Source organism: Prionailurus viverrinus, chromosome B3, assembly GCF_022837055.1.
Source record: "Prionailurus viverrinus isolate Anna chromosome B3, UM_Priviv_1.0, whole genome shotgun sequence".
Taxonomy (NCBI): domain Eukaryota; kingdom Metazoa; phylum Chordata; class Mammalia; order Carnivora; family Felidae; genus Prionailurus; species Prionailurus viverrinus.
Genome location: NC_062566.1, coordinates 132,389,598 through 132,531,208, shown reverse-complemented (window position 1 = coordinate 132,531,208; position 141,611 = coordinate 132,389,598). Strand labels below are relative to the sequence as shown.

Here is a 141,611-nt window from a genome sequence, read left to right as displayed (position 1 = left end):
CAACCGGGTCCAACCCGTGGGCATGTGTCCTGCTGAGGCGGCCATGGGACAGTGGAAAAGACAGATTCTTTGCGCTTCAGGGGTTTAGGGAATGGCTCTTGGAGGAGAGGGCATTTGAGCTGGGTCTTCGAAGAGGTGAAAGGGCCCTCCGGGAAGTGAGGGTGTGTGAGAAAAGGGACAGAGGCCTGCAAAAGGCTGGGGAGACTACAGATATTTGGGTAGGGCCAGAGAGAGAGAGAGAGCAGTGGGCGGTGGGTGACGGGGCGGGAGTTCTGCAGGGGCTGTTCTGGAAGGCTTGTGCCTTGGTGACAAGAGCTGTCGGATGGCCCCTTGGGCAGGTGGGCCTGGAGCTGTGGCCCAGGGAAAGGGCTGGCAGGAGGCACCGGGGAAATAGTAAGTGTCAGCTCTCAGGGCCGTTCCCTCTGCAGAGGCGGGCAGGACGGATGGAAGAGGAGCGGGTGAGGAGGCGGCCACAGGTCCGGGGGTGCCGGGACCTGCTCTGGTGTGAGCGAAACCAGGGGCCGCTTCGCTGAAACTCCCAGGGGCCACAGAGGGATGAGCAGAGCAAGCAGCACAGCATAATTGGGACCAGCTCCCTGTCTGACTTTGGACAAGTCCCTTCTTCTCTCTCAGCCTTAGTTTCTTTATTTATGTAGTGAAAAAAGGTGGATGAGGTGGTCTCAAAAGGCCCTTCCAGTGTGGACTCTCCAGAGTTGTCTAACTAGGGCATATCTTTGTTCCTTAAGGAAGGCCACATCCTTAAGAATGATGGGGACCTCTATACCGCATATGGGTCACTTCTGGACATGCCCTTCACACTGTCTGGAGAGTCTATTCATGTGCTTCTGGCAAGGACTGCTGCATACAGTTGCACAGGCTACGCACTACACAACTCCAGGCACTGCTATCTCTTTAGACTAGAGTATGATGGAGCCGTGCCGTCTGCTGAGAGCATCCTGGCCGTTCCACGGACGTGCCATATGCAGAGCACCTGGAAGGCCTCGTTCCGGGAGCCTGGTTACTGTCCCCCAACGTGACTGAAGACAATATAGGAGTCCCGAATCAGGAAACCGAGGGCCTGAGTTCTAGGCTGACCTGCTGTGTTACGTGGCAAAACTGTCCCCTCTCTGGGCCTCTGTCCCTTTCTCTGTGAAGTAACAGGGACAAGCAGCCTCTGAGGCCTTGTCCAGTGACTGTGTTCCCACTGCCAGAACCACTCACCTCTGAGGAACGTGCAACAGCTCCCCCATAGCGGATACAAAGATCATGACCACTGCCAAGGTCCTCGACAGACTCCAACATTGAAAGGGCCACACGGCCTCTCCTGGCCCATCTCTGCCAGTCCTGGGAGCCGAGACTTTTCCGTGGGCTTACGTGCCGCAGAACAGAGCCTCCTCTGGGCTCGGTCCAACCCACAGGCTCCCGGGAGTCCCGGGGGATCATTCCATGCGTCAGCGGCTTCCCCCTGGTCATGGCCATGACCTAGGGCTTCATGACTGCCTCGGCTGCCAGGCCAGCATTAAATGTCCAGGCTGAGCGCTTGGTCACCACGGCACCTGACAGCTGGGTGGTTCTTCCTCAAACCGTCGTTGTGTCCTTTAAATCCTATGAGTGAGACAGCTGGATGTGCTGCTGAGGAAAGCAAACAGGGCATTCATCCTGGGGAGTCTAGCCCACGGACAGGGTTGATGAGATTCATTGCTTTGCAGGAGCTCGGCCCCGTGACAGAGTGTAACGAACATAACGAACAGCATTCCCTCCACACCTCACAGTCTATGAAGCTCTTTCCACGCTCATTAAGTCACTCAACAAACACGGAGGGCCTGCTCTGAGCCAGCTCACGGGGGCTGTCGACACGAACCAGCCCCGGTATTGCTCAGAACTGCTCACAGCCTGCCTGGCTCATAGCTCGTTTGATTCTTATGATCACCATGTGAGACAGGAATTATGCTCACCCCTCCTTTTGCAGAGTGGAAAACAGGACAGGAAGATTAGGGGACTTACCCAAGATCCCATAGCGAAAAGCCAAGCTAAGCCCTGAATGCAGGCAACAGACTCCAAGCCTCAGGCTCTTTGTCCCCTCCCAGGTGCTGTGGCCTGGAGTCAACACTTCCCCTTTCCTTCAGTTTCCTTGTCTGTACAGAGGGAGCCCTGGACGGGTGACCCAGCTCTGACGCGCACAGATCCTTTGATCCCCTGTCGAGAGCAGATTTGGCAAATAAGAGAGTCAGCTCCAAAAATCAAGTTGGCAGATCTAGATCTCTAAATCAGAGGAGACTCTGCCTGACAAGCCAATGGGGCAAGCAGGTGTTCGGGCCAAGTTTGAAATACGCACAACTCACCCTTATAAGCTATAAACACACGGCGATGCGAGTTCATGCTGTCCGTCATCCGGCCTGTGAGTTGACGTCCGCAGTTTCTGAGCCAAGTTTCAGCCCAGAAGCAGACGTTCATTTCTCCCACAGAGTCCCACATTGTAAATCGGGTGCTGGGCAGGGAGAGGGGAGCGAGGGGGCTGGACCTGGCCACACTGAGGACGGGGTGGGGGGGCGGCCACAGATCGTGGAGGACCAGTGAGCCTCCACAACAGCCAGGGAGCTCAAGATGTCCCATCCACAGGGTCAGCTGCTCCTGCCCACGGGGCCTCAGTGTAGAGCGCTGCCTTAGAGCGGTGGGGGTTAGGGGGTAGGAGAGGCCCACTGGAATACCGACCCTGCTGTTAGGGTAACGGTGCTTGCCAGCAGCTCCCCCTCCCAGAGCCACCCCCACTCTCCATGCTGTTCTGTGTCTCCGGGAGGGTGATCACGCTTCTCAGCGGTTTCTCACAATGGCAGGCACATGCACAGAATGGGGGTACCAGAGAGTGAGGTTGCGTGTTTATTCCTCTGGCTCTTTCCCTTTCAAAGATGGCAGGGTCAGGCAGGCTGCTGTCCCCTGCAGCCTCTACCGAGTTTTGGTAACCTCTCACACTCCTTGCCCTTCAGGCTGAGAGGTGACAACGGCTCCCAGGTGTCATCAGCCTTGTTGATTTCCCTTAGCCCTGCCTATGACTTTGTAAATGTCCCCATTCTCAAACTTGTGATTTCTCCCAGGAGGCTGACAATGCAGCCATTACTATGTGTCATAGAATCTAGAAATATCAACCTTGAGATGCACTCTTATGTCTATTTCCCACTAAGAATAAATCTCTGCCTTGGAGCGCCTAGATGACTCAGTCTGTTGAACGTCTGACTCTTTGTTTTGGCTCAGGTCATGATCTCGAGATCCGTGAGTTCGAGCCCCACGTCGGGTTCTGCACTGACAGTGCAGAGCCTGCTTGGGACTCTCTTCCTCTCTCTCTGCCCCTCCCCCCCACTCACACTCACACACTCTCTCTCAAAATAAATAAACCTTTAAAGAAAAAATTTCCACCGTAACAGTGACATAAATGAGACCCTTCAATGGTGACACTTCCCTGTCACTTTAAACTTTTTCATTCCATATTTATCAAAAACGCTATTTTAGATCTGTTTAGACCTAGAGGTTTTTGGTGTTTTTTTTTTTTAATAATGCATCCCCCTTGTGTGTACATTGAAACAAAAACATAAGCAAAATAAGTCAATCAAGGTATTCCCAAAACTTCTTCACACACTCAGAGCCCCCTCTTGCCATGGAGCCATCACATCCACGTTTGTTCACACTGTACCAGCTCTGGGCCATCGAGGGCACTCGCGGTGCAGCATTCCTTAAAGAAGTGTCCCACTGTTGTCTCCGGGAGTTTTCCCCAAGCCACTGCCCACATTCTGCAAATGCTTGTGGGCCAGTATGGGCAACGCCAAGTCTACCGTGACTATCAGCCGTCAGCATCAACTGTGAAGTGCGCCTCCGCTCCAGAGAAGGTAAAATGTTTGTGTCCGAATCAATGAAATATGAGTTTTAATTACATTGACCTTGGGTAAGTCAGTTTGCGTCTCTGGGCCTTCGTGGTTTCATTTGTAACAAGGTAACTTTGTCCAACTTGGATGCAATGGCAATCAAGATTGCAGCAAGTTATCTTGTGGATATCAACAAACTGGTTCTAAAGTTTATTTGGAAAGACTAAAGACCAAGAATAGCCCATGAAACACTGGAGAAGGACAAAGTCAGAGGACTGACACGACCCAACATCAAGACTTACTGTAAACCTGCAGCAGTCAAGACGACGTGGATTGGTGAAAAAACAGACAAATAGATTGAAGGAACAGAATAAAGAGACCAGAAATAGATCCACACACATAGTCAACTGCTCTTCAAAGGAGAAAAAGCGATGCAGTGGAGAAAGATAAGCCTCTTTAACAGGCACACGAAAAAAAAGAAAAAAAAAACCCGAGGTCTACACACTGACCTTATAGCTTTCATAAAAACTAACTCAAAATGGGGTGCTTGGGTGGCTCAGTTGCTTAAGTGTCTGACTTTTGGTTTTCTGCTCAGGTCATGATCTCACAGTTTCTCACAGCCCCTGCATTGGGCTCTGCACTAAGAACATGGAGCCTGCTTGGGATTCTCTCTGCCCTCTCTCTGCCCCTCCCCTGCTCTCTCTCTCACTCTCTCTCAAAGATAAATAAATAAACTAAAAAAAAAAAAAAAAAACCTAACTCAAAATGGATCATGAACTTCATAGAAAACACAAAACTATAAAACTTCTAGAAGGTAACACAAGTGACCTTGGGTTGGGCCATGGCTTTTTAAATCCAACACCAAAAGCACAATCCATGAAAGAAAAACTGATACATTGGGCTTCATCAAAATTAAAAACTGTTTTGTAAAAAAAAAACAGTTAAGAGAATGAAAACACAAGCTACAGACGGGCAGGAAATATTTGCAAAACATACATCTGATAAAGAACTTGCATACATAATATATAAAGAATGGTTAAAAGTCAACAGTAAAAAACGAACCACCCAAGTTAAAAATGGGCAAAAGTCTGAACAGGCATCTCTCCAAAGAAGATACAAAGATGGCAAATAAGCACATGAAAAATGCTCCACTTCATATGTCATCAGGGAAATGCCAATTAAAACAACAACGAGACACCACTACACACCTGCTAGAATAGCCCAAACCTGGAACATCAAAATCTGACAACATCAAAGGCTGGCAAAGACGTGGGGCAAGAAGAAATCCCATTCGCTGCTGGTAGGGATGCCACATGGTGCCGTCACTTTGGAAGACAGTTTGGTGGTTTCTTACAAAACGAAACAAAGGGGGGAGTTGGAGGGCAGTAAAACTTGTCCGTATGATACTCTAATGGTGGATACGTGGCATTATACACTGGTCAAACCCGTAGAATGTACCACAGTGAACCCCAACTACAGACTCTAGTTAATAGTGACGTATCAACACTGGCCCATCAATCTCAGCAAACATACCACACCAATGCAAGATGTTAGCAATGGGGGACACGGTGTGTGTGAGTGGGGCACGTAGGAGATCTCTGTAGTATCTCCTCAATTTTCTGTAAACCCAAAACTACTCTTAAAAATGAAGTCCATTTAAAAAACCAAGAAAGTGCATCTGTAGCTACCTCCTTGGGCTGCTGCGAAGTTTGAAAGAGATGACTAGGGACCAGCATGTGGTACAGGAGCTGACATGAGAAAGATAGTCAACGCCTGTCAACTGCTGGGAGTGTTGCAGTGGTTTTTGGCTGGGCTGGGCTGGATGGATTCTGTCCCACACGAAGGCCATGGCTAAGCACTCTGCGGCTTACAGAGTCTACATAGACAGGATCTGAATTTCAAACCACTCGGTGTTGTAAGATGGTAAGAGCCAGACACAACTTACATTAGGTGAAAGAGGCAGGTGTCCTAAGGGAATGGGCCAAGCACGAAGAAGCAGGAAATGGGGAACTGAACCAGGTCAGGGAGCGCTAGCTCCAACACTACAGACCTGGTCCTTGCTTCCATGGACATGGCATTGTAGAATGCGTTCTAGAATGGCATTCTCCATGGATAGAATCTGATAGAAAGTGTGTGAGTTTTTTAATGGGAAAGATTAAAAAAATTTTTTTTTTATGTTTTATTTTTTATATCTGAGACAGAGAGAGAGAGCATGAGCAGGGGAGGGGCAGAGAGAGGGAGACAGAATGTGAAGCAGGCTCCAGGCTCCGACCTGTCAGCACAGAGCCCGACGTGGGGCTCGAACCCACGAGCAGTGAGATCATGACCTGAGCCGAAGTCGGATGCTCAACCGACTGAGCCCCCCAGGGGCCCCAGGAAAGATTTTTGTTTTTTAATAAAATGGAGGAATGGGCTATGCCAGGCACCTGGAATGAAGTGCCCTCCGTTGTACGGAAACTTTAGACTCACCAGAGAAAGGCCCTGGAGTTCCTGCACTGGGTCCCCCTCCTCCATTTTTCCCCTCAGCAGCCGGTGGTGGAGGGTGACGTTCACCCTCTGTGGTTCTTCTCTGTTCCAGAATGCACTGCAGGCACTGGGTCCCTTCTGGGAGTTTTCTGCTCTGGGAGTTGCAGACCATAGCCTCCTGGATGTAAGCTCCTACCTTTCGTTCCTTCCTTCCAAGAAGGATTGAGGCCTCGCAGTAATTGGAAGGAAGCCGAGTAAGGAAGTGAGGAACCAGAATAAGCAGGACAATTGGCAGGAGGGAGGAAGATGAACATTAAGGTTCGTTGCCGGTGGCCGGTCAGTGGAGCAGGGACCTGAAAGTGCCAGTCCAGAAACAACAGTGCCCGGGGACTTCCGAGGCGGCCTCTGGTTCCGCAGGGGAGGGGGCACTGGCATCTTTCCCTCTGAAGCAGCATTTTGGTGCCGCTGCCCTGTCTCTACCAACCCCACCTCGGCCACGTCCCAGGAGTGTGACTCTGTACTGTCCGTGTGACCTGCTTCCGAACACGCTGTGGTGAAAGTGACAGTGTCAGCTGTGACCCTAGACCTTGAGGCCTTGGGCACTTGGGCCCAGCGTCAGCACCCCCAGGCCTGCATGCCACACGTGGACAGGTGACCACATGAGGCAGAGGTGAGCCAGGTCCAGCCACCCGTCCAGAAATCAGCCAAGACTGGCTCACATCTACAGAGGGACCAACCAACATATACGTAGATGGAGGAGAAATAAAAACGGTTGTTTTAAGCTCCTAAAATTGGGTATTTTTTTTACACCGCTATAGCTAACTAATTCAGGTATATTTTCTTTCTCTAATATTTGCCTATAGTACAACTCGGGGTTGGTAAACCAGGGCCCGAGGGGCAAATCCAGCCTACCACCAGTTTTTATTAATAAAGTTTTATTGGAACACAGCCTTGCTCGTTAATTTCCACATTGTCTCCGGCTGCTTTCAAGTACGTATGGCTTGTTTTGATTTGGATGTCTTGGATTACTAGGAAGCCCGAGCATTTTTCCCATGCTTTATTTGCTTCCTGGATCCTTTCTTTTGTGAATTCCTCGTTGCTCATTTATCTACCGGAGGATTGGTTTTTATGTGTTTGTTTACCAATGCATGTAAGCTCTTTATGTAATTAAAATAATAATTTAAAAAAGCCCAAAGACCAGGTATTAGCCAATAGACAAATAAATAAACAAACCAACAAACCAACAGATAAATAAAATATCGATCCACCTCTGTCCTGTGTGTCATAAATCCTGAAAACCTTTGCAGAGGCATTTCTGTCATTTAGTCGGGTGACTCTGTGCAATTCCCTCGGGCTCCTGAGTTTCCTCATCTACAAGACAAAAATAGAGAGATTTTGTTCATGAGGTTCTTCTGGAAAGTTAGTGAAAGCTGAAAACCACTAGAGAAGAGAGAGGTATTGTTGTTGTCCCTACCACCCACGCTCACAAACCAGCAGAAGTTAAAGCATCGAAAGTGTCCTGCCTGAGTTTAAGGGTGACACAGAGCCATGGTCTTAAATCACGTTCACGGACCCTGACGTAGCAAGTCAGGATGCTCTCAGGTACAAGTGAGAGAGGGCCCACCTCAAACAGGCTTAAGCAAAGTAGGAAATCTGTTGGCTCAGGTGACTGTAAAGTTCAGGGTTGCAGGTACAGCCAGATCCAGGACACCAAACAATGTCACCAGGACTTGCTTCCTTGCTTTCCAGCTCTTCAGCCAGCCACCCTCTTGATGCCCATAGATCCTGGCTTGCACTCAACCAGCCCGGTGACCCCAGCACAAAGAGCAGACTTCTTATTCCGTGCTTCTAGGAAGAGTTCCAAGGCCAGACTCCAGACCTGCCGGGGTCACGTGTCCTTCCCGAGCCAATCGCCGTGACCAGGGTGTGGCACCGGCTGATTGGCTAGGCCTGGCCGATGGACCGGCTGCCTGGGAATGGGTGAGGGTGGGTCCCCAGAGGAAAATGAGGGGCTGCTGCTAGTCAAAGCGGGCCTGAGCATGGACAGGCACAAACCAGACAGCTCTGCGGGTGCCTGCGGGCCCACACGGGGCGCCAGGGGGGCCAGGCGGGCAGGGACAAAGCTTCAGGCAGACTACCTTCCTGTGTATCTGGTTTGTAGATTCGGCCCGCTGTCAGATCGTGTTTGGGGAGCAGCTGCTGCTGCTAAGTGAGTTTGGACATTCTTGCTGTGGACAAAGGGAGGCATATCCAGAGACGAGGCTGAGGGTGTGTCCCCACTGCAAGGAGACTCGGGACATGAGCACTCCTAGAATGAGCCTTTATGAGGCATCTCCTGTGGGCCGGACCTGGGATTACAGCAGGAACGAGACAAAGACCTCTCCCTGGGGCTCACGTTCAAATTAGGCAGATGGCAACACGAAAGTTAAGTCCATACTGTGCTGGGTCATGTTGCAGTCACACAGGAAACGGCACAGGAAAATGTCATAGAGCAATAGGGGTTAGGGGACACTTTGGATGGCCAGGGAGGGCCTCTCTGGGGAAGTGACATTTGAGCTGAGATCCTGGAGAAGGAAGCCCAGGAAAGGAGCACCCTGGCAGAGGGAATAGCACGTGTAAAGGCTCCAACACGGGACGGCGTTTTGTATATTTGAGAAACAGACGGCATCAGCTTCGGAGCCCAGTCAGGAAGGGGGAGAGCAGACGAGGGCGAGGAAGGGGCTACGTGCCGCAGGCTGTACGGGCCCCATCAAGGAGGTCTGAGCACTGGTCCCACACAGAGAGGAGGTACCAAGAGGTGGCGAGCTGGCTGTATGAGGCCAGAGCGAGGCCTGGCTCAAGGGTGTAGCTGTGACCACTATCGGAAGAGAGCTTCAATTCCAGCTCACTTCGAGAGAAGACTTTCCCATCAGTCAGTGGCATCCTACTGCGGAATGGATGGCCTGGAGGTGGTGAGCTCTCTGTCCCCAGAGGTATGCAACCAAGAAACAGTGGCAGAACAGGCTAGAAAGCTGGGAGTGGATGACTCTGTGAGATCAGCAGAGAAATACAGAACCAAACACGATAATAACGCTTAACAAAGTTTACGGTGGCAAAGGGCCACTTAGAACATTTTAGCGGCAGCCTGCTGTGATCAGAGCAATCTCTGGAAATGATTTATTTACATATAAAAATGAGACATTTCTCAACAACCTGGAGACAGCCCCTGGGGCGAGGCTCTCATTGGACAGCGCCTCTCCCGGGTCCGGGCTGCTCAGCCCCCGGTCGCCTCCAGCCTCGGCAGGGGGCTGATTGCCTCTCTGAGGGGAGGCTGGCGGCTGCGGCCCGCCCTGCCAGCATTCCGGAGAGTTCCTTCTCCAAAATAAACCTCGCCTAAACATTTAAATGTGCGGCTGAGCATGAAGTACAGTCAACAATTTTATTCCAAGAATGCAAATGAATCCCTGAGGGGCCAGGAAGAGGCGGAATGCCCTGGCCCAGAAGCTTTTTTTTTTTTAGAGTGTGAGTAGGACACAGCAAATTCCACCGCCTCGAGCCAGAATTGGGGAAACTGAGGCTGGGGCATCAGCTCAAGGTCGCAGAGCCGGGAAAAGGCAGAGTGGGCTGGAACGTGGCTGCCAGATGCTTTCCACCCCGCATAGAACCACCCCACCAGGGTGCTATTCCTGTGCACAGAGCACGCTCCCCGATGTAGGCCAGTAGCCCCGGAAGGACAGGTAAGGCGATCATTCTGTGGAAGGGAACCACTCAGTGCACTTCCGCTGGGTCTGTTCTGGGCACCAGTGACCCGGGGGAAGAGGGCCAGTGCTCTCAGTGCCCTGGCAGCAGCATCTGCCGGGACCTCGTCTGGATGGTGCCGTCGGGCCTGGGTCCCTGGCGAGGCTCCTCCCGGACCCCCCAGGAGCCTGCCTAGGTCCTCGACCTGGTATTGATTAGCCTGGGAACACAACTGGGGCACAAGAGGTAGGGGTGGTCGGCTTCCCTCTCTCTGCTGAAGCAAACGCCTGGTTCCTCGTTCCCTGGAGAATTATAACTCACTTTAAACAAGAAGGCGGATGGCTTTGTGGCTGCCTCCCCCAGCCTCGCAGTTTAGCACCACCCGACTTCCAATTAACATCATCAAGTCTCCCCTGACACCCGCCTCCTTCCAGGCGCAAAAAGTTTGCTCAAGGGCAAGGCACATTGTTTGTTGCACTTTCGTGAGCCCATTGATGGAATATACATTTATTACCACCTGTTTTGAGCCTGGTTCCTATAATGATCATAGTTACCACGGGGGGCCAGCCAGTGTTGGGGGAGGGCAGACATGGTGTCCCTACAGCAGAGGAAGAGACCGGCCTCTGGGAGGCTCAGTAGCCAGTGCAAAGTCCACCTGCCCTGGGAGCCCTGGAGATGGGGTGTAACCCAAGACCGGTTTCAAAGCCTGAGCTATGAATGCTGAGAGGCTCACCACAGTGGCAGCAAGGGCATTGTTCTGGGGGTTGCAAGAGATGATCTGTGTGTGAAAAGCAGCTGGTGTCCTTGTACCCAACAAATGTCAGCTCCCCCTGTTATAGGAGGTGGGGGTGAGGGGGAGCTGAGTCACACCTGTGATGTCCCTCTAAGAGTGGCCTTAAAGACTGACCCAGAGACCATGCCGTGGCCCCGTGGACTCGAGCCATAAGAGAGGTATCATGCCTTGGGAATTGGAGGTAGGGCGGATCCTGCCAGCAGAAGGAATCCAGGAAGGCTGCATGGAGAAGGGGGCTTAGGCTGGTCTGGAAGGCTGGGAGAATTTCAGAAGGAATAATTCCTAACTTGCAGAGGAAGAATTCTGGGCTGGCATTCTGTCTTCCAGCGTTTGCCCTTTCAGTGGGCAGAAGCTGCCACCCTGGTGGCCCTGGGATCAATCGCCCAGACGTTGCTGTTCCTTCCCCAGTTAGTACCAGAGCCCTCCAGGGGCCAGGCCTGGCTCTGTGGGCCTGAGGACATGCAGGCCTATAGTGCCTGGTCTCTGCTCTTTCCTCGGGCGCCTTAGTTACTCGCCTCTTCTCTGCTTCTGTGCCATTGACTGTGAGCCTCCTGAGGGCAAGGACGGCTCTTGTCCAGTGGCATAGCTGGGCCTGGCACTTGTTCAGCACTGAGCAGGTGCCTGGTGGCCTTTGCACGGTCACGCCTCCTCCTTCCCGCTACCCACGCCCCACACCAAAACACCGAGACCCTGAATCCAAGCCCAAGGGTTCTGTAGGCGGAGCAAGTTCCCCTGCAGCTGGGAGCCTCAGCTGGCTCACCTGTAAGACGGAGACAAAGGATCCCTGTCCGGCTTCCCTCCGGAGCTCTGGCAGATGGCAGGCGAGGTGACTCACTCAGGTGGGAGCCCTTTTGAAAAGTAAGCGGCCCTCTCAGACTCTCTATACGTGCACACACAGGAAATGTTGTGTTTTTTTTAATGAACTTGAAAATATTAGAATCTTTTGCTTGCTTTTTGCCTGTCGAAAGTTTGGTTTTGCCAAATCTTTTGGAACGTGAACTCTGGAATGAACTACCTATTAGCTAAAAGCTGATAATTGATTATCAGTCAAATAGCCTTGATTAAGTATCATCTGCCTTGTGCGGGGGATGGCGGGGGGCCCAGGGAGTGCAGCCCTGCTTGGAGGAGCTCATAATCTCAAGGGGTAGGAGGCAGCTGACCTGGAGGGTCAGAGAGGAGGCTGTCACTCAGCCTGAGGGGGGAGAGAGAGAGAGAGAGAGAGAGAGCGCAGGAAGGGGCAGAGAGAGGGAGAGAGAATCCCAAGCAGGCTCTGGGCTGTCGCACAGAGCCTGATGCAGGGCTCGAACTCACGAACCGTGAGATCAAGACCTGAGCCGAAATCAAGAGTCAGACGCTTAACTGACTGAGCCCCCCAGGCGCCCCCAGGCCAAGGCTCAGAGGATGAGTAGGAGACACCAGTGAGGACGAGAAGGCAGAGGGACAGTGCAGCCAAGGCCTGGAGGGGTGGGAGAGAGCGGGAGGGGCTCACAGGCGCCTGGGCTTCAGTCCGTCACTTGCCGGGGGCCCCTTTCCATTGTAATATTTGTCAGTCAAATAAAAACATACACTCATACCGAATTTTCTATCCACGATTGTGTTTCCTTCCTTAAAGGAACTCCCCAGGCTATGCTTCCAGCCCCCGGCTTTCCTAGAAGCCTGTGTAGACCCGCCCTGTGTAGAAAACTTGTGTCACACCAGACACCTGGGCTTAGATGACAGGGGCTGGGGAGGTGGTGGTGAAGGAGTTTAAGCAAGGAAGAGCCCAGAAGTGTCAGGCGTCTCAAACTTGGAATGTCCAGAATGGAACCCTCCAGCCACTCTCCAGATCTCTAACCAGAACCTCCCCCCCCCAGCTCTGAGCACTAAACGTGACCTTCCAGGTAGATGCTCAGGTCGGACCTCAGGGGTCATCCCTGTGCCTTCCTCCTCCCCACAGCCAACCACCAGAAAGTCTTGTCTGTTCTGCATTCCAGAATTGCCCGGTCCGTCTGCCCTGGGTATCCCCCCAGCTCTGCTCCACACCGGAGCATCTGCACTGCTTTCTCCGGTAGGGGTGGGGGTGGGGGGGAGGGGGGAAACTACCTGCATTTTCCTCCTGAACCACGGCCATGGCCTCTGCGACCACCACCATTTCCCTTCCTGCCCCTGCCTGAGATCCTGTTGCGAATAAACCATTCGTCAAAAAGCCAACGAGCTGCCCAGCCAGCCACGTGGCTTCTTCCCCATTCTCACCTGCCTGTCCCCCACACTGACCCCTGCCTCCAGGGCACACGACTCCTGGCTTCTTCCCCCGGGGTCCTGCCGCCTGCCTTCAGGCGGGGGACTTCTCTGCGGACTCCTCACGCTCATCTGTACCAGCGACAGAACCACCTCCTTCCCGCCCCGCCTGCTGTCCTCCCGTGAAATAAGATAATGGTTCTAAACTTGTTTGTTCAAATTGTACAGATGTGTGAGATGGAGATCCAAAGACGCTTCGGAAGGCTGCTGAACACAAACACGCTCGCGTTGGCCCTCTGCTGGCAGCAGCCGGGTGCGCGGCGATGGTCAGATAAGCTGCTTCTCGGTCCTTTCCAACATTTCTGAGCCCGCAATTCACCAGGCCAGGTGCCGGACCAGGTCCTGGGGACCCATGATGAGGGTGGACGGAGCAGGGCTTCTGCAGGATTGAACACTCCCCGCCCCCCCAGGAACATAAATTACTCATCATGGCCATCTGCACTTGCCGGCCACCTCTGTAAGTCACTTCCACCCCGGCTGTCCCGTAAGTAACTTGAGGACATGGGGAAGAAGTCCAGGACTGGGCGTGGCAAGCGTACGTCCCCGCTCCCCACCCCCAAGTCCTCTGTTGGAGATCCCAAGAGGCCTCTGCACTCTGCCTTCCGGAACCCCTCCTCCCAGCTCCTCTGTCTGTGCCTGCTGGGACCGGCTGGTGGCTCCAGCTGGAATGCCTTCTTCACTGATCCCCACCCCCCCCCCCCCCCCCCCCCCCCGCCCACACCAAGCTTCACCGCCTCAGGGAGGCCATCGCTGGTCTCCGAGTGGGCTGGCCTCCCTCTGTGCTCCCTTGAACATTCTGTCATTAATGATAAATTCTGGGTTTACTTGTCAACTCATGCCCAGGACAAATATAGGGGAAAGACCTAACTCACTGTTTGTCTCCGACCCCAAACCGAGCCTGGCACATAGTAGGTGTTCAGTGAACATTTCATGAATGGATGAATGGATGAATGAGGAAGCATCACTTTCAGCCAGCTCTGTGTGGGGCTGTCCACATCTTATTACCACCACACCCATCTAAGCCTAGGAGCTAGGTTTTCCAGAATCCCCTCTGTCCCAGGTTAAATGGCGTCTCCCTCAAATCCATATGCTGAAGTCCTAACCTCCAAGACCTCAGAAGGTGACCTTCTGTGGGAATCGGGTCCTTACGGATGTAATTAGTTAAGATGAGGTCATGCTGGACTAGAGTAGGTCCTTAATCCAATAAGACCAATGTCCTTATACAAAGGGGACACTTGGGCACAGACTCGCACACAGGGAGACGGCCCTGTGAGGACAAAGGCAGAGATCGGGGTGATGCTCCTACAGCCGAGGTTGCCAGAGGTGGCCAGCAAACCCCCAGCAGCTCGGGGAGGAGCCTGGAGCGGGTTCTCCCTCCCAGCCTCGGAAGGAAGTGGTCTACTGCGACACCTTGATCTTGGACTTCCGGCCTCCAGGGCTGTGGGACAATACATCTCTGTCGTTTAAGCAGCCGGGTCTGGTGCTGTTCCTGCAGCCCAGGGAACTAATGCAGCTTCTGGCTGGGTCTCACCAGTGTGACCAGCTCCTTTGAGACTGGAATGTCCCGTCATTCTCAGGAGGCCGTGAAGATTGGGGCCAACCACTCCCTAAGATGGGGGGTTTCTCAGGCCACCCCATCTGTGAGTGCTGTCTGTGGGGACCCCGGGCACCTAGCCGCTCCCCTGCTCTAGGGGCCTCGTGCTGAGGTTTGGTGAGTTTCTCTGAGCCTCCAGGCCCCAGCCCCTCCCACACTCAGCAAACCTCCCCTCCTCCACTGCAGCCCTGTTCTCGTGTCACTTGCGGTGGCTGTTTCTCCGACCAAGCGCAGACTGATCCAGACTTCAGAAACGTCATGATGTGGCCAAATGCTGCCCTCACTCTTTAAGGCCACACGTTCTTCATCAAAAAGGCAATGAACGGGCCACCAGGAGTGTTCACGCACAGTGACAGTCACGGTGACAGGTGCTCTGATGGACGAGCTTTCATCTCTCCGCTGTTATGGTGACTCCCAGTCATGCCCACCCGAGAGAGAGCCTTCTCTCTGGGACGACCCCGTCACTCACCTGGCAGAAGCAGGTCCTGTGTCCTGCAATACCCGTGTGCTGCTTACAAAGCTGGAAGGGCTGAGAAAGCCTTGCTGGGGATGTGTGGGCACCAGTCCCAGATGTCGTGTGGTCTCGAGGGCAGCATTCGAAACCACCTCCCATCAGATCCAAAGCACACTTCACCACATGCTCCTATTAGGTGTCCTGGAAGAAGGTTCCAAGAACCAGGTCATCAGGCACGTCTCCCGGTGAGGAAGGGACAGTGCTTAAGTTTCAACAGGTACTTTGAAGGCCTAGAAACCTCGAAGGAGCCTGATGAATCCAACACAAAGCCCACAAGGGATCCTCAGGCTCCAAAAGCATCCACTTTGCCCTTGACCTGTCCTCCAGCACGCCTAGGGGCACTTCCCTCCACCTGCAGGGCATCTCCAGCACCTGGTACCCCAGCACTGGATCCTTCCCCTGCCTTCACACCTTTGCACTTGAGTTTCCACCGCCTTGTTTAGTCTCAGGCCAAGAGGCAAATATTACCATTCCCCACTTTCTAGAGGGGAAACGGAGTCCCAGAGGGGCTAAGCATTGTGCCTGACGTCACACAGGGAGTAGGTGGTGAAGTTGAGGGCGGGCCTCGACTTTCAACACTAGAGCAGTGGTTTTCAAGCTTTGGAGAGTGGGAGCTCATGTGCAAAATGCAGATTCCTGGGCCTCGCACCAGGTGGTTTTGATTCAGGGTCTCTGGGTGAGTCTCAGGGACAGATGAATCTGTTGCCGCTGGTTCATAGCCCGCATGTGGGGTGAGGGGCTGGGGGTGTAGTAAGTGATCCCACCCATAAAGAAGATCTTGCCTTATCTGCCCACCTTCTCCCAGCAGCTTGCCTTCGGGAATCTCCCTCCGCACACTCCAAGGCGTGTTCCAGCTGACCCCCCCGTTTGCTGTGATGGCTCAAATCCCAAGTCCTCCACCCACCAGCTCTAAGACACCGGATGAGACATTTAACCTCTTCTTGTCCTGATTTCCTCCTCTGTAAAATGGGGGGCACGCTGGGACCTGCTTCAGAGCGGTTACGAGTTTGAAGTGAGTTCAGATACAGAAAACACTTGGAACAGCGCCTGCATGGTAAGCTCTTGATAGATATTAGCTGTCTTTATTATTACAACCATTCATGTGGTTGTTATTACCGTGGAGCTATTTCAAGGGTGTCTGTCTTGTCTACACAATAAGATTCTAAACTTCTGAAGTGTGCGGAGCTTAGCACAGGCTGGGCCATACGGTAGATGATAAATACTCAGTGAGTGTATAAATTAATCATTACACGCATAATTAATCACATCTTGTAATTAATATACGAAGGAACAGATGACAGTGACCAGGGTAACAACACTAAATAATAGTATTATTGATCCCTTGATGGTCACGTAATACAGACCAGGATTCCATTTCTCATCGCAGCGAGAAAACCGGGGCACAAACTGGGCACAAAGAACGAAAGCAGTTTGTCCATGTTCTTGAGCTACTAAGTACTTGAGCTGTTTTTTTACTCCAAACTTTTCCCGGGCAAGAACTCGTCTCTTCTTAACCACACCACTGTGTTGGTTTTCTCTGATGAAACTGGAAAAAGTTTCTGGCGGGAGGTGAATAGCCAAGTTGCTACAAGTTGCTTGCTAGCCTCTCCGGTGGGGGGGGGGCGGGTAACTGAATCTTGTTTAATTTTGTTTCCTTAGCTCCAGGAAAGGAATTCGCATAAAGTAGACACCTAAGGAAACGAGCATTGGGTGTGTTTGCATGGATGGGTGGGGTGCATGGATGGGTGGGTGATGGATGGGTGGGTGATGGATGGGTGGGGTGCATGGATGGGTGGGTGATGGATGGGTGGGGTGCATGGACAGGTGGGTGCATGGAGGGTGGGTGCATGGACGGGAGGGGTGCATGGATGGGTGGTGCATGGATGGGTGAGTGTGTACATAGATACATGGGGAATGGATGGGTAGGGTGATGGGTGGATGGATGATGGAGTGGAGGGAGCGGGTGGGTGCATGAATGATGTTCAGTTGGAAGGGTGGCTGAGTGGATGCACGTGTGGGCAGACAGGAGTATGATGAGTAGGTGGAAGGATGGGCATGTGGCTAAGTAGGTGGCGGAAGTGAGAGAGTGTCCTCTCCGTGTTATTCTGCAGAGTGACACTCAAAGAGCCCCGAGACAGGGAGACGTGGAAAACAGATGTGCATTTGGAGGTGAAAAAAGCTGAAAAATCGTTGCTGGCGGTGCTGTTCCTGGAAGGGAGACGAAGGCGGGAAGACACATTTGGGTTACAGGAAGAGGCGGCCCCTCATGCAGCATCTTTAGTCTATAAGGGCCCAGGGCTCTGCACTGAAAGCACTAATTGGATTTCATGAAAGTGAAATAGATTTCCTAGCACTGGAAGAGCCAGTTCATTAATTTCACACATGCTCTACTGGAGGAAGGCATGGGGAAGGGCAGCCAGCCCCAGTCTCCCCAGGCTAAGATCAGAGCTGGGAGCCCGCTGCAGTTTGGTGCAGAGCCTGGATTCTGAGCACCTGCTCCATGCCAGTGCCTGGGCTGGCCATCGGGGGTGCAGTGATGAACCAGATACAACCACCACCTCCGGTAACTCGGTCTTGGAGGAGGCAGCCACACAAGGCAGGGCGTGCACAGTGACAGGGTGCTGGACCAGGGTAAGCAACATAGAATGTCTGACCTGTGCTGCTGGGGGTCCTGGGGGTAGGGTGGAGGTAAAGAGCAGAGAAGGGAGAAGTTGGCCCAGCTGCCCTAAGGCTCACGGGGCCATGGTTTGCACGAAGGTTTTCATGCCCAGAGTGGGCAACACCAAGGGAGGAGACAAGCAGGGGTGCTGGGGTTCATCTAAAATTCTTCGAAAATATTCACTGAACACTCATGGTGTGTCAGGTGTGTTCCAGGTACTGGACATCCCGTGGAGCAGACCGACCTGGTGCTGGAGCTGAGAAGAGTGGTCTGGGCCGGAATTTTAAACTGGGGACATTTGAACATATAAAAGGTGGTCAATGCCCAGGTCCAGATGACGTCACCAGGGGAGAGAGTAGGAGGGGCGGGGTCATCTTAGTTCTTTCTTCCTCTCAGAGCAAGAATTCCTTCCACACCTTCCACTGACAGGTGGCTCCCCAGCCCCTGCTTGCATGCTCCAATGACAGGGAGCTCACTACCAGCCAAGCCAGTCCTGCCTGCTTTTGGAAGTCCTGGCTGTTAGTTAAATTCTTTTGTATGCGGGCCAAAGTCTCCCTTCCCTTTTGATTTTACTCCTTTGTTCTGATTCCATCTTCTGGAGACCCGGCCCGTCCAGTCGGCTCCCTCTTTGCCATGATCTGCTAGAACCCACAGATGTGGTTCACCACACCTTCCTTCTTCTCCGATAGTGGGGCCCTGGGTTTCTTCTGAGGGTACCGCACCGTCCCCACTGCCGTCTCCCATCCCAGGAAGCGACAAAGTCTTGTTTTAACGTCTGAACCGTGGCCTTAGAGACCAGAAGAAGAGGGGACACTTAAAACTAAGAGACTTCCCTTCTGTGTCTTTATTAAACACACCCAGTTCCTTCTGCCACTCTTAGCTGCCTCAGTGGCTACCCCAGATATTTTTGTCTCTGGGTTGGGGTCTCCACGCTAGAGGTCATCACATGAAACCAGCGGCCGTACCAGGGACCCCCTCATCTTACACAAACTTTTTTTATTTATTTTTAAAAATTTGCTTATTTTTGGGGCGCCTGGGTGGCTTGGTCGGTTGGGCGGCCGACTTCGGCTCAGATCATGATCTCGCAGTCTGTGAGTTCAAGCCCCGCGTCGGGTTCTGTGCTGACAGCTCAGAGCCTGGAGCCTATTTTGGATTCTGTGTCTCCCTCTCCCTCTGCCCCTCCCCTGTTCATGCCCTGTCTCTCTCTGTCTCAAAGATAAATAAATGTTAAAAAAATTTAAAAAAAAATTTTGCTTATTTTTGAGAAGGAGGGGAGAGAGAGAGAGCATGAGCGGGGGAGGGGCAGAGAGAGAGGGAGACACAGAATCCGAGGCAGGCTCCAGGCTCCGAGCTGTCAGCACAGAGCCCGACGTGGGGCTCAAACTCATGAACTGTGAAATCATGACCTGAGCCAAAGTCGAACGCTTAACTGACCGAGCCACCCAGGTGCCCCAATGTTTATTTCTTTTTTTTTTTTTTTAATGTTTATTTATTTTTGAGACAGAGAGGGACAGAGCATGAACAGGGGAGGGGCAGAGAGAGAGGGAGACACAGAATCCGAAGCAGGCCCCAGGCTCCGAGCTGTCAGCACAGAGCCCACAGGGGGCGCGAACTCACAAACTGTGAGATCATGACCTGAGCCGAAGTCGGACGCTTAACCCACTGAGCCACCCAGGCGCCCCTTACACAAACTCTTTATAACAACATTGGACCCAGCAGGACTTCCCTCTTTGAGCGGATGCTTTGGCAGTCTGAGTTGCTTGTCTGCTCTCAACCTTCCCTCAGTGTGATGTAGCAACTTTCTCCTGCCAGCGGTGACCCTGAGGGCTTCAGGCCAGCCCAGCCAGCTTCTCTCCTGCCTCCTCTCCCCACACAGTCTTACCCAGCAGGGGAGAGGCTCAGGCTGTCCGAGTTCTCTATGAAATCTCGGGGGCAATAGAGGACTGTCCCAACAGGCCTGGGTTGTCCACACCTGGCACATTCCAAAGAGAGGTCCGGCCCTTGATAGGCTCCTGAGAGAAACCCTCTGAGTCCTTGGACTATTTATTCTTCCTGCCAGGAGTGTCTTTGGGCCATGCTGGACAGTCCCCACAAACAAGGGGACTTAGGATGGAGACTCTGGGCCACATGCTATCATATCAGTCTGACGTCTGGGAGACTAAGTTCAGCCATGTCTCCGTGCGGAGCTGGGCACCACGGCACCACGGTTCTCTGTCGCCCACTGTTGCCACACGAATCAGGCACCGTGTGTAAGACTCCACTGGCAGAGGCACAGGGAAGCTGGTGCCTCGTGTCTCCTGGACCCCACCCTGCGCACCTTAACCCCTTGCTGATTTCAGTCTGTGTCCAGTCGCTGTCACAAACCACAGCCGGGAGTACAATAGCTTTCTGAGTCCCGTGAGCCCTTCGGGCAAATCATCAAACCTAAGCATGGCCTCGGGGCCCTCGAACACACCTGCTATCACAGAATCTGTCCTGTTTCACGACATGTTTGTGCCCCCACCCCCACACCCCTAGACCGTGAGCCAGGATCCCAGGGTCCAGGTTTCAGCCCCATTTCCCACCATCCCCACTGCTCCTGTTCTGTGAGCTGGATACAACAGGCAAGGCTCTGGGTTACCGTTGACTTCCCCTGGGCTGCCTTCTGAATTTGCTTGACGACTTGTGAACCTGGGTTTCTCAGGCCCGTGTTGTATATGAGGGGCAGGACTCTCAAACACGACCGTCCACCTGCAGACCCTTGTCGATTTTCTATCTGGGACAACAGTGCCGTTCACAGCTTTCAGGGACCGTCCCTTGCTCTTGGGTTCTGGACGGAAATCCACAATGAGTCAAGCTATGCAAAGCTCGGCAGAGCCTTGGAAGCCCTTGCCGCCACCCCCACGAGATACTGGTCTCATCTGCTCACGGCTGAAGGGGCTGTGGCCCTCGTCCTCACTGCTCTGATCCCTGAGAAAGACAAGTGGACCCCTGGCGGCTTCCAAGGGCAGTTCTACTCATACCCCAGGCTACAGAGGGCCTGAGGTGACCATGGCCATGTCAGCACGGTGGCCCCTGGGTCCCTCCAAGAGAAACACCAGAACTGTCCTCTGCTGGTTTCTTTGGCAAGAGGTTAAGAAAATAGAAAACGGCCAAGTCTGAGAGCAAAGAAAATCCTATTTGGTGACTTCATTGCTGGGCCTGAGCCGGCCGGGCTCCACAGACCTGCTGGAAAGGACAAGTGTCCTCATGATCCGTGGCTATGATGAGGCTATCTCCTCCCTCGTCCCACTCCCTGGCCCCCTCCGCTGTGTCCCTAACCAGTGGATGGCTGGCCTGAGAACGTCTTGTCTGCCCAGGAGATGAGGGAGGGCTGGGGATGAGGGAGGGGGAAATTCACATCCTTTTTAAAAATGTTTCTGGATAAGAGATTGGCTCAGACTCGAAAAAGCAAGACTAGAATTCAAATATTTGTTTGATGCTTCTGGTTTATAAAGCACATTTCTTTTTCTCTTTTAATTTTGTTTTAATGTTTATTTATTTTTGAGAAGGAGAGAGAACGTGAGCAGGGAAGGGGCAGAGAAAGAGGGAGACACAGGATCCAAAGCAGGCTCCAGGCTCTGAGCTGTCAGCACAGAGCCCGATGCGGGGCTCGAGCTCACGGACCGCGAGATCATGACCGGAGCCGAAGTCGGATGCTTAACCGACTGAGCCACCCAGGCACCCCTGTTGAACACTTTTCCAACCGTTACCCCACCTGAGCCTCATGATGATCCTGGAAACTTGGCAGGGCAGGGACTCTCCTCCCTGCCCCCAACCTTTTCCAGACAAGAAACAGGATCAGAGAGATTATATGGCTCAGAGGACTGAGTTGCTCTAGAATCTGGGGGTCTTCATGCAGGTGCCCTGGCAGACCAGGTCACCCACGTTGGCTCCAGGAGGAAGGGAGCTGGGTGGGAAGACTAGTCACGGTCCACCAGAGAGCGGCTCTGGGCTCCCCTGCCATGTGGCATTTGCTCAGGTCCTCTGCCAGGACCCTTCTTCCTAGCTACTGGTCAAGTTCTTCTAGCCCCTGCAGAGCCCCACCTAAACATCACCCTCTGGACGAAAATTTCAGGATATTTTCAGGCCAGCCAGATATTACGCGACTCCCTGGGCTGTCACAGCTCCTGGAATGACTTTATCACCCTGGTTGTTATTGCCACACACCTTCCTTATTGGATCCTAAGCTCCCTGGGGACACAGGATCCGTCTGTCATCCCTGCAGCTCCAGCCCCCGGCACAGGGCCTGTCCCAGAGGACATTAAACTCTTTAATGTTTATTGGCTGAGTGAATGAATGAATCGATCCATCAAATCCAGCTGCCACCCCATGTATTTATTCACAAAGCAGAGTGCCCTTTTCTTTTTCTTTTCTTACGCATTTATTTCTGCTCAAGAGGCACACGATTATATTTTTTGCTGTAAGCCATTCAAGCACTGCAGAGAAAGCCCAGCTTCCCCCCACTCCCCATCCCCACCACCACCCATACGCCATGTCTCCTTCACGCCAGTCTTCCCCTGAAGGGAGCCCAGCCCAGGGGTCAGTGTGGGGTGTCTCCTTCCGGACCTCTTGATATACACTGAAAAGTACACGCGGAAACATACGACTTTGTATTTTGTGTATCTTTTTTTTTTTTTAATTTTTTTTTTTAACGTTTATTTATTTTTGAGACAGAGAGAGACAGAGCATGAACGGGGGAGGGGCAGAGAGAGAGGGAGACACAGAATCTGAAACAGGCTCCGGGCTCTGAGCTGTCAGCACAGAGCCCAACGCGGGGCTTGAACTCATGGACCGCGAGATCATGACCTGAGCCGAAGTCGGCCACCTAACCGACTGAGCCACCCAGGTGCCCCCTATTTTGTGTATCTTTTAACATAAATGATTTTCTGTTGTGTATCTCACTCTGCCACTTGCTCTTACTGACTGATGTATCTTGGACCTCGCTCCTCGTCGTTCTCAGAGAGCTCCCTAGGTCGTTTTAGTTGCTGATCTATTGTTTATCCAGACTCTTTTTAAAAAAAAAATTTTTTTAATGTTTGTTTATTTTCGAAGGCCAGATAGAATGTGGGTGGGGGAGGAGCAGAGAGAGAGGGAGACACAGAATCTGAAACAGGCTCCGGGCTCTGAGATGTCAGCACGGAGCCCGACGCGGGGCTCAAACTCACAAACCGAGAGATCATGACCTGAGCCGAAGTCAGACGCTCAACCGACTGAGCCACCCAGGTGCCCCTAGACTCTTTTTTTTTTTTAAGTTTATTTTGAGAGAGACAGAGGCAGTGTGAGTGGGGGAGGGGCAGAGAGAGAGGAGAGGGAATCTCAAGAGGCTCACGAGGCTCGAACTCATGAAACTGTGCGATCGTGACCTGAGCCAAAATCAAGGGTCTGACGCTTTACCAACTGAGCCACCCAGGCGTCCCTAGACTCTTCCCGATGGGCACTGAGCCTTTCCCCAATTCCTCCTCCCGACAAATGATGTCAGATAATCTCCTTTCCCAGGTGAGCTCCTTCCAGATGCTTACTGGAGACCCAGGGAAACTCTGGTCTTCCTCTAGACAATGTGCACAGAGGTTGGTCAGAATCTTCAAGCGCCTGAGACCAAAGGCATTTAGTCCAACCCCTGCCTGAGGTTTGTTACCAATTATACAGCAACCAGGTCACTGCTTCAACAGTGCTCATCACCTCCCAGGGGAAACTCATTTCGCGGTACGGTGAACAAGCCTCGCGTTCCGACACTCCTGACTTGGGGAACTGGGGCCTTGGGGTCCAAGCCTCAGATTCCTCTTCTCTAGATCAGGAACGGTGGCCCTTGCCTCCAGGGCGTCTGTGATGGTTACATGAGACAGAGTGGGCCCTGGGCCTGGAGCAAGGCCAGCTCTTTGCAGGCTCTCAGCACCATGGCTACGGGCATCCACGCCGGCCTTTGGGGGCCGGCCACTGTCACGGCCGCCCCGAGCCCCCTCCCCGCTCAGCCCTGCTCCACCACGTGTCCTCATGTCGCCCTTCTGATGGCGGATCACCGCGGAGGAACGGTTTTCTCGTATGTTTGGAAACGTGAACTTGGTGTTTCCTTATGTAAGACAAGACTGGAAATTCACCTGCTGCCAAAGTCGCCGACGGTCAGTGTTCCGCAATCCAAAGTAATTTGTATCAGCGCCAGCTCCCTCTTTGCAGCTCCTCCTGGCACCGTAGAGCCGAGGTTAGAAGAAAAGAAGACAGATCAGCAAAGGACCTGCCGGGGTCGGGGTGCAGACTCCCCACCCCGGGGCCCCAGCACCCCCCCCCCCCAGTGTGGCTCGGGGTTCAGCAGGCCTGGGCGGGGTGAGCCCACGAAGCCCGAGGGGTCTGGTGTCAGCCGGGGTGCTGTCCTGCCCCAAGCTTCACTGCGAAGAGGGCCAGAGCCAGCAGGAGGGTGAGGGAACTGGCTTGTTTCTGGGAAAGACCCGAACCCTCCCTCCGGAGGAGTCCATGGAGGCCGCGGGGGGTGGGGGTGGGGGAGGGGTCGAAAGGTGGACTTGCATTGGCTGACTTGAGCTTCGCTTCTTTGCTGTGTGATGTTGGGCAACTCACTCACCCTCTCTGGCCTCCTCATCCGCGAAACGGGAACGGGGCTGCTCTCTCACTGTGTTGTTGCCCCAGCACGTGCAAAAGTTCTTGGTGACATCTCAGGTCCGAAGCATCCAACGCGCATCAGGCCTTCCTCTTAGGACCCGCTCACGCAGCAGAAACAGGTAACAGCTTGCTCGAAAGGCCAACAGAGAGGAAGGAGGCTGCAGGCTCGAGCTAAGGAGCCGAGTCGCAGGGCAAGCAGAGAGAGGAGAACTGGGATCAGGAGGAAAGAGCAGCAATGTGCTTCCTCCAGCCTCTTTTCACTCCTCTCCCCTCTGTATTTACTTCATATTAGTCCTCGGCCCATGTGGCCCCGGGCTGATCTCAGGCAGGGGCAGTGGAAGTCTGTGGGGCTCAGGCACGTCCCCCCACCCCCCCCCCCCCCCGCCCCCACCAGGCCTGATCAGGCTAGCCCGTGCCCCTCCACCCGCATCTGCCACCCGGGACTTGGAACACACTCAGGGGCCGTGGCATTGTGATCCCCTGGTTCCCATCCTCCTGTGGTGGAAAAGGACCCTCACTCAGCCTCACTCTGACCCACATTGCTCACCACTCGCCATCCCAGCACCCAGGCTCCTGAGAAAGGCCAAGGAACCCCCACCCATCCTGGACCTCAGGCCGAGGCTGTCCCGGGGCATAGCAGAAACAGGAGACACACACACACACACACACACACACACACACACACACGGAAATACAGAGAGCCAGTCAGCGAACAGAGGAAGAGGGGGGAAAAAACCTGAGACCTACAGCCAGCCCTGGGCTGGCCAACCCAGAGAGAGAGCTACACAAAGGGGAGGGTGAGGACTCAGGAATGTAGGAGACAGAGACTCAGAGACGCAGAGAGAAAAGACAGAGAGGGAGCTGGAAAGACAAACAGGGAGCAGGGCCAAGAGCGCAGAGCAGAAACCTGAGATTATTCCGCAGGATGTTGGTAGGTGTTTGGAGGTAAAAATGGTTCCGTTGTCAAACGAGTCAGGTGGAAAGCGCAGGGGAGGACAGGAACAAGAAAGGCTGTTTCCTGCCGGTGGGTCTGTGCTTCTGACATGCTTATGTAGGTGTGAATCTTCGAGATTGACTTTAGGTTTCCCAGCTAATGTCACCACCACAGCCACCAAAGACCAGAGGAAAACCCGGCACTTTGAGATACGCTGACAAAGAGATCCAGAGGCAAATGTGGACACAGACACAGAGGCCTGGAGATGAAGGGGAAGCAGACAGACAGAAGGACATGGAAAGGCAGACAGAAAGAGGGCTGGGACACAGAGAGAGAGACACACAGAGTGACGGAGAACTTAATGCAAAGGGAGAGGCAGGAAAGACAAACACAACGAGGGCAGACTCAGAAAGAGGGGCAGAGCCCCAGAGACAGGGGCCGTAAGAGAGACACAGAGACCCAAAAAGAGAGAACCGGGGCACCTGCGGGGGCTCAGTCGGTGAAGCTTCCGACTCTTGGTTTCCGCTCAGGTCATGATCTCACTGTGAGTTTGAGCCCCGCTTCCGGCTCTGTGCTGACAGTGCAGACCCTGCCTGGGATTCTCTCTCTCTCCCTCTCTCCCTGCCCCTCCGACTCTCTCTCTCTCATTCAAGATAATTTAATAAACTTTAAAAAGAGAGAGAGAGAGAAAGAGAACGGGTTGGCAGGGCCACCCTGAATCTAAAGCCAGAAAAGCTCTTGCTGGTCGTGAAGTGTAGAGCCCAGCGTTGTCCAAGTCCTCGGATGTCGGGGGACAGCCACCCCCCCTTCCCCCCGCTCCAGGAACAGCCAAGTCTGCCTAACCCAGAGGACGCCCTCCCTGGGGACGGACCCTTAACCTGCAGCAACACAGAACAAGTAACCCCTCCGAGGAAGGCCCGCAAAGGACACCCAGCAGCAGCCAGAGGCCCCCGAGGGAGCACTGTTGCACTCCTCCCTGCTTCCAGAAAACCCGGGCAATGCAGCACTGGTTGGCTCCGGAGGCTTCCGGAGGGCAGGGCTGACATTAATCTCCAAGAGTGAACTGAACTGGTTTTAAGTGATCTGCCATTAATCGTCCGGTGTTTCAGGAGCCTTCAGGTTAGGGGATCAGCGAGAGACCTCAGGGCCTGTCACAGGGGTTAATAATGCTCGCTTAACCCAGCGGGGCCACCGCTCCTTCTAATCCCTGGGATCCTGCCTGTTCTGACAAAGAGCGGGGCCTAGGGGACTTCTCCGGAAACACTCAGGTCCCCGCCGCGGCAGATCTGTTTGTCCCTTTGTCCCTGTGCCACGGTCTGGATTTGTGCTCCAGGCAGGAGGTACAAGAAGGTTCAGAGTCCTTTGTTTGCTGCCCTGGGGGAGGGGGCAGGGGAGGAGGGTGCTGGCTCACGGTGGTCACACGGCTGCTCGCTTCTCCTCACGAGATCTTCCCGAAGCACAGATATGAGTGACTTCTCCCCCTGCTCCTACGCCTTTCATGGCTCCCGCTTGCCACACTGTCTACCTGGTCGTCCTCAGCCCCAGCCCTGGGGAGATGTTTAAGCAGAACTCTTCACGGCCCTGACTGCTCTCTGACGTACTCTGAGGCCGGTCCCACAGGATCTTTCTTCTGCCCTGGCTTTGCATTCCGTGTTACGGGATGACTTACGTACCCCCCACCCTCCAGAATTCGCACGCTAAAGGCCTCAATCCCAGTACTTCAGAATGTGACCTTATTTGGAGAGGAAACTTTATAGCCCACTCAAGTTAAAATGAGGTCATTGGGGAAGGGGCCCTAACGCAATCTGGCCTTATGCAAAGGACAACTTCGGACACAAAGACACATACAGGGGGAAGACAGGTGTGAAGAGGCATAGGAAGGAGATGGCCTTCTATGGGACACACCCCATCTGGGACACACCCCTCCCTCGCAGCCCTTAGAAGGAACAGCCAGCTCTCCCAGCACCTTGAGTTGGGACTTCTGGCCTCCAGCACCGTGAGTCAATAAATTCTCTCGTTAGGGCCTCCAGTCTTTGTCACAACAGCCATAGGAAACTCGTACATTCTGCTTGGCCCGCCCTGACCTCGAACTCGCAGCTGAGTTGTCTGCTATTCCACACCTCACCCCGTGACGTGCTCACGCTCAGTGTCTTACCCAACAGACTCTCGATGTAACCATCGCAGCCCCCACGCGATATTGAGAGGCATGTCTGGGAAGGGCCTGTTGCATTCTGGGGCTTTTTCTTTCCTCCTCTGAGGAAAGAAGAGTCGAACACAGGACTGATTCTCACCTACCCACTCCATGGGGCAGCTCCCCAACTGACAAGGCACCATGGTGTGCTCCAGGAACTCGAATAACTTAGCAAACTCAAAGTCAAACTCATCATCTCCTTGCCTTCCCCACTCTGTCCCCAGGTCCCCAATCTGGATTAGTGCATGAACAGACCCCCAGTTTCCAATTCGAAGAGCCAGAAGTCGTCCTCACTCCCCACACCCCATTGGTCATCAGTTCCAGTCTGTTCTATGTAAGAAATGTCTCTTATGCCTGGTCTCTTTCCACAGCCACTGGCTAGTACCTGATCTCAGTCTCATCACCTCATGCTGGGCTTGTTCCAGAAACTCCTAACTGACCTTCCTGCCTCTAATCTTTCCCTTCTCCAAACCATATCCCTGCCTCTGTAGAGCTAATCATGTCATTGTCTTGTTTGGAGATGTCAGTGGCTGATGAAATCCATACCTGTGACCACCACCCTAGATTCATGTCTCATTCCTTCCCCACCTTGTTGCCACATAGTTTCTCGGACGTGCCCCACCTTTTCTTGCCTTTAGGGCACTGCACATGACATTGGCTCTGTCTGGAATGCCCTCCCAGCCTCTGACTTTGTGTCTGCCTCTCTTTGTTCATACTTCTTATTAGCACTAATATTATATGGTTGTTTACTTATACGTTTCCTCATCCATCAGCCTGGAAACCTCTTGAGATATCAGCCCAGAGCCCAGGTCTATAAACATTTGGTGAGTGATGCCTGAATGGATGCATGCATGCATGCATGGATGGATGGATGGACAAGTAATTATCGGTCACAGGTCATGTGTTGAGGCTTGCCGGAAGACCACTATGGCTGATCACCAGCCTGCAGATGCCGAGGAGTTCGGGGCGGTGTGTGTGTGTGTGTGTGTGTGTGTGTGTGTGTGGCTGGTGGTGGGGAGGAGAGCAGCTGGGCTGTAAAATCCAGCTCCTGGCTCCAGGGTTGAGCTCAGCTTCTTTCAAGTACCAACAGAATAATAAATAGGAGTTCTTTTATTTCAAAAAAATTTTTAATGTTTATTTTTGAGAGAGAGAGAGAGTGTGTGAGCAAGGGAGGGGCAGGAAGAGAGAGACACACACAGAATCCGAAGCAGGTTCCAGGTTCCGAGCTGTCAGCACAGAGCCCGACGCGGGGCTTGAACCCACGAACTGTGAGATCGTGACCTGAGCCAAAGTCAGATGCTTCACTGACTGAGCCACCCAGGCGCCCCTAGGAGTTCTTAATCTGGGGTCTCTGGCCCTTCAAGTGATGTGTAGATAGAATTTGGGGGAGTCCATGAACTGAGATGAGAAAAATGATATCATAGGCGACATGCCTCAGTTATATTAGCAGTACTTTGAAGCCAAGCAAAAGCGCAGATATTTTTTTATATCATATTATAGTTGTCACAGATCTCTTGAAATATCATTTATGCTCATCACTGCTTTGATGTTATGATCTTTATTAGACACGTATAGAAATAGATTACTCTTGCCCAGTCTTATTATCAAAGCATCGGAAAAGAACCACCTATGGAACTATGACACAAAATCGGTTTTTACAATATTCTTTTTTTTTTTTAACGTTTATTTATTTTTGAGACAGAGAGAGACAGAGCATGAATGGGGGAGGGGCAGAGAGAGAGAGGGAGACACAGAATGGGAAGCAGGCTCCAGGATCCGAGCCGTCAGCCCAGAGCCCGACACGGGGCTCGAACTCACGGACCGCGAGATCGTGACCTGAGCCGAAGTCGGACGCTTAACCGACCGAGCCACCCAGGCGCCCCAGTTTTTACAATATTCGGATAAGTTTATTCTAATATCATTGGTTGTTTTTTAAATCCTCTGTATTTTATCATATATACTTACCTTACCCTGAGAAGGGGTCCATTGGCTCCCCTCAGCGGTCCACGCACAGAGGTGGTTAAGAAGACCTCCATCATAGCAGAAGTCAAGGGCAGCCTCAGCAGATGTGGGAAGCCCAGGAAGAAAGCAAAGCCTCTGGCTTAGCCTGCCCTGGCCCGACCGCCTCTCGCCCACACTCCTCCGAGCCCCGTGCACAGATGTCCACTCTCACTTGGGCAGACGTGGAAGCAGAGGTGAGTCCATCGTGGAGGGCCGCCCAGCTGGGCCAGGCTCCCCGCCTAGCACCCCTGCCTGGGCCCGCAGCAGGTTTCAGACAGCAAGAATCCCCTGGGTGGAAATTTTGAGATCTGACATTCAAAAGCGAAAGCTTCCTCCCAGGCCCAAAAGGATAATCCCAGGTGTTTACATGTCTCTTGGAGCTACAGGCAAAAGCTTGCCCCGGCTGCCAAGAGAGGGACACATGGACGGAAGGGTGCATGGTCGAGGGGCCGCCAGGCCGGGAATTAGCACGTGCTGCAGGGTGCAGGCCCCAGGCCCCCATTCTCCCAGCTGTCAGAACTTTCTGCTAGTGGCTCCCAGCTGAGCCCCTCCCCTGGAAGGCAGGCCGGAAGGAAGGTGAGTACCCTGGGGCCACTCCTCATCTTCTTATCTCCAGGCAGCTGGTCTCCAATGGCAGTCCCTGTGGGGATGCAAAGACCCAACCCCCTTGCCTTAATCTGGAACCCTCGGAGGGCTCTCCAGCTCCGGAGCCCCTGTGGGACTGACTGGTTGGCGCCTCTACTGCCCCATTTTCTCTGCCCCTCCTGCTGGGACACACCGGAGGTGGAATTAGGAAGCTGCGTGTGCTACCACACTACAGACGGTGTCAGTAAGGCACAAGCACGAGCCTGTGACCCGGGAAGTGCTCCAGGAGCCACGGACACCAGGCCATAATCTGCTGAGGACTACAGACCCCTTCTCAGTATCATGTTTGCAAATGCATAAAATCAAATGCAGAGAATGACCACGTTGGTTTTGGGTACATAGCCAACAGACATATTCTAGAGCCCACACATCACCAGGGCCTGGAGACTGCTGGTCTGCTAGATCAGACACAGGAGGGAGACGTTGGTGGAGACTTAACTGCCCCCAGAATCTCTCCTTCCTTTCTCTTTTTCAGTAATAGGATCACCAGTCTCCCTGAAGTTGGGAACATGACCACCCGGCTACGGCCTGTATGAGTTTGTTTCGACCGCCATAACAAAAGCGTAGCAAAGTATTTAAGTAACAAAATTAATTTTCTCACTGTTCTGGAAGCTGGAAGCCCAAGACCAAGGTGCTCCCAGGGCTGATTTCCTCTGAGGCCTCTCTCCTTAGCTTGTAGAGAACTGTCTCCTCCCCATGTCTTTACAAGGTCTTTCCTCTGTGCGTGTCTGTGTCCTAATCTTGGCAGTCACGTTGGATTAGGGGCCACCCATACGACCTCATTTTAACTTGATTACCTCTTTAAAGACCCTAACTCCAAACACAGCCACCTTCTGAGGTACTGGGGGTTAGGACTTCAGGGCATCAACTTAGGGGGACACAATTCAGCCCCAAACAAGCCTACATTCCCCAGCCTCCTTGCAGGCCCTGGGACTGAGCTCAGCCCCGTGAGCTACGTGCAGAAGTGTTGTGAACAGCTTCTGGGGCAGTTCCCTTAAGTGGAGCCTTGCACCCTGCCCACCTTTGGTTTTCTCCCAGTGTCTGGAGCACCTGCCATGGACACAGACGGAGTCTCGTGTCAGGATAGCAGAGTTGGGCACCTGGGTGGCTCAGCTGGGTAAGCGTCTGACTCCTGATTTCGGCTCGGGCCATGATCTCATGATTGACTCATTGATCTCATGATTGGTCCGTGAGTCACTTCACGAAGCACAGCTGTGTGCCCTTCCTGGACTGTCACTGTAACGGCCACAAAGCCTGGACAGCCTACAACCACGGGCACATAGTTCACTCACGTGTTTGCAGGCTCTGGCTGAGACCTGCCGGTGGTCGAGCTTCCGTTTGGGTCCGAGTGGGCTCCACATTCCTCTCATCTCTCCTGGTTAGCTGGGGATTGTGCCTTCAATGCCAAAAAGCAATCCTCCCACTTCCTTTGACTTGGCTATGGCAAGTCAAATCCTTGAGCCTTATGCGACAGCACAGGGGAGCGTCTGGTACTTCTAGCGAGGGGAGTGTAAAGAAACGTGGCACAGAATGCGAGTCTAGAAAGGGGTGATGAGAGGGGCCAATCATTTACCACATCCGCCCACATTTAGACATTGATGTGAGAAGGAAAGCAACCTCTATCTTTGTGAGTCACTGTCTTTTGGGATTCTTATTACAGTGGCTCAGACTAGCACAAGACCTAGGGTGTGTCCCACGAAGTGCAGCCAGCATGGGGAAGAGCTGAAGAGTGAGACTACCGAGACTTCGTCGCTGTTTCCAAGAGGCAAGCTGGGGCCGGAAACAGAGGGCTAGCCTGCGAGAGTCGGACACCAAGGAATGGGGGTCGAATCCAGTCAAGTGGGCTTGTTTGTACTCAGAGAGAGGTGAAGGGGAGTAGTTGGCCTGGTTATGGGACCACCAGGAGAAAGAAGAGAGGTGGGAGAGGGGTCGGCATTAATCTCCACATTCAACAAATACTGATGGCGCACCTACTGTGTGTCACGGAGCACCTACTATGTGTCAGGTGCTGCACTGGGTGCTCTCCCCGCCACTGAGGAGGTTAATATTGCCTCCAAAGCACAGCCCCCCTTAAACACCTGCGCGCCTTACAGAGCAGCTGGGGGAGGGGTGATCTGGAGCGCACCTGAGACGGAGGCATCTATGGGAGGGACTGACGTCTCTCTCTGCCTGTAGGTACATGCCTTTTGTTTGGGAGACCCCCTAAAAGTCCCCTGGAACTTCATGAGAATATTCCCTGTGCTTATGTTTTTCTTCAAAATGCTGTTTCAAAGGGGACTACAGGTTGTGAGGACATCGTGGCCCCAGGAAGGCTCCCCTACTCTTCTGTTACGGACTGCACTGCTTGGGACGGGGTGGCGGGGCGGCTAAGAACATGGGCATGGGCTTTAGAGCCCAATTGTCTGGGTCCCAGTGCTGGCACCACCTCGCGCTAGCTGGGTCACCCGAAGCAAGTTAGTTAGCCCCTTTTGTTGTTTCGTGTCCCCATTGCTCCATGGGGACGATGTGAGCATTAAGGGGCTAAATATATGTGATGTGCTTAGAAGACGTCTAGTGCACAGGAGATGCTGTCGCTCTTACACCACCCAACCTGCGAGCCTTTGTCCAGGCTCCACCCACAAAGACTAAGACACCCCGGCAGGAAGCACACGCAGTGGCCATTGGCACCCGCACAGTCGCTGGAGAAGAGCTGACCCAACAGCAAATCCAAGACAGTGGGATCCTGAGTCCACAGCGGAGACAGCCGGCAAACACCCCAATTTGTATTCATGACCGCCCCCCCCCCACCCCCCAACCAAGACTAAAACGCGGGCAGCCATGGATGCTTCAGGAAATGGAATGAAACGGGACCAAGACAAGGGTCTTTGCAGAAGTCTGGGGGTTTACTCTCCAAAGAGGATACAACAGAAGGCCAGTGGACTGGGGACACCAAGGACCGTCCAGGGATGGCTTAAGTACACTCTTCTTAAGGCAGGTGCACCCGGCTCCCAGTGCCCCTGCAACTAGCATTTCGTTTTCCGTAAGGGATGGAGCATTTGAGGAGGCCCGGAGAGAACGCCTACAAGTGAAAGAAATTGACCAATCACAGTGAAGTCTGCCGTGGACAAGCTCCTCCCACCAGCCCTAAGCTCCAATCAGCTTTCTAGTTCCCACCCCGAGGCAGGTGCGTCCAGCCAGTGGCCACCGGACATTTGACAGTGGCCAGAACAAACAGAAAGAAGGAAATTGGGGAAAGGAGAACCACGCAGGAGGAGAACTTTTAAAAAAAACCACACAAATTATTTTTAGCATCCTCAGAGTGATAAAAGCATGATAGTGATAATAACACATGAAAGTGATAATAACCGTTATACCCAACACACAGTAATCTTTACAAAACCCTATGAGGCAGATGTAGTGGGTACACTTGTGTCCCCGCCAAAAGATACATTCAACCCCTAACTTCTGATTTGGAAATAGGGTCTTTGTAGATGGAATCACGTTAAGTTGAGGTCACATGAGAGGAGGGTGGGCCCTACTCCATGGACCGGTGTCTTTCTAAGATGAGGGAAATTTGGACTGGAAGACAGGAAGACAGGAAGGACTTCATGTGAGGGAAGTGTCTACAGGCTGAGGAATGCAGACAGCCATCAGGGGTCAGCAGGCGGCATGGAGCAGATTATCCCTTGGCCCTCTGGGAGGACCCACCCTTGATTTCAGACATCTGGCCTCCAGAAGTGAAATAATAAATTCCTGTTCATTTAACTCATGCAGTGTGTAATACTTTGTTATGGCAGCCTTAGAAAACGAGCGTAGCAGGTACTGTTGTTTTAATCCCCATTTGGTGGATAGAAAAACCAAGACCTCACGGTGCTAAGCACCTGCCCAGGGTTCTACAGCTGCTGAGTGGGAGCCCGGCTTTGTCATCCAGGCACTCTGGCTCCAGAGCCACTAAAAATCCTGAAACAAGAACAGGATGCCGTCTGTTAAAAAAAAAAAAAAAAAGAACATCTGGGGATAAAGTCAGAATGCTTGGAAATAAACACATGACGGTCTTCGTGAGAATTCAACAGAAGGGTAGGAAGATTAACTGAAGGAGATGTGCCAAATTTTATTTTTTAAACAGTGATCTCTGCCCCCAATGTGGAGCTTGAACCTACAACCCCAAGGTCAAGAGTCAGACGCTGTACTGACTGCGCCAGCCAGGCACCAAGAAGATCTCCTAGAAAGTGGAGGAAAAGGCAGAGAAATTAAAAATAAGAAGATTGAAGTTTCAATAGCCATATAATAGGAGAGGAGGAAGAGCCAGAGAAAGCAGGACAGGGCAGTGGAACAGGAGGAAGTGACAGACATGGGGTTCTGGACTGAAAGGGTCTGTTGCGTGCCCAGGACAGCGGGTGAGAATAAACCCACTCCGGGACCCCACACGTGCTGGTGAAATTTCAGGATGCGGGGCGCAAAGAGAAGAGGTGACAAGAGAGAAAAGGATGGAAAATCCAAATGTTGGTGGAATTCTCAACAGCAGCCATGAAGCCAGGACTAATGAAGGAATGCCTTCAAGATTCTGAAAAGTGTTCCCAGTGTAGAACTATGTAGCTAGTGGACTATCAACTCAGTGTATTGCCAGGGAGATGCTCCGAAATGCAAGGTCTCAGAGGGTTTACCTCCTGGGCTGGCCAGTCGCCAAGATGGTCCCATGATTCCTGTCTCCTGGTATTCCACCCCTTGCTTCCACGTTGCGTCAGATCTGTGCAAAATAGCAGCAAATCGATGGTACGTCTCTTCCAAGACCGAGTCATAGAAGACGCTGTGGCTTCTGCCCTGCTCTTTCTCTCCTGGTTCGCTAGCCCTGGGGAAAGCAAGCTGCTCCGTAGTAAGGACACTCAAGCAGCCCTGAGGAGAGGCTCGCACGCCGAGGAACTGAGCCAACAAAGAACTAAGGTCTTCGGTCAACAGCCATGTGAGTGAGCTGTCTCGGCAACGATCCGCCACCCCCACGACAGGCCCGCAGCTGACTGCGGCTCTGGCTGACGGCTTTACTGCCACCTCCTGAGGGACTCTGATCCAGAACCACCCAGCTAAGCCACTCCCAGGTTCCTGAAATGCAGAAGCAGCGTGACATCATGCATAGTTGCTTGAAGCTGCTACATTCGGGGGTAATTTGCCATCTGTATCGCCTTAGAGCCAATGAAATACAACGTTTGACTCTTTAGGTGCAAGGTATACGTTTGGTTGATACAAAAATGACAATGATGACAGAGAAGAAGGAGAGAGAGGAGAAGTAGGAGAAGGAAGGAAGGAAGGGAAGGAGGGAGAAGGAAAAAGGGAGCGGGGGGGGGGGAAGGAGGGAAGGAAAGAAGGAAGGAAGGGAAGGAGGGAGAAGAAAAAAGGGAGCGAGGGGGGAGGGAGGAGGGAGGGAGGAAGGAAGGAAGGAAAGAAGGAAGGAAGGAAGGAAGGAAGGAAAGGAGGGAGAAGGAAAAAGGGATAGAGGGGGGAGGGAGGAAGGAAGGAAGGAAGGAAGGATGGAAGGCAAGGAGGGAGAAAGAAAAAGGGAGGGAGGGAGGAGAGAAAGAGGGAGGAAAGAAGAGAGAAGAAAAAGAGACGCAATGGTGAAGTCTGTGTCCATAGGACAGTGGCCTCGCTGCTGCATGGCCTGGACCCGCCTGGACCAGGATGGCGTAAAGACGAAACACAACCCCAGGGTAACGCAGAAGAAGCACAACTCTCTTCTTTACCACGAGCCTTTGTTCATGCTTCTGTCGTCGTTAGGGGGGTCTCACAATTAGCAACGAAGCAAGGACACACTTGCGAGCAACAGCGGGCCACTGCGAATGACCAACTCCGGGACAGGCAGAAGACGGCATTGTCCGAAGCAACCCGCGACATGAATGTCCACTCATAGCGTCCATCACTCACTAACAGGCTTGTCTAGTTGCAGATCTGTCTCCCTGCCCTGTGAGCTGTTTGAGGGAGGGAACTGTGCCTTTCGTCTTTGAACTTTCCGGTGTCTCATACAGTGTTTGGTACGCAGTGGCGCTCAATAAATACTCATAGGAGGAAGAAAATGACTGGGTTAATGAACTCGGGTTGAGGAATTAGTGGGGGACGGGGGCGCCTGGGTGGCTCAGTCAGGTAAGCATCTGACTCTTGATCTCAGCTCAGGTCTTCATCTCAAGGTTGTGAGTTCAAGCCCTGCATCGTGCTCTGCACTGGGCATGAAGCTACTTAAAAAAGAAAAAAAAAAAAAAGAAAAAAAAAGGAATTTGTGGTCGACAATAGAATCATACTCTAGCTCTGACTTCACATCAGTTATGACTTGTAACTTGCTACATAATCGTGTTCAAGTGAACTCTCTTGAAGCGTGTATAATGGGTACATTGGGTTCTTGTGAAAGTTCAGTTTTTCACAACTAACTGCCTGTGGGTCTCTTTTTCTTTTTTTTTTAAGTCCCTAATTAAAAAATTTCTCCCCTCCGTGGAAAAAAATACCTCCTGCAGTTGCCAAACCCATTATCTAAGCCGTGAGCACATCCGGTTCTCACAGCCGGAAGTTCAGAGGTGGCTGTTTCCAGGCTTAGTGAGTTCAGTAGCCCATCAACAGTATCAGGAACCCCGACTCTTCCCACCCCTCTCCTGGGCCATGTTTGGGGCCCAACGTCGGGCCTCAAGCTGCTACCCCGGGGACACAGACGGGAAGGCCAGGTAACAGAGCTGAGGACAGACAAGCAAATCATTTTCTGGCTCAGATCATTTTCCGTACTTGGCAGAAGCAGAAGTGGGAACACAGAGAGGTTAAGTAACATGCTCCATGTCACACAGCAGAGCCAGATCAGTCTTCTTTCCATTGAGTTATGATGTGTCCCGTCTCATACCTGTTCTCTCTCCAACAGCAGCGGTCTCACCCTACCCCGTGGCTGGGAAGGAGTAATGGAGATTTGGGAGATACCACCTTCTCGTGACCGTCAGTTTAATGCTGGATGTTTGAAAGCCTCCCTACAGTAGCTACTTCCCCTGTGCTGAGAATGTGGTGAACCCCAAAAAGGCCCTGGTTCACTGACTATGAACCAAGTATCAGGCCATATCAGTGAATTATGGTTCATGATGTTTGATGTGATAATGATACTGAGGTTATGTAAGAAAACATCCCTCACGCCCCTCTTTTTTGAGATGCAAATGGAAGTATTTATGAGTGACGCGACATAAAGTCTGCAAATTCCTTTAAAATAGAAGGTGGGAGTGGGGTGGGATAAAACTGGGATGACAAAATTTTGATGGCTGTTACAGGTAAGGGCGGGGCACATGGTACGTCACCGTTCTCCATACTCCTAAGTGTTTGGAGATATCATAGTAAAAATTTAAAACAAGTGAAAAACAAATTTCCAAGTAAATGACAACATAGCCTCCTAGGGAAGCTGTCCAAGGTTCTGTAGAGTTAGTGATGGAAACGGAGGGTGCTAAAAATAGCTGAGAGTTATTTGGTTTCTCCACATGACATCTTTGATAATTTATCATCGAAGCTCACATTCACTCCGTTTGTTCTCTGGATGCCCTGGATGGAGCTTTGGTTTCGAGGGGAGAAGGGAATGTCCCCCAGCCCTCCATGAATACGTCCTCTTTCAAGTCGTGATGTGGCCTGGGAAGGAAGGGCTTTTCCCTGCCCCACCCCCACCCCCACTGCGGCCTCAGTTTCCCCATAGAACATTACGCATGCGGCTCCCCGCTTGGACTCCCTTATAGGGTTCTTGCCAGGGTCAAATAAGGCCTTTATTTTCTTGTTCAAAAGTGAGACATGCTCGTTGTAGGATATTTAGAAACCAAGATAATCGAAATAAAGAAAATGAAAGCCACGCACAACACTGCCCCCTCCCAGCGTAGAGCTAATGTTATTGTTTTAGTATATCGCCTTACAGATTGTTGTTCACCATACATACGTGTTTGTTGTTGCTGTTAATTTACAAAAACAGGCTCAAATTACGTAGAATTTTGCGTTTTAACTTACCACGTCGGGAACACCTTTTCCTATCATCACAAATTCTTCCACAACGTGATCGTACAGTTTAATCATCGCACTGCTTTCCGCTCTGGGACTCTACTGTAACTTATTTAATCAGGGTCCTTGCGGGAGTTTCTTAGGGCCCCATAACAAAGTGCCACCATAGGTGGCTTAAAACAAAAGACACATATTTTCTCATGGTTCTGGACACCAGAAGTCTGAAATCAAGGGTTGGGTCCTTCTCAAGGGGTTCAAAGGGAGACTCTGGGGGGTGGGGCACAAATCAACCCACAAAACCGTGCTAGGGGGGCTCAGACACCTGATCTCTGAGGGCTCACCGTGTGCCTCATGTGCGGACTGCCAGCTGGTGCTACTCCGGAGATCATTGCTGCTGCTGGACAGCAAAAGACAGCCCTGTGTCTTCTTGTTCTCGCGCCTTCCGTTCTCCACCTTTGCTTCCCCCTGGCCAGCTACAAGCCAACAAGGCGTCCGGAAAACGTAGTTTGCATTACAGAGCAGAAATGGGCGGAGGGGAATGGAATCGACAGGCAATAATGTCTTAAAGGCTTTCGATACGTAGTATTCTATCATCTTCTAGAAAGTTTATACCAACTCACACTACAAGTTACTGCTAACAGAGAGAGCATGGAAACATCTAGTTCCAGAGTTTTGTAACACCGGATGTTATCACTCAGAGCTTTGACCTCAAAAAATTCTTCCCTGTCTTCTTTTGCGTTTCTTGATGCTGAATATAGTTCTTATGTTTTTGGCCATCATGTTTATTGCTTGTTTTATGAATCATTGAAATATAAAGCTAAAATAATTAAAACGTCACATTTTATGCCCTTTACCCATTTTTATGACAATATGCGCTTTTTTCTTATCAATTCATAACACTACTTTATGCATTAAGGATATTAATCCTTGCTCTACAATACATGCTGCAAATAATATTTTCTCATTATGGTTTGACATTTTGTTTTATTTATAGCATTTCTGATGTCAGCCTTTTCAATTTACACGTGGTCAAATCTATTAATCTTTTCTTTCATGCATTCGCCTTTGGTTTCATGCTTAGAAAGCTCTTCCCCAGGCCAAGATTACATAAATATTTCTATTTCCTTTACGGTTTCTACATTTGTAGCGTTAAAGTTTTGTTTTACATTTCAGGTTTTACAGGGGATTTATTTGCAGATACAGTATAAAATTAGAAATCATTGAATAATGGATTTTTCCCTCTAGAATTTGGAACGTCATCTTTATCCTCTGTTAAATTCATATACAAACATACTTTTCCATATAGATATGAATATATAGAGGTGAATCTCCCTCTATTTCCGCACTGCCACTTTGACTCCATGAGTCTATCTGATCATGACACCGTATCACATTTTCACAAAAATGTAAACCAGGTGACGATTGCCTCTGTACCCCCGCCAGTGCCTAGAATGGTGGCTGGCACATAGTATGTCCTCAAGAAATACATGTTGAATGACTGAATGCACTACTTCTGTGCCAGAACCGTGTCTCGGTTTTGTTTCTAAGTCAGGCTTACTTGGGTATGACTCACATACGGTAAAATTCTCCCTGTTTAGTGTCCAGCGTAATGAGTTTAACACACACATACGGTCAGGGAATCACCATCATCGTCAAGATAAACAATAGTTCCCTCACCTTCAGAAAACCTCTATCACGCCTTTGTTTAAATTAATTTTTTATTTGAAATTGTGGTTTAAAAAAGCCCCGTAGTAGAGAATGTGCCATCTTAGCCATTTTTATTAAGTTTTAAATTTAATTTAATTTAATTTTAAGTCGATTTTTATTTATTTCGAGGAAAAGATAGAGGGGCGCCTGGGGGGCTCAGTCGGTTAAGCGTCCAACTTTGGCTCACGTCATGATCTCGCAGTTCGTGAGTTCGAGTCCTGCATCGGGCTCTGTGCTGACAGCTCAGAGCCTGGAGGCTGCTTCGGATTCTGTGTCTCCCTCTCTGTCAGTCCCTCCCCCACTTACCCTGTCTGTGTCTGTGTCTCTCTCTCTCCAAAAGTAAACATTAAAAAAGTTAAAAAAAAAAAAAAGAAAGGAAAAGAGAGAAAGCGGGGGAAGGGGAAGAGAGAGAGAGGGAGACAGAACCCCAACCCAAGCAGGCTCTGAGCTGCCAGCGCAGAGCCCAGTGTGGGTCTCGAACTCACAAACCACGAGATCATAACCTGAGCCAAAGAGTCAGATGCTTAAGCAACGAAGTCACCCAGGCACTCCAAGCTTTTTATTTTAATTTTAGGATAGTTAACATACACAGTTGTATTAGCTTCAGGTGCACAAAACCATGATTCAAAATGCCTTGCGTTACTCAGTGTTCATTATGGTAAGTGTGCTCTTTACATCTTAACCATTTTCAAATGTAATGCTAAGTATATTCACATCGTTGTACAGTGGATCCCAGGGCTTTTACACTTTGCAAAAGTGAAACTCTGTACCCATAAAACAGCAACTCTTTCAAAAAAAATTTTTTTTAATGCGTATTTATTTATTTTTTTTTAATTTTTTTTTCACCGTGTTTTATTTATTTTTGGGACAGAGAGAGACAGAGCATGAACGGGGGAGGGGCAGAGAGAGAGGGAGACACAGAATCGGAAACAGGCTCCAGGCTCCGAGCCATCAGCCCAGAGCCCGACGCGGGGCTCGAACTCACGGACCGCGGGATGGTGACCTGGCTGAAGTCGGACGCTTAACCGACTGCGCCACCCAGGCGCCCCTAATGCTTATTTATTTTTGACAGACAGAGACAGAGCGTGCGTGGGGTAGAGGCAGAGAGAGAGACACACACACAGAATCTGAAGCAGCTTCCGGGCTCTCAGCTGTCAGCACAGAGCCTCATGCGGGGCTCGAACTCATGAACCGTGAGATCATGACCTGAGCTGAAGTCCGAGGCTTAACTGACTGAGCCACCCAGGCGCCCCGGACAGCAACTCTTTTAGCCAGACCCAGCCATCGGCCATCCGCATTCTATGTTCCGTTTCTAGGAATTTACTACTTCTGACCTCACACAAGTGAGATCACTCAGCGTTTCTCTCTTTGTGACTGGCCTATCTCCCTGAGTGTAACGTCCTCCAAGTGCATCCGTGTCGTAGCACGTGTCAGACTTCCTCCCTTTTCGAGGCCGAATAATATTCCACGGTAGCTATCATGATCCATCTATCATTGCCCTCTTGTGGTCAGCTCCTAGCCCTCCCCAGAGTCCTGATGGGTCTTGTCTCTGCGGTTTTGCGTTTTTCAGAATGTCATATAAATGGAATCACACGGTATGTAGCCCTGTGAGTCTGGCTTCTCTCACTCAGCGCAACGCGTCTGAGGCTCAGGCGTGTTGTTTTCAGTATTGGTAGGTCATTCATTCCTTCTTCTTGTTCCGTGATATTTCTTTGTATGGATGTACCACGGTTTACCCGTTTCCCAGCTGGAAATAAATTTGGGTGGTTCCCGATTTTTATTAAAAAAGAAAAAAAAAGCTTCACGGAGCATTGTTATAGGGAAACCATCCAGGAAACTGCCACAGGGACACCAGTCGTGGCTGGAATGAGAGGAGCCCTAGGTGTTCCTGGCACGTGGAGGTAAGATCTCCCCCTGGGGGGACGCCTGGGCGGCTCAGTCGGTTAAGCATCCGACTTTGGCTCAGGTCACGGTTTCACTGCTCATGAGTTGGAGCCCCGCATCGGGCTCTCTGCACGGAGCCTGCGTCGGACGCTCTGTCGCCCTGTCTCTCTGCCCCTCCGCCCCCCTCAAAAATAAATAAATGTTAAAAAAAAAAAAAAAGATTTCCCTCTGGGAGTGAGGGCAGAAGGGAGCCACACGCAGTAGATGTGGAGGCCGCGTGTGGTATCTGAAGGCTTGTGGGAAGCAGCCGGGTCCTGCCCACCCAACTGGGCCGGGTGGGCTCACAGGCAGGGTCTCGGGAGGTAGGGGCATTAAGGGCATGGGCCCTGCAGACAAGGAACTCTGGGTGTGGATCTTACCTCTGAGGCTTCCTCCCTGGGTCACTGGGGCAACCTCGAGGCCCGTTGGAAGCCTTGGTTTCCCGTCTATAAAATGGGGGCATGAGAGCGTAATTCCTCACCTGAAAGCAGTTAGTGCCGCTGCTGGCCCAAAGTAAGTGCTCAATAATTGCTACTCTTTATTAACTATCATTTCGGAAAGTGAGGCCAGACCTTGAGAAAGAAAGTGACATATGGATGAATTCGGCTGTGTTTTTCGGAAGGAAGAGGGTACAAACAGTGCAGGTGGTTATGGGAGCTCTGAAACATGCCCGCAAATTGCCCAACATTCTTCTTTCCAAGAGATGGGCCTACATCCTCTCCCCTTGAATCTGGGTGCACTTGTAACCACTTCCACCAATAGAAGAGGGCAGAAGTGAGGCCACGTGACTTTTTTTTTTTTTTTAATTTTTTTTTTCAACGTTTATTTATTTTTGGGACAGAGAGAGACAGAGCATGAACGGGGGAGGGGCAGAGAGAGAGGGAGACACAGAATCGGAAACAGGCTCCAGGCTCTGAGCCATCAGCCCAGAGCCTGACGCGGGGCTTGAACTCACGGACCGCGAGATCGTGACCTGGCTGAAGTCGGACGCCCAACCGACTGCGCCACCCAGGCGCCCCAGAGGCCACGTGACTTCTGAGGCCAACTCTACCTCATACGCAGGACCTCCTGCTTTCCTAGCCCTGAACCATGAGTTTTGAAAGAGAGAGACGGAAGGAGAGTGGAGCAGGGGCAGAGAGAGGAGGAGACACAGAATCTGAAACGGACTCCAGGCTCTGAGCCGTCAGCACAGAGCCCGACACGGGGCTCAGACCCATGAACTGCGAGATCGTGACCTGAACCGAAGTCAGACGCCTAACCGACTCAGCTCCCCAGGCACCCCCCCGAAACACTATTCATTAGTAGTCTGACTATGCTGATGCTTGAAGTTCCAGTGGGGCTACCACGTGGTGAATCACTGAGAACACACAGCAAGAAAGAGGTCCAAACAGGCATCTTGGCCAGGGTACCACAAGTATGAATAAAGAAGCTTCCAGATAATTCCAGCCCCCAGCCATGTGAGTCATCTGTAGCCTCTGGGTGTTCCTAGCTAACGTTCCCTACTGAGACATCATGGAGACAAGCCATCCCCTCTGTGCCCTGTCTAAATTCCTGACCCACAGTATTTGTGCACACACACGTACACACACCCACACAAGCAAAAGGTGGATATTTTATGTCACTAAGGTTGGGGTTGTTTTGTTACAAAGCAATAGATAGCCAGGATGGCCATCTAGAAGGAATCAAGAGTGAGAAAGAAAAGGAAGCCAAATGGGGAAGATTCATCTGTTTCTCTAGCAGCTGGAGGTAGCCACACCCACCTCCTCCACTCAAGAGCCATGAACAGTGTTGGGAGAAGCTACTGGACGTTTCTGTAGCCTCAGTGAAATATCCCCCAAGAATGCATAAGTTTGCTTCCTCTGCTTTTGTGCCCACAGAAAACTAATGGATAACTAACATAGCCATGATGGCCAGGAATATTCCAGATACCGGAGAAGTTATATCAATGTTGTAAACAGATAACCCAACTTTCTGGCTGGTACATCAGTCTCTTATGACTTTGATATTTGTGACTCAAGCCCCATTGGACCTCCTCAGCAGTCCAGAGGAAAGATCTTGGGCTGAGTCTCAGTTCAGGCTCTACGTCCCAGACACTGTAGGAACCCTGGCAAGGCATTTGGCCTCTATGAGCTCAGTTTTCCTGTCTATGAATTGGGTCAAGGATATATCCTTCACACATACTACTGTGGGGGGTTAAATGAGATAGTGTCTGTAAAGGGTCTAGCACAGTGTGTAACTCATAATAAACCCACTGCTGATATTGTTTAATTCTCTCCCTTCTCCCAGCAACATGGGGAGCAGATTCTGGGCAGAGGGATCCCCTAACCCTCCCTCCCAGACCCCAGCACCACCCTCAGAAAGCCTGGCCACGGGCGGCCAGCAGAGTTGCTCTCCGACTCCCGCCCCTCCCGCTGCAGTGATGCTCGCACAAGTGGAAGCTAGCTGTTGGCCCAGCTGTCGACACCAGCTGGCTCCTGCATGGACCCATAGACATCTCTCCACTCTGCTCCTGCCCCCACAGGCTCCGAGGCTTGAGAGGCTGAAGAGCAAATCAAATGGAAGCCGACAGAGGACGGATCTCTGGGATGATGGAGTACAGTCTCCGAAGGTAAACAGCTCTGTCCCATCACTTTGCAGGACAGGAGAGAAGACAGGGCTTGGGAAATTACAGCCCCATCATCTCCTGCAGCTCATGAAAGTGATCAACAGCCCTTCGGCCCTCATTTTAAAGATTAAATGGGAGGAAGCATGACTCTGTCGGATTTCAGCCCAAGCTGCTGGCGGCCCTGAATGCCAGAGAGTGTGATGGATTGAGTTCCTGAAACACAGAAAGACAACAGGAACCTCCATATTTCACTGGAAGAGGCCAGTCAGGCTTCTTCATCTCCCAGGCTTAGGGACAGACCCTTGTGTTCCCGTGGGGGCTCAGGCCCAGGCTCTGGAGCCTCGGTTTCAGAACAGCAGGGAAATCTGTTTTGGTTCAGCACACATTAGGCATCCAGTAAATGAAGGAATGAATCAGTGAATGAATGTATGAATCTTTGTTCTGTCTTTCTAGCCATGAAATCTTGGGGAGGTCACTTTGGACAGGTCAAATGACCTATCTTAGCCTCAGTTTCCTTATCTTTAAATGGGACCAGGAATATCTACCTTGCCAGGGTTGCTGTGAACATGAAATGGCATCATACAAGGAAAACACAGTAGCTGGCGCCTGGTACAAGGGAGAGGCAAGGGAGAGGTCAGGTGAGAGTGCCAGGTGTGAGCCACGGCCCAGAGGGGTAGGATGAGAGCCAGGAGGGCAGGCAGGGTGAGGGATGGCTCTGTGGGGCACAGTCCTGATGTGTTCGGGGCAGCCCAGGTTCACCATTTTCATTCTTTGCCCTGCTCACTTGTCTGTGTCCTGTGGGTCCCAGAGAAATCATATAGAAGGTTGTGACCTGTGCTTAGTGAGCCCTTTACTCTCAGTGGCATGTGAATGGTACTCACAAAGGATCCGGAAATGGCAAATTGCTTTGTCAGGAATGGTTCTGAAGGTGTCATGGAGGGAAGGGCATTTGTACCAAGACAGGATGGACAGGGCATGGCTGCTGGGGCAGGAGCCCAAGTGTGTTTATGGACATGGTACGCCTTCTACGGAGGCTCCGAAAGCCAGATGAGGACTTCACACTTAAACACCAAGGCACTGGGGAGCTATGGAAGGTTCTGGAGCAGGAGAGTGGCTACCCCCCCCCCCCCAAAATAAAATCCTTAGCTTTGTTAAAGTGGTGTTTTGACTCTTCCACAGAAAGGGGTTAGCAGTTCAGCATTAGTCTCTAGAGCGGAAAGAGGGGAGAAAATATCAGGGACGTGGCAGGATGAGGACGAATCATGGGCTCTGGGTTCAAGCCCCCGCTCTCCTCCTCAAGGACACCAGGCCCAAGGTGAGTCACTTCACTGCTCCAAGCTTCGGCCTCCTCTGCCTGGCACCTGGAGGGCTGTGAAAGGGTCCCAGGGCAGCAATGCTAGAAGGGGCCCAGCATAGGCCCCAAAAAGCAAGTTTGAGCTGCATTCCATTCATATTTTGGGTTAAAATAGAGGAGTGGGAAACCTGGTGAAATAAGTTATTTTGAAGGGTGGGGGAGGGGAGGTGGCAGGACCGGGAAGTTCAGGCCTTTGGAGGTGGGTGTCCCCCGCCTGCCCTTGGGGAGTGTTCTGTGGGCGATGCCTCCTCATGGGGCCTAACTGGCCCTGGGTAGGCCCCAGGGTTCTTCTCTGCCCCTCCACCTTCTCCGAAGCCCCAGGGGCCTGTGGGCTGAAACAGGCTAAGTAAGGGTTTCTTCTTTCATTGGGAACGGCTTCTTCTGGGCCAAGGCTGCCTGGTTGCAGATCCAATCGGAGCCAGGGTTCCAGAGAGGCCCCCTCTGTGGCCCACGTGGCATCGGGATCGTAAAACTATTCTGTTTCCCCAAAGATGACAAGCGGACTGAGAGACAGGAGGTGAGGGTGACGCCCCAGCCTGGTGACCGGGATCTGGGATCGGGACTCGGTGTGTTGGCATAAAATCCTCGATGCAGAAGCCACGCTCCGCAGCTTGGCAGCCACTGGCCTTGGCAGCTGTCCAACGTCCCCAGAGCCACGGCACTGACCGCCTTTCTGCTTAAATAGGCTGGGCCTTCCCAGAACAGGCAGAGTACTATGAGCCCAGGGTCCACCTGTCAACACTCAGCTCAGCGGGAGGTACTAAGTGAACAGGTCCCGGCAAGATCTGTTTTAAGAAACACAGTGAGGGAAGCAAGCTCCCTCACCACTCACGGACTCTCCTTTGGACCCCCTGCGACAGCCCCCAGCTGTTTCTTCCACCTCCAGACTCCCCCTCTGCCTCGCCCAATTTAACCCTGAGCTTGCGGCCAGATTGGTCCTTCCAAACTGCAGCTCTGGCCTAGTGATTCCCCAGCTCAGAAAGTGTGTTGGGGCTGCAGGCACGGTCTTCCTGCCTCAAGGCCCATCGCAAATGCCACCTCCCCCAGAAGCCTCTCCGGATTGTATTTTTCGGAACTATTGGTGACTGACCCCTTCATAACTCCTGTCATATACTGTGTCACATACCAGAACCCATCCCAAGGCCGGCGGTGTAACACACAGAGCCAAGGAAGAGAGGACACGAGGAAAAAGTGGTTCCTCCCAGGGAGAGCTGACGGCTTCCCAAGGAGCCCACACCCGCCCAGCCACGTGTCGAATAAAGGAACATAGTCTCGCGAAGGGTCACCCACCATAACTGAGAGGCCAGAGAGGCCACGTGCTGGGCAGGTGGTGTGTGTGTGTGTGTGTGTGTGTGTGTGTGTGGGAAGCCCAAGGGATGGGAATATCCCAGGTTGGCAAATTTAAATCAAATCACAGAGTATTAGAACTGAAAGAGACCTCAGACTGTCCAGTCAGACCCTTTAGACGGAAGGAGGCTCAGAGAGGGGTTGGATTGCCGGGTAGAGACGTGGGAATCATTATTTAATACATCCGATCATTTGGTCATTTATCCTTTCAGTGATCCGCCAGCCTTCCCAGGCCCCTGTTAGATTTCAGACTTCACGCCGGATTGTGGGCACCCAGGGTTGAAGAAGAAATGGCCCCAGGTCCCGTGAGGCTGAGATTATGTGGGGAGTCAAAGGGCCAGGCTGGAGGTCAGCCTGAGTAGAGGAGGGGGGGTAGAGGCCCTGCCAGGGGTGGCAAGGTAGGTGGACAAGAAGTGATCCTGGAAGGCTTCCCAGGGGAGGTGATGTCTGGTCTGGGTATGAGAAATGTGTAGGCACTTTCTGGAGGATCGAAGCAGAGTTAGCATGTCCCCTGCATGCGGACTTCCTGCCCAGTGCTCTTCCCAAACGCCTGTGCATGGCGGCATTTTACCATCTCAGCCCGGAGGTTAATTGGAAGACATGGGCCCTCTGTCACCCCGATTTGGTCCAGCCTTCACAGAGCCACAAGCCCAAGACCACTGAGGCCCTGTGAGGATTGCATGATTGGAAAGGCCCAGTCTGACTCAGGGAGAGGCCCTGTGGGGAGACAGAGACCAAGGGTGACTCTGTGACAGGCCTTGTGTTAAATGATTAGACCCACACGCAACTTGACTCTTGGAGTAGAGAAGACTTGAGGGTTCGCTGGGCCATTTCACAGATGAGAAAGCTGAGGCCTAGGCCGGAAGAGCTTTCTGTTCAAGGCCACACAGCTATTCAGTGGCAGAACTGGGACCAGGCCAGTGTGCTCGCCTGGGCAGTAGTCAAAGAAAGCAAAGTTTATTCCCTCCAGAATCCCGGAGATATCACAACACGCGATTTTTTTTTTCAATATATGAAATTTATTGTCAAATTGGTTTCCATACATCACCCAGTGCTCATCCCAAAAGGTGCCCTCCTCAATCCCCATCACCCACCCTCCCCTCCCTCCCACCCCCATCAACCCTCAGTTTGTTCTCAGTTTTTAAGAGTCTCTTATGCTTTGGCTCTCTCCCACTCTAACCTCTTTTTTTTTTTCTTCCCCTCCCCCACGGGTTTCTGTTAAGTTTCTCACAATCCACATAAGAGTGAAAACATATGGTATCTGTCTTTCTCTGTATGGCTTATTTCACTTAGCATCACACTCTCCAGTTCCATCCATATTGCTACAAAGGGCCATATTTCATTCTTTCTCATTGCCACGTAGTACTCCATTGTGTATATAAACCACAATTTCTTTATCCATTCATCAGTTGATGGACATTTAGGCTCTTTCCATAATTTGGCTATTGTTGAGAGTGCTGCTATGAACATTGGGGTACAAGTGGCCCTATGCATCAGTACTCCTGTATCCCTTGGGTAAATTCCTAGCAGTGCTACTGCTGGGTCATAGGGTAGGTCTATTTTTAATTTTCTGAGGAACCTCCACACTGCTTTCCAGAGCGGCTGCACCAATTTGCATTCCCACCAACGGTGCAAGAGGGTTCCCGTTTCTCCACATCCTCTCCAGCATCTATAGTCTCCAGATTTGTTCATTTTGGCCACTCTGACTGGCGTGAGGTGATATCTGAGTGTGGTTTTGATTTGTATTTCCCTGATAAGGAGCGACGTTGAGCATCTTTTCATGTGCCTGTTGGCCATCCGGATGTCTTCTTTAGAGAAGTGTCTATTCATGTTTTCTGCCCATTTCTTCACTGGGTTATTTGTTTTTCGGGTGTGGAGTTTGGTGAGCTCTTTATAGATTTTGGGTACTAGCCCTTTGTCCGACATGTCATTTGCAAATATCTTTTCCCATTCCGTTGGTTGCCTTTTAGTTTTGTTGGTTGTTTCCTTTGCTGTGCAGAAGCTTTTTATCTTCATAAGGTCCCAGTAATTCATTTTTGCTTTTAATTCCCTTGCCTTTGGGGATGTGTCGAGTAAGAGATTGCTACGGCTGAGGTCAGAGAGGTCTTTTCCTGCTTTCTTCTCTAGGGTTTTGATGGTTTCCTGTCTCACATTCAGGTCCTTTATCCATTTTGAGTTTATTTTTGTGAATGGTGTGAGAAAGTGGTCTAGTTTCAACCTTCTGCATGTTGCTGTCCAGTTCTCCCAGCACCATTTGTTAAAGAGGCTGTCTTTTTTCCATTGGATGTTCTTTCCTGCTTTGTCAAAGATGAGTTGGCCATACGTTTGTGGGTCTAGTTCTGGGGTTTCTATTCTATTCCATTGGTCTGTGTGTCTGTTTTTGTGCCAACAACACGCGATTTTAAAGGTCTTTTAAAACTCACAGAAACAAGCAAAAAAGAATGAGAACCTGATAAGACATATAATCAAGAAGAAATATAGAGGTGACAGCTTGTGAAGGTCTGCTGTTGAGTGTGTACTGCATGAGGTTCAGTTGATTCCCCTTCCTCCAGGATGGCTTCCCTGACTCCCCTCTGGCTGTCCTGGAGCCTCCGGTGAGCATCCTGGAGCTGTGTGTCTTCATCTTGTGTCTTCATCAGTACTTGAACCTAACAGACCTCTTCTCCATGGGACTGGAAGCTCCTTGAAGGCAGACGGTGTCTCCTTTATTGCTGTGCTCCACTTACCCAGCACACAGTAGATACCCAAGAGACAGGTGTAAGTGAATGACTGCACAATAAAAGAGTGAGGCCTCTTTCTGCAAATGCAGGCAAAGGAAAAGAAAGTCTCTTTTCCTCTTCTGTGAATTGAATCTCCCTCCACCCATCCCTCCATCCATCCCTCCACCCGTCCCTCCTCCCATCCATCATCCTTCCACCCATCAACTACCATCCATCCATCCCTCTTTCCGCCCATCATTCCCTCCCTCCATCCCTCCCTTTCTCCCTCCTTCCTTGTCCCCCTCCCTCCCTCCCTCCCTCTCTCTATCGTCCATCTGTCTGTGCATCTGGTAGCATTTCTAGAGCACCACCACGGGCAAGCCTCTGATTTAACCAAAGGGGAGTGGCGCCTGGTGTCTAAGTGAAGAGCCCTCTGTTGGCAGGGGCCTTCCCAGAAAATGATCATCAATGTTTTGGAGAAAACAGCGGAGTCATTTAGAGATGTGATTTAGTCAATATTTCCTGGTCCCTGAAATTCGTCTCTGTTAAATGACCAACAAAAGGCCGAGGTCAGGGAAGCACCCTGACAAGACTGGAGAAAACTCAGCGTGACATGTGATGGGGGAGAAATCCACCTGCTGGGGTGAAGCTGCCGGAACCACCAGGAACCTTTCTGTTATTAGCAATCACTGCACTGGGGCTTCTGACAGTCAGCGCACGGTCCCCCACTCCCCAAGCTCTGATGCAAGCAGGGACAACAGACCTCAGATAATGGCAGGACAAATCCCCACTGCAGGAAGCCTTGGCCCCAGCTTGCCTCAGATCAACTGCCACGTGGACCAATGCCCCTGAGGACCCTCCTGCCCCCGGGGAATCTGACCAAGGGCAGCAGTAAAGTCAGTAGCTACATATTCTCTGCAGAAAGACATGCCTTCAAGTTCATTGCTCCCTTGAAGATCCTGATTACGAAGTATCATTCTTCCCCTTTCCCAGATAAGAAAACAGAGGCTCAGGAGGGTGACCCGATTTGACAAGGTGATAAAGTTTGCAACTATCAGCAGGAAGGGAGGCTCAGTTCCCTGACTGATCCCCTAACAAGGCCTTCTGGGGATGTGACTCAGTATCAGGACATAATCAAAAATCCTAAATGGCATCTTCGAGTTTACTCCCAGAGTGAAAACAGCCCAGTGCTGCGCAAGGAATGAGGAACACACCAGGACCTAGAATGACCCCCCCGCCATGGTCTTCCATTACCCGAGCCAAGGATAGGGGCAATGCCCCCTTTTCGAGGTTTCTCGAGGCTGATCGAGCCCCGTCTTCGTTCAAGTTCTGTATCACGCAACTCAAAGCAAAAAGGCATTCCCGAGGCCTGCCAGCTGTCATTTCTATAAGGAAATGAAATTCGCTTTCAGAGCCCGAGGCCATGCTGATGACAAAATAAAGCAAAGTGGGGTGAAGCAGGCTCAGGCAGGGCATGTGTGAGGGAAATGCCAGGAAACCTCACACGGGGGCGGCCCGGAGTCGTGACTGAGATGCCTACATGGTACACGCATACCTGCAGGTGCACTCACATACACGCACGGGAGGCTCTGGGAACCAGGGGTGTCAGGGGAAGACATTTAACCTGGAACAGAGATTTGCGGGGGGCGGGGGGGGGCACTTGAGACCTGTAAATACTTCAAGGGGTTGTTACGAGGGAAAGAAATTAGAATTAATTTGAACAATAGTTACTGCTCACTGAGCACCTACTACGTGTCAAGCCCCACACTAGGGGACCTTCATCTTCATAATCAATCCTCACGGCAAACGCAGCGGGGGTCCAACTTATCTTCATTTTATTTCTTTTCTTTTCTTCTTTTTAATTTTTTTAATGTTTATTTATTTTTGAGAGAAAGAGACAGAGCTTGAGCAGGGGAGGGGCAGAGAGAGAGAGAGAGAGAGAGAGAGAGGGAGACACCGAATCGGAAGCAGGCTCCAGGCTCTGTGCTGATAGGCTCGGGGCCCACTCGGGGCCCCAAACTCGTGAACTGTGAGATCATGACCTGAGCCGAAGTCGGATGCTCAACCGACTGAGCCACCCAGGCGTCCCCAACTTATCCTCATTTTATAGATGACAAAGCAGAGGCCCAGACTTGGCATCCCTTGCCTGAAGTCAGAGTTCTGATAAGGAAGGGGGTGGGATTTGAAGGCAGCTCTGTCCTAACCTCTATATTACTCTACCTCCCAGCAGTTAAAAAATAATAGAATAAAACAAAAGGCAGGTGGCTCCCCAGGGCAGAACTGAATCTGGTAGGGAGAAGTCACAGAGAGGAAGCCTCTGTCTGGATTCAAGAAAGAACTGAACGCTGCCCGGTTGACCCCAAGTGGATCCACTGGTGAGACTCCTGTCCCAGGAGGTATGCAAGAAACAGCAGAAGCCGCTCACTAGGGATGACCTGAAGGTCGGTTGGCTCCTGTGTCTGAAGCCAACAGAGGACCCTCCCCCCTCCCCCACCACACTCACCAGGGCTGACAAGCCCCTGAGGTGGTGGCAGTGCTGTGAGCTCCCAGGAGGGGACCTCGCCCACGCCTGTCTCAGCAGCGCTCCAGAAGCAGCCACGTAACAGCCCCACCCCCGCGGGCGCCTGACCCGTGGGTCGAGAAGCCCCCCGGGCGGGGGGGGGGTTTCCCACGCAGGCTGCACAGTAGCTGAGTCAGGAGCTGCCTTGCTGTCACCACCGCCCCACAGCCCTGCCTGTGGCAGGTGCTGGAGGGAGACGGCTGCCCTGCCCACCGCCCCTGAGTGTCATTGTGTCATCCCCACGTGCTCTTCTCCAGGCGCTGTCTTCCTCCTTCGCTGCTCTGGAGCACCTTCTGAGTGCCTACTGTGTACCAGGGCCGTGGTCAAGAAGCCGGTCTTGGAGTCCAACAGTGCTGGCTTCCCCACCCCTTTCCCGTGCCTCGGTTTCCCCATCGTCAGGACTGAGAGTACATGGCCCTGGCTGACGGGAGGACTACAGGAGCCGATGGACCTAAAGGGCAGAGAAGGGTGCCTGGCACGCACCAGACAGCGGTCACTACTGCTCAATGAGATGGCAGAGGTGATCCCGCTTCAATAAGTGAGGAAACGGGCTCAGAGAGCCACTGGCTCACGATCACATGGCCGGCAAGTGGCAGAGCCTGGACTAGAACCCACGAAGTTCAGACACCAAGTCCAGGTGGCTCGCCTCCCTCCTCCGCTCTTGGGGGGGGGGGCGCCCAACCTCTGGCCCGCCCCAAACCTGACCGTGCCTCAGCCCCAGCCAGCAGCGCCCCTCACCCATGCTGTGGCTCACACCTGGGGGGTGTCCCTAACGGCCCTCCCTCCCTGCTGCCCCCACTGGGCCTTCCCAGCCAGCTGCGGGCGGGGCTCTCAAAGAAAAGACCCCAAGTATGATACAACCGGGCAAGGGTTGGTAATGGCAGAGAGAAGGTAACGGGGAGCCGGAGAGCCTGGGATTCTGACCTGACCAGGAGCCTGCAGCTTCTCGACGGAGCCACCTTGACCCTTTCCTGCTCTGTCGGACGGGGTCATGTCACGCCATCTCCCTCGCTGGGTTACTGGAGGGATGAAATGAGATCACACGTAAGAAGTCACCCCAAAGGTTGGTAAGGACTGAGAGAAATAGGAACTCTGGTGTGTGAAATGGTGTAGCTGCTCAAAAGAGCAGTTTTTGACTCCTCAGAAGGTTAAATACAGGATTCCGTGTGACCCACTCTTAGGTACAACCCAAAAGGATTCAAAAGAGACTCAAACGAGTACAAATATGCACATGTTCGTAGCAGCACCGTTCACAACAGCTAAAGGGCGGACACAACCCAAATGCCCACCGAGGCATGAACGGGTCAAGAGACCGGTCTGTCCGTATATAGAAGGTTATTCAGCCCCAAAAAGGAGTGAAGTTCAGATATGCTACCCCACGCAGGCACTTTGAAAACTAACTGGAGGAAGCCGGACACGGTAAGTCACATACGGCCGGATCCCACTTCTATGAATGTCTGAAGTATGGAAAATCTGTGGAGCCAGAAAGCAAATTCGTGGCTGCCTGGAGAGGAGAGACTGGGGGGCGGCTGCTTAATGATTCGGGGTTTCATTTGGGGGTGATGAACATGCTTTGGATCTCGTAGAGGTGGTGATTGTGCAATGCTGTAAATCAGCTAAATACCGCCACATTTTTCTCTTGGAAGAGTTGATTTTAAGTTGTGTGAATCTCACCTCATTAAAAAACCAAAAAGGGGCTGAGGCTGCTGGGTGGCTCAGTTGGTTAAGTGCCGGACCCTTGGTTTCTGCTCAGGTCATGATCTCGAGGTTCGTGAGTTCAAGCCCCCAATTGGGCTCTGCGCTGTTAGCACGGAGCCTGATGGGGATTCTCTCTCTCTGCCCTTCTCCCAACTCGTGCTCTACCTCTCTCTATCAAAATAAATAAATAAACTTTAAAAAAAAAAAGGCAAAAAACAACAATAACAAAAAAACAAAAAGGAGTTTGCACAAAGTGCCTGACATGACGGAGTCAGACAATTGACTTCAGGTCGCGGCTCAGCTGAGTTTTTCAGAATTTTCTGCCCTGAAGAGGAACAGAGAAATGGGTGCCCCCTGGAGGGGGTGTGGGGTCAGAGGAGGACATTTTAAATCTTGGAGATCCTCACAAAGTCCTTGACAGGAGAATGGGCAGAGAACCCAGCACAAGACAGGGACCCTTGCTTTGTTGTCCCTGGGGGGCAGGTGAAGCGTGTGGGCCCAAGGGCAAGACCACGAGGACAGCTGTGTCCACTTGATTCCTGGGTGAGGCGAGGCCGCCAGTTGAGAGGGGGAAGCCGGGAACACGTGTGGGACCGAGGGCAAGTGTGACATTAACTCAGACAGCATAGGGAGTGTGGGAGGATTTGGGGGCAGGGCAGAGGCACCCAGGGCACCTAGAGGCTTGGGCGAGTGGCCAGGCTGTGGATCACATGGTCAGGGTGCTTCTCCAATAAATAACGCAGTTGGGGAACATCTTCCTGCACAAAGCCATGTTTACGTTGCACGCACTAGCTTCTCAGAACCGGGTTTTCGGGGTGCATGTGGATTGAGGCATTAGGAACATTTTGAAGATCTGTGACCGACGCTGAAAGTGTATTGGTAATTTGCTTTCCCCAAACCGTTCAGCTCTTGCCGCCCCAGCAACCTAAAAGAGAGGGTTCTTTGCTGTTCCACCGCCAGAAGGCCGTCCTGTCATTAAAAACCAAATCCTTCCTAATTTGATAGGAAAGAGGAATATTTCACTATTGTGCTCGCAGCTGTTCCATTTCTTTGATTCATGTTGGAGTGAAACATGTTTTCATAAGCTTATTAGCTATTTGTCTTTTCTCTTAGTATAGATTGCCCTTTCGTGGCATATTTAAAGAGTCTCCAAGGCAAATCTCAGTGAAACAATGGCCACACAGCCCACGAGGAGCGAAGCTGGGAGCAAGCTTGTGGCTATTTATTTTTCCTGGCAGCTGTAACGGGCATGAATAAACAAAAAGCCAGTAAACTGAGTCAGGGCCACAAGCAGCATATTGGAAAGCTAATTTAAGATCAAAGGCTTTATTTAAACCGTCACCCCTCTCCTTATTACATACACACCGACATACGCAAACATATGCCAACAACAGTGAGGAATTATTTACGGGGTTCTCTCTCAGCTGAGCTTTTTGTGACGACTTTTATTAATTATTGAATAATCCAATAAATAATTCATGATTTTCCTGCTGGGGAAGGCATGATCAAAAACTCATGAGTACAAGTCAAGTCAACCCACGGTCTTCCTGAAGCTGGGCTAAACCCCGATCGTATTTCCAGGCAGGGGTGAAGGAAGGCGTGAGCATGTGTATGTGTGTGCACATACATTTGAGAGTGTGCACACCCCTGCATGTTTGGCAACGAGTGTGGAAGCCTGTGTGTAAACAGGCGTGTGAGTGAGTGTGCATATGAATGCACGTAGAGCATACTGTGTGAGTGTTCTAACAGCTTTGGTCTCCAGTGGTGAGACTGGCACATGAGTCAACTATTCTCCTGACCCAGCTAGGGTCATTACCTGCACAGACGTCACTTAATGAAAACATCCAGATTTCAAGGTAAAATAAAAACTATGCATGCACTGGGGACCGGTAAGGAGCAGGGCAGGGGACAATGGGGAAAGATAAGGAACATGGCTTCCACCTTTTCCCCCTTGATCCCCCATTTGGGCTTCTCAGTGCTTGGTGCCTGATGTTACTGGGTCAAAAGGTTGGAAGAATACAAAAGATAAAGAGAAGCAGCAGCTCCTTTGAAAAGGAAGGCGAAGCAGGCAATCGACCCTGACCTCTGTGGCATCAGCATGGTTTCTTTCTGAGCCCTTTGGGGAGGGGCCTGGGGCTCAGCCTGAGGATGTGATGGCGCCTGCGGCCAATCTGAATACCCTGTGTCCCGCAGTTGTTCCTTATTTAGTGTTTCTGGGCTTCTACTTACCCCATCTTCATAGGGAATCCCTGCCTGACCATCACTGGGGGCCATCGCTAGAGCTTTGCAGAGAAGTGAGGGCTGCAGGCCTGGGGTCCCCAGGGCCTCTTGGGAGGTGGAATGAATAGGAAACAAGGGATAGATCTCAGTCCGCATCTGGTCTCTACCACTCGCTGGCCGTGGGACGGGGCCAAGTTGCTCAGTTTCCTCAAGGGGAAGTGGGACACTATTAACTATGAGGTGGGAGGGGATGAACTAACAGGATTGTGTGGGGAACTAAGTGGGCTGACCCTGACACAGTGCCTGGCAGCTAGCCGGGTCAGGATAATAGTTTACTCATGCACTGCTCATCCCAAGGGGAAGCACCTGGGCATCCTCCGGTCCCCCAGTGCCCCAGGTTGGTGTCTGGTTGTATTACTGATTACTGAGAAACACGTGGTAAGAACTCCAGCTCTGGCTGTGGATACAACACCTCTCCGTCCAGTTCTCTCTTCTGGCTTCACGCATTTTGAAGCCCCCATGTGCCAGCACATTTATGATCGCTCTTTCTGTTGTATACCCCCACTTTATCGTTATGAAACTTCCCTCTTTCTCCCACATAATGGGCTTTGCTCTGAAGTTTTCTCTCTCTAATATTAAGACAGTCACACAGCCGCTTTCCTTGGGTTACCATATGTGTGGTAACCCATCTCTTCCCATCCTTTAACTTTTAACCTATGTCTTTGCAGTTAAAGTGAATTTCTTATAGACAGCATGGAGTTGGGCCTTGCCATTTTTCCAGTCTGGCAATCTCTGCTTTTTAACTGATGTGTTCAATTCATTTACATTTAGTATAACTGTTGTTACGGTTGAGTCTAAGCTTCTGACCTTGCTAATTTTTTTTCTACTTAGCTTTGTTTGCTTTTCTATTTCTCTTGTACTGCTTTCTTTTGCATTCATTTTATACTTTTGCCTTCTATTTTATTTCCTCTACTGCATTTTTAGCTATACTTCTTGCCTTTATTTTTACTGGCTGCTCTGCGGATTCTAATATACAACCTTAACTTCCCACAGTCCACTAAGAATCAGTATTGTACCACTTCATATTTCTCAAATTTAAAAACGTTACAAGAGTACAATTATATTTACTTTCTCATCCTTGATGGTATTACTGTCACAGACTTGACTTCCACATGCATGATAAACCTGAGATTACAATGATATCTTTGCTTTCAACTGTGATGCGTCTTTGAGAAAATTAAAAGAAGGAAAAGCTAGTATGTTATATTTGCCTACATCTCTACCATTTCTGATGCTGACATTTCTATCTTTAGATTTGAATTTCCCTCTAGATTCCACTCTGAAGAACTTCTTTCAGTATTAACTATAGCATAGGTCTGACAGTGACAAACTTTCATTTATCTGAAGCTACCTTTATTTTCCCCTCATTTTTAACAGATTGAGATTCAATTCACATAGCACATAATTCATCCATTTAAAGTGTACCGTAGTTTGGGGTACATTGCATAACTGATTTTTCAAATTGTGATAAATAATTATAGAATTTTCCATTTGAACCATTTTTTTAATGTTTGTTTATTTTTGAGAGAGAGAGAGAGAGAGCTCCAGCAAGGAAGGGGCAGAGAGAGAGGGAGACACAATCTGAGGCAGGCTCCCGGCTCTGAGCTGTCAGCACAGAGCCCGACGCGGGGCTCAAACTCACGCACCGTGAGATCACGACCTGAGCTGAAGCCGGACGCCGAACCGACTGAGCCACCCAGGTGCCCCTCCATTTTAACCATTTTTAATGTACAATTCAGTGGCATTAATTATGTCCACAATGCTGTGCAACCATCACCACCGTTTCCAGTACTTTTTCATCACCCCAAATAAGAAATATAAGCATTAAGCAATAACTCCCCATGTCTTCCCTTCTAGTTTACGTTCTGTCTCTATGAATTTGCCTAGTGTAGGTACCTCATATAAGTGGAAGCAGGCAATATTTGTCCTTTTGTGTATGCTTTATTTCACTTAGCATATCTTTTCAAAGATCATCCTTGTTGGAGCAGGTATCAACAGTACTGCATTCCTTTTTAAGGCTGAATAATATACTCCTTCGTCTGGCTATACCACATCATCCGCACCCATTCGTTCACAACGGACGCACGGGTTGTTTCCACCTTTTGGCTATTGTGAATACTGCTGCTGTGAGCGTGAGTGCACGAACATGTTTGAGTCCCTGCTTTCAATTACTTTGAGTTCATCCATATTTTTGAAAGGTATAGAATTCTATGTTGACAGTTATTTTTTTTTTTTCTTTCTCTGCCTCAAAGCTCTTATTCCAGGGGCACGCGGGTGGCTCAGTCGGTTGAGGGTCCGACTTCGGCTCAGGTCATGATCTCGCGGTTTGTGAGTTGGAGCCCCACATCCGGCTCACTGCTATCAGCACAGAGCCTGCCTGGGATCCTCTGTCCCCCTCTTTGCCCCTCCCCCACTCACATACACTCCCTCTCTCTCTCTCTAAAAAAAATTATAAATGTTAAAAAAAAATAAAGATCTTATTCCATTTTCCTTTGGGTTTCCACTGTTTCTGATAAGATGTGAGCCCTGATTTTTGTTGTCCCTCCAAGTGTGATGTGCCGTTTTTGTCTGGCTGCTTTCAAGGTTTTGGTCTTTATATTTGATTTTCAAAAGTTTGACGAAATTGTTTTCTAGGTGTGGTTTTCAAAGGCTTGGTGAGCTTCTTGGATCTGCCAATTAACGTTTTTCATCAAATTTCATCAAATTTTCATCAACTTTTATTTCTCTAAATACTTTTCTGCCTTATTTTCTGTCTCTGTGCCTTCTAGAACTCTAACCCATGTGGGTTACACTGCTTGATATTGGCTCAGAGGTCACTGAGGTGCTGTTCATTTATTTTTAATCTTCTTTTTCTTTTCTCGGTTCTTCACATGGGATATTTTCTGTGGACTGTCTTTAAGTTCACTGACTCTCCAATCTGATGTTGGAGAGTGAATGTGGATGTATCATCTCATTTTTCTGGGCTAAAACATTCATATGGTTCCTTTGTTTCTGTTTCTGCGTGATTCATCATCTGTTTACTCAATCAGACCATCTTTCCTTTCAAACCTTTGAAAATATTTATAATAGCTTCTTCAATGTACTTGTCTGCTAATTCTAACATCTGGGTGTCTCTGAGTTCCTACTCACTTCTTTCTTTCTTAATTATTGGACACACAGGGACTCAAATAAAATCTTCTCACTTTTTATCTGTGTGACCAGGAGTGGACCAGGCAGAGAAGGAGGCAGGAGAGAGATCTAGGCCTAGCGATAGGGAAGAGAAGGCCCACTGGGGAGATGCAAATTAATGAATTCCTCTGGGTCTCAGTTCTTTCATCTGTGAAACGGGAATAATAGTTATCCCACAGGATGGCTGTGAGGACTAAGGAAGACAATGTAGGTCAATTGCTCAGTGTGTGCTCTGGCTCCAACTGGTCCTCAACAAATGACATCTGTCGTTACAGTTGTTGTGTGGATTGGCCCCTGCTCCCTCAAGATACCCTGGGTTACCCCATCCACCCTATTCACCCACTCTACCAAAGAGAGTCATACCCCTTTTATAAACATCACTGTTCAGAGCTTCATGAACCATGAGCACCTTGATGTGACCGGTGGGGTGAGGCATGTGCCCCTGTCCATGGAGTCAGAGAGAACTAAGCACCATGAACAGTCAGCCGAAAGAAACACTGGCCGAAGAGTCTGCAGGACTGGGCTTTCATACGACCTTGGGCAAGCCCGTCATCTCCCTGAGCCCCCCCAAATCCTCTCTTGTTAAATGAGAATAGTGACACCTACCTCTTGGGGTGATAAGGATTAAGTGGAATAACATGCTTAGTGTCTAGAACATAGTAACCCTCAGTTCATTCGCGTTGGTCTTCCTCATTCTGTTTATCATCATCTTCACCATCACCAGTATCTGCCTCCCAAGTTCACTGAAAGAAACAGTGGGCCAGGAGTCATGCATTTGAGTTAAAGGGGCTGGGGAGGACTGGGAATGACTTCAGATAGGAGAGGGCCACGTGGGGAGGAAAGCCTAATGCATGAACCAGGTACTTATGGTCTTAGGGCAGAAGCAATGAGTAATAATGAGACGTTGATGCCATGAAAACGAAATGTCAGTAGCACATTACAGGCAAAGTGTAACTGCAGCCTCCACGAGACCTGATACAATTCACGCTAAATGCAGTATGAGCTTCAATTACAGCCTGACAGGGCTGGAGGCACAGGGGTCCCCAGGTTTCCTGGCCTATGGGGAGTTCCCAAAACATTGCAGCTTCCTCCCCCAGGTAACAAACTGTATGTAATAAGCTGTTCAGACCGTATAACTGCTCCTGGCTTCTCCAAGAAGGGCCGCTTCTGTTGACAGCAACAGGTGCACACTGAGGACCTACTGTGAGTCAGGGACACGGTAATGAACACACTTTGTCCCTACTTTGGAGACCTCACAGCCTAGTAGGAGAGCCTGGGGTGAGCAGATAATACAAGAACGTGCGGTTGGGAGGTAAGCCCAAGATATTGAGGGCACAGGGAAGGGGCAACCAACTCCAGATGGAGTCATCAGAAAGAGCTTCTTGTAAGAGAGAGTTCTCATGAGCTTAATCTTGAAGGCCAATAATAGCCACCTTTCATTAAACACCTATTATGTGCCAGGCTCTTCACATACGTTATCTTACTTGATCCATAGGACAATCCTGCGAAGCAGCTGTTATCATTCTTTTTATATGGAAGGGGACACAACTCCAAAAGATGTTAAATTGCTTTACATGGGTAAATATCATTTTATATGACTAGGTCCTTACATTAGTTTAGAGACCAGGGCCTGGTCTTAGAAAACTGGCTCCTTTGGTGGAGGCCCTGAGACCCCCCACTCTAGATGCAGTATACATCACGGACAGGACACCTGGGATCTTATCCAATCTGCCTTTCAAACCTGAGGCTGCCAATTTCCCAGATCCATCCACCAAGCTGAATTTTCTTAGGCATGGACACTGGCCCAAATTGGGTGCAGGTGCATTTCAATACCTGGACACTGGGTGTGGCTCATGGGATCTGCCCTTAGGGCCAGTCCAGCAGGCCAAAACAGCCTTGCCACTTTCCCCTTCCCCAAGCTTATGACCAAGTTCCCAGCCTGCTTCACGGCCAAGAGAGGGTAACAGCATGAATTCCCCATTTGGCCCACCCACAGTGACAAAGTCTACCCAATAAGTGATTAATTACATATTTTAATTGGCTTGGTGACCACCACCATCCTGGGCTGCCTCCCCAATTCTTTTCCTCCCATCATCCTCTTTAGTTTTTATAAAAGGTGGGATTACATGGAAGCATCAAGGGTATGACTCTTATTGTGGGTGAGAAAGTCCACGTAGAGACATGGTTATCTTGTTAAGGCCATAAGAGGAAATCAATGCCCTTTAGAGCAAAGTTGAGGCTCCCCTATGGAGAGGATGGTGTTCCCATTACTATGGCGGCAAATCAAACATGGCGGCATAAGATAGCCCTTTGCTCATCGATTCTGTAGGTCAGGGATTTGGGAAGAGCTCAGCTGCAGTTCTTGCTTGGATCCCCTGATAGGTGCAGTCAGATGTCGGTGGCAGCTGCCATGTGAAGGCTTGATGGGGGCTGGAGGATCCTCTTCTAAAGTGGATCAGTCATGTGGCTGGCACGTTGGCACTGGCTGTTGGCCAAGAGTCTTGGTTTCTTCTCCGTGAAGCTGCTTGAGTGTTGCTCTCCTGGCGTGGCAGTTGGCTTCCTCCAGAGTAAGATATCCAAGAGGCCAAGCTGGAAGCTGCAAGAAACAAGCTCCCTTTTATGGCCTAGTCTTAGAGGTCACACACTGTCACTTTCACCATATCGTAAGGGTGACCCAGGCCAGACACGATCCATTGTGGGAAGAGGCCACACAAACACATGACTACCAGGAGACAATACTCATCGGGGCCATCTTGGGTTCTGGCTTCCATAGATGTCATTCCCAAGAAGAAAGAAGGATCCCCCCCAGGTGGGAATGAAAACAATGGGATCCAAAAGGAGGTGCCACATCCCTCCCGAGGTTCTAGATTTAGAGGTGTCGAGATGTCCAGCCATGCTCTCCTAAACTGTGGGTGCCATATAGTGCTCACCGCATGAAATTAGACTGCGGTCTGATGCCAGCCGCAGCTTTGGTGAACAGTTCCTGGTCACGCTGCATAGTCCCACCTACAGTGCCAGCTACATTTTGCTCTCCTGCCTGGTGTTTGCTTGGCCCCCACACGGGGCAGCCCAGAAGTACAGAAGGGTTAACCCCTACCAATGGGAGTCAATGGATCCAAGCCCTAGCCCCTCTTAATTCCCAGAAACAATTCTGAGGCTCACTCTACCCCGTTTCTTGAGGGCGCCCGGTGGACATGAGCCCCAGTTGCCCACAGCAGCCCAGTCACGCCCTCACAGCTGCCCTTGTTCTCCTTGTCTGTCTCTCCCTCCCTATTCTCTCCCTTTAAGAACCAATTCCATCCATCCAACTGCTCGACTCTACTTTCCGGGGAACCTAAACTAAGACAGCCATCTTCCCCTCATTTCCTTGTGGGTCCCATTTTCTAAATTCATAATATTCTCAGCTGCTTCTCCTAGTCAGCAGACACTTTTTAAACACTTGATCTGCACCAGGCACTGGGACTCAAAGGAAAACCAGACATGATGTCAGCCCCAAAAGACCTCAGCCTCACGCACGCCAGTCCTAGACAGGGGAGTCGAAGATTGGAGCGTGGACCCAGTGTCCCAGGCAAGGACCTCATGTCCCAGGATGTGACAGGAACCCAGAAGAGGGGTCTCAAAATCAGACATGGGTCTGGGAAGTCTTAGATCATTTATATTTGAGCTGAGAGGTAGGGAGGATGAAAAGTCATTAATGAAACAAAGCAAGGGGTGAGGTTCATTTGGCCCAAGGGAAATGCTCGAGAGAAACAAAAGGGAACGACATTGTCAAGAAACTACTGCTAAGGCTCGTGGCTGAACACTTCTGGAGAGCTTTTCCAAATGCCCAGTCCTCCATGGATTATTTTATGCAATCCTCATAACAGCTTTGTGTTATATGCATAATTATCCCCATTTTATTTTTTTCAAAGTTTATTTATTTATTTTGAGAGGGGGAAAGGGGCAGAGAGAGAGAGAATCCCAAGCAGCCTCTGCAATTACACTGAGATTACAACATGGACTCGAACCCACGGACCCGTGAGATCATGATCTGAGCCAAAATCAGGAGTCAGAGGCTTACCTGACTGAGCCACTCAGGCACCCTGATGATCCCCATTTTATAGATGGGAAAATGTAGGCAAGGGTTAAGTAGCTTGCCTGTGGTGACCCAGCTAGCAAATGGCAGAACTATAATTCAGACAAACACGGATCAATCTGACTCTACATCCCAAGGTCTTAAGCCCAGAGCGTGTCTGCCTCTCGGGTCAGTGGTGCGTGTGGAGAGGCGGGGGCGGGGTGGGGAGGCAGAGCTGGAAAACAGCAGACTCTGAGAGCTGAAATGAGGGGGTGACAAGATCACATTTGGGATTTTCCAAAGATAATTTTGGGCGTTTCTAGGACATTCCCTTCCCTGCTCCAGAGGATGAGAAAAAGGTCCTTGTCCATACCGGGCCTAGAGGGGTAAAGGGCACACAGCATCCCCAGAAGCTGGAGTGCGGGTGGCGGCCGTTATTAACATGGTCCCCCTCCCGAGCCATGGCGACTTTGTCCCAGCGAGGTTCGGCAACACCTCCCCACTCAAGCAACTGCGCCCCCCCCCCCAATACTAACCTTCCAGGGTCTAGGATTTTATTATGGACAGTGACATGCTCTTTCAGGTTTCTCCCTCTTGGAAAGCATAACAAGCATCACCTAATGAGCAACGAGGGCCTCCAGGGTGCAATGATATACACTATGACTATTTTTGACTCACTCTGCTCTTTTCCAGAACAATCTTAATTAAGTGGAAGGTGCCAGTAGCTCTAAAAGAATTTACCAACTGCCTCTCAAAGTAACTCTGATTAATAGCAAAGGCACAAAAGTGTCACCATAACCAGGTCACATGACATAATACAAATGACTGTCTGTTGCTATTTTTAAGTAATGTTTATTAGAATCCCTCGGCGCATAATAAATTTAATTTACGGCCGCTTGCAGCCCAACTTACACATGGCCTCCTGTGGCTTAGCTCATTAACACACTCAGGGAAGAAATGAGTTTTCTCTTGAATTCTCCCGTTCTATTTCTCCTTTCTGATAAGGCCAGATTGTGAAACTCTTCGGGAGAGAATTTCTCCATCGTCCCCAGTAAAAATCGGCTTAAATGCTCAATCTCTTTAATTATCACAGAAGTACACAGCACAAATTCACGTTAGGTGGCTCAGGGCGGAGCTGGAGGAAGAGACAGTGAATCATCCGTGCCCACGTGAGGGAGTGTGAACCCTCAGAAGGGAGGGCCAGAGTGGGAGGCCTGGAGAGGCCTGTGGGGACCAAGAATATTCCAGCTGGAGGGGTGGAAGCCTGTCAACAAATGCATCTATTGTCATTGGCCCTTCTAGAGAGCAGCAGGTGAGCTCTGATCTAGGAGGCCAGGGACCCAGGGTCTAATTCTGTTTCTGAGGTTGGATTAGAAGTCCTCTGAGGGCCTCCCATGCTGTTAACAGTCTGATTCTTTCCATTTCTTTTTTTTTTTTAAGTTTATTTATTGATTTTGACAGAGAGGATGTGTGAGCATGAGCAGGGGAGGGACAAAGAAAGAGGGAGGGAGAGAGAATCCCAAGCAGGTTCCTCACTGTCAGCACAGATCCCGACGTGGGGTCACAACCTCAGCCGAGATCAAGAGTCAGACGCTTAATGGACAGAGCCACCCAGGCACCCTTGATTCTTTCCATTTCTTGGCCTGAGGACCAAATTCAAAGATCAACATCTCAACCAAACTATCCTACAAGAACAGGAGTCTAGAAGCTTGTTCTGTAAAGAGCCAGATAGCAAATATTTTGGTCTTCGCAGGCCAAGAGGCTACATCAAGGATATAACAGAGATACTTACATAGTAAGAGGGAAGACGTTTTCACAAATTATTAATGATGAAATACGAAGTATAATATAGGAATTAAATATAATACTAATTAATTAATTACTAATTAATTAATTAAATTATAATAGCAGACTTAGGTCTACCAAGGAGAAGGATGGGATTCCTCTTATGGGACAGGATTTGTTTAATTGGGGTTCAAAGCTAATGTTTACTTACCTATCATCACCCTGATGGAAAATATTCATCTGTAATAACCGTTCTTAGCACACAAGGTGCATAAATCAGGTGGTGGGCTGGATTTGGCCTCCAGGCCATAGTTTGCCAACCACTAGCCTACGATAGTATCTAAGAGTATAAGATCGCATTCAGACTACCTGGGTTGAACCCTGGCTGCTCCAGTGATTAGTTGGCAAGTTATGTAATCTCTCTTTCTTTTTTTTTAATGTTTATTTTGTTTTTGAGAAAGAGACAGACAGATCGTGAACAGGGGAGGGGCAGAGAGAGAGGGAGACACCGAATCTGAAACGGGCTCCAGGCCCTGAGCTGTCAGCACAGAGCCCAACGTGGGGCTCGAACTCATGAACTGGAAAATCATGACCTGAGCTGAAGTCAGACGCTCAACCGACTGAGCCATCCAGCCACCCCTCACTTGGTGCCCCAAGTTATGTAATCTCTTGTATCAGCTATGTACCATCTCAATAAGGCTGCTAGACTTCAGTGGTCGATACTGAGAAGTATTTGCTTGGCTCCTGAATCTGCCGGACCCCCTGATCTGGGCTGGGTTCTGCAGATCTAGGTGGGCTTGCTCATGCCCCCGGAGGCAGTGCTGAAGGACTAAGCAGCTTTGCTGATCTTGGCGGGGCTCGCCCACAGGCCGGAGGTTGTTGCTTTGGCTGAACTAGGGTGGCCTCGGCTGGGAGGCCTTGAGCAACTCAACTCTGTTCCATAGCTCTTTCCACCTTCTGACAGGCTAGGCAGGCGTGTTCCTACCTCTGGGACACAGCAAAGGCGGGCATAAGAGGGAAGTATATAGCAGTCCAGGCCTTTCCAAAGAAGGAAGAAAGGTCTCAGATACACAACCTAACCTTATACCTTAAAGAGCTGGAAAAAGAACAGCAAACAAAACCCCAAACCCGCAGAAGACAGGAAAGAATAAAGATTAGAGCAGAAATCAATGCTATCGAAATCAAAACAGATCGATGAAACCAGGAGCTGGTTCTTTGAAAGAATTAACAAAATTGATAAACCACCAGCCAGTTTGATCAAAAAGAAAAAGGAAAGGACCCTAATAAATAAAATCAAGAATGAACAAGGAGAGATCACAACCAACACAGCAGAAATAAAAACAACAACAAGAGAATATTATGAGCAATTATACGCCAATGAAATGGGCAATCTGGAAGAAATGGACAAATTCCTAGAAATATATAAACTACCAAAACTGAAACAGGAAGAAATAGGCCAGGCCCTGTTCTTCATGCGGCCCCAGAAAGAGAAGCGAAAAGAAGACAGGGACAAACCCAGTGACGGGGCGCCCTCCAGGCTTCCGCTTGCCTCACACTGTCCAGTGTCCCATGGGTCCAGAACAGGGCCCAGGGGTCCAGACTCGGAGTGGGAGGGCAGTACCAAAGTCACAGGGCAAAGGGGTGGATGCCACAAGGGGTAGAATCACTGATGCAGACTCAACTGTTCTTTGCGTTTTTCCCTATCTATGAAACGGTCAGCAACAGTAGCTTCCTTAAAAGGTGCCGTGAGGGCTCTTTCCGCCATGTGAGGATATAATGAGGAGTCTGTAACCCCCAAGAGAGCTCTCAGGAGCTGACCACGCTGCTACTGGGATCCCAGACTGCCATCCAGCCTCCAGAACTTTTCTGAGATGACAAATGCCTCCTGATACGAGCCTTCCGCCATACAAAGATTACTAGGTGATGTGCCCAGGATGATCCTCCCTGTATCAAAAACATGCTGAGAAGCGCCTGGGTGGCTCAGTCGGTTAAGCGTCTGACTTCAGCTCAGGTCATGATCTCGTGGTTTGCGAGTTCGAGCCCCGTATCGGTTCTGTGCTGACAGCTCAGAGCCTGGAGCCTGCTTCTGATTCTGTGTCTCCCTCTCTCTCTGCCCCTCCCCTGGCTCACACCCTGTCTCTCTCTCCCTCTCAAAAATAAATAAACATTAAAAAAAAACCATGTTGAAATGTCAGAACTTCAAGAAAGCAACAGGTCTCTCACTTTTCAGCTTGTGAACGGTTTCCTAGGAACGCTTTGTTTCCAGAACATCGGGAGGAACCCGTATGTGAGGTTTTGCTGAGCCTCCCTATGGAGAAAGCATACGTGAACATGAAGAAGACAGAGAGGAAAACAGAGCCGAGGAATGGAGACAGACCAAGTCCTCATTTTAACCCAGGAGCCAGCCACACCTGGAGGTTGTTTTATTTTTATGAGCTCATAAATTCCCTTTTTTTTTTGGCTTAACGCAATACGTTAGTGTTTCTGAAGTAATTCTAATTTTCAAAAGTTTCCAGCAGAATTGCATTATCAAACTGTTTTCCCAGGAAGCTGTATAAGTATCCCACCACCATCAAAGGCGTTTGAGTGCTTCTTCCATTGCGTTTCCAGCACGAAATGTTGTTACTTTGGGGGAAAAGAAAAAAGTTGCCATGAGGATAGAGGGAGTTACTATCGTAATGCCTTTAGAACACAGTCTGCCACTTAGTAAATAGCCAAGATGTCATTTTTATTGCCTGGTTTACCTACGTTTGGTATTAGCATCTTAATTCTAATAGCCTGGTAGCATCCATGCATGCTAAGGATCTAAAAATAAAAGTGCTTGGAAGAATGATTTACCCTAGGGCTCTTTCAAAGTGTCATCTATACTCAGGTAAGTGTGAACCATGGGGGCGCCTGGTGGCTCAGTCGGTGGAGCATCCAACTCTTGATTTCAGCTCAGGTTATGATCCCAGGGTCGTGGGATCAAGCCCTGCGTCAGGCTCTGCAGTGAGTGTGGAGCCTGCTTAAGATTCTCTCTCTTCTTCTGCCCCTCCCTTAACCCCCCCCCCACCACCAACTCAATTAAAAAAAAATTAAAAAAGAAAAATTCTTTTTTTTTTTTTTTTATTTTTTAAAATTTTTTTTTTTTTTCAACGTTTATTTGTTTTTGGGACAGAGAGAGACAGAGCATGAACGGGGGAGGGGCAGAGAGAGAGGCAGACACAGAATCGGAAACAGGCTCCAGGCTCTGAGCCATCAGCCCAGAGCCTGACGCGGGGCTCGAACTCACGGACCGCGAGATCGTGACCTGGTTGAAGTCGGACGCTTAACCGACTGCGCCACCCAGGCGCCCCAAAAAGAAAAATTCTTAAAAAAAAAAAAGTATGAATCACGGATGCAAGATGAGGTCTGGTAGGACCTCGTCTCGGTTCTCTGCTCCACCCATGAAGGAAGTACAGAGGGGCTGAGAGAGAATCTCGTCTTCCAGGGACACATTCTAGGTTGTCTGGCCCCACTCCATCTTGCATGGGCTGGCTGCTTCTTCTTAGACTCCTCTTTCCCTCTCCCCAAGCTCAGTGTCCCCGTTGGTTGGCTGTATGAAGGGTTTGCCTCCCTCCTAACTGTCCTCTTGGCCAGCTGCTGCCGTGGGGAACTCGCCCCCTCGCCCTGCCTCCCTGGCCTGAGGCTGTTGTCTGTTCTGTTCATCATGATTGTGTCAACGCGAGGGGCTTCTCAAGCCTCCCCTAAGGAGGTAGGTGTCTCCTTCTGCTTGGAGTAGGACCCAAAAAAGGGCCCACGTTATGGGAGGAAAAGGGAAATCTTTGAGTAAGTAAGTCCCTTGTAACATATGTAAGCGTCCTTCCCTCGACACTGCCTCTGGGGTTCCTGTTTCTTGTCCCATGTCCTGTGGGTGATATATCACTTTAAAGAAACCTAGCTTATGAAACTCTATAGTGAAATCGTCGAAAAGCTGTGAGAGAAATTGCTAGGTGTCTAGCTGTTCCCCAGCATCAATATGTCTGTTAATTACTCATAATGGATTTTCTGATTTTCAGCTGGGCACATGGCTACTCTAAATAGGAAATGTGTTTTCCAGCCTCCCTTGTACCTAGGCGTCGTCATGTGATTATGCCCAGGTCAGTAGGAGATAAGCAGAAGTGCCATTTGAAACTAGTGGCAAGTGACCCGAAAGGGAGGAACATAGCCTTCTTTCTCTCTTGCTTTTTCCTACTGGCTGGAATGTGAATCTGATGGCTGGAGTTCAAGCAGTCATATTGGACCATGGGGTGAAAAGAAACCTACATGCTGAAAATGGCAGATCAACAAGCTAGAAAGAGCCTTCACCCTGCTCTGTGGAGCACCACGATAGCCCCAAACTCCCTTTTGCCAGAAATAAACTTCTGTCATGTTTAAGCCTCTTCTGATCACTTCTAGGATTTGCATGGCACTTTAGAATCGACAAAACCCATTCCCATTTATGTTCTCTTGTGATCTCCCCAGGCAAAGAAAGTAATAGTGTTCTTCCCATTTTACAGATGAAGAAACTGAGGTTCAGGGAGTTTTAGATGATTGCCCAAGATCATACAGCTAGGCAAGAGCTGCTATCCCAACGTAGACTGGGTAACTCTAGGTGGAGGCTCTCAATCAGCACTTGGCTCCCATCTGCCCACGCCGTACGCACGTCCCCCTCCCCGGTGTTGCCAGTGTGTGTACAATGCCGTTCTCTTGCTTAAAACCCTTCCGTGCTTCCCCACTGCCCCCAGAGTGAATTCCAAACTCAAGAGTCCCACCCTGGTGGAACCTTTCCCTTGTGCAGGCTCGTCTCTGTTCTCTCTACTCTCCCCCGAGCCAGGCCCGAGAACACAGGCAGGAAACAACAGTCCTAAGATTCAAACCCAGCCCCGTTTGACACCAGAGTCAGTACGTTTTCCTCCTAAATCATGAGTCTCCCCATTGCTCATTATTCACCCAAGAGGGTAAAAGGACAGCTGGACAGGTCCCCCCTGCAACGCAGACTTCAGACAGCACAGAGGATGAACGAGCTTGGCGCGGTGTGGACACAGGGGAGGGGGTGTCAGCTGGGATCTGAAGTGAGGAGGACTCTGCCAGGAAGACAGAAGGAAAGCTTCCAGGCAGAGGAAATGGCTTGTGCAAAAGCAGGGAGGCATAACCAGCAATGTGTGCAGAAAACCGGTCTAGTGGGTCTAAAGCAGAAAGTACAATGGTGCCGAGACACCGCTGCACAGATCCTTCCTGCAAGTTTGCATCCTGTGCCCCCTTCTCCCTCAGTCCTTCCCACACCGTGTCTGTCATCACCTCAGCCCTTCTCTGCCTCCCTGCCAGCCCGGGAGCTCCTGGAGGGAGGACAAGGATCCTGTCTTGGGCAATTCTGATCCCCAGTGCCCGAGCCTGGGACACGACGTGCATTCTACACACGTTTGAGGAGTGCCTGAATAAGCACAGATTCTCTCAACCACATTTCAGGGACGATCAGACCAAATTAATCCTCCTACGTCACACTCTGAGATAGGCGCGCTCTTAGAAAAGTGATAATGAGTAGCTGAGTGTTGGGCCGGTCAACTCAGGGGTTCGTAGGAGCTCTTCCGGCTCCTGGATGGCTTCTGACATTTCTGACTAAAGTAAATGGCAAAATCCTCATTCCCTGAAATATGTACAAAGCTCACAGACAGACAGGTTTCCAGTCAGAAGCCATTCTGTGAAAATCCCAGTGTAAACACCAAGAAACAGAGTTCGGCAAGCTTGCCCCACGATGAAAAATCACCCAGACGGTCCATCATAAGACGCAAAATGGAAAACTTTGTAAATGGTTTTTCTTTTCATTCACTCGTCCATTCACTCATTCAGCAAATATGTACCAGGCCAGAGTAGGTCAATGCCATTCTATGGGGAGGTGAGGTGGCTTGGGCCTGCGGGTTTGAGAAGCAGGGAGCTGGCAGGAAGGGTAATAGGAGACGCGAGGTCCCTAGGCAAGGGGGACCCTTCCCCAGAGGTCCAGTGGCACGTGCTTTGAGCTGTCGCTCTCCAAGATTTCCGGAGCTATTACACATGGGGCGTTGTCAGGAGCCTGAACTCAAAGATGAATAAAACAGGGGCGTCTGGGTGGCTCAGCTAATTGAGTGTCTGACTCTTGATTTCAGCTCAGGTCACGGTCTCAAGGTTTGCGGGTTCAGGTCCCACATCGAGCTCTGCGTAAGCATGGAGCCTACTTGGGATCTCTCTCTCTCTCTCTCTCTCTCTCTCTCTCTCACAAAATAAATAAATAAACTTTAACAACAACAACAACAAACATGAGTCAAACACAGTCCCTGCCCCCCATGGTCCACACAATCAGGAGAGGAGGCAGCCTCGGTCAGATGGGGTTCCTATGAGGCCTGCCCCGCAAAGGCACGGGGATCAAAGCTTTACAAACTTTGTTTCTAGTATTCCCCGTTGTAGCCCAGCAAGGTGAACAACAGCATCCTTGTTTTAGAGTCAGGGAAACTGAGGCTCAGAGAGGTTAAGGGAGCTTTCCAGATTCCATTCAACTGACATCAAAACTGAGGTTCTCTCCACTAAGCCCGTGCTCTGCACACCCCTGACTGCATATGTCCCGATAACTAGAGTCCAGTAGGAGGGGTACCGTGATGGAGGGGTGCGTAAGACTGAGAGAAGGGAGCCCCAGGCTAAGCAGATGAAAGGAGAAGGCATTCTGGGTGGAGGAAACAGTGCGAGCAGGGCAGGGAGGTGGGAGAAGGTAGTTCTGGGGAACTGCAAGGACAAAGCACGAAGGGGCGAATGAGTGGGGAGGGGCTGGAGGGTGGTTGGGTGCTAAGATAGGGAGCCTTCTGGGGAGTTTTAATCAGGGAGGAGGGATGCCCCTATTTGTAGTTAGAACACATGTATATTTCTCCTCCCTCTAATACAATGTGAGATCTTGGAGAATAGGACCTATCTGCTTTACTCTGTCGGCTCCTGCTTGGTGTAGCATATGTTGGAGCTCAGTTGAGTGAGCTCTCCTGGCTGCGTTGGCATTTGGATTTCACTGGCCTGCCCGAACGGGTGGTCACCGAGTCAATCCAATCAAATGTCCTCTTGAGTCATATCTGTTCAGAGTCTCCGTTGGCATAGGAAAATGGCACTGGTCCAGATAATTTTTTTCCTGATAATTTTTTCCAAAATTTTAGTTTTTTCTTAGGGTTGAAGAAAAGATGACAAGGGGAAGAAGATGCAGGTGGTTTTATTTATTTATTTATTAAAAAAATTTTTTTTAAAACATTTATTTATTTTTGAGACAGAGAGAGACAAAGCATGAATGGGGGAGGGGCAGAGAGAGAGGGAGACACAGAATCGGAAGCAGCCTCCGGGCTCCGGGCCGTCAGCCCAGAGCCCGACGCGGGGCTCGAACTCACGGACCGCGAGATCGTGACCTGAGCTGAAGTCGGACGCTTAACCGACTGAGCCACCCAGGCGCCCCGAGGTGCAGGTGGTTTTAAAGTGAAGTTTAAAGTCTGGGCTTCTTTCTGACTCTCTTCCACATCCAAACATCTAAGTTCAAGGGATTTGGACCAAACTATTCTTGGGGAACAGAGTTAACTCAGAGTTTGGGGCAAGGCAAATCTACCCACCTGGCCCCACATAATGAGTCCTGCTCAGCTTCTAGGTGACTGGCTAGGGCGTGGGACCAAGCCGGGAAGGCCAAGTATGGCTGGCCAGGTCTCAGACAAAGCCTAGAGGAGATCGGGTTCCCCTTCCCCCATACCTGGTGGATCAGGAAAACGTCCTCTCTGGACAGAGTCGCAGCTGACCCATAAAATGTGACACTGACAATTACATATTTAATTCAAGCTTAAGTAATGAACAATTTGGCCAATCCCAATGTCTTTTTCGATAATTGCATGTTTATCTGCAGCATTTCAAAACATAATTAGCCTGCATGATCTCATGGTTCACTAATGAGTACTCGTAACGCGTTTCCTTTGGTTTTTTGTGCGTGTCTTACTCAAAAAAGATCCCTGATGTCAAGGAGCGCTCTTACAAAAGGGCAGCGTCTTTGCCCCTCTATCCTTCAAAATAATTAGGGATGGCCTTTTTTGAGCAGCTACTTTGTGCCAGGCCCAGTGCTTATATGAATCATCTGTTAATTCTTCCAAGAACGCTGAAATCTAATTACAGTTGACTGTTGAACAACATGGGTTTGAACTGCCCGGGGCCACTTATACAGATATTTTTCGATAAACACAGTACAGTACCATAAATGTATTTTCTCTCCCTTATGGTTTCCTTTTATAAACTTTTTTTTTTAAAGTTTATTGATTCATTTTGAGAGAGAGAGGGGGAGTGCGCATGAGTTGGGGAAGGGGAGAGAGACAGGAAGACAGAATCCCGAGCAGACCCCTCGCCGTCAGCAAAGAGCCGGACGTGGGGCGTGAACTCACGAACTGCGAGTTGAGTTTAGGGGAACACACTCAGTTCGTACCACCAGGGGTACTCTGCCCTGTGCCCACTCTGTGACCGTAAGCCTTGGTCCTCCTGGTAATCAAGGATGCTGCCAGTGCAGCCACTCTTCTCTGACTGTTGTGTCCTTAGCACGAGGAGCCCAGGAAACCCAGTACTTCTACACCTAGATTTGTGTATTCTAGCTATTGGAGACACTTCTTAGTTTGTTGTTGATTTTTTTTTTTCAAGAGAGAGCACACGCATGAGTGGAGGAGGCAGAGAGAGAGAGAGAGAGAGAGGAGAACAGAAGATCTGAACTGGGCTCCGTGCTGACAGCAAAGAGTCTGATATGGGGCTCGAACTCACGAACTATGGAATCATGACCTAAGCCAAAGTCGCAGGCTTAACTGACTGAGCCGCCCAGGCGCCCCTGGAGGCATTTCTATCGACTCACGCCTCATTCGGGAGAACGTTGCCGCAAATGCCGTGAGCCTCCATCTCCAAGTCGATGCCATGGCTGTGCCTTCAGCAGGCCATTCGGGAAACACAAGGCTGGCCAGAGAGAGAGGCTGGTTGACCTCCGGAGCATGGGTCATCCTATCCAACTAATTGCTGAGAGCTTCCTTGGCAACGATGTTCTCTGGTGAGTATTAATATGGGACAGAAACGTGCCCGAGCTCATGCCTCTACAGTTTTCCTGACCCCTATGCCCCTGGGTTTCTAGTCTCATTCTTTCCATGCTCCTAAACACTTACCCCTGCACACAGGAGCCAGTGTATGTCTGCACTTCAGGCCCCTCTCCTTCCGCCCCTGAACGCAGATGTGATGTAGCCGTGCCGTTCCCAACGGGCACCAACATATTGTGTTGATCTGTGTGTTGATGAGGCCCGGTGCCTTCTTGCTCCAACAGACTATTGTACAAAACTCCCCTTTGAGACTCCAGGTACGAGTTAAGGAAGAATCTCAGCAGAGTTGGGTGACAGAAGAATCGGGGCCATCTGTCTGGGTAATGTAACTGTTCCTTCTGGACCTGTTAGAGCCTGGTCCCGAGTGGACCACGTCCATCGCATGTCGGGTTGCTGCTGGTCGTGACTGATCTCAGGACTCAGTGGCATTGCGTGTCCTTCAAAGGGACCCAGCCTCCCCTTCAAGCCATGGGCTTTGCGCCGTGAAAAAACTCAGAACATTTTCCATTGCAGCAGCTGATGTCATCTTTTTGTTCTAACGTTCTTGATTATTTTAAAGAAAATTCATACAAATTGAGCAATAACCTTGTTAACTCTCCATCGATCTCCTCTCTAGTGACACCGTGATCTTCGAGCCATGGACGTAGACACCTACCGCTCAAGGCACCCTAACTGCCACTCCGGCTTTGTTTTCCATGTGGTCATCACATCCCCTTTGCCTCTCATGACCTAGAAGGCCAGCTGGCCTTGGATGCCAGGGAGTCAACTTCACCACCACTTCCGGTCATTGAACCCGGCCTTCCTTCCTTCGGAGGATCCACACCACTGAACTTCTCAAAGATGCTGCTGCTTCCCTGACTCCCACCTCCCACTGGGCTTTTCCCTCCAGCTCAGTGAAGAGAACGCCCTCAGGGCCACCCCAGGAAACTTAGCCGCAGGGTAGATTCTCAGGTCTTGGGATTCTAATATTTGCAGCTCTCTGGGCCCTCTGTTGTTTTTTTCAACATTGTGCCAAAGAAGTTCTGGCATCTCACCTTATTTCCTACAGGCTATTGTCATGAGAACCAGCACCGTGGTGCAAGGCACCTGCTGCCGTTAGGTCATTGCTTGGTCTCCAGGCCAAGAGGAGCTGTTTTTTTGTTTGTTTGTTTTCTGACAAAGGGAGAGAGAGATGCTTCTACCAGCCAGCAGATTTAGGGAGATCTGGGGGGGGGGGGGGGTCTAAGATTTTTCAGGGCTTGTCACCTAAATGTCTCTATTCCAGATCACAAGGTCCAACTCTCTCCCCATCAGAGCCCTGACTTGGACACAGGACACCTGCGTGGTTGCACGCCAAGACTCCTTGTCAGTTCTGCCACCCCACATACCCGTTCTGGAGCCTGACCTTCACACAGTCTGTCTTGCGGATGCCAGTTGGCAAATGGCTTCCCTGAGCCTATCGTTGGCTCTCCAGTGCTGTCAGAAGCCATCTAACCCCACAGTCCTTATGATTATCATTTCCCCCACGTCGATCACGCACGGCAGCCACGTGACCTTCCAAAGCCTGGCTTTCTACCTGCATCTCATTCCAAGTAGCCACGGGTGGAGCTTCAGAAATTGTAGGGTCGCTCTATGCCATATACGACCCTGCTTACCATCCGTAATGGGGCTCGTATTGCTTCCAGACAGATCGCAGTCCGGCTCCAACATTCCATCCTGAAGATCGGCTTTCTGGGGTCACTTGTGGTACCAATTGTCTGCAGTTCCTGGGGAGACAGAGCATGAAGCAATGCTTGCTTGCTAATCCTTTATTGAGGGGTACGACCCTCGGGCAACAGACGTGAGCGGGCAAGGGGAGTGGAACAAGCAAGGAACACGAGGCTGTGTGCTACTGAGCTGGCCATGTCTTCAGAAGAACACACTGCCGGTTGCCCAGTCGTGCCTACTCGAATCTCCTGACAGGCCCGGTGAGACCACTATGATCCAAGCACCGGATCTTTCCTCCTTTCACTGGTCAAAATTTGCCCTGCAGTTCTGAGCAGTTGCCCGGTCCCCTGTAGGCAGATCCCAGGGACTGTGGTGTGCGGTTGCCATTTGGGTCCAGCAAGGGTGAGAGGAACCCGAGCCCCGCCTCAGCCCTGCTATGGGGGGAGGGGGCCCATGCCAGAGGCTGTTCTTTGCCATAAGGCTGTGATGCTCCACAGTGTTAGGAAGGCCAGGAGGTTACGGAACCAGAGGTACACAGAGAGGGCCGAGCACAGGAGTCCTGAAGACCAGAATGTATAATGCAGTCCTTCCAACATATAAAACCTGCCCAGGTCCTTCCAAAGAACGGGACGACTGCCTGGGGCTCAGTCCTTCTCAATCCCAGGTGAGCGGCTGTGTGAGCCCGGACAAGTTCCTCACGTCTCTGAACCCGTCGAATGGAGCAATTACCTTCACCTCGAAGAGTTGTGAGAATGGCCTTAAATGTGATACGAAGAACGTTTTTTCAGTGGTAAAGAGCTCCGTGTACAAACATGACAGGTTGCTGTCACATCTAAAGACTGGAATCACAAACTGCACAAAATACCCTGACTGGCTTAAGTAGAAAGGCATTAGCATAATCAATGTTATTTTGACCTCAGCTGATGAATAGTGGCTCAATTTTGTGACTCATCCTTCTGCTTCAAACTATTAGTGAGAGAAAGTCACCTGGGAAGCCCCCTCTTTCAATATTTTCTTACCATCCCTCCTCCCTTCGTGGTTGTCGCACAGGACCGCACCGATATCTCCCTTGTGCCCTGGTGTATACCCCTCCTCAAATGCTCCGTCTGACCTTAGTAGGCACTCAAAGACACTGTGTAGGGAATGGATGAATGAGTGAGTGCACGAATGAATGAGTGAATGCACAAGCATCTCCACCTCTTTGCCCAAGGGATTCCCAACACTTGAAATACTCTCCCATTCCCAGAGGCCATTTTCATCTGGAAGCCTCGACTGCCTTCTGCCTCATCCACATTCCTCTACCCCTGCTTACAGCAGACCCCTCTCTTGCATCACAGCTGGAAGGCAGAATGGCCGATTTCATGATCTGTCTCCTTGACTGCACCCCAGGCTCGCGGGGGGGGGGAAGGCACAGAGTCCCATTCACGTTTCTCCCCCCATGTCTCCTTGGTTCAGATGTGGCTCTAAAGAGTTTACCCGGAGAATAGTCTTGGGTGAGCACTCTGCATGCAAGAGGTCCCTAGAAAACTGGTCGGAAAATTGGTCTGCAGGGCAGTTTACACTCGGGAGTGGGTGTCTATATGGGGTGATGCAGGGTGCCCACAGAGACTGTGAGAAGGAACTGAGTGAATGTTTCTTCAGTGAGTCAACTACAGTGTCTGACTCTCCACTCTCAGTCCTGGGCTCTTGGTTCCCTCCTTCCCCCCACCTAAGAACAGGATGGTCCACGCTTTGGGGGACCTTCTGGAAGGCCATCCATCAAAGCGCCTCCCAAGCGCTTACACCGGATAAACAGAGCGGCTGCGCGTACCTGCGGTGCGGTCTGGGAGGCCGGGGGCAGCGGGTTTGAACGAAACGTGGCAGGCTACTTCGCGACCGACTTGTTGACAATCTTGCCTCCAACAGAGGAGTTGGAGACGGTTGAGGAAAAGCGGTGGTGGAGAGGTCCTCCCCAGGGCCGCAGGCAGCTCCCTCCAAGACGCAGCGTGTGGTTGGAGAGGTCCCTGCCCTGAGACTACAGAAGGGACAACAGGGCCCTTGGCCCCGGGAGGGCCGGCTTGCCCCTTCGAGCCACGACACCCAGGGGACACTGCCGTTCCGAATGGGGCGGGGGAGGGGAGACAGTCCGCAAGGACGGAGCGCAGGAAGGGGTCTCCGCGAGTCAGTCCTTGCCCCCTTCCCGCCGCCCCGGAGAAACTCGGGGGAAGGGCGGGCGTGGCGCCAGACCCCCTGGGGCCGGGAGTCCTCTTCCTCGCGGGCGAATAAATAAATTATTAAGCTCCCAATACACAATAGCCTCGCTAGATGGAGACGAGGAATCACTGCAGCGGCGCTGGCGGCGACGGCGGGGAGCGCGGGCGGGAGCGCAGCTCCGGGCGGGAGGCGGGCGAGGCTCACGTCTGTTTTCCTTTTTCGTGCATTATTTATTTCGCCTCCGCCCGCGGCCCTGCTGCCCGAGCGGGCGCACCCGGGCAGCGCCTCCCGCGGGCCGGCGTGACGGACGAGGACGGCTCCGGCACCCCCGCGCCCCGGGCAGCCGCGCGGCGCCACCGGGAAGGGCGGGGATCCGGGGAGGCTCGCGCCGCCCGCTCCCGGCGGCTCGGAGGAGACTTTCCCCGCCCTCCCCTCCGCCTCGGCAGCCCGCCCCGGCCCCGGGCGCGGGGTGCCGCCCCTCCCGACCCGCGCGCGGCCGGGAGCAGCCCGGAGCCGCCGCGCCCTGCGCCCCGTGCGAGCGCGCCGCGCCCGGCCCCCGCTCGGCAGCCCGCGAGGCCCCAGCCGCGCGCAAACTTTTGCTCCAGTGCCCGGCGCTCCTCCCCGGCACGTGAAGCCCCCAGGCGCCCGCGCAGTCGCCAGGGTGAGGACCGAGGCCCCGCCTAGAGGGCGGGGGACCGGGGAGGCGGCTGGCTTTAAATGGGGGCCGTCCGGCGGCTCGGGGACAGTCTGCCGCGGGGGGAACGCGGACCTCCCTTCCCCGCGCCGAGGATCTGCTGGGGCCGCCGCCAGGCAAGGTGGCGTGAGGCACTGGAGGGGTGCGGGCGGAGAGGGAGGCCGGAGGGAGGCTCACGCCCTGAAGCGGGAGGCCCGGGCTGGGGAGAGCGCGCGAGGGCGAACGGGGTGCGCACGGAGGTGCCTATGTTGCAGTGTGCGCAGTGGGGGCCGGCGGGGCAGGGAGGGTGCACGCAGCGTGTGATTTCCCGGTGTTGTGCATGCAGGGTCAGCGAGTGTGCAGGCATGAGTCGGTGGGTGTGCACAGCCGTATCTGTGGGTGTGCAGGCAGGGTGAGCGGTGCCCGCCGGGTTTGAAGTGTGCTCACAGTGGGAGTGAGTTGTGCATGGCTGGGGAGGTTTCTGGGGAGATGCACTGGGCTAGGTTAAGTGTGCTTGGCTGTTTCTGGAGGTGTGCATGGAGCTAAAGTGTGCACGCAGGCTTCTGGGGGTGTGCACGGGGCCAAGGTATACACAGAGGGTTCTGGGGGTGTGCGCCAGGACAGAGTGTTCTGGGATGCCGGCTTCTGTGAGTGTGCACGAAGGGTCAGCGAATGTGCAAGCTGGAGTGAAGGGGCAGGCTTGGTTTATGAGGGTGCCCCAGGGTGCCCGCCCAACCGGGACTGCTACGTGTGCGGGTGCGCGCGGGAGACGGTGCCCGCGCGGCCTCCGCCTGACCAGGGCTTTGCTCCCCTGACAGTTCGCCCCGAGTGCGCGGGTGCCGCGGGCCGAGATGCTCCTCCGGGACTTGGTGCTGCGCCGTGGCTGCTGCTGGCCTTCTCTGCTGCTGCACTGCGCGCTCCACCCGCTCTGGGGCTTCGTGCAGGTGAGCGGCGGCAGGGGGTTGTGGGCTACTAGGCAGGGAGGTGCGGGCTCCGCGGGCTGGACCGGGGGTGGGGGTGGGGGGTGGCCCTGCTTCCTGCAGGCGCCCTCTGGTTGCCCCTGGGGAGAGTTTAGGAAAAGAAGAGGTGCAAGCCCTCCCGCTCTCCCCACCCCTCCATACTCCTGCCGTGAAAAGATGGGGCAAAACTCCAGGGGGAGGCCTCGGTCCTGGCGCGCTAAGGCCTGCAGGACAGGGCCTGGGAACAGAAAGGGCTTGGGAGTGCCTTCTTGATGACAACATTCTGTTGCAGAAATGCGGAAAAGAAACCGTAGAGCGCTAGCACACTTACAAAGAAAATGGTCCCAACAATATACATTCTCTATTTCCCACCAGAATCACTAGTAAACTTCCACTCGGGCTTCTTACACTGGAATTGACACAGCAGAGGCTGTGCTACTTGTAGGCGGCGGAGTTGGAGAAGTGCAGGGATGGTGCCCGGTGGCCACTGGTGGGGATGGAGGAAGGAGCTGTCTGTAAGGACTGCCTGGGGCTGGAGTCCTCACCCTGGGCCCCCTAGACCCCCAGGGCAGAGGCCAGGAGGCCAGCAGCTGGAGTTCTGTCAGTTGGGGTCAGGGAGAGGGTTAGGTGGCATGGCCCCTAGTAGCTCCCAGGATGCCCACGGTCAGTGGTACGGTGGAGTGGTGAAGTGGACTTTGGTGTCAGCGCTGAATTTGGAGCCCTGGCTCTGGCCCTTGCCGGCTCAGGACCTCAGGCAATGCCTCTCGGGGCCTCGGTTTCTTATTCCTCTCTGTGCTGTTACAAGACTTGGATGAGATCAAGCGAGTAAAGATCGCTTAAAGCCGTGCCTGGACCATAATCAACACTAAACGGTAGCTGCTGCGAGTAATTGATACTAGTAATGGTAATGCTGCTCTTCTGTCTGCATGGCCGGGCACTCTGTTGATCACGACAGAGTCTGTTGGAGATTTTTGAATTCTCAGTGGCTCAGCAGGCGCTGGAGGGCATTTTTATTGTTTTGAGCATTGAACCGCCCAACCCTGGGGTCTTTGCGTCGTCATGTTCTTCTGGTGGCATTTTGGGGGTCGGGGGTCGTTCGGATGGTTGCCCTGAACAGGGAGGGAGAAATCAAAGAAGAGAGGATAGGGGGAGGCCCCTTGCCAGTGTGCCGCGGTCCGTGAGCTGTCCCGAGTGATGGGGCCCCCCTGGGAACCAGCTGTCGTCTGTCCCGCTCAGATGGTGGCCTGGGTGATTATTGGGGAGCACCAGGGGTTCTCATGCCGGAAGGAGCGTGCTGGTTGTGTGGGTGGGTCAACCAGAGTCTGCCCCCCACCCTCAGCACCAGACTCCTCTTCTCCGCTCTCTTGTCTGGCTTGCCTCTGTCTCCCTCACCATTGTTTTCCTTTTGGAATTGACAGCTTTGTTTAATGTGTGAAACAGCAGTTATTAAACTCAGCTGTGCCGCCTCGGGATTCGGGGTTTTGTCACTTGTAAACACTCGGGCGGTTTGGGACCAGCTTCCCTTGTTCAACTTTTAGTGGAACCTCAGATGTTAAGTTCACTGTGTTTTTATATTCGTTTGTTTACCGTTTTCCCTAACACTTTTTTCAGCTGATATGTATAGACAGCCGCATGATGATGTTGTCAGTCTCCAAGACTGGAATTCTGTGGTGTCGACTAGCAAGACTGAGGCAGCAGACCCCCTGTCTCCCCACCATGACCACCAAAATAAATAATTTTGTGACAGCAGCTCAGTTTTTTTAACCACCTCTTTCAGCCAGGCCGTACTTACCCAGGCGTGTGTGTGTGTGTGTGTGTGTGTGTGTGTGTGTGTGTGTGTGTGTATGTGTGTGCACGCGCTTCAGATGCTGTTACTCAATACAAATCAATTTTTGTGAAAATCAATTAGAAAAGGAGTCCTCCAGACAAGTAAAATGGGTAAAATCTTGGCAGGAGGCTCTGGAAAAATTAATCTACAAATGATAAGGACCGAAGAGCCAGGGGAAGAGGGGCTTTAGAATGGATGGATCTGGTTGTCGAGCGGAAGAGCTGAATCCACGGGAACGGAGGGGAGAAGAGAAAAATACAAGTGCGCAAAGCCATGTATTTTCCTTTAAGTGGAGAGGTTAAAATCTGTCACATCATAGGAGTTCCTTGAATATAGAGAAAGAACTCAGAGCTATCTGTGTTTTCATAAGCATTCTGCCAGAAGAATCCCCCAAAGTTGTAAGCATTTGCGAGACGGAGACCGACATATCAAAGTGCTGTAATTAATAGGGTAATTGGTGAAGCAAGAGACCTGTGGTCCCCCCAAAGCACCAGGTTCCCACCTTGCAATCCGCCTGACGCCTCTGGCTGCCGCCCAGATGATAAGGAACTTAATCATTAAAGTCAGATGACATTTAAATTGCCACAAGGTTGGTGGGGGCATTCCCTAGCCTTTCCCCTTTCTTCTTTAATGTGTCTGGAATAGCGATTCTGAGCTTTTGTGATTTAGGGTTCTTCTAAGTTCACTTCCCGATGATTCCTTTTTTTTTGCAAGCAAAGAGGATGACAGGCTGGCAAATTTATTAGGTGTGACAGGAGTGTGTCTCATCAAGTTACTGTGGTGCTGGCCTGTCTCCATAAAAGATGCCAGAAGCCATCATCTTTGTGGGCGTCCTCCAGGGAGACAGGCTCTGATCCGGGCCAGTGGGTCTCTGTGCGCTAAAGAGGAGCCACCAGCAAGGCTGAGCTCATTTCATCAGTAGCATTTATTGGGCACCTACTGTTTGCCAGGCCCTTTGTGAAGTGCGGGGGGCATTCCCTGCCCTCATGGCACTGACAGTCTGGCACTGGAGAGATAATTAAGTAATGATAGGTAAGAGAACTCAGCAGGAGCAGACAGCTTGGAGATGAGACCCGATGGAGGGGTCAGAGAAGCCTGGCAGGTGGAGGGCTTCAGCTGAGGCATGAACAAGGACAAGATAGGAGCAGGATGCCATGTGAAGGAAGCCTCCAGGCAGAGGGAATAACCCTGAGCCCAGAGGAGAGAATGGGGCACTGGAAGAACCTTGGGGAGGGGAGGGAAGTCCCAGGTAAGGCTACTATTATAAGCCACTAGCATAGTGTCTTACAGCTTGGACTTGATCCTGAGGGCCATGGGAGCTGTCGAAGGTTTTCAGCAAGAAATGACATAATCTCAGCCTGGCATTTTAGAAATCTTGGTCCAGCCCCACTGACAAGATAGATTTGGATAGGTGGGGGTGAGGCAAGAGGCAAGGAGGCCGCGGAGGGGAGTAGTTGCCAGATTTAGCAGGTAAAGTTGCAGGACATCCCGTTAAACTTGAATTTCAAATCAACAGTGGCTCATGCTTTTAGTGTAAGTATATCCCATACGATATTTGGGACATACTTCTACTAAAAATTGCTGTTCGTCGAAAATTTCGCAAGGTGTCCTATATTTTATCTCACAATCCTAAGTCAGAGGCAGGTGCTGCCCTGGGAAGATACAATGGTGTCCTGGTTTAGGGCAGTAGTAGTGGGAGTGGGGAGACATTGATGGAGTTCAGGGCTATTCAGGAGGTAACATCCACCGACCCGAAAAGCTGCGCTGATTGGCCGGGAGTGAGCGGGAACCAGCAACCATGGAGCACCGTGGCCCCCAAACCACAGTGGCAGGTACCAAATCCAGGTGACTGTGGGACTTACCTGTCCCTCAGCCCACTGTCCATGACAGCAGCATTGACAAGATTCTGGCCCCAGGGGAATGCTTTAGAGCAGGGGCAGGAAGGCAGGGGACAGCAAAATGGGACCAGAAGTGGTCACAGGAAGTAATGGTGTCAGCTTTTGTTCGGCGGGCTTTAGGCAGGTCGTTGACCTCCCTGGGCCTCTGCCCATTTTTAGTCAAGTCCAGCCAAGAGCAGGTGACCTCGGGGGTAAGTTTCTTCTCCTTGTGGGACTCCCCACGATTCAAAGCAAGCAAGCCAGGTGTTGAGACAAGTTCCCAGTGCTGAGATTTGTTTTCTCTACTGGTCTAAACACAACAGCCGCCAATCTGCAGAACCCCCGAGGGGACCCAGAGTTGGGGAACAGAAGAGATCTTGTGTTTCTCCACTGGTGGGCAGACCATCCCCCAACACATCTTTTCATAGTGCACCAACTGAATGCAGGGCCCTGTGAAATCTTAGTGCGTTACTTAGCCTTTCTGGGTCTGTCGTCCCTACCCGAGCCCCCGCCCCAGCATCAGCACGGATGACAATACTTGCCTCTCTCCGTGATCTTCATGAGAGTGAAACGAGAGCCTGTTTCCCATGGCTGACACACAGTAGGGCTCAGGAAGTCTCACTTGGTCAGGACTAATAAAGCACAGACCCACCCACCACCTGCCTGCCCCAAACGCTCAAGGCTCAGTGTGGGCAGCAGACGTTACCAAACAGTGGGGAAAGTGCCCAGAGAGAAGGGTTTACGAGGTGAAGAAGCTACCCTGGGCAGATGGATCTATTTTCTGGGGTGGGGGTGGGGGACATGGGGCTCAGGAAGTTGGCAAGTAACCAGTCAAGAGAGGCTCGGTAGCCACAGGCTTGCACTGGACCACACCCCAGTGAGGGGCCCCAAGGGGGGGTCCACCCCCCAGGGAGAAGGACAGACAGCCAGACACCAAGGAACCATGGATTTTTTTTAAGTGCCATGCGTTCCTTTGTTCCCTCCCCCTTCAGCCTTGAAACTTGGCCCCGGCTCCCCCACTGATAATTTCATCGCATTAAACTCTCTTATACATCCGTACCCTTATATCCTCTCACAGAAAAATGGGTCATCGTGTTGGGCTGGGTTAAGCAGACGTGCTCCTCTTGAACTCTTGCATAAATTGCCCCTCGGAGAGAGGGAGAGTAATTGCTTTAGCAGTGGCATTGCTTGACGTTTGCACACTGGTGGAATCCAGCAGAGGAACGCCCTTGGAGGCCAGCGTTGGCAGAATGGAGCCTTCGAGCAACCCCCGCGGTCTTAGAAGGTCTTAGAAGGTCGGAACCAAGAGGAGGGCAGCTCAATGGCCACGGGAGAGCTGACAGGCGCACTGGTGAAGCTGCTATGCTACGAGTTAGGCATCTCCATGGACTGACTAGGAGAGGCCCACCATCTGAGGATCTGCCCTTCCCGGCGGGCGATGAGATTGCCTTTGGAGTTTGAAACTCACCCCATGGCCCTCTGAAAGCACTAAACGGTCGCGAGCAGCAGCTTCTTGGCCCGGTAGATATTAAGTTAGGGCTGTAAATCAGTCCACCTCCTGCTGCCATCCCCCAGTGGTCATTACCCAGCCTGTTCAAGGCCTCCAAGTGGGAAGGGAGTGTCGGAGCCCCGTGGGGTCTCTCTGCCGGGCCGGGGACACGCACAGAGGAGGAGGCTGCCTTGGGCCTCCAAAGGCCGTCTGCAAAATGCCTTTCCCGATGGCAGGCTGCATTGCGGGTGGCTGGTTGCAGAGAACCTGGGGTTTTGGGTTTTCTACTCCCCTGAGATGACAGCCAGAGAAGTTACGGTGGGCTTCGTTGAGGGTGACCGCCAACTCTTCCCTCCAGGCCGTTGAAGCCGCTTGTTCCCTGGGACAGGCACAGAGCCGGGGGCTTATGGGTTAGGGCCCTCTGCTGCAGGGAGGGACGCTGGCGGTGTGTCTAAGCCAGCAGTTCTCACGCGGGCTAAACAGTAGAAATCTGGCCCGGGGACATTAAAGAAAATAGTCATGCCCAGCTCCACCTGCAGAAATTTTGATTTAACCGGTCTTGGGAAAGGCTCCGGCACGAGTTTTTTTGTTGTTTTTTTTTAAAAGCTGCCCGGGAGGTTCTGATGTGCCATCAGGGTTTGGAACTACTGGTCAAGCACAGCCCCCGTCCTTGTTTACAAGTGACGTAATGAAGGCTGGTGTGGAAAGAGTACAGACCAGGAGTCAAGAGCTATGGATTCTGGTCCAGTTTTTAATACTCATCCATTCATCCATCCATCCGTCCATCCATCCATTCACCAAGTATTTACTGAATGCCAGGCATTCCCTTAGTGGCAGAAAATCCAAGGCCCAGCCGCCACCCCCATAGAGCTTATAGTCCAGTGGTGAAAACAGGTGGGAACCAGGCAATCACCCAAATGTAGATTTTTGCCCCACAGAGTGGAACCTGGTACCAGGAGAGCCTATAAAAGGAGAACTGACCTGGTCAGGCATGCTTTCCTGAGGAGGTGATAGCCACTCTGAGTAATGGACAAAGCGAGAGAAAGGTGTTGGAGAACATTCCGGGACACTGGAGCCGCAGATGCCAAGTGGAGGGGGAGGGGCGATGCATGGCCAGGGTCCAGGGAAGGCAGAGCGGAAGCTGAGAGCATGGGGTGCGGTGGGGCTGGAAACGTTGTCAGGGGCCTCCTGAGCACGGCCCTGTGGCCACATGATCTCCTGAGCTGTGGGCAAGCACTCGGGGATTGCTGGGAGGATGTGGATGGTTTGGTCCTGTGTTTCCCACAAGACCCCTCCGGCTCTCTTGCTCACATGGCCTGGGAAGGTAGGCTTCCTTCCTCAAGATGGGGGCACCTTGGCCTGAGTTGACGGAGGAAGGCTGGCAGGAGCTGTGGACAGAGAGAAGGCGAGGGCTTCTGGAGACTGGAAGAACGGTTGGCTAGGGTTACTGAGGAGGTAAAATCAGTATCCTGTCACCACATGGTGTGGGAACCTTGGGCAGCCACTTCTCCTGCCTGGGTCTCGGTTTCCTCATTTGTACAGGAGGGAAATTCTGAGAGTTAACCATCAAATTCTTGTCGACCTCTCATTAGTATCCAAGTTACTTGTCACGGCCTCAACGGGTCCCTGGCAGAGCTGGGAATAACACCTTGGTCTCTAAACCTGCCCGGCCAGCCTCCCACAACATCGTTCCCTTTGAGCCAAGCCCACGCCTTCATTCTTCCCCACGGCGGTCTTGGGTCTTCGGGAAGGATCCCGGGTTCCACCCTGGCTGGGATCGGGTGGCGTGGGTCCATTTCCCTCCTGGTGGCCTCATTGTCTTCTCTCGGGCACGTGTGCCCGTTTCTGCAGGTGACGCACGGTGAGCCCCAGAAGTCCTGCTCCAAGGTGACCGATAGCTGTCAACACATCTGCCAGTGCCGGCCCCCTCCCTTGCTGCCCCCACCGCCCCCGCCCCCACCGCCTCCCAGACTCCTCTCCGCCCCAGGTAAGTAAAGGTTTGTTTCTGGGGTTCTCTCTGTGTTTTCCGGGCCCGGAAAGGCCCCGGGAGCAGAGCAGAGGGCAGCCTTGCTTCCTTTGTAATTTTCCACTGGCCGAGCAGGAGGGAAGCCAAGGCCCAACTTTTCCCTGCAGTCTGCAGAACGCCTTTCCCACAGAATGTTCCTGCGGGATGGAGGAGGATGTCTCCATCGGTTAATCAGATAAAAGTCAATCTCCATTTGATGAGTAACTCGGCCTGGATTGTTCTGAAGGCCAGAGCTTGAGAGGGGCGCAGCCATCGGGCCGGTCTTAAATACCCTCCCCATGCGCATGCTTTCATGTCTCTATTTTAATTCGCGCTTGAGGAGGCGATTGGTTAGGAGCCCAAGCGGAGGCTCTGGGAGCGAACATACACAGATGCCTGACAGCCATTTGCAGCGAGTTCTGCTAGAAACCTCCCTTTCACTTGTTTGCCTTGATTTCATCTACGAACAGGTTGATTGCCTGGTCATTCAAACAAAGGAGGGTTTTTCTTTAGCCGGAATGGCCTCATCCTGATTCTCATGGGTTAAGTCTCCTGCTTACAATTGCTGGTTGAGAAGGTCACTAAACAGAGATTCTGCATCTTGGATGGATCATTCCACGTGCGGCCTCTAGACCACCTGTGATCGTGTGTGGCTGTCTCTCGCTGAACACATCTCCGTTGAGTTATTCGGGGCATATGTTAAATAACCTTGACGACGCTTATTCTCCGGTAGATGGTGTCTTCAGGCTCTCGGTGTCCAGACAGTGATGCAATGTTCTAGAGGATCTTTGCAGTTCAGATGCACTTCTGAGTTTGGTCTGCTAGGCCCTTACCTGTTCCCATTCTTCCGTGACACCTGTAGCCCGGTGCTTCTCTGAGTGTGGCCCTCAACATCACCTGAAGCATTCCTTTTAAAGTGTAGCTCAGGACCCACCTCTAACCCACCCAGTCAGCCTTTGGGTGCGGCTTAGGAATTGGCATTTATAACAAGTTCAGAGATGATCCAAATATAAGTTAAGGTTGAGAACCTTGGCCTACCGGGCTCTCTGCTCCAGGCCTCCGAAGGATCCTGTAGCCCAGCATGTTCACCTCCCTCTCTCTCCTGAGGGAGCCCCTGGGCTGTACCGGGGGGGGGGGGCCCAGCCTCAGGCACCTGCCTCTGCAGATCACTCCCTTCCCCCTTTGCTTCCTTTGGAAGCCCTCCTCTTTCCAATTTTTGGGCAACGAGCCTATGCCATCTCCTGTGCGAGCCTGTGCTTGCATCTGATTGGTCCATGTCCCCCAGCGGGGGTCCCTTCCATCCGCCCTGCTCTAACTGAGCCTCTGTGCCAGGCACAGAGGTGAAAGACCATTCTGGTCTTCGGGGGTCTCTCAGCCTCAAAGAAGAGGCTCAAAAAGTGGCCTGAGAGAGCGCAGGTAGCCTTCAAATCTTTGAGTAGTTGGGCCACAGTAGACAGTAACATTGACCCGAGTCTTAAGGCATGGATAGGGTTGTTCTAAGTTGATAAGGAAGGTGTGGGGAAAGGACATCAGACAGAAGGAACAGCGTGGGCAGAAGGTTGGAGGCGCGGCTTTGTGAGACTCAATCATGGGAGTCCCAAGCCCTTCGGTGGGTTGGAAGGAGTTGTCAAGGGGCGGAACGTGAAGGGCCTTGTGTGCCTGGCTGGGGAGATCACATTTCGTCCTGTGAATTGTTGTTTGCCAAACATCATTCACCATATCCAAATACATCCTGTTATTTGCCTTAGTTTTTATTTCGTTAATGTTTATTTACTCTTGAGAGAGAGAGACAGAGAGAGACAGAGAGAGACAGAGCATGAGCAGAAGAGGGACAGAGAGAGAGGGAGACACTGAATCCGAAGCAGGCTCCAGGCTCTGAGCTGTCAGCACAGAGCCCGACACGGGGCTTGAACCCACGAACCATGAGATCGTGACCTGAGCCAAAGCCCGACACTTAACCGACTGAGCCACCCAGGCGCCTCTGCCTTAGTTTTTCTTTAAATAGATTCATTTTTTTTGTTTATATTAACCAATTTCCAAAAAAAATCTTTATATAACTACTGAAATGAGTCAATGAAAAACCAGTATCATTGGCATAATTAGAGGGTGACCATAAAAATAAATGCAATGAACACAAAGCAGCCTTTCAGAGTTCTAGCTTGTTGTGGAAGGTTCCGAGCTCAAGGCTCTCCCTCTTCTTGTTAAAAAGGGAGAGGGTGCGCCTGGGTGGCTCAGTCAGTTAAGCATCAGACTCTTGGTTTCGGCTCAGCTCATGATCTCACAGTTTTGTGAGTTTGAGCCCCCCTTTGGGCTCAGGGCTGACAGCACAGAGCCTGCTTAGGATTCTCTGTCCCTTCTCTCTCTCTGCCCTTCCCACTCTCACGCTGTCTCTGGCTCTTCCAAAATAAATAAATAGACTTTAAATACATTTAAAAAAATAAAAAGGGAGAGAAGCAAGTGGTAGAAAGATAGATGTCAGAGCTCGAGCAGGGACCGCGTGGAGATTTTTCTCTGTAAAGAAATCAGAAGGCTTGTGAGAGAACCCAAAGGGGTCTAAGTTTCTTGTTCCGTGTCTCAGTGTGTTGGCGTGCTGGGTCCACCTGCCATCTGCAGTCAGCTCACTTACCTGCAGGGACATGCACCCCACCCTTTAGAAAACTGCTGTGGGTAGCAGTGAGCCCACAGAGGTGTTAAGCGGGAAGGCGGCAGGAATTCCGTATCGTCTTCTTCAGAAAGGTCAGCTTTCCCGACCATGTGGAGGGTGGCTTGGGGGGTGAGCTGCCGGACCGGAGTCGAGTGGGGAACTCGTCGGAGACTGCAAGCCCCAGACCACCCATCAGGGCCTGGAGCCAGGCTGGGAGCTGCAGAGAAGGGGAGGCAGGCAGAGAGTGCCTCGTGTGAGGCGAGAGAGGCCTCCTGGTGGGCTTTGGGCCTGAGGGCTTCTGGGGGCCAGGAGAGCAGACGCAGTCTGGTCCTGTGGCGGGGCTCTTTCAGTGACACATAGCTGCGATACCAAACCTGGGGAGAGAGATGTTAGTTTCTCAGTTCATGTGTCGGGACGTTCTAGAAGCAGGTCTTGTATGATGATAGCATTGGATCTCTGTCTCTGCCTCTCTGTCTTCTGAGTTCTCCTGGGTTGCCTCTTCTCTCAGGCTGGCCCAGTGTCTGTGGCTCCAGGCTCTGGGATTCCATCACCCTTACGGTTAGTAATCTTCCTACAAGGGGAGCTTCACTTTCTGAATCCTTCAACTGAAGTCCCGGGGCTGACTGTCATCGGACCAGCTTGGGTCACATGTCTGTCCTTGGACCAGTCAAGGTGGCCTCTGATGGGATGGAATAAGCTGATTGGTCAGGCCTGGGCCATGTGACCACCCTTGGCGTTGGCATGTAGGGATAGAGGTTAAAGGACAGATGGCTTTCCAAGGGAGGAGCTAGGTAGAGGGGCTGTATACAGCCCAAGGACGAGGATGTGGACCCTGGGCAGGTCAGACAGGGGAGGCACCCCACAGCCACGGCCTCCCTGAGGGTGTGCGAGGCAGATTAGACCAGTGGCAGAGAAAATATTTTGCACAATTCGCTCTGTCCTTGTCGAGCCAGCCTAGACCTTGCACACGGTGGTGCCCAGTAAATGTCAGACACCTATAGAGCCACACTGCAACTTCAGCCTGTTCTGTAATCCCCAAGGGAGTCGCCTCTCCCAGCAGGCACGGGGCTTCAGAGCTATGAAGCTGCTGTTGTCATTTCGTTCAGGAGGCGTACATGGGGCTCAGCAGGGCTGGGCACTGTGCCAGCGGCTGGGGAGCCAGCGGAGAGCAAGAGAGGAGCCGTTCCTGCCCTCATGCAGCTCAGTTTGCAAGAGGCATTGGCAGGAGCGTCCTTTCCTGCTATCTTTCTGGAGACACTGCGTGTAGGCACGGGTCGCCTTTTGCCCATCGGATGTGCCTTTCATCCCTTGTGCTGACACGGGCCTCTCCTTCACTGGCCAGCATTTGCCAAGCGCCTGCGTTGGGCACGCTGGAGGCACACAGAGGTGCACAGGGACTTGTCCTCACCAGCAGGGGCTGGAAGGGAGCATCTGGGAAAGAATTCTCCAGTAGATGTTGGATGAGGTGGAGCAGAGGGAGGCCAGCCAGTCCGTGGAGGAGGGGGAGTGGCTGAAGCCCGGAGTTAGGAGCCCAAAGATCAGGCAGAGGACTCCCTGCTGAAGGAATGTTTGTCTGTAGGAGTGGGGGTCTGGGGTAGAGGGAGAAAGAGGAAAGGGAGAAACCTCTATGCGTCTTCAGGCAGACCTGTCCAGTCTCCCATGAAAGCGACTGCCAGAAATGCATATTGGAATTGTTGGATGTTTTCCATGTGGCCAGGCAGGCAGGCCTCCCTCTTCATCCAAACAGCACCCTGCTGCTCAAGGTGACCACCTTGTCATGTTTTGCCCCATCCTGTCCTGGCTTTACCCCTGAAAATCCTATAGCCCGTGAAAGCCGCCAGTCCTGGGCTAACCGGGACAGCTGGTCTCCCTTTTGCTGAGCCGCTCTTGTCTGGCAAAGGCAAGGTGGTGTTTTTGGGTGTTGATTTGTTTGGTTTTGGCATGTTTGTTTTGTTTTGTTTTATCACGAAACTTTCAAGGACGCTGCCTCCCCCCCATCTCCATCTGGAACTCATTGCTCATGGGGGCAGCTCAGCTGTGCGTTCCTCTGTTGGCGGGGGGGGGGGGGGGAACCCAACCCTGTGCCACCCCTCCCAGCAGCCCTGAGAAGTCTGTTGAGTCCCCCCGTCACTGGAAAGGAGCATGGAAAAGCTTCTCCACTGTCTGCCCTTCGTTCTTCCAACTCTGCCTACGACCCTTTGCACTTAAAAGGGGCAGCTGGACTTCGTAAACTTTTACAAGCTGTGGGCCAGAGGGAGAGGCTTGACCAGTGGTTCCCAAACATGAGTGTGGTCAGAATCCCCTGGAGGGCTTGTTTAAACCCAGGTTGCTGGAGCCGGTCCCCAGAATTCCTGATTAGGTGGGTCTGGGGTGGGGCCTGAGGATTTGCCTCATTCCCACATTCTCAGCTGTTTCTCCTGCTGGCCCGGGTGCACACTCTTGAGAACCAGTGTCGGAGAGAATGGCAATCAGGGCAGGGAACCTTCGAGTCAGACCCAGCCCTTCCACTCCTCGCACTGTGACCCTGGGCACATCCATCCCATCCCTCTCAGAGCCTCAGTTCCCGCATCTGTAAAGTGGGGCTAGTGAGACCTCCTGGAGAAGGCATTGCTGTGAAGGCTGGAAATTATATAGGCTGCACTTGGCAGAAGGTATATGCTTAAAAAGCACTGTTACAGCCCAGTGACTCATAGCCTGGCTTTCCTGCCCTCCAGACCTGGTGGCAAATCCTTCTCATTAGCTAAGTGATTTGGGCAAGGTACCCTTTTTCTTTTTAATTTTTTAAAGTTTATTTACTTATTTTGAGAGAGAGAGAGAGAGAGAGAGAGAGAGAGAGCATGTGAGCAAGCAGGGGAGGGGCAGAGAGGGAGGGAGAGAGAGAGAATCCCAAGCAGGATCCCAAGAATCTGTCATCGCAGAACCCGATGTGGGGCTTGAACTCACGAACCGTGAGATCATGACCTGATCCAAAATCAGGAGTCGGATGCTTAACCAACTGAGCCACCCAGGCACCCCTGAATAAGGTATCCTTAACTGCTTGGGACCTCAACTTCTGCATCTGCGAAATGGGGCTAATGACGCTACCTGGGGCATGTGCGTGGTCGTGAGGCTTCGGTGACATGTGGTAACCACCTTGCGGAACCCAAGTAACACTCCATAAATGGAAGCTAATAAATAATACTGGACGTGCCTGGGTGGCTCAGTCGGTTACATGCCTGGCTCTCGGTTTCAGCTCAGGTCACGATCTCGAGGTTTTGTGAATTTGGGCCCCGCGTTGGGTTCTGTGCTGGCAGCGTGGAGCCTGCTTGGGATTCTCTCTCTCCCTATCTCTCTGCCCCTCTGCCACTCATGCTGTCTCTGTCTCTCTCTGTCTCTCAAAATAAATAAATAAACTTTAAAAAAATAATAATAATACTAACAGTAACAGTCATGATAATGAAAGGTCACTGGCCTCCAGGCTGGGCTGGTGCCTCTCTGTTGTCCAAGGGGCATCAGGTTAGAAGCTTGAGGATGAAGTTGGCTCTTGAAGGGTGTGTAGGCTCCCCTAGGTATTCGACAGGAAGGAAAAGGTTTCCAGAGAGTCCCGCCCATGCCCCTTGCCAGGTTCACAGTCAACCAGAGTCCTGGGTGTTTCCGGAAGGCGTGGGCAGGGGTGAATCCTGGCAAAGGTGACGGCGTGCTGGGGGCCTGAGCAGAAAGCCCACACGGCAGCCGCCGGAGTTCAGGACCTGGACTCACTTGGTGGATGTCGGCAATGCCCACTCGTCCCCGCGTGTGACTCAGACGGCGGAGGCCGCGGAAGGAGACGTGTACTAGCCCTCAAGGAAGAACACGGGCAGCCCTCCGTGCGACCTGCTTCTGAGGCTGATTGGGCCAAAAATAGCTGTGGCAGAACAGAGGCGGGCGCCTGCGTTTCCACAGTGCCTGTCTTCACGGAGTCGAGTCACCGATAGAGATTTTATTTTTGCATCTATTTTATTCTTAGAAAAACCAGAAGAGAGGTTAAATGACTCCCCAGAGGTCACACAGCAGTGGTGGAGCTAGAATGGGGTCACCTGGTTCCCAGACCTGTGTGCCAAGGGCCAAGTTTTAACAAAGAGAAGCAAATGGGAGTGTGGGAGTTCTAGAATGCTTTTTTTTTTTTTCCCCCACTCACCCAGAACACTAGAAGGAAATCAGTGTTTGGTTCCTGGTGCTGAGGTGGAAGCTTGCTTTCCTCATCTCATTTACTCCTTAAACACTCTTTAGAGTAAGTGGTATCATCCCCAATTTCTGTGAGGAGCTTAGGGCTCAGAGAGGGTGAGTTACTTGTTCCAGGCTGCCCAGCTGGTAAGAAGGGGAGGTAATTCCTGCTTCCCGCTGCATCTTTTGCCCACCTCTGCCCCTCTGTGGCTGACCGTCAGGGTCAGGACCCCCTTTCCTTTCCTTGATCGGGCCTTACTCCCTCCTGTCTCAGAGTCTTTGCATATGTGAGTCCTTCTGTTCCAGGCTCCCCCTCAAAGTGGTTGACCTTAACTCCCGCAGACCTCCGCCCAGGAAAATCCTCCCTGACCTCCACAGAGGTCACACCATTCCCAGGTGCATCTATGGCCAAGGAACAAATCACCCCAACAGTTAGTGTTTAAAAGCACAACACATGCATCATCCTTTCCTCTCATGGTGACGGGGTTGACGGGGCTCCACCAGGAGGCGCTCGCCTGAGGTCCTTCCTGTGATTTCAGTCCCTCGGCTGGGGCTGGATCCATCTTGACGGCCTCACTGCTCACGTCTGGTGGTTGGTTCCGGCCGGTGGTTGGGTCCCCAGCTCACCGTGTCCACCTCCAGACATTTTTGAGCAGAGGTGCGGTGTGGCCTCTGCAGAGACCAGTTCCCTAGTGAGGAGGCTGTCCTTGGGTCCAGGCCAGAACCGGTGGTGGGGGGGCTGGATGTGGGGGCGATGGTGAGGTGGCAGTCTTAAGCCCCGGTCCAATTTAAGATGGTTTTGGAGGCCGGGGCGATAGGACTCGCCTGGTGGCTGTGGTTGTAGGGGAGGATCGGGGCCAGGGATTCTGCTGGGTTTTGTCGATGAAGGAGCAGACAAGCCACAGGACGTCACCCACACTGCCCCCTCTCCTTGGTGCTCAGGACGTTGGTGATCTCACCAGTAGGGTCGTCGAGCAGACTCATACGGTGCCACGCAGGGGTCGGCAGAGGCTCCGATGTCCCGCAGCGTGTTTCAGCAGCTGCCCTTTTAAGGACACAACCTCTGGGGCTTTAGCACAAGTCCAGGGGTTAACAACACTTCATTGCTATAAAGAAGCCAACGAGAGTTTCTTCTTGGTTGTAAGGAGTTTGGGGCAAGTGGAGGAGGAGGCCCTCAGAGGCCTCTAAAGCCGAGGGTGGGTGCCCCAGGTGAGGCCGACCCCTGGGACCGGCCTTCTCCACAGGCTCCTTACGAGAGCATGGCTGCCATGGTGCTGTCCTTGCCAAGAGTGAGACCTGATGAGGGACCGGAGGCGTCATCTAGGGCCCATGTCGCTTTGCACGTGTTTCGCTTCATGGCTGCATTGGCGAAGCTGGTCTTCACTGTCACATGCCTTTGGACCCGCATTCATCCAGTTTGTGGGAGACGGTTTCCATCCTGTCATCTGTGAGGCACTTGCAGGCTTGCGCATAGGAGGACCGGGGGGGCCGGGCCTGGCTCTGGCCCTTAACAGCCATGCACTGGTCACTCAGCACCTCTCTGAGCTTTATGCTTATCTCCCTCCAAATGTGGCTGTGGAAGTGGAAATAATATGTGAGGGCCTTGCCTCGCATCTAGCATATTCTCACTCTTAGTAGATGGGACCTCTTAGTCAACATAATCCTGGCTTGAGCAAATCTCGTATCCAAACTGGCCTTGGCTCCCCCATCTATGAAATGGGCTGGCTCTGTCTCGCATCCCACTCTGTGCTGAGCACAGTGTGTGCGTGAGCCTGATTTTTGTCTCTGGACGTGAGCGTCTGGTATCCGGAAGAGCTCTAATAGTTGCTGGCTCTTTCTTTTAAGTGATCTTTTTTTTTTTAAGTACTGAATTTTCTTCTCCCAATTCAATAAATGGAATTGTCTTCCATTTATTTGTTTGTATCCAGCAAATAAAATATTACGCATTTATGTGGACTCTAATTTAGTCAACCAACCTTTGTTGATTTCCTGAGCAAACCGAGTGCCAAGAGGTTGTGCCTTGGCAGGTCCTGGGGCTGCAGAGATGAATTATCCACAGCCCTGCGCCTCCAATTGGATGCCGGAGCTTTGGCTGCTGGGAGGTGTTGGCATCACCTGGGAGTGTTAAAAATGACTGATGCTCAGGCCGAGCCTGGAGGGAGGTGGTTCTTGTCTGAATCAAGGTTGAGACCCTTGGCTGTAACCAGACGCATGAGGCAGGAAGGGCTCTGTGCCCAAAGGAGAGGAACAGGTGTGTGCAATGGAGTTAGGGGCTGGAAGGCCGGTGAAACTTGCACACGAGTGAGTGACCTCCCAGCGCCACCATAGGCGCTGGGATGTCCCCAGAGCCAAGGCCAAACTGGACTCTGGGGACATCCAAGAATCCGGGATCTTAGGAGGGGTCGACTCGGCACAGGGTGGAGATGGGGAAATATACATGTTGGCCAGTGCTCGCTTCCGGCCCCGACGTGGACCTCCAGGGTGCTCTAGATTCATATAATATAAAGTTCACCATTTTACAATGTACAGTCAGTGCTGTTTTTAATATAGTCACGAGGCTGTGCAGCCATCACCCCCTATCTAATTGCAGAGCATTTTCATCACCCCACAAGGAAACCCCAAACCTCCTAAGACAGTCCCCCTCCCAGTCCCTAGTCTGGACATTTCACATAAACCTGGGTGCCTCGGTTTCCTCATCTCCTAGCAGGGATGAAGCCTCCTTCCTCAGGGTGGTTGTGAGGAGGAATCCAGACACTGTGTGCGGGCTCAGCCCCCTGCCTGGCGCAGGGCAGGTGTTCGGAGAGTGTGGCCTCCATAATGGAAAGGGATCCTGCAGGCGCACGATCCTGCTGCATTGGGATCAAAAGCTGGTTCTGGCTGATTCTGGCCTCGTGTGGACCTCGTGGGGCCCTTGAGTGGGTCGGCCAGGCTTGTATGCAACCATGGTTAAAACAGTGCCAGCCCCAGGCGATCACCCTGTCAATGTTAGCGACTTCATATTATGGCAGAATTCATATAGGATGTCTCACCTGTGTCCGGGACAAAGCAGCCATTCTGACCTATTAAGTTTCGGGTCCGACCCCTGAGAACCAGGACTATTGAATTCATCTTCATCCGCTGAGACAGCCCAGAGCCTGACGCAGGGAAGGTGCACACTGAGTGTTTGAATAAATGAATGCGTGCGTGACTAGCATGAAGACAGAAGATAAACTCTCCAGGAGCAAGAGGGTTGAGGGGGGGGCTAACAGTTTTGAGCATGCCATTTGCCAGGGAGCATCTGGGACCGTGTCTTAGTTCGGGCTCCAGAAATGGATACCGAGACAGGAATTCGGGTACAGGTGCCTATTTGGGAGCTGAGCCCAGAAAACACCCATAAGGAGTGGGGGAGGGAGACAGGGCAAGGGGTGATGTCAAGACAGTTATCCCTGTGGGCAGCCCGAGGGAGCTCAGTCCTGCTGGGGAGCTCTGGGAAATGGTGTGGGACAGCACCTAAGAGGGACCCGACCTGAGGGCCGAGGTTAAGAGCTGATCCCGGAGGGAGTGGTTCCTCGGCAGTTGGAGCCGAGTCAGTGAGCCCTGGAAGGACACCAGTATCCGCTACAGGCTGTGACCTTATTCCCCTGTTCTTGCCATGGGTGACCTCGCCCCTGGCCAGACCCAGATGGGTCTATGCCTTCCAGGAGTCCGCACCCTGCTTTCCCACAGATGAAAGCATATCAGTGCTCGTTGGGATACCTAATTTACCTATTTAAAGAGCAGTAAATCATTCACTGCTCATTTACTCATTCAACAAATATGTGTAGATGTCTCCATCGCGGTCAGAGCACGACTCAGTGGGTAGGGCAGGGAGAGCCCATAGGGAAGGTTCATGGGGGGAGATCGGGGTCCCGTTTTTTCTCACGTGGAATGTGGGATGCGTGTGGACGGCTCGAGGAGGCAGAACACGGGAATTGCGGACAAAACGGAGCACCAAGAATCCCCAAGCAGTCGAGCTGAGTGGAAAGTGTCCCACCCGGAGCAGGTGTCCAGCAGGAGGAGGTGGGGGCGGAGCTGAGGGGGAATGATTGGCCAGGTGAAGGCTGGGCGCAGAAGTGGGGAAGAGCGGCGTGCTCCTGGCAGAAAGTTTGGCAGGGCCAAAGGATTGGAGGCCACAGAGAGTCTGTCCATCCCAGGACTGCAAATGCGCACAGGGCTCGAGAGAGAAGCTAGAGGAACATGGACAAGGCACAGCATGAACAAGTCCTGGACTTGAACCTCAGGCAGTGCAGAGCCCTAGACGGTGTGCGTGGAGAGTTACCAGTTGAGGAGCCTTCAGACAGCCCCGGTGAGGGGCTAAGTGGCGGGGACGGAAGACAGGAAGCAGGGAGGAGACGGTGGCCCAGGGGGAAGAGTGATGGTCTGGGTCAGGGGGCGGCTGTGAGCAAGGGGGTCCGGGGCTTGAGAAACTTCTGGACTAGCGACCCACATTTGTCCGGGATGAGCGGAAAGGAAGACTCTTGGATGACACTATCTGATCAGATGCCTCTCACGGAGACCGGACACAGAGGGGGAGTGTTCCAAGGGCTTAGCAGGTCCAGATTTTGTCACGTGGTGTTGGAGGTGACCTGTGATAGGAGGACGCAGTCGGCTGGTGGGTCTGGAGTTGAGGGCAAGGCCTGAACTGGCCCTAAGGGGGAGGGGGTGGGGGCAGTGACACTGAAGCCACCAGAGGTCACCCAGAGAGAGAGTGGGGAGGACAGAGCCTGAGGTTCGGGAGGAAGAGGCTCCTGAGAAAGGGTAGCTAGAGAGAGGGGAAGAGAAAGACCAGAAGAGGTGACTCGAGAGGAGGGAAGGAGCCAGGGCTTGGAAGAGTTCACAGGATTAGTAACCAAACACTGTCTACCCTCCCCATCCACTTCTGTGTGCCTCCAGAGTAGAGAATGATGGAGTTTAAGGACTTAGAGCTCAAACAGGTGGGTGGCTCCCACTTGGGGACCATGGGGAAGCAGGTGGGGATATAAACCAGCATCCTTGAGGGGGCCCCCAGGAAGGCGTTGGAGCTCACTGTGGGCCTGGAAGGTGGGGAGAGGTCCGACTGGCCTCCCAGAGTGGGAAGGCCATGAAGAAGGTAAGGGAACCGGCTGCACGTGACTGGGAGCAACCAAGGGCCCCCAGTGGAGGTGTGGGTTGTCTCAGGAGTGTGTGCCGAGGCAGGGCGGGGGGGGCAGGGGTCAGAGGCTGAGTTTCCGAGACTCTGAGAGGGAAGCTGGGGGAGGTGATCACAGGGCAGGCAGACCTTTATTCATTCAAACACTTCTCGACCATTCCTACGTTCTGGGGGCTTGGGGTACACCGCAGAACAAAATAGATGCAGAGCAGGGCAAAGCGAATAGGATACACCTGTGAGCTGCATGGTGTATTAGAAGCAGCAGGGGCTGGGGAGCTGGGGAGTGAAATAGAGCAAGTCGGGGCTGGGCCGGGGCAATCCGAACAGAGGGTGGCATTGGAGGAGAGCCTCACGGTCAGTGAGGGAATGGAGCTCGCTGGCCCCCGGGAGCCTGTCCAGGCGGAGAGCACAGTCAGGCTGGGGCCTGGGTCAGGGACTCGCCCCGGAGAGGTTGAGAAGCAGCCAGGGGCCCGTGTGGCTGGAGCAGAGTCCAGGGAAGGGGCTAAGAAATGGAAGTAAAGAGAAGCAGAGAGGATCATGTACAGGCCCACCGCGAGGGTGTCATCGGCACTGGGCGTGAGATGCGGGGCCAAACAGGGCGTAGAGGAGGGGCGTGATCGGACTTGTTCCTGATAGGATTGCTCTGGCTGCTGTGTAGACCAGACCACGGGGGTCGGGATGGAAGCAGGGGGAGCAGTTTGGAGTCCTGTTGCAGCCATCCAGGTGAAAGGTGATGGCCACTGGGAACGGAGGGCACCAGTAGTTGGTGAAAACGGTCACATTCCGGATGGGAGCCCACTGTGTTTCTGAATAAGCCAGGTTCCGAAGCGCTGCGTCCTGGGGGCCCAGGACAGGGAGCAGAGAGGGAAGGCTGGACCCTGTAGTTGCTCCAAAGCAAGTGGCCACAGTGGACTCTACCCAGCGATGGTAGGCTGGGGCTGTCCTCGAGTCAGGACTGAGCCATTTGGTTTCGTGTCCCAGACCGCCGCTTGACATCTCTGATTCCACCCTGATTCCCAGGGTTCTGACGAAGTGGCCTCGTGAGTGGCCTGGTGTTGGTCTAATTAAAAGGGGAAATGACTTCTGCACCTGCTGGTTTGGGGGGACTCTATCACCCAGTGCTTCCAAGAGGGAAGCCCAGAGTCCTTCATCGCTGTCATGGGTGCTGGGACCAGGCTCTGCAGCCTGGATCCACTCTGGGCCAGATACAGTGGTAGGCGCTGGGGATGTGAACTGTAATGGTGGTTAAAGGCAGAAATGGAGGCTACAGGGAGGGCTCTGCCTTGGACAGAAGGCCAAGGCCAAAGAAGGCCCTTCAGGCTGCCTGAAACTTGAAGGAAGAGCCTCGTGTAGACTGGGGAGGGCATGCCAGGCAGCGGGTACAGCACATACAAAGGCCCTGTGGTGGGACAGCTCTGCTGGGCTTAGTGATCAAGGGCGAGAGTGGCATTATATGAGCATGGGGGCGGGGGATAGCACCAAATCTCGCAAGGCCTCATAAACCATGCTTTCCATAGCACAAAGCTGGATTTTATCCCCCAAAGTGCCATGGGAAGCCATTGAAGAGGCTTGGACCATGTAGGTGGCACTAATGGGTTAAGTTTTTAAGGCAGTCGTTGGTGGCTGAGAGGAGAATGGGTTGGAGGGGCAAGAGGACCATGGGGAAGACTCTTCAGGGAGCTACGGCAGCTGATAGAAGATGGGGGCCAGGCCTGGGGCAGTGGCTGAGGGGAACGTGATCCCAAGTGCAGTTTGGACACAGAGCCAGCAGGATGGGATGGAGGAGGATGAGGAAGGAAAGGAAGGAGTCGAAGGGAGGAGGTCCGGAGATGAGTGGGTGCCAGCCGGTGTCTGCGAAGAGTTTGGTGGCCCTGGGATCATCTGCTGATTTACCCAGCTAGTGTGAGATGAGTTTCTCCTGTGTCCTGGGCTCTGGGTCGTGTGACCCGGAGATGAGTAAGAACGGCTCCAGGCCCTGGCTGAGCTCCCTGGTCAGGGGATGGGGATGAGAAGTTGTCATCCAGCAGAGAGTACAGCGGGTACAAAGCACTGCAGAAGCCTGGAGGCCGCGGGCCCTGAGCCATCAGGGATGACTGCTTGGAGGAGGCGGCGTTGAGGTGTCTCAGAGAGCAGTTGGGATTTTGAAAGGCAGACGCAGGGAGGGATATAAAGGTGCTTCTGGTGGGAGGAATGGCCTGAGCAGAGGTGGGGAATCAAGAAGGTCCGAGGCCTTTTGGGAACCTGTGATTTTCCCTTTTGGGGACTGTAGGATGCCAGGGAGGGTAATGGGAGTGGAAGTGCCTCAGGGCGGATGGCCCAAGGAGTTTGGATGTGATTCTAGAATAGCGGAAGGTTTTTGAGCAGCTGAGGTAAGCGATCGAGGTGGTGTTCGAAAACTATTAATCTTACAGAGATGGGAAGGAGGCAGGGTCCACCGCACATTTGTGTGTCTGGGCTCAGTCCCTGACTGTGGCAGCCATCTTTTTCCAAGATGGCACCAAGACGTTGGCCTTCACAGATCAGTTTATGGGGATTGATTTAGGCTGCCTCTCTGTCCCATTTCTCTCTCTATGGTTAGGTTGCACATGGGGATGGTGTCTTTTAGTCCTGTAACATGGGCCTTCCACAGTGTATCAAGACTGGGCATGACCTGGCAGTGGCATCTAGCCTGCCCTTTGGCCTCGGGAGAAGGAACTCAGTGAAAGTTCAAGGTGTCTTGGACCAGACTGTCTGCGAAGCTTCCAGACCGTGTGTTCACACCAGGGCCTCTGCTGACCTCAGAGTGGGGTGGTGACACTTAGTCCCACATGGTTGGTTGCTCGCCTTTCAGGAAGGCCTCCTCTCCTTGACATGTGGTAGTTGAGATTATGAATGGCCCTCCAGTTGGCATGTGGGGCGGGGCGGGGGGGCACAGCAGCTGCTTCCTTTCTTACTCCATCGGCTCTACCAGGAGAATTACTGGGTTTAAGAGATTCTAAACTGTGTGTTGGAAATTCAAGGCTACCTTGAGTACGCAAGGAGTGTTTTAATTCTTTCTCCTTCCCCTCCCTTTCAAGCCCTTTCCCTCTTATTCCAAGTTCATACTTTTCCAAGCTCAGATGAGTCTCCTGCACGCAGCGCACACACACGCACACGCGCGCGCACACACACACACACACACACACACACACACACACATTGGCAGGAAAACAAAAGGAAGGGATGGGGGAAGACTGTGCTTAAGAAGACTTCAGGTCATGGGGCTGTTATCATGGCTCACTTGTCACATTTGTTCAAGATGGTGTCAATCCGGTTCACACACTCGTTCCCTCTCTCACCTTGAGTTGACTTTTATCCTACCAGTGGTTCCAAATCAGGGTTAAAACACCCCTTAGACTAAGTACATTTGGAAATGTGGGTATTCACTTTTTGGTTGCTATGGTGACTGGAGGGGGGGGGGGAGACGAGTGTTACCTGCCTTTAGTGGGCAGGGGTCAGGGCTGATAAATGTCATGCAGGGGACAGTTTTACACAATGAAGTCCCTCCCCTTTATGCTGACAGAGACCCTGCTGAGAAAGTGCTTAGCCCGTAAGCCTTCTTTTGAACCAGCCAGGTTTCACATCCTAACCTGATGTCCCAAGGAAAGCAGATTCTTTCCATGTTTTGGAAAACTCAGTGACCCGCCTTGCTACCGTGGAAGACAGTTCCTGTCTCTTTGGACGATTCTGTCTCACCCTCGTATGATAGCGTTGGGCTAGTCCACATTCATTTATGAAGTATTTACGAAACACCTTGCCAACAACAGAGAAGCAAGATATCTAAGACCTGGTCCAGTCCTAGCAGTCTTTGAGGACCCACTAACTTGCAGGCCCCTGGACGGCAGAGAATGGGTCCCACTTCATCCCTGCATCGACCCCATGGAGCCGACCGCATGGTGTCTTGCTCGCAGAGCACTAAGTAAATTTGTGTGTGTTGAATTGACCCAAGGACTCCCACCATGGTTGTTGATATTCTGGTTGGCTGAAGGACACGGCTCTTTGGGTCCATCACCGGGGCTCTGCTCTACTCAATGCTTTTGAATGTTAACACGTGAGACTGAACTTTTACACATAGTCTTATGTGGTCAGCTACTTTATTAAGGTGCATCTTTATAGACTTCATGGCTTTCTTGATCTTCCTCAGCCGTCCAGTCTTAGATCAGGTGCCTTGGAAGCAGAGCCTGAGGCAGGGATTCAGGTGTATTATTAGTGAAGGTGTGCTTCCAGGAAGAAGTGGCAGGGGTGTGAGGGAAACAGGGTAAGAAAGGGGAAGGAGTCCATTAAGGGTATGGCTTCAGCTAGAATCTAACTTCAGGAGAGCCTATAGGGAGTGCTGGCTTGTGAACAGCTCCAAAGAGGAGACCATGAAGCGAGGGACAGCTGTTTATGCCACCATATCAATGAGTCAGTGGCCATTGACTGTGCCAGTGATCTGGGGGGGGGGGGGGGGCAACAGCAAATACTGCACTTCCCTCTTAGAAGTGAGGAGAGGGCTGCCTGGGTGGCTTAGTCGGTTAAGCGTCCAACTTCGGCTTAGGCCATGATCTCACGGTTCGTGAGTTCGAGCCCCACGTCGGGCTCTGTGCTGACAGCTCAGAGCCTGGAGACTGCTTTGGATTCTGTGTCTCCCTCTCTCTGTCTCTCTGCCCCTGTCCCTCTCATGCTGTGTCTGTCTCTCTTGCTCTTAAAAATAAATAAACATTCAAAACGAATTAAAAAGAAGTGAGGAGAGCCTCCATCCAGCTAGATACTACACCATGTGCGCTAAATTTCTTGGCCCCAATATGGCGCTTCCTGCTGCTATAAACATGGACCAAATTTCCTTTTCCAACTTTAAAAAAATTTATATATATATATATATATATATATTTTTTTTTTTTTTTTTTTGACAGTGCAATGAGGGAGGAGCAGACGGGGGTGGGGAGGGAGAGAGAGAGAGAGAGAGAGAGAGAGAGGGAGAGAGAATCTCAAGCAGGCTCCACACTCAGCATGGAGCTCAACATGGGGCTCGATCCCATGACCCTGGGATTATGACCTGAGCTGAAATCAAGAGTCAGATGCCCAACCCACTGAGCCACCCAGGCACCCCTACTCTTTCTGCTTTTGAGATGGACACGTATCTCTCTCAGCTTCTGTCCCCTCTGGTTCCTTTCATTCCTTCCTTTCCCCACTTCTGCTGAACTTCGGCTCCCAGAAGGCCAGAGCCCAGCGCCCTGAAGCGCCTCGGGGAGCCTGAAGTGCGTCCTGCGGCCTTGTGCCCTCCTGGGAACCCTGCATTCCTGCACAGTCAGAAACACACAAAAGGATTTTCGTCTCATCTCTGAGAACATTCTGGGCCTTATAACCAGCAAAGCAGTTTATCTCCTTATTCAACTCTAAGATGCTTTCTGCCGGCCACTTAAAGCCCTGTGGGATTAGCCGGCTCTGCCGTTTCCACCAAAGTGCTGCTCTTTCCCGGACAGTTCTCAGCAGGGTGGGCAGGAGGCGGCGGTGGCTGACGTTTATTCAGCGCTGCTGCTTCTGAGGGGCGGCCACTAAGTAATACGACTAATTCCTTTCTTGCTTTTTTTTTTTCTTCTTTCTAACACACATCCCACAACTTATCCATCCTCCCTTTGGAAGTTATCCCACGAAGTGCTGGCTCTGGCAGTTCTGTCACTGCCTGGAAAGTTTCTAGATTCTTCCCTACAAGGGTTTGAACCGGCCAAAATGGGGAGCGAAGTTCAGCAAAGACCGTGGGGAAAAGATGGGATTTTATTCTACATTTGGTAAGAAACTGGTGAAGGGTATTGAGCAGGAGCGTGATACGATCTGATTTACATTTTATGGGGAATCTTCCAGCGGGCAGAGAATGGATCGGGGGAAGGGAGGACGCGTAGCTAGGAGGCTGTTGTAAAGGGTGGAGGAAGGGACTGGAGGGGGGGCCAAATCCGAAGGCTGAACTGATGAGAGGCATTTGCTCGAACAGAGGGGCCAGTGAGGGAGGTTGTCAGGAAGGACCCCCAAGTCTCTGAGTTGAGCCGCCGGGTAAGTGGGTGATTGGGAGGGAAGGAGGCTGAGGGGTGAAAAATGAAGAGTTCAGTCGGGGGCATATAAAATATGAGCTGGCCTGTGGACCGTCCAGGTGGAGAGACTGAGTCATGGTTGGAGGTATGAATCAGCAGCTTGAGGAAGGTGCTGGAGCTGAAGCCATAAATATGGGAGCTGTCGGCACCTGACTGGTCTTTGAAGCCAGCGGCCCGGAGAGATCTTCTGGGGAAAGAGTACAGATAGAGACAGGGGCCAGGTGCCCGCAGCTGCAGGACCTTTGCCCCCCACCCCTTGGGGAGGAAGTCAAGGTCAGACAGGGCAAGGCCAACGGCAGCCTTAGGACCTAAGAACACTACATGAACTTTGCTTCCCATTTTTCTGGACGACAGCTTCCGTTTCCCCCTTTATTCCCCAAAGAGACGGAGTAAAGCTGACCGTTACCCTAGTCGCTGCCCCCCAAGAGGTATGGCAGCCCCCGTGGATGCCACACCAGTGGGGCGTGGCCACGCCCAGTGTTTGAAAAGAAAAAGAGAGAAATGACATTTAACCATCAAAGATGTCTCACATCTTGCAAATCCTGATTTCTGTATTCTCTTTTAAAAATCAGCATCTTGGAATGCTGCATTTTGAAAGGCAGTGCTTTGAAAGGAAAGGCAAGGTTCCCGGCAAAGGCCAGGAACTCCGAGTGGTGTTCCTCAAGGTGACAAGGGGGAGTTCGGGGCAGTGTTGGGTCAGGAAGGGGAAGAGCGGAGGAGGATGGCCTTTGGAGGCGGGGGAGGAGGGTAGGGTGCCTGCGGAACCAGAAAGTGTGTCTGTCCTGTGGTTTGCGTGGTGGTCCCTTCCCTGCACTGGCCCCAGGACACCTTCAGCAAATGCCCGGCCCTCATCACTGCCTGAGAGTTGGCTCTGGAGGCGAGGGTAGGGGGTAGGAGGGACGCTGAGTTGGCCTCAGGGTGCATTTGGCCCTAGGAGCCCATCACCTCTGGTTGACCACACCTCCATCCAACACAAGTACTAGAAAAGCTCCACGTTGCCTGTCAGCTTGCAGCCGGGTGTATTTCCGAAATCTGAAAGCTTCAGATTTTAGATAAGCGGGATCGCGTATATACTGTGGATTAAGGAGCACTACCAGAAGCCCAGCAGCGTTGGTGGGTATCAGGGCGTCTGGGTGGCTCTGTCAGTTAAGTGCCAGACTTCAGCTCAAGTCATGATCTCACTGTCTGTGGGTTCAAGCCCCGCATCGGGCTCTGTGCCGATAGCTCAGAGCCTGGAGCCTGCTTCCGATTCTGTGTCTCCCTCTCTCTCTCTGCCCCTGCCCTGCTCACATTCTGTCTCTGTCTCTCTGAAAAATAAATAAACATTAAAAAAAAATTTTTTTTAAGAAATATGTGGGTGCCGCACTAAATGAGACCATATCCCATCAAGACCGTAAAGGACCCCACTTCTTGGCCCCTGAGGTTTTGCCACCAAATTTGTTTGGGCAGCAAACTACCTTTTGGGTTTGGAAATGACAAATAAGGAGTTGAGATCCTTGAAAAACAGTTTCTCCCAAACTGGTTATATAAATCATGGCACAGCCAACAGTGACACTCCATTCAGCTCTTCAAGAAAAAAAAAAAAAAGCAGTTTGGTTCATACCAAGGTGAAAGCATTGCCAAAATATATTAAATGGAATATATATTTTATGTCACCAATGATAGCAGCCCCGATGTGTATGGGTGTATTAGAGCTGCTATAGACTGGGGAGCTTATAAACAACAGAAATTTAATTCCCATAGGTCTGGAGGCTGGGAAGTCCCAAGATCAAGGTACAGGCAGATTTGGTGTCTGGTGAGGGCCCCTTTCCTGGTTCATAGACGTCGCCGTCTTGCTGTGCCCTCTCATGGCAGAAGGGGCGAGATCTCCCTGAGGTCTCTTTTATGAGGGCACTATCCATTCGTGGGGACCCCACCCGCATGGACCTAATCACCTCTCAAAGACCCCACTTCCTAATCACCTTAGGGATTAGGTTTCAATGAATGAATTCTGGGGGGGGGCAAAAATGATCCGGCCCTTAGAGGGTCTCTCACATAGCCTGCTCTCTCAAAGGATGCGTCAGAAATCGGTGACAGTAGTGGTGGCCTCTGGAGAGGGGAACTGCATACCTGAACTAACCCCTGGGCCTCCTTTTCCTTCGCTGACCAGTTTCTGGGTATCTCGAGAGCCTTCAGGGTTATTGATCCTATTTTATGGTTCAGAAGATTCCCCAGAACTGGGGAATGTCGGCATCAGAAGAGCTCTTGAGACTTCCTCCTGTCTGGACGAGGCCGTCCTCACCTCCAAGGCCCCATCGATGTCCCTGTCAAAGGAAGATGATGGGACAGTCAGTTAGGGTGACCTGTCTGGCCAGCTGTCATGAAAAATAAAGAGCAGACGGCAGTGGTGGGGTTCTCGAGATGCTGCATGCCCGCTGGGGTTTAGAACAATGTGTCCGGGGAGCCGGTGACTGTAAGGAATTCAAGTGAGGGCAGATTTCATCCTGTATGTGATATAAAAAGTTACTCTCTAATTTCTCCCTTGGGGGGAGCGTTGCTTCTATTTCTCAACACTCCTGGGGTCCGAGGTGGGCATGAGGCAAACTCTGTGCTCCTAGGCCTTCCTCCTCACAGACTCTTTTGCTGAGGATGTCCTGCCCTCGAGAGGATTAACTCAAGGGCTGGAGAAGCCTGGGGGCACGGCTAGGGACACCCTCACAGAGGCCACAGGTTAGAGGTCACAGCATCTCCAGGCAATGTTAGAATCTGTTCTCCCAGTTGGGCCAAGGTGCTCTGCCGGTAAAATCTAGTTAACGGTGGTCTTTACCAGATTTGCAGTAGGACAGGGGATGAGGAGGATGGACTTTGGCATCCGATTGCCCTGGAATGCTGGCTTCTCTGCCGACTTTTCCTCACAGAGTTTGTCCTCTCTTCTGTAAGTGGGGACAGTGACATCCACGTCTCCTGACGGAGCGGGAGACTTCAATCACGTAATACGCATGCACGCAGTGTGGCTCGACAGGTACGTAGCAAAGGGGGCTGCTGTTATTACCATTATGTTCCTATTAAGCTCCTTGAAATATTTTGAAAATAGAAAGCTATTCCTCCATGAAGTTTTCTGGAACCTCGGGCATTTGCTTGTCTGCCCGTGGATGACAAATAACAAACACTGGTGAAGGCTCAGAAACAGCCTGGCAGGCCCGGGCCAGAGGTGTGGCGTTTTGCATGAACGTAGGTGAGGGTGACGTGACCGTGTAGGTAGGTGGCAGTCCTGGCGTCTTTTTACCACGGCAAAGATGTTCCCGGTTCGCACGACGGGACTGGACGCGTTTGGCCTCCTGCCCTCGCATTCGGAGCGGGTCAGAGAAGCCATGCTCCAAAGTGCTTTCCATTTATATCACGAGGGGAGAGGGCGGGACCATCCCTGCAGTCAGGCCAGGGTCGGTTCCAGGGGCCTGTGAGAAGGGCCTGTTCCCTGCTCCCCAGTTCTGTGTCAGCCTTGCCAGCCACCCAGGCCAAAGGCCACCGTTTCCTGGAAGAGATGTTGGCCTGCCCCCTGCCCCTCCGGAGAGTAAAAGGGCTCCTTGTTCTCGGATGGAGAATGAACTGGCCTGTGGGTGGCAAAGGCACATTGTCTCCTGCTTTGGCAGAGAGAATTGTGGATGCCTGCGAAATAAGGCATTCGACTCTTCTTGGACCCTGTTCCAGGCAGTTCCGCCGTGGAAACTCTGAGCAGTTGGCGGGGTTGGCGGGGGTGGGGGTGGGGGGGTCAGCGTGGAGGCAACTGGCCTGGAATCGTCGGTTCCAGCTGGAAGGCCGTCAAGCTTAACTCCTTGAGTCGCTGGCTGGGGTCGGTGAGGTGCACTCTGGGAGCTGAGTCAGGTCTGCACCACTGGCTGTGCGCGCGTGGGAGGCATCGTCTCTGCACCAAGTGTAGGAGCCAGGGAGGAGCGCTGGAGACCTTCCAGGGCCCCGGTTTGCAAGTGGGAGGTTTTGCTCCCCGGGGAACATTTGGGCACCACGGTCGGGAGAGGGGAGCTGCTGGCATCTAGTGGGTAGAAGCCAGGAATGCTGCCCGCCAGCCCACAGGGCACAGGCCAGCTGCCCACAGCAAGAATGATCCAGCCCAAAATGTCAGCAGTGCCGAGGCTGAGGGACCCCGCTGCTCTAAGGTCATCACTTTCGTTTGGCAGATGGGCATTCGAGGTCCAGATTGATGAAGTGCTTGCAAAAGTTCAAAGGGTTTCCAAGACAACGCCGGAAGCCAGGTTGTGTGGCCCTTTGGAGCGAGCCGCTCGTCCAGAAAGAGAAGGAAATTCCCAGACAGGAGCTTGTTGCCAGGTCGGGACCTTCTGCCCAGTCTCAGCACGCCCCGTCCCTTGGACAGGCTTGTCCACGGGTAGCGCGGCTGCGGGGTCTCTGGGCCGCAGACTTGGCCCCATTTCGCCGCAGTGACACCCGCAGTCATCACAGGGGGTGCAGCCGGGAGCGGTCTTCTGCTTGGTTATCAGTCATCTCAGAGACACAGCGGCCACTTTTTGGATTGCAGCTGTCGGTCTACTCACCAAGCCTTGTGGCTATAAAAGGAGCGAGCCTTTGCGCCGAGCGTGGCATTAGAACTCGCCTCTGCAAACTTACAGGTGCCCTCGGCGTTAGAACAGAACGTGCCCTGCATACTCACGGGGTGCCCGTGGTGTCATACCGTGCCCCAGCACCCTCCCGGCCGCCCCAGCAGCGGCCCCAGCAGCCGTATGGCTCACAGGCTCTGACTCTGTCCCTTCTTGGGCAGCTCGGTGACTTGGCCTCTTTGGCCCTAGGAATCCTCAGTTTCATTACCTAGAAAATGGCGCTAATAGTCCCCGCCTTGCCCTTTTGGTGGGAGGGGATATGAGCATAAAAGGACCTAAGAGGGAGGTGCTTTGGAAACATCTGTGTCACCAGGTTTGTGGCTCTTGCTTCGCTTTCGGGGGGGGGGGCACCAAACTAGTCTTGCTGCCTTTTTAGAAAGGGAAGCAGAGCGTCTCCCCTCTCATCGCCTGGACCAGCGCCATCCACGCAACCTGCTGCGTTGGTGGAAATGATCTATGTCCGTGCTGTCCCGTGTGGTAGCCGTCAGTGACATGTGGCTATTGGATTTTTAATTCAGTTTGTTTTAATTAATTTACATTTAAAGTAGTCGCATGTTTTATATATATCATAGCGCAGCCATGGACCGTTGGTATGGGTTTGTTTCCCTCTTTAATATATGGTTTTGTCCCGAAGCCACACACATTTCACATTCCTCTTCCTTCCTTCCTTCCTTCCTGCCTTCCTTCCTTCTCTTTCTTTCTTTCTTTCTTTCTTTCTTTCTTTCTTTCTTTCTTTCTTTTTCTCCCTTCCCTTTCTTTCTCTCCTCTCCTCTCCTCTCCTCTCCTCTCCTCTCCTCTCTTCTCCTCTCCTCTCCTCTCCTCTCCTCTCCTCTCCCCTCCCCTCCCCTCTCCTCTCCTCTCCTCTCCTCTCCTCTCCTCTCCACTCTTTCCTTCCTTCCTCCCTCCCTCCCTCCCTCCCTCCCTCCCTCTCTCTCTTTCTTTCTTAACAAAGATCAACTAAGCAGTAGTGATTTTTCTCAGCTGTGTCCCCATCCCTTTTGGGTCACAACCTGGACAAAAATCATTCTTAGCTTAAGCCAGCAGGGACCTTTAAACAGGACTTAGGCTCTGTCTGGAGAGATCGCAAAAGGTGGTTCTGGGAAGGAATCTGGAACATAGAAAGCTCACAGGAACCTCATAGGGATGTAATTTCATCTATTCGATGCTTGAGAAAGCAGGGCAGGATCCTTTGCAACTTGGCGACCTGATGCCTACGGTTCTTGACGTGGAACCTGTCCTCAGAGCCAGCGATCCCAGAGGAAACTGGAAGGCAACGGAAGATATGGGACAGGGAAGGGCAGGAAGCCAAGTGAGAGTCCGGGAGGCCTGAGTGCCATCCTGGGTGGGGGGGGTGGGGGGGGAGTCTGGAGGACCACTTACGCTCTACCATTGCTCCCAGCCAGCCGCAGGGAGCCAGACTGTCCCGTCTAGCCCCTGTTGGTCACTGGTCAGGGACTGTCCGAGGTATGGGGGAGTAAACTTCCAGGCTCCCCGCCTCGTGCCTATCCACTCCAGCAGCCCGGAGGCAGCCTTCCAAAGAAGGGCTCCAGGGGCCCGGGAAAGTCAAGTGTAGCTGCACATTCCCTTGCAGCCCAGCACAGGTGGGAAGCACCCCACCTTACAGTGCGCACCTCCATGGCCAAGACAGAGTGGGGTAGCTGCCGAAGATGCTGTCTGAGTGCCAAACAAACAAAAAGCCCCCGGGCTGCCCCACAAGGGATCGGTGGGAGAGAGGAGGGGCCAGCGGCTCTCTCGTGTGCCTGAAACCGCCGCCCCAGGAATGGCGGGAGCTGCCTGTCCCACAGCTAAGCTTCTTATCAGATTGGGAGCCAGAAAGAGTCTTGGAGGCTGACACCAAAGTGGCAGGCTCTACCTGCCTTAGAAACCAGCCTGTTCCACTGTTGGACAGTTGACGAGTGTAGACAGTTCCCAGGGATATCAGTCCTAAATCTGCCCAGTGTCATTGCCTCTGCCATTGGGAGAAGGCGTTCTTGTAACCCCCGGGGTGATACTTGGCGCATGACTGCGGCTGATCCTCTCCACCAATGTTCCAAGGAATGGATGGGGGGCTTGTGCAATTTCAGTGCTTTATCTACGGTCACTTGGCATGTGTGGTCTGCCCAAGTCGGGATCCAAACTCGGGTCTGTCTGTCCTCTGTGCTTCTGCTGTCTCCTCACGGTGCCATTGTTAAAATCTCAGACTGGATAGAACCTGAGGCACATGCCTCAAGACCTCCCAGCAAGCCATTGGTATGACGTTTGGAGTGAAGCGCCCTTCTGAAAAATAATATAGAAGGAGTGAAATGTTTACTTGCAAGATGCAAATGGGGTATCCTTGCAGGATGCTCTCAGGTCACTCTCCTAAGCTTGTCTAGTAATCTCAGGTTAAGATCACCCCAAGTTAGGTAGAAATAAGACACTTTGTTTCTGTAAAAGGCCAGATGGTAAATAATTTAGGCTCTGCAGAGCCACGCAGTCTCGCTGCAGCCAGAAAGCAGCCATGACCACATATGCACACGTGGGCGTGTCTGTGTTCCAACAAAACTTTATTCCCAAAGCAGGTGGTGGGCCGGGTTTGGCCTGGGGCTCAGAGTTTGTGCTGCACCCCTCTTCAACATGATTACAGCTGTTTAGACGGAGAAGGCTCTATCTGACTAGGCACTCTTGAGGCCCCATCATGTATTAAGTGCCCTCTGGAAGGGATGAAAGGAATTCACCATCTGATATACTGTATCAATTTAGTTGATACTCAGTATCAACGAGCCACCGGGCGCTGCTGAGCATTTAATACACGCCCTCGGGAGCTTTTTCCCATCCCAAGGTCATGAGCCTCTCACAAAGAAAGGCAAGCTCATTATTCTCAGTCAACCTGCGCCCTCTCGTGTTTTGCTTTGTGGTGCCCTGCTCTTTGTACCTAAGGCCCAGGCACAACGAAGAGCCTTGGGGAGACAGGAATCGCTGTAAGCATTTACCTAGTGATTACTGAATCCGTGTCCATTCTCCGGTAGACTGTAAGCATCGTGAGGGCAGGGTCCCTGATCTGTTTCGCTGACCCTCTTGTCCCCAGTACCTAGGTCAGTGCAGGCGCCACACAGAGTAGGCTCTTTGCAGATACAAGTGAGCGAGTGGATGGGTCCGCGAAGGGTGAGGAGTCAGGGCCAGGGCAATGAGGGTGGGCTCCGGGGGTCACCCAGGGCTGTCCCGATGTGGCGCCATCTCGTCACTTCCGCGGTGTTCCAAAGCTGGCGCGTGTGGGCCGTCTGGACAGCGGTGCGTCCGCAGCCCTGGGTGGGAACAGGAGGCTCGGCAGATTTGGGGAGGGTCCGCCAGAGCAAGGAACAGAGAAAGGGTGGATCGCAGCAACTAAAACGGAAGGGTGCTGTTGAGTAACAAGTCCTGGCCTGAAGGAGCCTCACGAAGAGGGCTGTTTGGCCAAGGAACAAGGGGAGGGGTGTTCTGCACTCGCCGCCAGAAGCATAATTAATGGCACCAGGCAGCGGCCTGCTGTTCTCGGCTCCTGCCCCGGCCTCTGCCCAGATCTCTCCCTCGCATCAGGAAAAGCCGTGGCCGCCCCCACCATGGAGACCGAAACCGATTCATAATTTTCCTTTCCTAATTAGGCACGGGAATGATGGAGACAATTATTAATAATGTATTGGGTTTTTTCTTTTTTTTAAATGCCCCCCTCAGGAGTCGGGCCTGAGAACAGCGTCCTTGATGATAAGCAGCCACACTGCCACCACGCTGGGCTCCGTGCCCGGGATGTTAGGCAGAAATAAATAAATCAGAGAAGTGAGTGTCCCGTGGAGCTCGGGCAACAGGCTGGGAGTCACAGATGGAAAGGCGCGGAGCCCCTCACCGGGGCTGCAGCGGTGGGGGGGGTGGGAGGTGGAGCAGGGAGGCTTGGGTGCCAACTGCCCGCACCCCCTTTCCTTCCCCGGCTGGCCTAGGCCAACCCGCGTAGGACCTTTCCGTAGGGCTGCCCCCGCTTGCCCACCTGGTAGGGCTCAGCCTAACAGAAGCTTCCCTGATGCCCAGGGTGACACCCATGATCCCTTTCTGTGCACGGCATCAATCCCTCCACGTGACCCTGTCTGTTTGTCCCAAGCGTGTCTTTCCGCGGTCTGGAGCCGGGCCTGGATCTGCTTCCTTGTTTTTGTCTGTGTAGCAATTGTGTGTCGGCCCCGGGACCAGATGTCTGGGTTCAGATCCCAACTTGACCGCCTGCCCGAGTGAAGTTGGGCACCTTCACGAATCATTTCCCCTTCCGGCCCGGCACTGCACACACCCCCTGGGCACACGGCAACCCCCTGCCCGGCCCCCGCGTCATCACACACCGTGGGGGAACCCGTCCTGCCCCCCTCGCCCGGTCCCCGGCAGCTGAAGGTGGCTGGGCTGAAAAGACTGGCCCTGGACTGGACTCAACTCAGGTTCACAGCCTCAAGCCCACTGCCCTCATGCACCTCCCTGCCCCAGTCCATTTGCTTGCCTGCCCTCGAGAACACCAGTTCACACCTTCCCTGCCCCACGGAGGCCCAACACCTCCCCCATTCTCACTCAGCTGCTGACCTCGCTTCCTGCTTCGCTCAGACAACTGACACTTGTTGGAAGGAAAGAAAGAAGCAGCCACCGACCCCACCCGGTCACCCACCCACACACTCTCCTCTCAACTTTCCTACACATCGGGGGCCCGTGTACGGGGACCCACCCTCTCCTGGGTCACACCCAGCATACGCGCACACTCACGTGCACAGGTGCGTGCACATATACATAACATCTCCCATCTTAAAATCCTTCCGTGGCCACCACCTGCCCCCTCAGCTGTGGCTCCCTGTTCTGCTCCCCTTGGCATCAAGGTTCCACCAACAAGCTGTGCGTAATTTCTGTTCTCTCCTAAATGGCCCCACTCAGACTTCCTCCACCGGTCCCCCAACACCGCCTCTGCATGGGCAATGGTGCCGCCACGTTGCTCCGTCTAGCAGTTGGCTCTCAGTCCTGCCGCATTTGCCCATCTGTCAGCTGCAGTGGACACAGCTGACCGCCCCCTCCTCCTCCTCCATGTTCTTCCCTGACCTGGCTGCAGGACTCCCCATCACCTTGGGCCCCCCCCCAACCCCGCCCATCCTTGCTGGCCTCTCTTCCCAGCCTCCTCTGTCCTTGGCCTCTACATGGAGGTGCCCCGGGGTTCAAGTCCGACCCTCTTCTCTGCTCCGTCTGTGCTCCCGCACTTGGTGATCTCAGGGCGGGGTGCTGACAGCTCCCAGGTTTATGCCTCCAGCTGAGGCTTGGTTCTGAACTCAGAATCTGCTGCTTGCTCGCCGTCTCTCTCGGGGTGTGATGGGATTGTCAGTCCTCACTCCCGATCTGCACACCCAGCAGGCCTGCCCTGCCTTGGCCTTCCCCATCGTTGATGGCAGCTCCATCCTTCCACCTGCTCAGAGTCACCTTTAATTCTTCTCTCTTACACACGCACACCCACATTTCCATGCACTCGACCTTCCGGAAGTATCCAGAATCCACCCTTTCTCCCCGCCTCCGCTGCTGACCCCGATCCGAGCCATCATCCTCTCTGTCCTGGGCTCCTGGCAATGACCTCGCAGCTTCCCACACTGTGCCACCCTACCGCGTGCATGCGTGTGTCCACTCTAAACAGAGTGATTGAGCCGACATGCAAGTCAGACCTGACCGCCCCCCCTCCACACCCACAACTGGCACCTCGTTTCTCAGTGTAAAAGCCCAAACCCTTCTCGTCTCCTCCGTCCTTCCCTTGCCTGCTTCATCCCAGCCACACGGGCCTCCTTGCTGGTCTTCAGACATGTCAAGCCCCCGCTGGCCTCAGGGCCTTTGCTTCGGCTCTTCCCCCAGGTAGCTGCGTGATGAACCCCCTTATCAAGTCCCAGTCTCTGCTCACGTGTTGCCCCTTGAAGCCACATGGCTGTCCTGGTTCACATTGCAGCCCACCCACCCTGCACCCCAGCACCCTCAGCCCCCCAAAGCCACTCTGTTTAGGGGTAAAGAAGCACATGGCAGCGTCCAAGAGAACAAGAGGCCTTTCTCTTCCCGTGCTTCTCCCTTAACAGCAAGGAGACCGTCCAGGAAGCCCCTGCAGACTTTTCCTCTCGTGTCTTTGGCCAGATCTGATGACGTGCCCACCTCTGAAGCAGTTAGGGGCAGGAGGGCTGGAATGACTGAGCCCGGCTCACAGCATGGAAAACACACCTCTGGGCTGGACACGCCTCCCCGGAGCCTGAGCCCTGTGGAGGGTGGGGGACGTAGAGGAACCTCCGGCCCCGGTGGGGGGGGGGGGGGATTGGGAACACTGTACTGTACCCAAAGCCTGAACGAGATTCCGGCAAAGAAAGGGGGGAGGCCCCCCTGACCCCTTTCATTCTGAGGTGCATATGCTTGCTGTTTTCATCAGGAACAACTCCAGAGGAGACTTTTTTCTCCAGAAATGGGGGTTTATTTCAGAGGTTTGCATAGGGTGCCAAGGTCCGGTCTTGCATTTGTGGCCGTAAAGTCCGGCCAACACACTCTGGCACCTTCAGGGCGGGAGATGAGCGGCCCCACACCCAAGCTGGCCTGCATGGGAGGGCGGACGCCCCTGGCACAGGCCTCCCCGTGGATGCCCTGTGCCCATGAATGGATACGGCAGCGGGCTGAGTCGGCCCCTTGTGTTCCAGAGACAATGGGCTCTGTGTGGGGGCGGGGGGTGGGGGAGGAGGCCGCCCCGTACCCCCTCCTTCCACGGCAGGGCTGGGGACACCGAGGCAGAGGCAGGGAAAGGGCTTTCAGCCACAAAGGAACTTCTGAGAACCCGTGTCCTTCGTGGGCCCCGGGGGCAGGACCTAAGGCAGGGCTGAGGTGTGGGGACAGGTGTGCCCCTCCGTTCCTCCCCTCCTCTGAGCTCAGCACCCTCCTTTGTCCACATGAAATGGATTCTGCTGCCACATGAATGTTTCAGCAAAGCTCCTGGACCCCTCACCGTCCTCACGAGCCCCATAAACCAGCGGTGCTTTACGTGAGTAGGCTGAGGCAGGGGCAGAGAGTGAGCAGCTCAGAAACGCTCTCCAGAGCTTCCCGGTATGTGTATGTTCCCAGACGGCTGCACAGCGTCCTCAAGTTCCTTCCTGTGGGCGAGAGGGCGTGGTACAGAAGGGACAGAAAGGGACCCCCCCCCCCCCCCCCAGCTGTGCCAGGAGGCTGTCCGTTGGAGCGGGGCTGTGTGAGCGAGGCCCGGGCCAGCGTCCGACCAGTTCCCCGGGGTAGTGGCTGCACGTGTCCTCTGGTTGGGAAGCAAGTTCATGGACATCAGCCCCTTGGAGGAAGCGGGTCACAGCTCAGGGGACCCTTGACAAGCCTGTGCTCAGCGGTTGTGACCCACTGATGGGCTGATACCACGGCTGCCAGCACCAGGCAGCGGAAGGCCACCGTGGGCCCCATCTCCTCCCCGACCACAACCCACGCCAGGTCAGGAGGCTGACATTTCAGCGCCGAGGGGTCGGTCAGGAAACTGCAGAGGCAGCCTGGGCAGAGGCCCAGTGCGTGCCCATGGTATCACCAGCTGTAGCGGGTACTCAGGCTGTACTCAAGAGACAAGGAGCCATGAGGGCGAGTGGCTGGACTCCCCAGGGGGCCACATTCGGGGTCAAGAGATCGAGCCACGGATAAATCCACAGACTCCATCTCACCATAGGTAAAGTGTCAAAACGGAGGACGTGACTATATCTCCCTTCTTCTGGGAACCGTTGGAAAATATCTTGCAAAACTGAATTGTTGCCACGCTGCTTGCTGTCCCCTTGATTCATTCACGCCCCGCTCGGTACCCTCCGGTCCCTCAGGCATCTTCTGCGCACAGCCGGCAAGGAGACAGAAGCGGCAGGTTCCCCTTGGCACGTATGCGTTGAGTTGGCCGTGAGTGCCGGCCAAGGCACATCTGGGTTCACATCTTGATGGCTCCGCTGGCTGTGTGGCCTCGGTCTCCCCACTCCCCAAGGGGGGTATCAGTGGGCTCTGCCCTGTCGTCACTGATCGTGTACCTTGGAATCGGTGCTCAGCTGTACCCTCGGGAACCCTGCCTCCGCTGTCTCATCTGATGGTCACAAGAACCCGCAAGGAACGCAGGGAAGGCACTGGTCCCCAAGAGCGCCTGGGGGGCCCCCTGGCCTCACACAGCTCCTCTGTGGCGTGGGGCCACCAGCCCGCGGGAATCTCGTTGGTCTGCGCAGGCTCCCTGATACCGTTCGGACGGGCACGTTCTCAGTTCCCCCGTCCCCAGCCGCTTCTTCTCCAGACACTTGCACAAGGTGTGGGGGCATCTCGGCCTCTTTTTCATCTCTTTCCTAGTGCTTGCCACACGTGTAATTATACACTCCCTGGTGGATTTCCTTACGTGCTGTTCGCCTCCTCCCCTCCTCCGGAAGCTCCCTGCCGAGCCATCTCCCCTGTCCTGCTCACTCCCCGAACTCTCAGCTCCGTCTCCCCCACTTACCCAGTGGTCTGGGCCCCGCTGGCTTCTCCCTTCCCGTCCGCTCTTTGCAGACTCTCGGGCAGCCAGCGGGGGCAGCCACGACTCCCTTCTTTGTTTCTTGTTCTTCAGAGATCGCTGCCTTCTGTTGCCTTGATGTCCACTATTTTGAAAGCCATCGCTGTATGTATTGGTATATTTTTGAGATGTTTGTGGTGTCTGTGTAGGGGTGGGGGGCAAATCTGGCCCCGTTACTGTGTCTTGCTAGAAAGCAGAGGTCCCGAATGTAAGTTCTTAATGACGCATCTCTTGACTGAAACGACAGCGGCTCCTTTGATAAAGCAAAACGGAGCCTGGGTGGTTCTCCACTGTGCTCTCTAGTTGCCACTTTTATCATCTTTACAGGCGTCAGGAGTGGTTAATGCATACATAAGAGCTGTATACAGCAGACAGCCTTACTGAGTCCCAGGAGAGAGGGTATTTCGACCCCGGAGAGGTCATGACAGCTGCTGCCTTTCTGTCAGTGTTTGCAGAGTCTTGGCCACGAGCAAGGGGGCGTGTCGGAGGGGGCGGAGCTCCACAGCCTCAGGTCTTGCCTCAGCCTCCCCGGTCTGATCACCTGCTTCTCAGGGACATGGCCCTCCCCCTTAATCCTTAGCACCAAATGGCCTCCTCTCCTCAGCCACCGATCACCCTCACCTTGTGCACATTATCAAATCTACGTGTCTGGTCCCCTCTTGGAGCCTGCGGGCGGCTTGAGCGAGGCGACCAGGTCTCAGCCAGCTCTGCAGTGATCCACGGGCGGCTCATACCAGACCTGGTAAGGGCACAGTTTCTACTGAATCCATATTTGTGCTCCCAGCTCCTAGCATGGTGCCAGGCACAGAGGGTTGATAGCAGATGGTTGGTGGATGAATGAACGAACAAACGAACGAATGAGCACCTTCATGATGCCATCTTTTCAAATATGCACCATTAGTCTGCTCGCGTGGTAAGCTGATCACATCTGCAAAGGAGTGCTGGCCACACCAATGGGAAGGACGTTTAGGCAGGAGCAGACCTGGACTGCAGCCCAGAGCCTGGTGTCCTGACCCTGGCCCCTGGGAAAGCTGCTTCTTGATCCTGAGGGTCAGTATTTCTCCCTTTGCGGAAATGATCCAGCTCTGAGAGTTCCTGATCCTTTCTAATGCAAAAAGAATGACTGGGGCAGGGATAAATAGGGATGCATTCTTTGAACACAAGAGCTGTTTTCTTGGCAAAATCCAAGATGTATGCTTTGGACTGGATTCACAAAATACCTCCCTCTTTTTCATATCTGTTAGCTTTTTGCCTTGAATAGTTTCCCCACATGCCCTGCTGAAGGATATAGAGGGCCCTCCCCATAAGGACCCCCTCGAGTCTCCCTGTTTTCTGTATCAACTGTGTTTGAAAAACATAAGCAAGAAGGAAATCCCCACCTCATTACCAACGAATGTGAGGAGCATCAAAAGAGGTGCTGTGAAATTAACTCTCAAATTGCAAATGAGGTTTGGAATCAACTCTTCTGTTTCCAGTGGATGGATTTTTCTCAGCAAAGGCCCTGGTGGCATTTTTGGAGGGACAATTCTACCTTGTAGGAATTTCCAGGTCATTGTTGTTAACCTCTGTAGCTCTTTGGCTCAGTTATTGTGGCAATCATCGTCAGCCTCCCTCCCCGTATTTCCGAGTGCCCTCTGGAGGGGGGCTGCCCCCAGCTGAGAACACATTCTGGGGATGTGTGCCCCAGCCACCTGTGGGCCATTGGTGGGCAGGTGTGAGCGTCCCCTTGGGCTGTAGGCATGGCCCTTGGGACTTGCCCGGAGGTGTTACAGCCTGAAGTGGAATTGGCAGAAACCAAAATTGCTTCTCTTTGCAGTGACAACAAGGAGGCAAGCCCTTTGGGGTTGGGACTCAATGTATCTGGCCGCATTTCTGAGTGTCCTGCAGTGACCATGTAGGGAAGACCCGGCCTTGATCTGTGCTGAGTCACCCTGGGGAAGACTCAAGGACACCCCAAAATGAGGAACTGAGTCGGGGGAAGGATTTTGTGTTTGGTACCTCACCAAAAAGAGCAGCACTGAAGGGATTCATCATGGGAAAACGAGAATTCCATTGGATTTCCTTTCCCTTATCTTAGAGTTTATTCCTATGTTGAGTTCCATATTGTATATCTTTTCAGTGTTGGGGTTTCTAAAGGCCAGATCTCACCCTGGCTGAGGGCAGCCATGTGACTCAGTGACATCCTGGTCCCGGGCATTTCTCAGGAAGCATTTCTGAACCTGCTTGGTTGTGTGATGAGCTGAGCCCCACCTCTGGGGACCTTGCAATTTGTTAAAGGGTTTAGCACCTGCTCCCTGTGAAGCACGTAACGGCTTTCTGCATCTCCCCACCCAGCGGCAGCAATGCCACAATCTGATAACAATTCAGGAACCTGTAACCCCTCGTCGCTTGTTCCTCTCTCCTGGTTCAAGAGTAAAAGCACTTTGGAAAACAAGAGTGGCAGCTCCTTATAAAGTTACTCGCACGCACCATAGGACCCAGCGAGCCCACTCCCACATATTTATCCAAGGAAAACCCGAAAACATGTCTATATCATATATGCAAGTGATTATAGCAACTTTATTTTCCAGCCCAAACCTGGAAAGAGCCTAGGAGTCCACAGCAGGTGAACAGATAAACAGATTGTGGTTTATTCCTATAGCAGACTATCCCTCAGCCATCAAAGAGAAGGGACTACTGAAATTTGCAACAATGTGGATGAATCTCAAAAAAATTTGCTAAATAAAGGGAGCAAACACACACACACACACACACACACACACACACACACACACACACACTGCAGGATCCATTTTGTGACTTTCAAGAACAAGCAAATCTAATCTATGATTTTAGAAAGCAGAATAGTGGTCCGGGCACCTGGGTGGCTTAGCCGGTTAAATGTCCGACTTCGGCTCAGGTCATGATCTCACAGTTTGTGGGTTCGAGCACCGCATCGGGCTCTGTGCTGACAGCTCAGAGCCTGGAGCCTGTTTCCAATTCTGTGTCTCCCTCTCTCTCTCTCTCTCTCTCTCTCTCTCTGCCCCTCCCCCACTCACACTCTGTGTCTCTCTCTCTCTCTCTCTTTCAAAAATCAAGATTAAAAAAAATTTAGAAAGCAGAATAGTGGTTGCCTGCAGGGCAGGGATTGACTAGAAGGAGGCACAGGAAACTTTGTGCAGTGATGGGAAAATTCTGCGTCACAATAGAGGTGTGGCTTACGCTGGCTAACTCATTTGTCAAAGCCAATCAGACCACACGCATCAGATGGGTAAGAGTCACTGTATGTAAATTACACCTTGATGATTATGACAGCATCAGTAATAATGGTGATGATGGTGACAAAGCCATCCATGGTATCCTTTGGGAAGTTATTCACTTTATTCCCCATGTAGTGTTACACCCCTGAAGGTATCTGTTATTAAGTAGACACAGATCTAGGGCAGTGTCTTGATTCCCTTTACATTTAGTCACAGGTCTCGAAGACCTGCCCAAAGCTAGTAGTGTCCATATATCTGTCCATCCATATGTCCCTCCCTCCCACCCTCACCAGCTTCCCTCTTTCCCTCCCTCTCTCCCTCTCCCTTCTCTTTTGCAATTTGGGGCACTTCTTTCCAATCGTCTCTGAACCTGTCAGAGCCTCCAGGATGAGGCTGTGTGATGTCTCTGCTTTCCTCAGAAGAGCGAACCAGCTTTGCCGTGAGCCTCGTCTACACCAGTGCTGCGGTCCGCCGCACACAGCTGGTGCCAAGAGGGAGGACAGGATCACCCCCGAGGACCCCATGGATTGAGTAACGACAGAGGGGCCCCATGGCAGCCAGAGTCAGATGCTTTGTCAGTGACAGACTTTTCCAAATTTTGGCCGCCCGTGCAGATTGAGACAGCTGTAGGTGCTCACCTCATGGGCCAAATCCAAGAGGGGAGACAGCCTGCCTCTTAGAAGAAACCAGCTTACCAAACTGACATCGACGGGCCTCCTCCCGCCATGTGCCCTGTGAGCCCTGCTCCCCACCCCCACCCTCAGAGCAAGCGGATTTAATGCCTCAACTGAGAGAATGAGATGCTCTGTTATTTTTCATGGGAAATTAAACCTGACCCTGCCGTCAGTTAGCTCATGCCAGGGGAGGATGGATGGCCCGGGGCTCAGCGCTTAACCCCTGCTTGGAGCACCCGCCTGGCGGGGGGCCAGCCATGATGTCACCTGCCGCCGGGGTGGGGGCAGGGACGGCAGGACAGGTCATTCCGGTGAATGAAGGGTGGTGCGGCCACCGTGGTGTCACCACCCCCGTCCACCTGTGACACGGCCGGCACCCGCTCATCCAGAGGACACTCAGCCTGTGCCTGTGTTTTTCAGCCCCCAACTCTACCTCGTGCCCCGCTGAGGAAAGCTGGTGGTCGGGGCTGGTGATCGTCATCGCGGTATGCTGTGCCTCCCTGGTGTTTCTCACTGTGCTTGTCATCATTTGCTACAAAGCCATCAAAAGGTGAGTGTTTACCCAGCTCTGAGCCCCAAGGGGGCGCCACCTGGGCCGGGGGCTGCTCGGCCCAGCCCCATCATGCTTTTTTTTAAACTATAAGAATTGTCAAGCATTTAATAAGCAGAATATATGATGAATGCCCATCTTCCTTCAGCAAACACTGAATGAGCGCCCCTTGTCAGGCCCAGTGTAGCGTGTGTGTGTGTGTGTGTGTGTGTGTGTGTGTGTGTAGTGACCCTATCTGGAAGTCACAGGCCCTGCCGTTGGGAGCTCACTCAGGGCGCCTAGGAGTAGAGTTTGGAAATGATCCTTGCAGGGTGGCTGAGGGAGGCGCCATGCTGCTTTGGAGCAGGAACTGGGTTTCGGAGTCAGATCGAAACTCAGATACCAGTTCAAACGGTGTGACCAGGAAGAAATCACTTTAACCTCTTTGGCCCTCAGTTTCCCTATTTGTAAAACGGGGGGACAGCGTGCCAACCTAATACTGTTGTGAGGAATGGTGACGTGCTTCTGTAAACAGTACGCGCGACACGTTTACTCTGCAGTGCGCGGCATATAGTAAGTGCTCACCGAGTACTGCCCCGGCGTCCCTTGTCGCGGTAATTCCAGACAGAGGAAGAAGGGTGACAGAGGAGCCATGCTTCTCTGGGGGGAAGAGAGAGGTTGAGATGCCTCAGAGAAGGTTTTCAGCGAATGTGACACCGAAGCTGGGTTTTGGAGGATGACGAGGAGTGTTCCCGGGGAGTCGTAAATGATCCAAACGGCAAACTCTCTTTCAGTAATACTCGCTGTCATTTCTGTGACTACCAACTCACTTTGCCCTTCCAAAGCGATTACCAGTCACCATACCCTTGTCAAATTGGGGTCCTGCCGCAGAGTGTGGCTATTGTTGGGTCTGAGGAGTATTGAGGGTCCTAAGTATGGTAGAATAGGCCATTCTGTGGACGGTACCCCCTGGAGATACAGCACAGCAGCTCCAGCTAGAGCCTCCAGGCTCCAAACAAAATGCAACCCCCAGCCCCCAAGGACCTTGCGGGAAGATAGAGTTTAAAAGACAAACAAAAATGTTGCAAAATGCCCAGGTGTCCGAGGCATTGTACAGAGATTTCTTTTTTTTTTTTTTAAGTTTTAAAATTTATTTTGAGAGAGAGAGAGAGAGAGAGACTGTGAGCGGGGGAGGGGCAGAGAGAGAGAGGGAGAGAGAGAGAGAATTCCAATCAGGCTCCAAACTGTCAGCACAGAGCCTAATGTGGGGCTCGAACCCATGAAATTATGAGATCAAGACCGGAGCCAAGACCAAGAGTCGGACCCTTAACCCACTGAGCCACCCAGGTGCCCCATAAATTTTTAAAAAAGGTTTTGGAAATTCCCGAAGGCCCAAAGTTAGGGGATCTATATTAAGAACAATTGTAAAACCTGAAATATTTCACCATAGCCTTTTAATCCGTTGTTCTATGTGATTTGCTTTAATAATTGAAAAGCAGAAAGAGTAAAATATCAAGTTCAAAGTCTTAAAACGAATGCATGGTCGGGCACGGAGGGTGAAGGGCTGTTTTCAGGCAACAGCCTGCGCGCGTCCCAGTGGCCTGGTGGGAGAGGCAGGACAGGGGGCCGGGTCCAGGAAGTCCACGTGGACAGGCCAAGCCCCAGGGATCTGCCTCCCAGCCAGGAGCCCCTTCTGCTCCCTGCTCTCATGTTGTGAGGTCCCGTCCAAAGCGATGACCAGTCACAAAGAGTAGCTGTCATCCAGTGTCTCTTCCACAGCCGGGGGCTCATGGCCTCACCAGCATTCCCTCAGTTCATCCTTGCCACACCTTTTTCCAATCTGCTGCGTTTTATAGGCGAGGAAACTGAGATTCGCAGGGGTAAAGGGGGCTGCCCCGGATGGCATAACCAGGGAGCAATGGACTCAGAATTGGAACCCAGAACCACAGGACTCCAAAGCCCAGCCCTGACCATGGCTGGTGGCGATGAGGCTGCTGGATGTTTGCGAGGACGAGCACGCCATCCACCAGTAGACTGCCTGGGGGTGGGCACTAGTCCCCTGGAGGACGTCCCTCCTCCGCTGCCCCAAACCTCTTCTCAAAAAACACGCTGTCTGCTCCAACGTCAGGAGGGCAAGAGGGCGGCATCAGGAGAACTAACTGACATTAAGAGCTGACTGTGGCAGTGTCGGCAGCTGTGGCTGCTAGGCTTTGTTTCAGTGGAGCTAGGGGTCTCCCAGGAAGGCGTGTGGGGGCGCCTCCTCACCTCCCCTCAGAGCAGCCTGAGGGGGCCTCGTGTCTGCCCTCTGTCCCCTCCCACAGGCTCTGAGTTCTTGGGAACAGCTAAGATCTGTTCTTAGCTGAATACTTGCACACTCAATACTGTGCCTGGAGAGACACAGAACTCAAGCCACACGGCTCAGGGTATCCCTTCCGGGCGTGTGGGCGGGGCTCCTTCCAGGGGTTGTAGGCGGGGATTCCTCCAAGGTGTGGGCCGGGCTCCCCTCCAGGATGTGGGCGGGTCTCCCCTCCAGGGGCGTAGGCTGGGCTTCCCTCTGGGAGTATCTGCTGGGCTCCTTTCCAGGGAATGTGGGCAGGGCTCCCTTCCAGGAGTGTGGGCGGGGCTCCCTTCCAGGAGTGTGGGCGGGGCTTCTTTCCAGGGAATGTGGGCGGGGCTCCCTTCCAGGTGTGTGGGTGGGGCTCCTTCATGGGTGTGGTGAGTTCAGGGAGCCAATGGTGCTGGTGAAGCACTCCAGGACTAGTAGCAGTGGGGGTGGTCAGCCCCCCTAGGACCAGGACAAGGGGAGGAAATTGTGCCACAGGGACTAGGGAACTGGAGAGCCCAAGACTCACAAGAGGGGCCGCTTACCAGGATCTATGCTTGGAACAGCTGGAGATGAGCCCCAAAACAGGAAAGGAAGAGGAGAAACACCCCAGATTTTCTCCACACTCCCTGGTCTCCTGAGCGTGCCTCTCATTAGCCACACCCAAGGAACAGGAGAGGCCAGGACCGGCACTGGTAGGCATCAGCCCCCAGGGCGCAGAGCAGGGAGAGAGGAGGGAATGGGTGAGTGGGGGCAGTAAAGACACCAGCACAGTCCCTGTCCCGTGTGCATCCGCACCGTGATCTGCATCCATCCTCTTCTGGGCAAGCCCTGGGACTTGGGGTGAAGACCCAGCCCTCTGCCCCTCCAGACCTCGTAATCCATAAAGGGCATCTGGCACACAAGGATGGACAGTCAGTGACAGGAGGGGGCTCCGTTCACAGTCAAGTGGAGACAGAAATAGAGGCCAGCACTTCCAGAACTGGCCTGGAAGGACTCCGTGGGAGAGGCTTAACCCTTTGGGGGAGGGAGAAGGAGGCAGCCCATGTTACAGCCATGGAGGAGAGCAAACGGCCCCCACTGCTGACCGAGCTGACCTCTGCCGGGGGCTGTAAGAGATAGCATCGTGCAAGCCAGCTGTCTGTCTGCATTTTTCTCCAGAGTCAATGGAGGATTTCTTGCTCACGGCCAATTCCTTTTGGTTAATAATTCATTGGAAACATGCCTTTTCTCTCAGGAAACAAAAGCATTTCATGTCACTGTAAAACCATTAAAAGGAAAAACCAGTGATGAACCCGGCTCTTTTTTTAACGCTCACAGCCTGGAGTCCCTAGGGGAGGATTTCTGAGAGATCTTTGTGAATGGCCCAACACAGCCTTTGGGAGTCAGATTGCTGGGAGGATGGTTCTAGAATCAGCTGGGGTAGGAAGGTGGTTCTGGAGATGCCAGCTTGGCTTGGCATCTGGGGTGCAGGCCGCAGGGTCCACAGGCCTCTGCAGGGATGGGAGGAGACAGGAGCAGGTGCAGAAGCAGCACCCTGAGGTGCCCCCACTGGGCTCGACCTTGGGGGGAAGTGGGAGGTCTAATCAGCACTTCCTACACATAGACTTAGTGAATCAGACTTCGTCCTGTGACTCCACAGATGCACCTGAGGTCCCAACTCTGTGCTGGGTGAAATGGTGCTTGAGAGTGGGGTCTCCCAGGCGAGGAGCCCGAGGAGGGGCATCTCACCCAGACCTGGGGCCCTGAGAGGTTTCTTGGAAGTGGGGGGGGGCGGGTGTTAACCAGACCAAGATGCTGAGAAGGGGAGTTGCTCACGGTGGGACCAGCACATGCAGTGCCCTCCAGGTCCCCTGCCAGTGACCCCAAACTCTGCGGGTCCCCAGCATGGGAGCCCACACAGCTTGCATTTCGGTGGCCTCACTGCCGTGAGCTGGCTGTGAGCAGCTTTATTCATAGCTGCAGGATGATTGAGCCCCAGACCCCTTGGGTGGTCTATACACTTGTGCCCCCCCCCAGGCCTCCTCCCCACCACCCCGCCCTGGGCCTGGCGTGCACATGACATCGGACAGCCTGGGGTTGTTAAAAGAACCTGGGACTGGGAGTCCAGACCTCTGAGCCCCATTCCCAGCCTCAGCACAGCTCAGTGAGGTCGCTGTCTTCCCTGGGCCTGTCTCTCTTACCTATAAAATGAGGGTCCTCTAAGTCTCTGTCCAGCTTCTGAGCCTTTGTTTCCATCCCTAGATGACAAAGAGGATTGCCCCGAGGGCATTCCATGTCTCAGAGGTATGAATGCTGATGGAAATGCTTGCCAAGGGCTAGGCCAGGCGGCAGGGCCGTGCGAGCTTGGCACAGGGCCTCCCGTCGTGGGGTGGGTGCTTCAGGCACAGTCCCTGCCCTCAATGCAGACACCTCCTTCTGTGGGGAGGAGAGGGTATTGATCAGACCACCCTCGGAAGGACCACGTATGACAATCAGAGAAGAGTATCTGAAGGGAAGAGAGGAGTATCTGAGGGAAGAGAGGAGTATCTGAAAGGACTACCAAGGGGCGCCTGGGTGGCTCAGTTGGTTAAGCATGCGACTTCAGCTCAGGTCATGATGTGACGGCTCGTGAGCTTGAGCCCCGCGTCTGGCTCTGTGCTGACAGCCCAGAGCCTGGAGCCTGCTTCGGAGTCTGTGTCTCCCTGTCTCTCTCTCTCTGCTCTTCCCTGCTCACGCTCAGTCTCTCTCTCTCAAAAATAAAAATTAAAATAATAATGATGATAATAAATGAAGGGACTATAAAGTGAAATAATGCTGTAAGCAGAAATAACAGAAGAAGCTGTCGGCCCAGGGTGGGGTAGGAACCTCAAACGAGCAGTGATCAGTGAGAGTCATCTAGACAAAGCTCCAGGGCACAACGTGCCCACTGCCCAGGTAGGAGGGCCAGGCCTCAGACCCCGGCCAGGCCAGGGCGAGGGAGCTCACAGGCCTGTGGACTCTTAAGAGTGACGCCACCCTCCTAGAGTGGCATTTGTAGCTTCTCTGGCAGCCACACCCTTCCTGCAGGGAACACCGTGTGTGGCAGAGAGATGATGCCCACCCTCTCCAAGCCCCTCGCCTGGAGCCACCCCCATACCCCAGGCACACGCAGAGCACCTTTCCTCCTGGGGCCATCCGTGGCGCGGGTCCTTCACCTTCCGCCGCCGATTTGCCATTAAGCCACTAGACAGCCGTTTCCTTCTAATTTACAAGGTACTGGCTGAAAGACCGATCAAGGGACTGCAGAACAGTTTGGCTCATCCTGCAGACCATTAATCACAGACAACTAGGGCGCACACTGCTCGCTGGGAGTGAGCTCAGGCACGCATGGGCTGGAGTGAGCCTGAGCACACACGTTATGACTCTGGTGCTCATCGGCTTGGTCCACAAATATTGACTGAGTACCTACTATGTGTTGAGGACTCGACTAGGCTCCAGGGATGTAGAGGTCTACACCATGAGTCCAAGCCCCCTCACCAGTGGAGGAAATGGATTGAATACACACACACACACCTACAAGTTAATACCTGAGGTGCTTTTAATGAGTGCTATGAAGGAGGGGAGAAGCCTGAGAGTAATGGAGAGAGAGAGAAGGGGGTGGGAGAGGGGTTGCTCCCCTAACTCCGAGTCAGGAGCACTGTGCCCGCTTCCCGATGGGGCTTTATGGTTAGGAAGTACTGTTAGGAGGGCGCCTGGGTGGCTCAGTTGGTTAAGCATCTGACTTCGGCTCAGGTTCGTGGGTTCGACACCCATGTCGGGCTCTGTGCTGACAGCTCGGAGCCTGGAGCCTACTTCGATTCTGTGTCTCTCTCTGTCTCTGCCCCTCCTCCGCTCTGCACTGTCTCTGTCTCTATCTTTCAAAAATGAATAAACATTAAAAAAAAAATAAAGTTAGGGCTTTGTACATCCACTACCACCTTTTAATTTTTATTTTTATCAAGGTAATGCGTGCACAAAGCTTAAAATATCAAATGTGGGGAGCACCTGGGTGGTTCAGTTGGTAAAGCATCCGACTTCGACTTAGGCCATGATCTCACAGTTTGTGAGTTCAAGCCCTGTGTCAGGCTCTGTGCTGACAGCTCAGAGCCTGGAGCCTGCTTTGATTCTGTGTCTCCCTCTCTCTCTGCCCCTCCCCTGCTCATGCTGTCTGTCTGTCTGTCTCTCTCAAAAGTGAATAAGCATTAAAAAAAAAAATTTTTTAATGTCAAATGTGCCACAAGTCTGTTAAGAAAAACAGCAGTCCCTGACTGCCCCCCCTGTTTTCTCCCCCAAGTCACATTCTTGAGAGGCAACCATTTCTGGGTGTCAGCTCTTCTTCTGGTATTTTCTCTCCATATTCTTCTTCTTCCTCCTCCTCTTCTTCTTCTTCTTCTTCTTCTTCTTCTTCTTCTTCTTCGTGTTTGTTTATTTATTGAGAGGAAGAGAGAGCAGGGGAGGGGCAGAGAGAGAGGGAGAGAGAGAGAATCCCAAGCAGGCTCCACCCTGTAGGGCAGAGCCCTATGTGGGGCTCAACCCCATGAACCATGAGGTCATGGCCTGAGCCAAAATCAAGAGTCAGATGCTTAACTGGCTGAGCCACCCAGGCGCCCCTGTCCCCATATTCTAAGTGATAGTACATACTGCTGTGAGACTTCTTGTTCAATTTCACACACTATCTGTTGACTTTCCAGTCTGGAAGATGCAAGTCTCAGCCTCCTAACACAGCACCCACAGACGTGCAAAACACTGCCCCTTTCCCCGTCCCCTGCCTACAGGTGTCTCCCAGGGGGGCGATCAGTGACAAGTGTCTGCCTTAGCACGATACACATATTGTCTGCCGCTGACTCATTTCTTGTACTCTGATGTGTTTGCTGCCTTGGAGTGAAAGCGCCTCCTCTCAGTGTGGGCTAATACATCAGGTGATCTGTCCCTCAGTTCCATGTTCGCCTGGAGGCTCTGTCCTCTCCAGGAGGATGGTTGCTCCCTGGGAACTTGGCTACACTCAGTTCTCTCCCTCTCCCATCCTCCGTTTCTCTCTCCAGCCTGACGCCACGGTGGAATTTTTTCAGGACCTTTCCTGAATCATAGACTCCACAGCAAATCAGCCAGTGAAATTAATTTTCTTTTTAACATTGACATTCTCTTTGGAGCTTGGGGGGGTTGCCGAGAAGGGTTGGTTCTTACGGAACGTGTGGCAAGTAGAGCAGGCCTGGTGGCCTGGGGCTGTGGCGTGCCACCGAGGGGTGGGAATGAGTTTCCTGTGGTGTCTGAGCCAGAGTGAGCCTCCAAGGTCAGGAGGAAACTGAGGCCTGGCTGGGGAAGAGAGCCGCTCAGGTCGCAGACGTTTCTAGCCCCTCCTCTCTGACGGCTGAGCCCCTCCTGCTCCTCACTCAGGCCCCAGCTCTAAAACCACCTCCTCTGACCAGCATCCTGGCCTGGCCTAGACCCTTCTTTCCTGCCCACGCCCCGGAGTTGTAGCTCCCCTTGATTCATGTTTCTGCTTTCTGCTCTGGGTAGGTTAACGGTGGTGTCTTTTTTTAAATGTTTCGTTTCTTTTAATTTTGAGAGAGAAAGAGTGTGAGCAGGGGAGGGGCAGAGAGAGAGAGGGAGTCACAGAATCCAAAGAGGCTCCAGGCTCTGAGCTGTCAGCACGGAGCCCGACGCGGGGCTCAAACTCACAGACCGAGAGATCATGACTTGAGCCGAAGTCAGACCCTTAACCGACTGAGCTACCCAGGCGCCCCATAATGTTGGTGTTTACACGTGCTTGTGCCCCCGCGTGTGTGAGGGGCTGTGTGCACACACACGCCCACCCTTGCACACGCATCAGAGGTGGAAAGCGGTCACGTCTTCCTCATCCCTGTCCCCAGTGCACCTGGCACGTAGTAACTATTCCATGACTTTCTACGGCTTGAATGGAGGCTTGTTTACATAGACTTGTCAGATTCTACCTTTCAAATGAGCAAACTCTACTTAGAATTTCAGTAAACTCAGTTCTGTTTTGTTTTTTTCTCTGTCTCTGGGTAAGTGGAGGAGGATCTGCTTTAGAGTACATAACATGCGCCCGATTTTAAGTGCCAGGCCCCTCCCCTTCACCAGTTTGGGTGACCCTCTCTGCCAGCTGTGCTCCCCTTCCTCTGACCCTCGTGTCTTGAGCCCCTCGCTGTACTCAAGCTGGAGTACATGTGCGGTGATTCAGCAGCCCCCTCCCCACGTCCAGAGTGGCCCAGCCTCCCCGCCCCCTCCCCCCCCCCCCCCCCCCCCCGCCCCAGGCATAACACTCTCAGAGGAGCCCCCTCCCCTTCCTCCCCAGCACACACACCACCAGCCCAGCCCTCTCTCCCTGGCTTCTGCCGACCTGCAGAATCAAGGGCAGGGCTGGGCAGGAGGAAGACAAGATACGTGGGGCCCAGGGACCGGGGACAGGAGTGGGACGTCTTTTTTTTTTTTTTTTTAATGTTTATTTCTTTTTGAGAGAGACAGAGACAGAATGCAAGTGGGTTAGGGGCAGAGAGAGAGGGAGACACAGAAGCAGAAGAAGCAGGCTCCAGGCTCCGAGCTGTCAGCACAGAGCCCGAAGCGGGGCTGGACTCACCAGCTGTGAGATCATGACCTGAGCCGAAGTCGGACGCTCAACAGACTGAGCCACCCGGGCGCCCCAGGAGTGGGACGTCTTCATCCGGCCTCATCTCGCATGAACTTCTGGGAGATATTCACCTTGAGTGCACTTTGGATTCCTGGGGTCTCGAGACTGGGGCTACCTCGTGCGCCAAAACCTCTTGGGCCATGTAGGGCCCAGTGCCAATGATTGGGCACTTGAGACCCAGCCATTTCCATCTGTCACTTCTCCCTGCTGCCCCCGTATGTTCTTGTAGCAACACCACCCCCAGGGGCCAAATCCAGCCTCTCCGGCTGGGAATCAAGAGCAGCACGTCTGGCTATACCATGAGTCAAGTCAAAGCCAGTGCGCTCCGAGGAGGGACCGCCTTTGGCCGAGTGCTGAGCATGGGATACGTGACCTTTGCTGCTCCGAGACCATCTGACCTCCTTCGGGACCTCGGCTGGATTCAGGGAGCTGGTGCTTGTGCTTTGTTGCAGGCCCGAGACTCAGTCTTCTCACTCCGGGGCCACTGCCATCCTCCAGGTGGTCCAGGGCTCGCTGTTCCCCACTGGTGGGGTCAACACACAGGCTTCTTCTGAGTCCCCTATGCCGCAGTATCTCATTATTATCACCTCCACAACCCTTCCTCCAAAAGAAGATTGGGCCCAGAAAGGGTGGAGGCAATATGTGTCCCCACCTGCCTTGGGCTGAGACATTTATTTGGGCTCATTTCTTACCACCCCCCCCCCCCCCGCCATGCCCCCAGAAGGGACCCACCTGCTGTGATGGGTGATGAAATCCTGTCCTGGCGGGAGGAGGTGGGCAGCAGGAATGAGCTGCTTTTTGTAGGGGGACCACATGGCGCTACCGGCCAGTCATTGACAGAAAGGCAGGCAGATTGTGGGCACTCTCGGTGCCAGTGGGTAGGTCCCTGCTTCTCGGGGGCCCTTTTGTCACCAGGAAGCTGTATCCCTCTAGTCACCTTTCTAGACATGCTGGTTGGAGGTCGCAAGGCAGGGTGAGGGTATAGACCGGCGTAAGGAGTCCTCCAATGGCTCCCCACGGCATGCAGAATGAGATCCAGATGCCTCGCCCTGCTGGCTGGGTCCCAGGGGCGAGTTGAAGCCTGGGAGACTCACAGACGCCAGCCTTCGACTTGCTCAGCCGGAGGTGGCTGAACAAGGAAGCCCTAGGGAGATGGTCAAACAGCGGGGCCAGCTGGAGCGTGAGGGTGCCGATGGGCTGCGTCCCTGACTCCCCTTCACCCAGGTGGTAGGGAAAAGTGTGCTGGGCTGGAAAGGAGGCCGCTGTTTCTCCTGGTCGACGACTTCCTTGGTGGCTCGGAAGGGCTCTTTTTGGCTTCTTCACCCAGGTTTGGAGAAGTCTGCAGGCCACAAAGGCATCTCATTGTGGAAGGGGGTGTGTGTTTGTGAAGGGGTATGTATGGACGTGCGTGTGTGTGTGCGTGTATGGGTGTGGTGTGTGTGTATATGGGTGGGGTGGGCTGTGTTTGCGTATGGGTGTGTTTGTGTGTGTGTGTTTCGGGGACGATGCCTTCGGAAGAAGGGAGTCTGAAACTGCTACACTTGACTGAGAGCAGCCCCTTCCGCGGGGTGCGTGAGACCAGAAGCGAGCCAGGCAGCCCTCCCTTCTTAGGGTGGGACCTGTCATAACATTGTCAGCAGGGCCCAAGAGGGTCAGCTGGGTCCTGGCCTTTCCTGTCCTGGCCCTTCCTGCCTGGCCCGGCGTGCGGGCGGAGGCGGCTCCTGCGGAGGCCATGGCTCGTGGCCCGAGCCCCCCGGAACTGTCAGCACAGCGCCCGGTGTAAAGAACGAGGAGTGCCTGCTGTTTGCCAGGATGGGGGCGAGGGGGGAAGGAGTCTCGGGGTGGAGAGCCCACCCTCCGACAGGCAGGAATCCCGGACATGGCCAAGGAAATCTCACCTCCCTTTCTCTTGGTTTTAGGAACCAGGCCTTGTAGGGAGTCGTCCGAGGCCATCTCTTCCCACACCAGGGTGCACATGCCTTACTTTGGTTTAGCGGGACCAGCCCTGGCTGGCTCACAGCGCTGCAGAGCCATGCTGGGTCCCGGTGAGCCTCTCTGGCCTTTCCTGAGCCCCACGGGCATCCATTAGGTAGGAAGTCTGTGCAGACTGGAGAGTGCTGGCCGTTGCCGGCCAACAGGACAGCTCCCCGCTGACACCTTTCCAACAGCAGTGCTGAGAGCTAACAAACACTTATGGAGCACTTGCTGTATGCCAGATGCTCATCTAAGTGCTCGACCTGCATTAACGTATCTAATCCTCCCAACAAACCTATGAAATGGACACCGTTATTGTGCCCATTTTATAGACCAGGAAACTGAGGCACAGAGAGGTTAAGTGGCTTGCCCAAGGTCACATGGCTGGAAGTGGTGGGGCCTGGGTTCACTGAGGCATGACATCTCAGCACTTGGGCAGCGTCACCCTGCAGTGCCCTTTAGTGGAAGGGTGGTGGGGGGAGGGGGGAGGTAGAGCCATCTCCTGTTGTAGGTAAAACTCCAGATTCCACTGGGCTTCTGTGACTCCCAGACAGGCTTTGGGAGGGGGCTGGGGCAGCAGTCCAGGGAGTAGATCGGTTGGGGGCTTAGCTCTAGTAGAGGAGGGGAGCAGACCGAGCCCACTTCTCAGGAGAACCTTTGGGACACTAACCCCTCCCCTTGCCATGCCCAGGCTCCTGGAATGTTCCTGTAGGGGGCGCTGGGCCAGCCACCGGGTGCTACTTTGCTGGGTGGAGCCCCTATCCAGACTCCCTTTGTCCTGGGACAAAGCTGGTCTTTGGTGGGAAGCTGGCTGGGGCCATTGAGAAGGCCCTGGGGCTGTCTCCTGGCCTTGTCCTCAGTGTCCCTCTGGCCAGGCTTGCTTCCTGCCAGGCCCTCTGGGCCAACATTTCCCTCCAAGGCCCCAGGAACGCAAAGGGGTGTCCTAGCCAGCAGCCTGGCTTTAAGAAATTTCACCTCTTCTCCTGGCAGAAGAAGTCCTGCAGATTTCCTACCCTCACCCTGAAAAGGTGGGAACTCTGTGCCCTCCATGCTTTGCCCATTTCCATGGGAGTTCCAGACGCACCTCTCCATTATCCACTCCTGAAGGCCCTTCATTCAGCCTCATCTCCCCTGACCTGGACCCATTTCAGTTGATTTTTCAGACTAGCCCAAGATTGAATATTTATTAGGGAGAAAAGCCGTGAAGCAGTGTGGGTTTGGGCTCAGAGATTTTTGCCTGTTAATATTTTCTGGAATCCCGATCCTGATGTCCCTCTCCCCCGTCCTCATATATTGATGATGAATGTAGGAATCTCACTTAAGCCCACCGGTGGCCTCATGGCGAGAGCAACACAGGATCTCACTGTAAGAAAATATACCCTCCACCCGAGTTTCCGGGCCATGCACGCTCAGAGTCAGAAATGACGCCCACCCAGCAGAGTCAGAGCCACTTGAAGCCCCTGGGAAGGAGTGGGCACAGGGGAGACATGAAAGAGACTGAGGGAGAAAAGGCCCAGGGACAGAGGTTGGCTCAGAAACCATACTTCCACAAGCCCATCACAAACAAGGACACTCGTCTGACCTCTACACACCTCGGGGTTCCAGAAACTGTCTGGAGCATCTAAATTAAGCGGGGCTCTTGGGATATGCTGGGTTAAAGCAAAATGAGACGGGCTTCTTGGAGGACTCTCGAGAACTTTTGGAACTCCCCAGGAGGAGGGAGGTGGGAGACCTTTCCAAGCTGATGGGACCATAGAGCCTGTTTGCGGAGATAGTGCCCTGCTGGGAATGCTGACTTAAGGGAAAGTTGTCTGGACCAGGATATGGCGGAAGCAGGTGGCGGTCCAGGCCGCAGCACCAACCAGCTGGGAGCCCATGGGCAAGTCACAGCTATCCCTAAGCCTCAGTTTCCCCACATAATGGATCTCTTAACCCCAGGCCTAGCTTCTTCAGGGGACCATCGTGAGAGGGGCCAGGAACATCTGTAGCTGAGAGTGCTTTGTCCAAAGCGTAATGCGCCAGGGGAGGAAGTGCTGGTTTGCATCTCACACTTCTAGAAGCCACCATGGCTGAGCCTGACACCCAGAGTCAGTGAACTTGGGTTTCTCTCTGTGGTTTGTGAGCTATTTTCTTCAGCAAGAAAAAAAGGGAAGGGAAGTTACTAGATTTGATCTCAGGGTGTTGTCTCTGAGCGGGCCTGATAATCCCACCCATGAAACTACCGATAACCACCTTGCAGACCCTGCCTCCCCTAAACTAATTCACCTCAGACTTTATTCCATAGGCAGCAGACTAGGCTCCAAGTACCAGTCCTCAGGCTGGGTTCCTAGAGGCTCCAGGGACGTTGGAGAAGGCAGAAGCAATCAATCACCAGGTTTTCAGAGATGGCCTTAGACATTCAATGGAGACAATACACAACAAAGGCCAGGTCAGGCTCAGCCCCAGCGTTCCTGGGGACAGAGGTGACTGAGCTACGGCCCCATGGGCCTCAGATTCACCCGAGAGACAGCAGTATTGTGATATGGGACTGGGCTCCACAGCATGTGTGGCCTAGATCCAGAGGCTGTCGCCAGGGGCCTGGAGGCCTCCTGAACCAGCCAGGAGAGGAGGTCAGATTGGAGCCAGGCCAGAAAGTAGTGCTGCGAATTCAGAACCTCTGCGAGTGAGCAAGAGCCTTCTCAAAGCCTCCCAGCCAGCCTTCCTGAGCCTTGTATGTATGGGAGAAATGGCTCTTGGGGTCAAATGGCCTCTGGAATGGTCTTCACATGGCCTGACATTAAGTGCTTGAGAACCACTAGTATGCACTTAGTTGGGACACTCGCCATTACATCACTGCTGCCATTGACACAACCATAACCATCAGCATCACCACCGCCATTACCATAACCGCTGCCATTGACACAACCATAACCACCACCACCATCACTTCCACCGCCAACTCTACCACCATTTCCACCTCCATTACTCTTCCCACCGCCCCAAGCCACCATGGCCACCACCAGGCGTCACCATCACCGCCATCCTCCCATGTACCTCTGACCACACAGAGGCAAGGCTGCAAAATCCAACCTCTGGCGCCTCAACTCTGCACCCCCAGGTATTCATCTTCACAACTGCTTGCTCATAATCAGAGATCAACCAAAGCCTGACTGTACGTCTTACACAGGTTCTCCACTCTTGTTTGTCCCAAACAGTCCCAATTCATTATGAACAGCTGTTGTCCCCACTTCATTATTAACAGCTCTCCTCTCTCACTCTCAATTGTGTCCTGGTGTGTACGACACACTGTGTGGTCCCCCTCATTAAGACCACCTCCAGCTCCTGATTGGCCCCCACAAGGACCAGCAGCCCAAGGATACTAACCCAGAACCGAGTCTGGTGGCCTGCCTGGAAGGACATGATGCACCTACCCCTGCCATTGGTCATTAACGGATGTCCCTGCCTCCCCTCCCAGGAAACCACTGAGAAAAGAGGAGAATGGCACCAGTGTTGCTGAGTATCCCATGACCTCCTCGCAGAGCAACAAAGGGGTGGACGTGAACAGCGCTGTGGTGTGAGTCTGCAGACCCCGGACTCGCTGGCCAGAGGGGCACATTGGTGGCATTAGTGGACACGGGAAAGCAGGAGGACACGAGCTGACTCTGGGCTTGTCCAGGATTTCCCAGGGAGAAACCATCCCGTTCCCAGCCTGCCCCTGGTCAGCTCGCGGGCCAGCTCGCCTGCGTGCAGCAGCTGGGGCCGCACCGCCACACCCACTCTTCACGTCTCTTCTCCATCTTGGATTTGATTTACTGTCTCCCAGCTGCACTCTGATAAAGGCAGGGAGTCCGTCTGTCTGCTGGGGTAGGGGGGCATCCTACCTTAGCCAAGAGAAAGGTGATCCAGGAGTCACTTGCCTGCCAGAAAACCTCTCCTCCTCCCCAGGAAGACTGCTCTCCATTCACCATGCGTCCCAGCAGAAGCCATCAGCACAGCCATGAGATGTCCCCTTCCAAAGGTGCTTCCCACACATCTGTCTGTCACCCCATCGGCGACTTGTCTTTAGTCTTCAGGGCCTGCCTCCTTTCTTCCTGTTCCCTCCCACACCCCAGGCGCCTGGCTCTTGACTTCTGAGCCCTGCCACGGTGGGCTGTGAGCCCAGCCTGCAAGGTCCCCTCCTGACTGAGCAGAGGGGCTCTTTTACACCCAGAGCTAGTGTCTGACCTTCCAGGGGCAAAACAAGTCACTGAACGCCACGCCAAGGACCCGGGAAGGACAGAGCCCCCTCTACCCACTCGCAGACTCATTTCCACCCCTGATCCTCGTAGGAACTGATGCCTCCATGTGAGCCACGCCCTGCCTTCATCCGGAGAGGCCACCACTCATGCCAAGCCCAGCACTTTGGGTTAGGCTGACCCGGCCTGGCGCTGGGTCTCCCCGATGACCCCCTAAGGCCCTTCCCAGGTACTCAGACCCTCTCCAGAGAGTCCCCAGCCTCTCTTCATGCGGAAGGAGGTGGTGTTCTCCCAGAGGCCCCCTTCGAATGTCTTGTGTTCTAAAAATGCTGAACCGTCCAGAGGGGTTGGTGGACGAAGGGAAGGAAGGGGAGGGAGGGAGGGAGGGAGGGAAAGGACCCTCCGGGCCTGGTAATCTTGGTCCCCTGGCCTGTTTCCCAGGTGGCCACCCAACCTGTGGGCACATCACTAGGCCTGTGGGGACAGAGGCCTGTGGTCTGGCATCGCCCGGATTGGGAGAACACTCCTGACCCCGTGGTTCCCTCACCTCCCATACACTTGCTCAGAAGGAAGTGGACACATTTAACGGTTCCGCTCTCTCTGTGTAGGAACTGAGCTAGGTGGACTCCGTCCACTTTCCAGACCACCAGTGTGGTTCTCTGAAGGGTATTTGGGCCACGGTGAGACTTTGCCATCCAGGTAAGCCTGACAAGACAGTAAACAAATCCCCGTTTGGGCTGAACCTTGGAAATCCACCCTGGGTTGGGAATCCCTTTGCCCATGGAGCTGTGTTCCATTGTGTTTCGGAGAGCAGAGGGGAGAAGTGAGTTCGCTGTGACCCTCACCCGGGTCCTCCCCGCAGGTCAGCACGAACAGGCTGAGGACAGGCCCAGGCCCATACCCTCCCAGAAAGGGCTCTGTTCTTCCTTTCGGTTTTCCTTCTGCGTGAGGACCTGTGTTTGGTTTGGATTTGTGTTCTGCTTTCCCTGCCTACCTTGGGATGGCACGGTGCCACCAGTGGCCTTTGTCACTGCCTCGAGCTGGTGACAAAGGGCCAGGGGATGTGGGTCTGCAGCAAGGCTCTTTCCCTTACTGCCTGTAGCCTGCCACCGAGTCCCCTGCGTGTTCCCTGAACAGACACTCGGGCGGGACCCCAGCTCTATGCACACGGCACCTTGGGCTCAGAAGTGATGGGAAGACGCCTTCGGTCAGAGGGGAAGGCCCTGACTAAGGGGTCATGACGTGATGGGCATCCAGCCTGGGGAGACCTCAAGGGAGGCAGGGCACAGCCCAGCTTTGCACGACCCCACAACTCCCACCTTCCCTCACCCTGGCTGAAACCTAGGAGGTTTTACAGTTGGCCTAACCCTCCGGCCGCAGGCAGGGTTTCCCAACTGTCCACCCTTGGCATCCACCTCGCTCTAGGGACACGGCTGGGGCTCCACGAAAAGCTAACATTTGCGCATAAATTCCCCCCACACCGGGTTTGTAAAGTCTCCTCTCTCGGCTAGTGCAAACCAAGAGAAGAACCCAGTTTTTAAAAACGAAGTCACACGAGACTTCAACCCCACAAACCTAGAACTGGCCATGTGGATACCGTCCTGTGTGCCGCAAGGAGGCCTCACTGGATTTTTCGCTTAAGTGACAAGAAGCATCTGTAAAACCACACCAACCTGGTCTTTGAAATCGGAACTTTTGTTTAAGGAACGTATCTGCAGCCCCTAAACGCAGACCAATCTTCAGGCTAGCCCAAACTTTGAGGTCGAGAAATGCACATTTCTTCTCTGCATTTTCTCAAATGGATATTTTTTAACTGTCTCCCAGTTGAGCCCGACTTAGAATGGCATATAGGATCTCCCAGAGTTTTTAGGTGTTATTTAGAAGCTTCTAAAGCAAGTTTTGGAAGAAAGACTAATAGCTATAAAAATATAGACATCTATATTATATATAGTTATATATATATATTTAAAGAGATATCTATATCTATATGAAATTACTGCACTCTCTGAATCTGTACACAGTCTGACTTAAACAGCCCAGGTAGTATCTAATGCATGAATGTAAATATCCTGAGATCTGCCTTCCTCGCAATGTGCCGGGTGCATACGGGGAGAGGGCTCTTGTCTCTCATTCTGTCTCAACGGACAAATGTACAAGTGGTGCCGTCTTGTCCACCAGCGAGCCACTAATGTGGATTTTGTGCTGAGACCACGCAGGGAGCAGGACCGGCAGCACTGGGGCGGGGGGGGGGGGGGGGGGGGCAGACTGGATGCTACTTATGAGGAAGAAAGTACCATGCCTTTTTTATTTTCAATAAAAATACACTTATACAGATGATTATCAGCTGTCTTTTGTGGCAGGGGCCTGGTCCTGGGCAGTGGGGGGCATGGGAAGGAGAGAGTGGGCTGAGTGTGGGGTGTGACCCTTCTTTGAGGGCCGGGGGGGACCTGCTTCATTTCCATATGGTTTCGTCATAATACCCAAGACTGGCATTGATGGGGACTCTAAGGTACCAACCTTGTCTCTCCTCCCCCGCACTCAGCCATCCTGATCCTTGACTCAGCTGAGAAGACCAACCCTCCCAGTTTGCCTGAGACTGGGAGGTTTCCCTAAAACATGGCACTTCCAGAAAAGTGCCTGGGTGGCTCAGTCGGTGAAGTGTCCCACTTCAGCTCAGGTCATGATCTCACGGTTCATGGGTTTGAGCCGTGCCATCGGGTTCTGTGCTGACAGCTCGGAGCCTGGAGCCTGCTTCAGATTCTGTGTCTCCCTCTCTCTCCCCTCCCCCATTTGTGCTCTCTCTCTCTCTCAAAAACACATTTTAAAAAAGTTAAACAATTTAAAAAGAAAAAAAAACTAGAAGCAACTAGGAATTTTTCTGTGTTGCTCCTTCCATCCCCACCCTACACCTCCTAATTTAAAAACAAACGTCCTCCCTTCCAGACTCTGACACAGGGAGAACAACATTCCGAAAAGGGATTCCTAGAAGGGCGATGCCCTGCTGCAAAGAGAGGGGCGCTCTGATGGCGACCTTACAGGCTGGCAGATATTCTGCTCACGTGGGCTCGCGGCCTGGAAGTGAGCCCAGCCCAGGGAAGTACAGTCCCTGCCCAGAAACACAGAAGGGTCCAAAGGGTCTGAGGTCGTTCTGAAGCTGCCCTCAAAGAGCAGGGCGGAGGAAGATCTGGTGCCTGGGCACTTGTTCCGTGGAGTTCCAGGTGATGCTAGCTTCAGTGCCACTGACTTCTGCCTGGAGGGTTGCCCTTAACCTTTGAAACAGGATATAGTCTCAGGGGCTCGCGTGTTCTTTATGAGAACTTGCGGTTTCATTTTTATGCCAAACTTCAAAAAACAAACGTAATAAGCATGCCTGGATCATGGGAATACACACAGAGATTTTCAGAGCCCGTATGTGTGTTCACAGCCCGATGGTGACAAACGTCACGGTGGGGGATGAGAAAAGAAGCCAGCTGGGCGCCATGGCCAGCTTGCCTCCCCTCTGCCAGGCCTCGGCACCCATAGTGCCTGGACACTGCCTTGAGTGATCTCCCTTCTGTGTCCCCCCACG

At 52.6% G+C, this 141,611-nt stretch overlaps 1 protein-coding gene and 1 long non-coding RNA gene across 4 annotated transcripts; one reads left to right on the top strand and one right to left on the bottom strand.

The window, feature by feature from the left end:
• Positions 1 to 61,933: 61,933 nt before the first annotated feature.
• Positions 61,934 to 78,417, bottom strand: LOC125168819 (uncharacterized). Its single transcript, XR_007153311.1, has 3 exons — positions 78,024 to 78,417; positions 76,162 to 76,272; positions 61,934 to 62,180 (listed from the first exon to the last, which is right to left on the bottom strand). It is a non-coding gene; the product is annotated as an uncharacterized LOC125168819 (long non-coding RNA).
• A 523-nt stretch (positions 78,418 to 78,940) lies between these two features.
• On the top strand, positions 78,941 to 140,277 carry PRIMA1 (proline rich membrane anchor 1). 3 transcript variants are annotated; one of them, XM_047864685.1, is made up of 5 exons: positions 78,941 to 79,067; positions 79,898 to 80,023; positions 87,084 to 87,219; positions 122,778 to 122,907; positions 137,284 to 140,277. In XM_047864685.1, the coding sequence occupies exons 2-5, from the start codon at positions 79,931 to 79,933 to the stop codon at positions 137,384 to 137,386; spliced, it is 462 nt and encodes a 153-aa protein (XP_047720641.1). In that variant the 5' UTR covers positions 78,941 to 79,067; positions 79,898 to 79,930; the 3' UTR covers positions 137,387 to 140,277. The 3 variants fall into 3 exon arrangements, with proteins under 3 accessions (XP_047720641.1, XP_047720639.1, XP_047720642.1); XM_047864683.1 differs by lacking the exon at positions 78,941 to 79,067 and adding an exon at positions 79,092 to 79,221; XM_047864686.1 differs by lacking the exons at positions 78,941 to 79,067; positions 137,284 to 140,277 and adding exons at positions 79,092 to 79,221; positions 124,743 to 124,940.
• Positions 140,278 to 141,611: the final 1,334 nt, after the last annotated feature.

Coding starts and splice junctions, on each gene's coding strand:
- PRIMA1 (XM_047864685.1), top strand. CDS start 79,931: ATGCTCCTCCGGGACTTGGTGCTGCGCCGTGGCTGCTGCTGGCCTTCT. Junction 87,220..122,777: donor CAGACTCCTCTCCGCCCCAG/GTAAGTAAAGGT, acceptor TGTGTTTTTCAG/CCCCCAACTCTACCTCGTGC. Junction 122,908..137,283: donor TGCTACAAAGCCATCAAAAG/GTGAGTGTTTAC, acceptor CTCCCCTCCCAG/GAAACCACTGAGAAAAGAGG.